This window comes from Choloepus didactylus, chromosome 8 (assembly GCF_015220235.1).
Source record: "Choloepus didactylus isolate mChoDid1 chromosome 8, mChoDid1.pri, whole genome shotgun sequence".
Taxonomy (NCBI): Eukaryota; Metazoa; Chordata; class Mammalia; order Pilosa; family Megalonychidae; genus Choloepus; species Choloepus didactylus.
In genome coordinates, this window is record NC_051314.1 from 142,538,794 (window position 1) to 142,682,972 (window position 144,179).

The window sequence follows — 144,179 nt, forward strand, 5'->3', positions numbered from 1 at the left end:
AGACCTGACTTTGAATTGAAGATTTTCCAGCTGCTGGAGTGATATTAGGCAAGCAACCTAACCTCTCTGAGTCTATTCTCTCATCCTCAAAAATGGAGTTGAAAACATAAACTTTATATAACTCTTGTTAAGATCAAATGAAAACTAGGGGGATAGTGTTCATTTTTCTTAGTTATAGATAAGAGAATCCATTCTAGCTAGAGTAGGCTCTATTAAAGGACATTGCTTCTCATGGAATTATTGAGAGACTTAGTTTTTAGACTGCTGAACTATGGCTTAGTGATTCTAGATTCCACCTGCCCTCACTGCCCGCATGACTTTGGGAACGTCCTGTGGCCTCCTTGAACCACAAAGGGAAGGAACCAGTGGCCTTCTTCTCGGGGTAGCGCTGGGACAGGCAGGCTGACGTGTCTCAGGTTCTACGTCGTCCTTGAGCAGGATATGTGAGATGCTCCAAATGGGGCAGACCTCAGTGCACTTAGTCTCAATCATCTGGATGAGCTCTTTGGTCCCAACTCTTATTTCAAATGGGACACCCACTGGCCTTTAGAAGTTGAGCATGTACCCTGGGACCCCTTATCCACATTGAGACCAGGGGCCCCCCAAGTTTGATGGCAGCACCCACACATCATCTTTGACCTTCAGAGGGTCCACTTACCCAACGCTTTCCAAAGGGATGTGTTCTGGGTCCTCTTAGATGCCAAATCGGGAGGTAGGTGACGAAGTTGCAATTTGAATCTTCCTATCCTTTCAATAGTTTGGATTCTTTCTTCTATATTATACCCAGGACATATAGAAGCACTCTCAGCTGCTTGAGCTACCTGAACCCAGAACTTCCATCAAGTGCACCCATATAAATAAATTCTGCCCAATCTGAATGTACGATTTCCTTTCACTCATCTAGGAAATATCCATTCCCACCATATAATCCCTAGGCTTTAACCAATGTAAACTAGTAAAATCTTGAAATTATTTTGGTGGCTATCCTTCTTCCAAAGTTGACTTGGTGATTTGTCGTACATGCAATTACTTGAATTATAAGTTTGTAAGCAGAAAGGGCTGGTGGGATAGCCAGGCCAGCTTCATGGATCTGTGACCTACACAGTTGCCTGGCTTTTAGTAGACACCACACTTGGCTCTGCTGCCACTTCTTTGAAATTCCCAATCCTATGTTAAATAAAGAGCTCTGAATTTTCATGGTGCATGGGCCCTGAACATGCTGTAGCTTGTCCTGAGAGCGGAGCGCGAAGAGAACTACGCTCCTTGTGCAAAGGAAGTCTCAGGTGAGGCCTTTCCAGGCTCCTCATGCAAGGAAGGTCCAGCTTTAGCAGACACAAGAGGCGTGGCTGCTTCTGCTAGCAGGGGAAGCCCAGTAAGGTTTGTGAGTTCAGAGTAATCAGACCCAACGTCTTCATGAAGACTGGGGACCCCTCACCTTCCCAGTTGGTTCCCGAGATTTGTAGATGGAGGACCTGGTGAGGCTATGAAATCCACATCAGTTGCTCTGTGCCTGCTTTCTGGCGACTTGGCTCTGTGATTAGATGAATGAAACTTTTTGGGCCTCTGGCCATGGCTTAGGCCAAGAATTGAAACTTTGAGTTGGTCTGTTATCTTCTCTTTTTTGAAGATCTTTAGTGCAGTTAGAAGAACCTATTCCACCCCCCACCCCCCAGTTTTAAAATTCCTCACACTCTTTATAAGGGTTGGTCAGAGAAGCAACACAACCCACTAAAGCTTTGCTTTCAAGAGACATTTCATGGCAGAAAACCAGGTGATAATTTAAGTAAAGGTTTTGTCACTGTTTTCAGGGTTCTACAAGGAAACAGAACCAACAAGATGCATATGTAAATATTATGAGATTTATTATAGGAATTGGCTCATGTGACTGTGGGGATTGGTAAGTCCGATGTTTATAGGGCAGGCCACAGGTTGGGAACTCTGAGGGTTTCAAAGAATTTCCCAGGAATGCATCCCCAGAAACTGGCTGGCTGAAGCAGAGATGGAAATTCTCTGTTTTGACTGCTGAAATCATCAGTTCTTTAAGGTCTTCAACTGATTGGATGAGACTTCTCTCTTTTTCTTGTTTTTGGTTGTAGATGCAGCCAGACATAGATGCAATCAACTGACTAATGATTTAAGTCCATGAAATACCCTTGCAGTAACAATGAGGTCAGTGCGGGCTTGGCCAAACAACTGGACACTGTAACCTGGCCAAGTTGACACATGAACTTAACCATCACATGAACTTTTAGTGTCCTGATCTCTAATGCTAAACAAACTTACCACTTTCAAACCCAAGCATGTCAGAAAACTAGATTCCTAGACTCCAATTGCTTTGAAGGTATGTTATTTGCAACAACTTCTGGTACCAATTGCTGTATCATTAGTGAGAGGGACCTTAAATAACAGGCATGTTAAACAAGTCAGAGAAGGTTTTCCTCTCACAGATGACAAAACCTGGGGGTAGGTGGTTCAAGCCTGCTAGGAGAGCTCCACATTGTCATAAGGGTCCTAGCTTCTTTATCTTTCTTTTCTATCATACATAGCATACGGCCTCTGCTCACAAAATTGCTTCAGGTCACTCTATGGCTGCTAGTGCTCCAGCCATCACATACAAGTTCCAAGAAAGAAGAAGAAGGAAAGGAGGCAAGGACACAAAAGGTGTCAGCAAGGTAAGCACATTTTAGGGAGACTTCCTGAAGTCTTACCCAACGACCACCAAGTGAAAGCCTAAGAAATGTGGTTCTATAACTGGGCACAGCATCACTCACAACAATATAGAGGTTCTGTTAATAAAAAGGAAGCAGAGAATCGATAATGGGAGGCAACTCTCTATCAAAATGTGAAAGCGGTTTCCCGATCTGCACTGCCAGATACAGTTGCTACCAGCCTCACGTGACGACTTAAATTTAAATGAATTAAAATGAAACAGTTTAAAATTCTAGTGGCTGCCATGTTGAGCAGCACAGATAGAAATATTTCTACCATTGCAGAAAGGTCTATTGGGTAGCCCTGGTCCAGATTTTCAATAACTGCACATATAGACATTAAATTACTGTTGTTGTTATCAGTTTTACAATCTGTACATTCAAAGGTTGGGGACAGAACATGAGCAGAGCACATGGCTAGGGACAAGTCGGCATGTGGGAAACGGGAAAGAAGAGTATTTTCAGAAGAACAGCGGCTGGTGTCAAAGGCGTCAGATTGGAAGCCTGGTGAGACCAGCGAGAAAATGGACTTGGCAAATCTCACCCCTTAGAGAGCCACAGTGTGGACTGGCACCAGATCCTAACAGGTTGGGGAGGCTACAGGAGTCGAGAAAATGGAAGTCGCGCTTATGGGAGGCACCTGAAGAGTTTCAGTAGCAGATTAAAGGTTAGAGCTCAGATAACAACTTCCAGGAGAAGCAGTGGCCACGGATGAGTGTGATTCTGGCTGTGAGGTGTGTATGTTTGTTTCTGGCTTTTTTCTTGGGGGCAGGCAGATCTGAATGAGGCTGGAGGAGGACAAGGGTCCCAAAGAGGGAAAGACGTGATAAAAGACGGGACTGTTGGAAGCAGGTTTTGGGGTAGAGCATCATGAACTACAAAGGCAGGCAAAGGGGGAGCCTTGGGAAGGAAGAGGGCCACGCCTTTCTCTGAGCTGGCAGGAAGGCAAGGAGGATGAGCCAGACAGTGCCCGTGGGAGGCCAGGAAGATGAGCAACACATTCCTGGCAGACTAGATTTTCTTGGTAAAATTTGGAGGAACAATTCACCACTGCATGGGAGAGAAAAGAGGATGGCTTGGGAATATGAACATGGAAAAGAGCTGGGGAACTTCTATGGTGACTGGAAAAATGGATAGAGTTTAAGAAAGAGATTGACAAGAAAAGTACATGGACCCCACCAAATACTCTCTTGTCTCTGATGTGCCATGGACATTTCTGGTGAATATTAATAATAGCAATTGTGCCAGTTTCAATGTATTGTGTCCCCCAAATGCCATTATCTTTGATGTAGTCTTGTGGGGCAGACGTTTTGGTGCTGATTAGATTTGCTTGGAATGTGCCCCACCCAGCTGTGGGTGATGACTCTGATGAGCTATTCCCATGGAGGCACGGCCCCATCCATTCAGGGTGGGCCTCGATCAGGGGAGCCATATAAATGAGCTGACTCAAAGAGAAGGAACTCAGTGCAGCTGTGAGTGATGTTTTGAAGAGGAGCTACAGCCAAGAGGGACACTTTGAAGAAAGCACAGGAGCTGCAGATGAGAGACAGTTTGAAGACAGCCATTAAAAGCAGACTCTTGCTCCAGAGAAGCTGAGAGAGGATAAATACCCCAAGTGCAACTAAGAGTGACATTTTTGAGGAACTGCAGCCTAGAGAGGAACGTCCTGGGAGAAAGCCATTTTGAAACCAGAACTTTGGAGCAGACACCAGCCACGTGCCTTCCCAGCTAACAGAGGTTTTCTGGACGCCATTGGCCATCCTCCAGTGAAGGTACCCAATTACTGATGTGTTACCTTGGACACTTTATGGCCTTAAGACTGTAACTGTGTAGCCAAATAACCCCCTTTTATAAAAGCCAATCCATCTTTGGTGTTTTGCATTCCGCAGCTTAGCAAACTAGAACAGCAATTATCATTATAGGTCACATTGGTTGGATGCTTTCAGAGTACCAAGTATTTAAATGCAGAATCTCAGCCTTTGAAGGAGTGGTTGTTCTCCCCACATGACAGGTGTGCAGGACAGAGACACATGAGGGTGAATTTGGAGCCCTGCCTGAGTCTTCTCTAATTGTCTTCCTCGGGCAATCAATTTAATCAGGTTCTGCTTGGAGAATGGGGATAACTGTTTTATAAAACTGCCAGGAAGAGGAAATGAGATAATACACGTGCCAGGTGTTGGATTTTTTTTCCAAATGGTAAAACCATCACTGAACCTGGAGCATAGCTGAACCGACAATTGATTCCCAAGTGACTGATTTGAGTGTGTATTCTCTCTCCCCAAAGGAAGCCTGAGCCTCACGCCCCAGAAGTGAGGGTCCCTGTTCACCTCCACTGCCCGCAGCTCCCACACCTGTGAGAGGCAGCTTGGGATGAACCATGGGGAGCAGCAGGGACAGAGCTCAACCCCCAGTCCTGCCAAAGACACTGGACACCAAAAGAAACCTCATCCACCTGCTCAGCGCCACCCACGGGAACTGGTTGTGGCTCTGGGACTGTGGCTTAACGATTCTAGATTCCCTCTGCCCTCACTGACTTGCATGACTTCAGGAATGTCCCGTGGCCTCCTCGAGCCACAGAGGGGAATGAATGAGTGGCCTGCATCTCAGGTCAGCTCTGGGTCTGGCGGGCTGATGGATGCTCTTGAATGGGATGCATGAAACACTGTGCAGACCTCAGTGCCTTTGGAAGACACTGATGGATGAGGTTGCTTATCCCTCGTGGGGGGCAGATGTATTCAGACACGGGTGCCTGGGGAGAGGCAAGGGCATCCACATGCAGAGGGGCTCAGCGGAAGGGGTGTAAGCTTGGCTGCCACACGCCACAGTGTGACTCTCAGGCTCCCCCCTAACGGATCTAAATCGCTTTTCCAGGCTAAAGCTGGAAACCCTGGAATCTCCCCGGCCAAAAGAAACACAACGGAGCCGTGCTACTGTGTTTGGAAGTACTGCCCGTATTTATTGGAAAAGCAGAGCAGGGGGGTGTTGGCAGGGTCCAGCTTCCAGGGTTCCCCCAGCACTTGCTGGAAGTCACCCTCAGGCTTGGCATTCCCTTTGGGGGATGGGGGGCAGGGTGCAGAACCCGGCACACCCAAGAGGACACACTTCCATGGCACCAGCCTGGAAGGAGGCATCTCAGAAAGTGGAGGTGGAAGCTGGGATGTGTGAGTGCCTGGGAAAACCTTGGCACTCTGTCCAGTGCAAGATGCAGCCTCTTCCCCAGTTCTCGATGGCACACCCACCTTCTGGGCGGCAGCCTGCGCCAGGCCGCGAGTGAACACAGGCTTCCCCCCCACACCAGCTGCTGGAGCACACAGCTCATGGCTTTCTAAAGGCAGAATGGAGAGCTGAGCATGGCTGCCACTTCTGACAGGGCACAGCCAGGCAAGGGATCTCTGGGTGGCAGATCCCAGGGAGGGGACAGTGGCTTCTCTCAGCAGAAGGGTGTGCATCAGTTTGCAGGGTCATCATCAGAAGATAACCCGGAGACAGCACATGGCTGACTTCTTCGTAAGGCAGCTGGGACTTTGTCACCTGTGGCCAAGTCAAGGCCTGGAGTGGAAAGTACAGGGACACGCTCCTTTTCACTTGTGGTCTTGTCTTCAGTTTTCTTTTCGAAGAGGGTGAAATGCTAGGATCGAGTCTGGGAGCTGACTTAATGGTGAGTGGAGCAATGTGCAGATATTGTTGCCATGCTGGATACGCAGTCCTGGTGAGGGGGAGCATTTGCAAAAACAAACAAATAACAACAACAACAACAACAAAAAACAGACGCAGATCAGAATGTCTGGAGCAAGACCTTTAGGTCCAGTTGGGAATGGGGTCAGGTAACTGGCCCCCAACGTGTAAGGAGGTGGCCTCACAGAACAGAAAGAGGCCCGCTCGCCTCAAATGTGGAGAGGTTGGAAGGAATGACTGAGCGAACAAATCAGAACGCAGCAGTGTCTGGGTTGCTGGCCAGGGGTCTCCCACTCAATCACTGGCTTGATGAAATAAGGCAGGTCCAGAAGGGTAAATCAACCCCCTGGAGATCAGATAGACCCCAAGGTATCGTGGTCCACCCTGGACAGCTGGTGTTGGAAATCAGGTACAATTCATCTCGTTTCACCACCGGCAGCCCCACTCCCAGCTCCGTGTCTGGCCCTGGAATGAGCTCATTTGGTCTCCATGAGCCTGGGCACAGGTTCTGTTCCGGGCATCCTTGGGTGCTTGGCTGCCCCACTGCCCTCCTTCCCAAGATGCAGATATGGGACACTGGAAGCCTCGAGGATGCGCTGCAGATCCCAGTCTGAGCCACACTGGCCCTTGTGAAATGCAGGCTGATCCCCTCGATCTCTGGGACATCTGGAGGCTCTAAAATGTCCTTTCCGCAATAACTGTGCTTTCCCCCAGCTCAGCTCACCTGGCCCAGCTGGGAAGGGCAGAGTGGCGTCTGATGCTGAGGCCAGTGGGGCCAGCAGCAGGTGGCGAATGGCAGCAAGACGTGCCATTTCAACAAACGAGACTCTCCCAAGTGCCAAAGAAAAGTCTCCCACAAGATGGGAAAGAAGGTACATATGCAAAGCGACCGCCATCTCAGTCCCCGGTTACCCCTCCGTCCCCGCCCCCGAGGCCCTGCCCTAGCCCCAGAAGCAGGGGGCATTGTTGGGGGGCCCCAGGCCCGCGGGAGCAGCCAGCCGCGCGCTCAGCTTTTGCTTGGCCAGCTCCAGGTGGCGGCCGTGCTTGCGCGCCTGCCGCAGGGATCGCTTCACCTTCTTGACGCGCTCGCGCAGCTGCCGGTTCCTCTTCTCCAGCGTGGCCACCTTCTGCTGCAGCTTCTTGACGCGGTCCTCCTCCTCAAAGAGGGCTTTCTGCACCGAGGAGCACAGGAGCTGCGGGCAGCAAGGAGGATGAGCAAAGTGAGGCTCGGAACGCAAAATTCCCCAGGGGCACCGCCCCCTCCGGGGCAGGGCAGTGTGGGGCCCCCTCCTGCTCCACGGCCCCCGGAAACCCCCAACACCTGCCTTACCTACGTGGAGTAGAGAAGTCTCTGGAAAGCCCCTCCTGGCCCCACTACAAGCAGAGCCTCCCTTTTCCTTTAATTTTGGGTCCCTTCGATGATGATGTTTTAAAAAGAGATTCTAAATATCTTTGGCACTCATCTCACAAAGGAAAGAGCTCCTGCGAATCAACACGTAAAGGACCAAACCAAAACCCCAAAGAGAAAAATGCACAAAGAATATAGAAGGTTCACAGGAAAAAAGAAATATAAAGACCTCTTAAACATATGAAAAGATGCACAACCTCACTTATAATAAGATAAATGTAAATTAAAGCCACCATGAAATACTACTTTTCACATGTTAGGTTGGCATGATTTGGAGAAGAGGAGCTTGCACGCTGGGTGGAGGGCAACCCTCTCGAAAGACCACTTTGGCTCTACCGATCAAAATATAAACGGCACATGCCCTGTGATCTAAACATTCCCGGACTTTATCTTGTAGAAAGACTCCCACGTGTGCAAAATGGCACATGCAAAAAGGCAAGTCAGAGTCGAGTTTGCAGATTACAGCATTTTGTTTGGGACACCAAAAGTTTTGCTTCAGCAAGGAAGCCTGATCTTGGGTAACAATGGAAGTAGCTTTGATTTTCTAGGGATGGCGGGTGATTTTTATAGCCAGAAAAGGGGAGAGGGCTTGAGTCTTATTGATTGGACAAGGGTTGGTCTGTCTTTTTAGGGCAGATGGGCTTTATTTTGTATTGGGTCAAACATAATGAACTAGGGGCTTGATTGGCTATCTGGGTCAGCTGCTTTAGTGGGGATTTCAAATTTCAAAAGCTATCAAAAGGAAATCCAAGAGGGAGCTCAAAGAGGCAGGACATGTTTTTTAGCTCTGAGGGGTCCCCAGAGCTTCCTCTATATAATTTTATCACACATGTGTGAGCATGTATTACACAGATCATCTGTTACATAAAAAGACTGGAAACAACCTACAAATGGTCATCGAGAGAGAACTGGTTAAGTAAGTTATAGTAAATCTATACAATGGAAAGGTCTACCATCCTTAATTCACGCTGCTCAGTTCTGTGTGCAGAGCTCCATGTGCAGAGCTGTACAACAATATCTGAGTTACATGCTTAATACAAAAGCAAGGTGCAGGCTGTGGGTGTGGCATGATGTGAGAATATAACCGTGCTATCCATCCTTAGCAGTCAATAGACATTGAAATAGGCAAATGCTATCTCTGGAAGAATACACAGGAAACAGGCAGGATGCCTGTATCCAGGGAGCAAAAGTGGGGGACAGGAGTGGGAAAGAGATTTATTTTCACTGTGTGCCTTTTGTCCTTTTTGAATTTTTTACTCTATGCAAGTGTTATATTAAAAGGGAGAGATTCTTCTCACCTCCCATCTCTTTGGTCTCCCATGCATTCCACATGCAACTATCAGGAGTTAAGTCCCCAGAAAGTTTTGCCACTGCTTGGAAATGGCCACTGGATCTCCCACCATATATGATGCAATAGAGTGGGCTGGGGAAAAGCCGTGACTGCAAGCCCACGTGTCCTTGGATTTAAAGCCTGCCTCTCCCACCGACTAGTGGTGTGGTCATGGTCTGGCTTTATAAGCTTGGAGTAGGGGCCTCTGTGCTGCTTCACCCAGATGCCCTTTAGGACAGAAGGGGCTGGTCCCCTGCTGCTTGGAGACCTGCCTGTCACCAGGTCCCAGCTGGGTCCTTCTCTAAGAACGGCCCTCGACTTAGAGAGCCACCTCGCCCAAGGTCACGCCCCCTCCCCAGGGTGGCCCATGTGCAGTGACTGATTAACACACGGGAATGAAGCCAGGGCCCCTCGCCCCACCTGGACAACTCTGCAGGGGCCTTCTGCAACCCTGGAAAGGCTGAGCCTCTGCTTCTCCGTCCACCCAGTGCTGTTTCCTTTTCTGTCCCTTTCCTTCTGAGACACTGGTCCTGGGAGTGCTCTCTAAAATGGCTCCGTCTCAAGCCTGCCTCCAAGGGAACTGACCTGCACCCTCAACTTCCCCCTGTGGACAAGGGGATAAGCTGGTATTATGAGGACTTAATGAATTTTACCTGTAAAGTGCTTAGACCCAGCCCTGGCACATGACAAACGTTCACCAAATGTGACTCAAGCCATTATAGGAAGGAATTAAGACTCTTCAAGCCTTTCACCTTTGCAAGGGGGCTCCAGCTCCCATCTCCGCCTCCAGTTTGCTCTTTCCTCCTTCGACTCACCCAGTGACACCCAAAAACAAAGCGGCACTGGTGAGCCGCCCCAGTGCGCCACCTCAGGGCCCCGGGGGGCTGTTCTCCCCCAGCTCACAGCTACCCTGCAGGTCCACTTCTGGACACTCCCCACAGGGTCCCCAAGCTTGGCACGTGTCCTGCTCCTGGTCCCCACAGCACCCCACAGCTGTCCACCCAGCACACGCCAACTACCACCCAGCACAAGGCGATATGCTTCTCGATGCCCGTTGTCGCCATTTCTTGGCTGCTGTGACAAATACCACACAGCGGGTTGGCTTAGACTAGGGGGAGTTATTGGCTCATGGTTTTGAGTCTAGAAGAAGTCCAAAATCAAGATACTGGCAAGGCTGGCTTTCTCCTGGGCTCCGTAGCCTTCTGGTGCTGGCTGCCGGCGCTCCTTGGGGTTCCTTGGCTTGTGTCTCTGCCTCTGTCCCATGACATTGTCCTCACCTTTCTGGCTTCTGTGACTTCCGGGTTCTCCTTACAAGGCCTCCAGTCATCTAGATGAAGGCCTACCGGTTTCAAATGGCCATTCCTTAACCAGTAATAACTTCTTCAAGAGTACTATTTACCGTGGATTCACCCCACAGGGATGCGGATGAAGAACATGTGTTTGTTGGGGTCCATAATTCAACCTCCCGCACCCTTTAGACGGCAAACTCCCTGAAGTCCCTTCACCTTGGCCTTCATATCCTTGTGGTCCTGGCCATTTTAAGCCTTCATTAAAGAATCTGTGCCAAGTTAAGTGTTCCAGGAATATACCCGCCATTTAATAACGGGCCTCGGCCTCCTGGGGACCCACGTGCACAACACTGCCCCCTTCTGGCCAGAGTGAGACCCTTCAAAACGATGCCAGGTGCAACGTGGAATGTGACTCCTGGGGAGGAATCTAGACCCGGCATTGTGGGACAGAGAACATCTTCTTGACCAAAAGGGGGATGTGAAAGGAAATGAAATAAGCTTCAGTGGCAGAGAGATTCCAAAAGGAGCCTAGAGGTCACTCTGGTGGGCACTCTTACGCACACTTTTGACAACCCTTTTTAGGTTCTAAAGAATTGGAATAGCTAGCAGTAAATACCTGAAACTATCAAACTACAACCCAGAACCCTTGAATCTTGAAGCCGATTGTATAAAAATGTAGCTTATGAGGGGTGACAATGTGATTGGGAAAGCCATGTGGACCACACTCCCCTTTGTCCAGCGTATGGATGGAGGAGTAGAAAAATGGGGGCAAAAAAAAAAAAGGCACCCAGTGTTCTTTTTTACTTTAATTGTTCTTTTTCACTTTAATTTTTATTCTTATTACTTTTGTGTATGTGGTAATGAAAATGTTCAAAAATTAATTTTGGTGATGAATGCACAACTATATAGTGATACTGTGAACAAATCAATGTTCGCATTGTATGACTGCATGGTATGTGAATGTATCTCAATAAAATTGAATTAAAAAAAAAAAACAACAACGCCAGGTGGGCATGGGACACCCCTCAGAGAACTCAGAGTATTTATATTGTGTAGGAGTAGATGCGGTGCATAGAATTTCCTGGGAGTTTAATATGGACCATGTGCCAAACTAAGCACTTTATAACTGTTCTCTCATTAAGCCATGATCTTTCTGTAAGTTAAGATACATTCTTCACTCAAGACATGGATAAAAGAATCCAGGGAAAATATATTAAAATGGTGAATTTGAGTTTTTACATGGCTGCTTGTTCAAACTTTGAAAAACAGAATTCATTAGTATGCTGGAAAATAAAGTCAGAGAGAAGTTCAAGCCACATGTTACGATGTCCTTCAAAATCTGCATTTTTAGATAATAAATAGAGACTCACAGAGTGGGATGCAACAAGAATTGTGTCCTGGGTGGGAGGCTGTGACCACTTGTTAACAGAGCACCCTCCTAAGACATCGACCGTCTTCAGAGGCCTTCCTGACCCTGGGCCCAGCTGGTCCCTGCCCCAGGGAGCTCAGGACACAAGGCTGAACTTCACCTCCAGCAAGACCAACACAGTCCAGCTTAGAAGAACTTCTTGATGATGAATGGAAGAAGCCAAGATGGTGTACAGGGGCATGCTGGCGTGTTGGAGTGTGTGTGTGGGGGTGGTTATTTAGATGGGAATGACAAATTCCAAAGCGAGGTTGTAGTGTGGAGGGGATAGATGCTGTATTAGTTGGTCAGGCTGCTATGACAAACAGTGCACAGCGGGAATTTATTGGCTTGTGGTTTCAGAAACTAGAAGTTCAAAATCAAGGCACCTAACTTGGCAGGTGAACTCACTGCCCTCCCCGCTACGTGGGACCTGACTCCCAGGGGCGTGAATCTCCCTGGCAATGCAGGATATGAGAACATCTTTTTGACCAAAAGGGGGAAGTGAAATGAAACAAAATAACATTTCAGTGGCTGAGAGATTCCAAATGGTGTCGAGAGGTCACTCTGGTGGACATTCTTATACACTATATAGATAACCCTTTTTAGGTTTTAATGTACTGGAATAGCTAGAAGCAAATACCTGAAATTATCAAACTCCAACCCAGTAGCCTTAATTCCTGAAGACGATTGTATAACAATGTAGGTTACAAGGGGTGACACTGATTGTGAAAACCCTGTGGATTGTACTCCCTTTATCCAGTGTATGGATAGATGAGCAGAAAAATGGGGACAAAAACTAAATGAAAAATAGTGTGGGATGGGGGATGATTTTGGTGTTCTTTTTTACTTTTATTATTTATTCCTATTTTTATTCTTTCTGGTGTAAGGAAAATGTTCAAAAATAGATAGTGGTGATGAAGGCACAACTATATGATGGTACTGTGAACAGTTGATTGTACACCATGGATGATTGTATGGTATATGAATATATCTCAATAAAACTGAATTTTTAAAAAAATCAAGGCATCTGTGTTGCCATGAATTCTCCCCCAAAGCCTATAGCCTTCTGGTGCTGGCTTGCCCCAATGCTTGGGGCTCCTTGGCTTGCATCTCTGCCTCCCTTCACGTGGCAATTTCTCTGTCCCTGTGTCTGCTCTTCTCGTCTCCACTGATTTTTCAGCTTCTCCCTCTGGTCTTCTCTGACTCTGGCTTCCGGCTTCTTCTCTTTATAGGAATTCAGACCCTCCATCGTTCCGCTGGGCCACACCTTAACTAAAATAACATCATCAAGAGGTTGTATTAACAATGAGTTCACACCCCCAGGGACAGGGACTAAGTACCTGTGTTTGTTGGGGTTCTTAATTCAACCTCCCAGACAGGGAACATGCCGTTCCCTCTTGTTCTATGGGCAGGGTTTACATATGAGCAAAAAGACATGGAAGGAACCTCAGAAACCTGCTCACTACCACGGCAGCCAGGCCATGCCCAGGCCTCCTTGCTAAGCCAAAGGTCTACATATCTGGAGCCGAGTGGCGTTTAATTGGGCAGGGTGGGTTACATCTGAGTCGAGGCCATGGGAATGGAAGCTAGCACCATAAAATAAGGAAACCACAGTTCACACAGCATCTAAAAGAGGCCTGCTGAATGCTGGCCATCACCAGAAAAGAAAATTCTGGTTTTCTTATTAAGAGAGCAAGAATTCCTATAGGGAAGCCATGCTTTCAAATACATGTGTTTCTTTAAGAAACTCTCCTTTGTCTGGAATGCTCTCCAAATGACACAAATCTCTTTAGAACACTGCTTGAAAATAAAAAATAAAGGTCGAGACATGTTATTTGCTCATTTAGGGGGAAAGGCCAAGGCCAGCCAAGAAAGGAGCTGAAGAACGAAAGGATGGCAGCCGAAAGCAGGGGGCCCCTGACGTGCAGGCCCCACTGATAGCGTGCAGCCATGCTCAGGCTGCATCACCGGGCGCTGATGGCCGAGGACCTGGAAGTTTGCACCTACAGATGGCTTAGCAGATGATCCGCCAGGATGGCGTCCTTCTCCGGAAGGCTCCGCGTGGCCAACCGAGTGCCACAGGGGGCCTGCTCTTTGCTCTCGATATGACAAAGGGTAGGCTGGGATGCCCATTCTTATAGTTTTTTAAACTATAGAAGCAACCCCCACTTTTTACAGAAAATATTTTTTTAAAACATTATGGGAAATCAAAAAAGTCACCAGTAATTCTATGACACGGAGATAGCTGCTGTTGACATTTTAATATATTTCTTTCTAGTGCTGTTTCTATGGGAATAAATATTCTAAAAACGGGAACCATGCCATTATCAGGTTTTATGTTCTAATTACTTCCCCTTGACATTCCATCATGACTGTTTTCCCGATCTTTGTGTGGACCTGTCTCTAGAGGATTTTGAGGGAATCTGGGGTGGGGGGCTGGGGGTGAAACAGGTGGTGCTAGCTTACCGGCCGTCATTGTCTGTGCTGGTTTGAATGTATTAGGTCCCCCAAACACCATTATCTTTGATGCAATCTTCTGTGTACAGACGTTTTGATGTTGATTAGACTGTAATTCTTTGAGTGTTTCCATGGAGATGCAGCCACCCAACTGTAGGTGATGACTCGGATTGGATAGTTTCTGTGGAGGTGTGGCCCTGCCCATTCAGCATGGGTCTTGATTAGTTTACTAGAGCACTATATAAGCTCAGACAGAAGGAGCAAGCTTGCTACAGCCAAGAGGGACACTTTGAAGAATGCACAGGAGCTGAGAGAGGAACTGCAGTTTACAGGGACATTTTGGAGATGGCCGTTGAAAGCAGACTTTTGCTCCGGAGAAGCTAAGAGAGGACAAACACCCCAAGAGCAACTAAGAATGACATTTTTGAGGAACTGCAGCCTAGAGAGGAACATCCTGGGAGAAAGCCATTTTGAAACCAGAACTCCAGAGCAGACACCAGCCACGTGCCTTCCCAGCTAACAGAGGTTTTCTGGATGCCACGGGCCATCCTCCAGTGAAGGTACCCGAATTTCGATGCCTTATCTTGGACACTCTATGGCCTTAAGACTATAACTCTGTAACCAAATAAAACCCCTTTATAAAAGCTGATCCATTTCTCATGTTTTGCAAAAAGGCAGCATTAGCAAACCGGAACACCCTCCTCCATCCTCAGGACCACAGGTTGGGGGGCATACCTCCCTGCATCACGAGGCAGACTGAACCGCGTGGATTTTCTGCCACCTGTCTTCCAAGACAGGGCAAATCTGCAGAGGGTCCGTACCTGGGCCTCCACCTGACACCTTCCACTGCATCCTCTGGTGTCCCCAGGAAGCTCAGAGGCTCAGGAAGTCCCCACCATGGACAATCTTGAAGAAGAAGCATCCCCACTGCCACGTGGGATCACCCCTGTCTTTTCTGAACACTCTCAGCTTCTGTGTGTCCGTCCATCCCAGCAGGAAGCCTTTATTATGCAATTATTCTGTGCCCGGCACTCTATGGCACAGAATGTTTTCCTGAATGATTCTGCAATATGCAAATAAGCTCTCTATCTGGCTAAACACATAATGTAGTAAAAATGACTGATTCACGGCAGCAGACAGACCAAAGAGTCCCTGAGAGGGTTTCTGCCTTCACACCCGGTTTCAATTTAAATAAGCACCTACAAAGACAAGACAAAATGTACTTTCTGAAAATGTCAAAACCTGAGGGCAGGAGAGTCCAAGAGCAACACCGCGGACAAACAGCCTGCCTTTTTTTCTTTTTCTTTTTTCTTTTAACACTTTGCTCCTGATCTTGGGATTCAAAAGTGAGAGGGAAGGGAAGAAAAAAGGAAAGAATTCAAATCGATAGCAAGGGTCAGTAAACTGTGCATTGTATGGTGTATGTGCTGGTTTGAGTGTATTGTGTCCCCCAAATGCCATTATCTTTGTGGTCTTGTGTGGGGCAGAAGTTTTGGTGATGGTTGGATTTGCTTGGAGTGTGCCCCACCCAGCTGTGGGAGATAATTTTGATGAGATGTTCCCATGGAGGCGTGGCCCCACCCATTCGGGGTGGGCCTTGATCGGTGGAGCTATATAAATGAGCTGACTCAAAGAGGAAAGAGAGTGCAGCTGGGAGTGATGTTTTGAAGAGAAGCAAGCTTGCTAGAAAGGAACGTCCTGGGAGAAAGCCGTTTTGAGGCCGGAGCTTTGGAGCAGACGCCGCTGCCTTCCCAGCTAACAGAGGTTTTCCGGACACCACTGGCCATCCTCCGGTGAAAGTACCCGATTGCTGAGGTGTTACCTTGGACGCTTTGTGGCCTTGAGACTGTAACGGTGTAGCAAAATAAACCCCCGTTTTATAAAAGCCAATCCATCTCTGGTGTTTTGCATTCTGCAGCATTAGCAAACTAAGACAGTGTATGAGTATATTTCAGTACAACTGCTTTAAAACAAAACACAAAACAAAACCAACTCGCCTCAAAGAGTTGGACCTCAGCTGATAGGAAAGACAGTATAACCATTCTGAAAATATCACAAGTTGGCAAGTTAAATGCACACATTAAATAATTGTTTAAAGGAAAATAATGATCACAGTCAAAGGTGACAGCTTTGTTCTCAGAGCTCAGGTTTTCTCCTGGGCATGAACTTTGTGGTGTCTCTAAAATGGGCAGTTTACCAAAGCCTTGGTGTTCTTTAGAAACAAAGCTATTTCAGCAACATTTTAAATCAAGTTCATTGACCATCTCAACTGCGATTCATACATATTTGTATTTTAAGGGAGTTTAATACTTGAGAAGTAGTGGGGATCACAGAGAGATTTTCTATTGCTTGGTATCACAGGCAAGGAAGATAGTTTCTTATGCCATGTCATAGCGGGAGCATGGTGTAACTTTGATTTTGTGTGTAAGTATTGCATGATACTCTGGCTTCTTTATTTTACATTAGTGCATGTTATATGTCTATAAAATATGAGGAGGTGGAATAAAAATTTTAAATCGATAGCAGGGCCCAGCTTACAGAGAAATTTCTCAGCTCTTGTGCATTCTTCAAGGTGTCCCTCTTGGCTGTAGCAAGCTTGCTCCTTCTGTCTGAGCTTAGCTGGACAGCTGAGCTATCTGTCTGGCCCACTGTCTGTTTGTGTGAATAAAGTTTTATTGGCACGCAGCCACACCCACTTCTTTATGCATTGTCTGTGGCTGCTGTGGTACTACAGCAGGCTCGAGATGTTGCAACAGAGACCACATGACTTGCCAAACCTGAAATACTTCATCTCTGGCTCTTTCCAGGAGAAATGTCATGAACCCTGGTCTAGAGAAGGGTTCAAAGCAGAGGGAGACGCAAGGCATCAGCTGACAACAGACTGGGTCTGAAGGGAAGGAGGGCAGAAGGAAAATGTGCTGGACCAGTTTCCCAAGGATTGTCACCTGCCAAATCCCGATTTTTGGTAGTGACTTCAGGCTGCTGGGCAGGACCTAAGGCCTCAAAGATTCTCATTGGGGACCTCTGACTCCATCTCAATGGGTTGCTGCCGATACCAGACCTCCAGACGGGAATTAACAAAATAGCTCCTTCCAAAATGTGCACTTCTAAAATGCTTCCCCCAGAACATGGGGAAGATAAGCCTTCCAGAATCTACTTAAGTGCACCGCCAGGCGCCACCTGCCATCCTCAACCCGAGACCCTGCAGTTCTCCTCTGATGAGCAGGGTAGAAACGCACTTTTGTTCTGCAGCAGATGGAAATCCGTGCACAGGTGGGCAGTGGAGGCACATCACGGCAATGGGGTTCCATCCACCCCACAGGGCCACAGCAGGGAGTGCTTCTGAGGACTCAGAATGGACAACCTGGGGTCCTGTGGCTCGTATTTGACTTGGCAGCTGCGTCTTTGCGCCACCCAAAGTCAAAACGGCGGTCTCCCCGGAGCCAGGCGCCCAAGAGAAGGGAAAGCCTGTTACCCAGCCGGACTGCATGGGAGGGAGGGCAGCGTGGAAAAGCAGAAAGCACGGCGGGGTCAGCCGGGAGAAAGGCGAGCAGCTACAACAAGTCACCTTCACACCGGACAGCTGCAGAAAGCACCTCCAGGGCCCACCCCCACCGCACCCCCAGACCCCCCTCCCCTCCCCTGCCCAGAGCAGAGCAGCCCAGAATTGCAGGGACAAGTGTGATTTGGAACCAGGCAAGACTGGGATTTGATTCAGGCTCCCTGGGACCTGCAGGGGGCCTTGTCTAAGTCAACGAGTTGGTTTTAGCTCCGTTCCCTTTATCAGTTGAGGACAGTAACACTCCCCTATGGGACTGCTTTGGAGATTAAATAAGATGTCACGTGTAAGGCACTGGCCACAGCCCCTACCACAGGGTGAACAATAAACAACAGCTGTGATGATGTTCATCCATCCTGAGCTCAGGCCTTACAGATCAAATTGCTCTGTCTTGACCACACCGGCCCCCTCACATCTCTGTGCCATGGCACCCATAGCTCCTTCTGTTTAGGGACCCTGCCACCCTTGGTGCGCTGATCAGACTTTCTAACTTCAACTTGTTTTCCAAGCCCTGGGTCAAAGATCACCTCCTCCGTGAAGCCTTCCCTGACCTCTCCGGGACCGGCACACAATCTTTCCGTTTCCACCGTCACGTTCCTTGTTCTGTGCTGGAGCTGCTGCCACATCTGACCCTCCTGTTAGGAACTGAATCACATCCCCCATGAAGACATGCTCAATCCCAACCCCCGCCCTGTGGATAAGGACTCATTTGCAAATAGGGTCGTTTGTGAACAGGCCAACCTGAAACGGGGCCAGAATCCAGTATGATTGGGGTCCTTAAAAGCAGCAGGGGAGAAGGAGACAGAAGGAGAGAGATGGCTGGTGACAGATGGCTGGCAAGCCATCACCAGGATGCTACAGACCTCAGCGACAGCACGAGCCTGCCTATTCTAGCCCCCAAAATCCCCAGGCTGTGGGATTTTTTTGTAGCAGTCCTGGGAAACCACAACTCTCTCTCTTAGACCAAAATCCTCTTGAGCACAGGGGCTCCACTTTTTCACCTTTTCATCGTTGTATCTAGCTCCAAGCATGCAGCAAGCACTTAATAAATGAATGAGGGTGTGTGTGTGTGCAGGGAGAAATAGAAACCATCTCAATGACTTGCAAATGGGGAGCAAATGGAAAAGCAGGAGCCCCTTTTCAAAATAAGGTGGGTGCTGTGTTCATCACAGCCCCTGCAGAGTCCTAACGCCAAGAAAACAGCCGGTTCTGCCTCCCTGTTCCGGCAAGATCAGGAGCTACATTTAAGGGTCCTTGAGTTTAGTGCATTTTCATTTGTGATACCATCCCCATGCCAGCTGAGGTGGGTTATTTTGTACATCAGGTACCAGAGCCCATAAAAGTTGCAGGACCTGACAGAGATGAGATAATAAAATAAGTTTTAGAGGGAAGATGCCAGATTAAAAACCCAGGGAAATTCAAGGGAAGCTGCCCTTTCCCAGGGAGCTTTGCAAATGTCCTTCCCGTGGTCCTGAAGTGATGTGAGGTTGATGGGGAAGCTCTGGGCCATGGGCTCTTCTTCTCCCCAATGCATTCTCTGAACCCCCATGTCAGCCCCTGACAGACACCGTCCAGCTTTGGGTGGCCCTGCATGTTTCGTCAGAGCCTCCCAGGGCATCTTGGTCCTCAGGTTGGCAGGTGGGATGGGAAGAGCCCCTTCCAGATGGCTGATGCAGGGGTCTCTCGAGGTCACTGGGAGCACATTTCAGGTTCCTTAGAGTCTGGCTGTGGGATGCCGCTGGGTGTGCGCTCAGCCTCCATGGCACCCGGGCTGAGGGGCAGCAGGGGGCAAAAACCTGGGTGGGGGGCAGCCTCCTCCTCAGACCCAGGGGGTAGCTGGGGTGTTACGAGGGAGGCGGCCATTGTCAACCCTGCCTCGGTGGACCGGCCCCGGCTGAGGCAGAGACACTAGGCTCTGGGACCACCACTGATCGGCCCTCCGAGCTCCAAGTCTTGGGTTTTGGCTTCTGTTCCAAGGCAGCAGGAGGACATGACCACGGTCAGAGCTCATACCTTGCCTTGTGAGCTCCCAATTCTGTCCAGGAAGATCTGAGGGCAGCCCTTCTTGACCTCAAAGAGCCAAAATGACCAAACGTCCAGGGCGGGGTGTGTGGATGCCAAGGCAGTGGCCAGTCCCAGAGCTTGAGACAGAGACCTCTCAGCCAGTCGTGCCCACCCACCCTGGCCTCGTCTGACATGCATTCCTCTTTGTGCCCCTCACACTCAGGGCTGTTGGGAATTTGGGGTTCTGTGGTGCTACCCTTCCTCCTCATGACTGGTGTGTTTTCCTGGCATTGTCACTACTGGCTGGAGACCACCACCCCACTGGGGAATGTCCACTTCTAAAATGCTTCCCCCAGGACATGGGGAAGATAAGTCTTCTAGAATCTACTGACGTGCACCGCTGGGTGCCACTGGCCGTCCTCAACCCAAGATCCCACAGTTTTCCTTGGCCCCTTTGGTGAGCAGGAAATGCACTTTTGTTCCCGGAACAGATGGAAATCTGTGCACAGGTGGGCAGTGGAGGCACATCACGGCAGTAGGGTTCCATCCACCCCACAGGGTCACAGCAGAGAGTTCTTCTGAGGACTTTCCAATCATATTTTTACCAAATAAAACATGAACAGAGAATTGATTCTGGGACACGAGGGTATTGACTGAGCCTGGCATCTGGAGTGACAGTGGTCAACATGTAGTGGCTCAAAGGTTGTCAGATGTCTGTGCATATTCCCATCTATGTGAGCTGTGCTGCTTTAGGAAGGAGGAAACCAGCTGCGGGACTAGCAAGGGGCAGCCAGGTTTGAACCAAGTTCTGTGTGCCTCCTGCCCCTCTCCTTTCTCTCTAAGTTGAGGCAGCCCTGGGGTTGTCTTGGTGCACCTGCAGAACCTCCTGTTTCTGGGTTTGATGAACTTTCCCAAATAAACAGCCTCTGGGCTGAGTCAGACTGTGGAAGTCACCAGCCGCGTGGACAAGCCATCAGCCAGTCGCTGGGTAGTAAACGTGAACTGGCTCCCAGCTCATACAGCTCCTACATTCCCCGGCCTCCTTTTGATCCTGACTGGACACCCTGCCCACAGGGGACAGGGTCTGCCTCGTCCTGGCTGAGACCCTCCTCTCACCCTCCTTCTCTCTCCAGGCTTCTCTGTGTGGGGGTGGGGGAGATGCTGGGGAGCCACGTGGGTTCCGGGGGCAGGACCCGGGGCCTCCCTCAACACTCGATCACTGTAAGCAGTTGCCCAAACCTTGCAGAGCCCGTTAATACCCCTGACCCCAAAATAGGGTCCACCATGTCTGTGAGATGATTCTAGGGATTAAAAAAGTGGCCTGGCACCCGGAAGGCTGAATTAGAGAAATTCGTCATCACGCTCCATCCTATGAGGCTATTCTGGTTTGCTGCTCCCGTCCCCTGGGACACCCCCGTCCCCCACTGTCCCTCCCCTTCTCCCTTCCTTCTCCCCAGTGCTTCCCCCCACAGCAGCCTCTTCCACCCCCTCCACTCTTTGCCTTCAGTGGGAACCCAAAATGTGTACGTGATCTCAGGATGTGGGACGGAGGTGGCGGCTGGTTGTCTGTTGTCTGAAGCCTGATGAGCTGTCGTTTCCAGCCTCTTCACTTTGGCTGAATCCGGCAGAAAATGCTGGCTTCTCCGCGGCAGCTCGCAGGGTGGAAAGCACAGAAAGAGATGATTTGCCAAATGCAAATGCACAGCCAGAAGGGGAGCCGGGAGCCCCCCGGGCCTGAACACATTCACCTTGTCCGATCCTTGCCAAATGTCCAACATGCAAACTTACGACATCCTTTCCTTCCGGCCCTGCTTTGTGAGTCAAATAAGAAAGAGAATCCCTTTATGGACTGGAAAAATCAATCACTTATTTTTAAAAGTCAGTTGGGGGAAGGAGAACATCTGGATTCTTTGAGAGCCTCAGAATGGGGAAAGGAACCGAGCAAAGCCAGATTGGAATGGCTGTCCCCAGAGTTCCCACAGGCCCCTTGGCTGTCAGAGGAATCTTTGAGAAGGGAAGGGAGGTTATCACTGGGAGGCGTTCCCTGCCTGCAGCAGACATGCTGGCATGCTGCACTGTGTCGCTTCTCTGCTGGAAACCTGCAAAAGCACCAGCTCCCACCACGAGGCAGTCCTCATGGAGCTTTCCTGCTTGATGTCACCACTTCTTCAGAGGCAACTATGTTACAGAACTGTTCTCACTGTTCCCTGAGCTCACCCCAAACATCACTTCTGGGTCTCTACCCTCGAAGCTCCCTCCAGCTGGCGTGTCCTCCTGCCCCCAGCTCGGCCACTTTAGGTTGTGCCCTCCCAAGACCAACCTCCAGTGCTGCCTTAACAGAGCCTTTCCTGGACCCCCACTGTCGCATGTCACCTTTGGATGCCCATGGTTTTCTGCCTTTACCCGATGGTCCCCTGCAGCCCAGCCGCATGTGGATGTGTCTTCAGCACCACGGCAGATGGAGAGCTCCCTGAAGGCAAGCACATGTGTCTCACTGCCCTAGCGCCGTGCCTGGGACTTGGTGGGCATGCGATACAAGCCAACAGCCTACTCCGAGCACCCAGCCCTTGGACATGATCTGCTCTGCAAATGCAGATAAGGTGCCTGAACTCAGCAATCTGCCGGCCCCGTGGAACAGCAGCCCTTCGCAGTGAGACGAGGGGTAGGCGGAATTCCTCCCTTTGGTGGATTGGGGAAACATGGGTTTGGTGTGAGATTCATGTGTGAGTCCAGTTTTGTGTCCTGAAGGAGACTGGTTTCAGACGCAGATTGAGCCATGGCCCCTAAAATGACCTGTTCAAATCCTAACCCCCAGTACTGTGGAGGTGGGTTCATTTCTAAATAGGATCTTGAAGATGTTATTAGTTAAGATGAGGCCAAACTGGATCGGGGTGGCTCTTAATCCAATATGACAGGATTTTTGGGCACAGCTGGTAGGAGACAGATGGGGAGAGAAACGCAAAGGACAGAGGCAGGCAGGGGCTGACTTAAAAGCTGCCGGCCAGCCACCACCAGAATGCTAAAGACTTCAGAGTGAAGTCTGCCTGGCAACACTTTGATTTTGGACTTCAAGACTCCCAAGCTCCAAAACTGTAAGACGGTAGATTCCCATTGTTATTTATTACAGCAGCCCTGGCAGACTAAGACAAATGCTAAAGAATTGTCACAGCCTCAATTTCTGCTTTAAGCACGTAGTACCATTAGCATAGCCTATGCAACCTTCTAAATGAACTTCTGAGTTTCTGTGACCCTTCCAAATCTCCCAGAAAGCTGTATGGGAGACAAATAGCTGGAGATCCCATGTTTCCAATTCTGCGTTAAAACTGCCTTGCCATGCAGTGTGGTTTAAGACGCAAAGAGGATTGGTCCACAGAATTGCCACCACTAGGCAAGCAGAAACGAGCTCGTTATAGCCTTCTGTCATATTTTAGGAAATTCTCTGCCCATAGGTTAGAGGAAGAATCCTAGAACGTGAAATGAAGCAGATTCATTCCCAAGATGGAAGTTGTAACTGCGTTGCCATGGCAGCCACCTGTCACGTTCCGCTCAAGAATATCCAAGCCCTGGTGCTTATAAGAATAGGCCGAGTGGAACAGCCAGATGCCCTCCATACGGGGGCCAGGGGTGAGCACCCCTTTTTCTACTGTGAACCCTCTGCCTTTCTCTGGATATCCAAACACACCTTGCTTCTTACTTTGAATGTCATTGTGGGGGCAGAGGCTCTCAAAGTGCAGTGTCAAGGCTATAACTCTGTGTGTGCATGTGCGTATATGTGGGTGTGTGTGTGTGTGAGAGAGAGAGAGAGACTCTCCAAAACATGTGGCCAACTTAGGTCTCAAGACATGGGGGACAATGGAGAAAAACTGGGGAGAGGGGACACTGTATGTAAGCTTTACATCAACGTTAAAGTTCTTGAACTTGATAACTGCGCTTAGGTGGTTATATAAGTGAACATTCCTGTTCTTAGGAAATGTACATGAAATTGCTAAGTATTCAAGGAGCATGATGTATACAACCTACACACAAATGTTTATAAAATATAGACAGAGAGAGACAGATAGATAGGGATACAGCAAATGTGGCAAAATGTGAACAGTTGGCAGATGTGGGTAACAGCATATTTTGGAGTTCTCTGCATGAGTTTTGTATTATTTTTGCAACTGTCCTGTAACTTTAAAATTATTTCAACATAAAAAGGCAAAAAATTAATTTCAAAATCCAGACACACTGCATCAACTTTTTAGAGGTCCTTTGGGCAACCTCGTGCTCTGTGAAGACACGCCCTCTGCCCATCTCACCCAAATAATCTATACCCACACACTTCACCACTCCTGGCATCGGGCCCTCTACATATTTTTTAAACACAGCTGCCTATCCCACAGGCAAACCCACCTCTGTCTCTTATAACAAAATGTAGCATCACTGGTTTTAATTTTTGCCTCTGAAGTCACACAGAATAAATCCATTTCCTCTTTTCCAATGTGGCATGCCGAGGGTTTGCACACAGCCGTCTTATCTTCTCTAAGTCCTCTCCATCCCTGGCTCCCTGCACCATTTCTCACTTCAGTTTTTTCCAGACCCTCATGGCCTGACTCTATGTCTCGATAAACTCTCCCATTCGTCCTAACGTGGTGCCCAGAGTTGAGCGCCGTGCTGACGGCTGGTCTGATCAGAGCTGTTACAGCTCAAACCCTGGAAGAGGAAAGAAGGAGCAGGGAGGGGGAGGTGCTGGGGACTCCCTGTCCAGCTCACCAGGGGGGAAGGCTTAGGGAGGCCCGACGGGGCAGCCGAGGCAGAATCTATAGGTGCAGTTGGGTGTTTGAGGGGCTGTGCCCAGGTACCACAGCAAATAGTGTTCTCCACGATTCAGTGAATACACATCCCAAATGCATTAGTGGAATCCCGACAGGTGCCTGGCGGTCGGTCACCTAAGAGGTGACTCCGTGAAGCAAGACCAGGCCCCACGGAGATGGGCCGGAGCAGGGGAGGACAGTTGGCCTCTGGTGACGCAGCTGGAGTCCAGGACACTGCTCCATCCCGGACGGGGGCTGGGATCTGGGCAGGGTGGAGACAGGTGGACAGTCAGAAGCAGACACCAAAACAAGAGCATCGATCTGTGGTAGGACTGGGGACCAGGTGGTGTGTGAAGACAGATGAGATTTAGGGGTGACAGGTTGATCTCTACGTCACGCACTGGGCTCTGAGTTAACAGTTGTGATCATCAAATTCTGGGCCTCAGAAAGTGACATAACCTCAAGCTCCATTGGATGAGATAGGAAAGCTGCATATTTAAAGCCATTTCCATATTTCTCAAGCAGACCAAGACCTGTCGCTGAGCTGAATCTAAGGATGGAAGGTGGCAGAGCCAGTCCAGTGCCCAATCCAGGAAACCCCTTTCATTATGCATCATAATTTTACACAGGACCTTGTGAATGATGTGTTGTAGAAATTCTGTATTTTGCAATCTTTTTCTAGGAAATGTGGAGTTTCATTCTGACAGGCAGTGAAATTTCTGCTGGACCATCTTTTTCCAGTGGATTCCTGGTTTTAGGCTACATCTGGATGGGTTTATTTCAGTTTTGCCTTTGATCCAGGACTCCAGGAAAACCATTTACAAAGAATGTGATATGAATGATGTCTTCTGGAGCTTTGCATCTATCTCTACTGAGAAGGACTACTTTCCCTGCTGTGTGTTTTATTTTTCTATGAAGGTAACCTAAGACTGTTTGTTCTATGATTGCTTGGTTCTACAAGCAATATTTGATTGGTGGTTGAAGGAAGAAAGCAAGCAAATGATCCACTGTGGCTGTACAAATCCTCTCATGGGCTCAGATATTGAAAATACATGTGGGGAGGGCGGGACAAGATGGCAGACTGGTGAGCTGTATGTTTTAGTTACTCCTCCAGTAGAGTAGGTAGAAAGCCAGGAACTGCGTGGACTGGACACCACAGAGCAATCTGACTTTGGGCATACTTCATACAACACTCATGAAAACGTGGAACTGCTGAGATCAGCGAAATCTGTAAGTTTTTGCGGCCAGGGGACCCGCGCCCCTCCCTGCCGGGCTCAGTCCCGTGGGAGGAGGGGCTGTCAGCTCCGGGAAGGAGAAGGGAGAACTGCAGTGGCAGCCCTTATCGGAAACTCATTCTACTGATCCAAACTCCAACCATACATAGACTGAGACCAGACACCAGAGGATCTGAGAGCAGCCAGCCCAGCAGAGAGGAGACAGGAATAGAAAAATAACAACACGAAAAACTCCAAAATAAAAGCGGAGGATTTTTGGAGTTCTGGTGAACATAGAAAGGGGAAGGACAGAGAGCTCAGGCCCTGAGCCTCATATGCAAATCCCGAAGAAAAGCTGATCTCTCTGCCCTGTGGACCTTTCCTTAATGGCCCTGGTTGCTTTGTCTCTTAGCATTTCAATAACCCATTAGATCTCTGAGGAGGGCTCTTTTTTTTTTTTTTTTTTTAATCCTTTTTTCTTTTTCTAAAACAATTACCCTAAGAAGCCCAATACAGAAAGCTTCAAAGACTTGCAATTTGGGCAGGTCAAGTCAAGAGCAGAACTAGGAGAGCTCTGAGACAAAACGCAATAATCCAGTGGCTGAGAAAATTCACTAAACACCACAACTTCCCAAGAAAAGGGGGGTGTCCGCTCACAGCCATCATCCTGGTGGACAGGAAACACTCCTGCCCATCGCCAGCCCCATAGCCCAGAACTGCCCCAGACAACCCAGTGTGACGGAAGTGCTTCAAATAACAGGCAGACACCACAAAACTGGGCGTGGACATTAGCCTTCCCTGCAACCTCAGCTGATTGTCCCAGAGTTGGGAAGGTAGAGCAGTGTGAATTAACAAAGCCCCATTCAGCCATCATTTCAGCAGACTGGGAGCCTCCCTACACAGTCCAGCAGCCCAGAACTGCCCTGGGGGGACGGCACTCACCTGTGACATAGCACAGTCATCCCTCAACAGAGGACCCGGGGTGCACGGCCTGGAAGAGGGGCCCACTTGCAAGTCTCAGGAGCCATACGCCAATACCAAGGACTTGTGGGTCACTGGCAGAGACAAACTGTGGCAGGACTGAACTGAAGGATTAGACTATTGCAGCAGCTTTAAAACTCTAGGATCACCAGGGAGATTTGATTGTTAGAGCCACCCCCCCCTCCCGGACTGCCCAGAAACACGCCCCATATACAGGGCAGGCAACACCAACTACACACGCAAGCTTGGTACACCAATTGGACCCCACAAGACTCACTCCCCACTCACCACAAAGGCTAAGCAGGGGAGAACTGGCTTGTGGAGAACAGGTGGCTCGTGGACGCCACCTGCTGGTTAGTTAGAGAAAGTGTACTCCACGAAGCTGTAGATCTGATAAATTAGAGATAAGGACTTCAATTGGTCTACAAATCCTAAAAGAACCCTATCAAGTTTAGCAAATGCCACAAGGCCAAAAACAACAGAAAATTATAAAGCATATGAAAAAACCAGACGATATGGATAACCCAAGCCCAAGCACCCAAATCAAAAGATCAGAAGAGACACAGCACCTAGAGCAGCTACTCAAAGAACTAAAGATGAACAATGAGACCATAGTACGGGAGACAAAGGAAATCAAGAAGACCCTAGAAGAGCATAAAGAAGACATTGCAAGACTAAATAAAAAAATGGATGATCTTATGGAAATTAAAGAAACTGTTGACCAAATTAAAAAGATTCTGGACACTCATAGTACAAGACTAGAGGAAGTTGAACAACGAATCAGTGACCTCGAAGATGACAGAATGGAAAATGAAAGCATAAAAGAAAGAATGGGGAAAAAAATTGAAAAAATCGAAATGGACCTCAGGGATATGACAGATAATATGAAATGTCCAAATATAAGACTCATTGGTGTCCCAGAAGGGGAAGAAAAGGGTAAAGGTCTAGGAAGAGTATTCAAAGAAATTGTTGGGGAAAACTTCCCAAACCTTCTAAACAACATAAATACACAAATCATAAATGCTCAGCGAACTCCAAATAGAATAAATCCAAATAAACCCACTCCGAGACATATACTGATTGCACTGTCAAACACAGAAGAGAAGGAGCAAGTTCTGAAAGCAGCAAGAGAAAAGCAATTTACCACATACAAAGGAAACAGCATAAGACTAAGTAGTGACTACTCAGCAGCCACCATGGAGACAAGAAGGCAGTGGCACGATGTATTTAAAATTCTGAGTGAGAAAAATTTCCAGCCAAGAATACTTTATCCAGCAAAGCTCTCCTTCAAATTTGAGGGAGAGCTTAAATTTTTCACAGACAAACAAATGCTGAGAGAATTTGCTAACAAGAGACCTGCCCTACTGGAGATACTAAAGGGAGCCCTACAGACAGAGAAACAAAGAAAGGACAGAGAGACTTGGAGAAAGGTTCAGTACTAAAGAGATTCGGTATGGGTACAATAAAGGATATTAATAGACAGAGGGGAAAAATATGACAAACATAAACCAAAGGATAAGATGGCTGATTCAAGAAATGCCTTCACGGTTATAACGTTGAATGTAAATGGAGTAAACTCCCCAATTAAAAGATATAGATTCGCAGAATGGATCAAAAAAATGAACCATCAATATGTTGCATACAAGAGACTCATCTTAGACACAGGGACACAAAGAAACTGAAAGTGAAAGGATGGAAAAAAATATTTCATGCAAGCTACAGCCAAAAGAAAGCAGGTGTAGCAATATTAATCTCAGATAAAATAGACTTCAAATGCAGGGATGTTTTGAGAGACAAAGAAGGCCACTACACACTAATAAAAGGGGCAATTCAGCAAGAAGAAATAACAATCGTAAATGTCTATGCACCCAATCAAGGTGCCACAAAATACATGAGAGAAACACTGGCAAAACTAAAGGAAGCAATTGATGTTTCCACAATAATTGTGGGAGACTTCAACACATCACTCTCTCCTATAGATAGATCAAACAGACAGAAGACCAATAAGGAAATTGAAAACCTAAACAATCTGATAAATGAGTTAGATTTAACAGACATCTACAGGACATTACATCCCAAATCACCAGGATACACATACTTTTCTAGTGCTCATGGAACTTTCTCCAGAATAGATCATACGCTGGGACATAAAACAAGCCTCAATAAATTTAAAAAGATTGAAATTATTCAAAGCACATTCTCTGACCACAATGGAATACAATTAGAAGTCAATAACCATCAGAGACTTAGAAAATTCACAAATACCTGGAGGTTAAACAACACACTCCTAAACAATCAGTGGGTTAAAGAAGAAATAGCAAGAGAAATTGCTAAATATATAGAGACGAATGAAAATGAGAACCCAACATACCAAAACCTATGGGATGCAGCAAAAGCAGTGCTAAGGGGGAAACTTATAGCACTAAACGCATATATTAAAAAGGAAGAAAGAGCCAAAATCAAAGAACTAATGGATCAACTGAAGAAGCTAGAAAATGAACAGTAAACCAATCCTAAACCAAGTACAAGAAAAGAAATAACAAGGATTAAAGCAGAAATAAATGACATAGAGAACAAAAAAACAATAGAGAGGATAAATATCACCAAAAGTTGGTTCTTTGAGAAGATCAACAAGATTGACAAGCCCCTAGCTAGACTGACAAAATCAAAAAGAGAGAAGACCCATATAAACAAAATAATGAATGAAAAAGGTGACATAACTGCAGATCCTGAAGAAATTAAAAAAAATTATAAGAGGATACTATGAACAACTGTATGGCAACAAACTGGATAATGTAGAGGAAATGGACAATTTCCTGGAAACATATGAACAACCTAGACTGATCAGAGAAGAAATAGAAGACCTCAACCAACCCATCACAAGCAAAGAGATCCAATCAGTCATCAAAAATCTTCCCACAAATAAATGACCAGGGCCAGATGGCTTCACAGGGGAATTCTACCAAACTTTCCAGAAAGAACTGACCCCAATCTTACTCAAACTCTTTCAAAACATTGAAGAAAAGGGAACACTACCTAACTCATTTTATGAAGCTAACATCAATCTAATACCAAAACCAGGCAAAGATGCTACAAAAAAGGAAAACTACTGGCCAATCTCCCTAATGAATATAGATGCAAAAATCCTCAACAAAATACTTGCAAATCGAATCCAAAGACACATTAAAAAAATCATACACCATGACCAAGTGGGGTTCATTCCAGGCATGCAAGGATGGTTCAACATAAGAAAATCAATCAATGTATTACAACACATTAACAAGTCAAAAGGGAAAAATCAATTGATCATCTCAATAGATGCTGAAAAAGCATTTGACAAAATCCAACATCCGTTTTTGATAAAAACACTTCAAAAGGTAGGAATTGAAGGAAACTTCCTCAACATGATAAAGAGCATATATGAAAAACCCACAGCCAGCATAGTACTCAATGGAGAGAGACTGAAAGCCTTCCCTCTAAGACCAGGAACAAGACAAGGATGCCCGCTATCACCACTGTTATTCAACATTGTGCTGGAAGTGCTAGCCAGGGCAATCCGGCAAGACAAAGAAATAAAAGGCATCCAAATTGGAAAAGAAGAAGTAAAACTGTCATTGTTTGCAGATGATATGATCTTATATCTAGAAAACCCTGAGAAATCGACGATACAGCTACTAGAGCTAATAAACAAATTTAGCAAACTAGCGGGATACAAGATTAATGAACATAAGTCAGTAATGTTTCTATATGCTAGAAATGAACAAACTGAAGAGACAATCAAGAAAAAGATACCATTTTCAATAGCAACTAAAAAAATCAAGTACCTAGGAATCAACTTAACCAAAGATGTAAAAGACCTGTACAAAGAAAACTTCATAACTCTACTAAAAGAAATAGAAGGGGACCTTAAAAGATGGAAAAATATTCCATGTTCATGGATAGGAAGACTAAATGTCATTAAGAGGTCAATTCTACCCAAACTCATCTACAGATTCAATGCAATCCCAATCAAAATTCCAACAACCTACTTTGCAGACTTGGAAAAGCTAGTTATCAAATTTATTTGGAAAGGGAAGATGCCTTGAATTGCTAAAGACACTCTAAAAAAGAAAAACGAAGTGGGAGGAATTACACTCTCTGACTTGGAAGCTTATTATAAAGCCACAGTTGCCAAAACAGCATGGTACTGGCACAAAGATAGACATATAGATCAATGGAATCGAATTGAGAATTCGGAGATAGACCCTCAGATCTATGGCCGACTGATCTTTGATAAGGCCCCCAAAGTCACTGAACTGAGTCATAATGGTCTTTTCAACAAATGGGGCTGGGAGAGTTGGATATCCATATCCAAAAGAATGAAAGAGGACCCCTACCTCACCCCCTACACAAAAATTAACTCAAAATGGACCAAAGATCTCAATATAAAAGAAAGTACCATAAAACTCCTAGAAGATAATGTAGGAAAACATCTTCAAGACCTTGTATTAGGCGGCCACTTCCTAGACTTTACACCCAAAGCACAAGCAACAAAAGAGAAAATAGATAAATGGGAACTCCTCAAACTTAGAAGTTTCTGCACCTCAAAGGAATTTCTCAAAAAGGGAAAGAGGCAGCCAACTCAATGGGAAAAAATTTTTGGAAACCATGTATCTGACAAAAGACTGACATCTTGCATATATAAAGAAATCCTACAACTCAATGACAATAGTACAGTCAGCCCAATTATAAAATGGGCAAAAGATATGAAAAGACAGTTCTCTGAAGAGGAAATACAAATGGCCAAGAAACACATGAAAAAATGTTCAGCTTCACTAGCTATTAGAGAGATGCAAATTAAGACCACAATGAGATACCATCTAACACCGGTTAAAATGGCTGCCATTAAACAAACAGGAAACTACAAATGCTGGAGGGGATGTGGAGAAATTGGAACTCTTATTCATTGTTGGTGGGACTATAATGGTTCAGCCACTCTGGAAGTCAGTCTGGCAGTTCCTTAGAAAACTAGATATAGAGTTACCATTCGATCCAGCGATTGAACTTCTCGGTATATACCCGGAAGATCGGAAAGCAGTGACACGAACAGATATCTGCATGCCAATGTTCATAGCAGCATTATTCACAATTGCCAAGAGATGGAAACAACCCAAATGTCCTTCAACAGATGAGTGGATAAATAAAATGTGGTATATACACACGATGGAATACTACGCAGCAGTAAGAAGGAACGATCTCGTGAAACATACGACAACATGGATGAACCTTGAAGACATAATGCTGAGCGAAATAAGCCAGGCACCAAAAGAGAAATATTATATGCTACCACTAATGTGAACTTTGAAAAATGTAAAACAAATGGTTTATAATGTAGAATGTAGGGGAACTAGCAATAGAGAGCAATTAAGGAAGGGGGAACAATAATCCAAGAAGAACAGATAAGCTATTTAACGTTCTGGGGATGCCCAGGAATGACTATGGTCTGTTAATATCTGATGGATAGAGTAGGAGCAAGTTCACAGACATGTTGCTATATTAGGTAACTTTCTTGGGGTAAAGTAGGAACATGTTGGAAGTTAAGCAGTTATCTTAGGTTAGTTGTCTTTTTCTTACTCCCTTGTTACGGTCTCTTTGAAATGTTCTTTTATTGTATGTTTGTTTTCTTTTTAACTTTTTTTTCATACAGTTGATTTAAAAAAGAAGGGAAAGTTAAAAAAAAAAAAAAAAAAGAAAAACAAGGAAAAAAAACAAAGATGTAGTGCCCCCTTGAGGAGCCTGTGGAGAATGCAGGGGTATTGGCCTACCCCACCTCCATGGTTGCTAACATGACCACAGACATAGGGGACTGGTGGTTTGATGGGTTGAGCCCTCTACCACAGGTTTTACCCTTGGGAAGACGGTTGCTGCAAAGGAGAGGCTAGGCCTCCCTATGGTTGTGCCTAAGAGCCTCCTCCCGAATGCCTCTTTGTTGCTCAGATGTGGCCCTGTCTCTCTAGCTAAGCCAACTTGAAAGGTGAAATCACTGCCCTCCCCCCTACGTGGGATCAGACACCCAGGGGAGTGAATCTCCCTGGCAACGTGGATTATGACTCCCGGGGAGGAATGTAGACCTGGCATCGTGGGACGGAGAACATCTTCTTGACCAAAAGGGGGATGTGAAAGGAAATGAAATAAGCTTCAGTGGCAGAGAGATTCCAAAAGGAGCCGAGAGGTCACTCTGGTGGGCACTCTTACGCACACTTTAGACAACCCTTTTTAGGTTCTAAAGAATTGGGGTAGCTGGTGGTGGATACATGAAACTATCAAACTACAACCCAGAACCCATGAATCTCGAAGACAGTTGTATAAAAATGTAGCTTATGAGGGGTGACAATGGGATTGGGAAAGCCATAAGGACCACACTCCACTTTGTCTAGTTTATGGATGGATGAGTAGAAAAATAGGGGAAGGAAACAAACAGACAAAGGTACCCAGTGTTCTTTTTTACTTCAATTGCTCTTTTTCACTCTAATTATTATTCTTGTTATTTTTGTGTGTGTGCTAATGAAGGTGTCAGGGATTGATTTGGGTGATGAATGTACCACTATGTAATGGTACTGTAAACAATCGAAAGTACAATTTGTTTTGTATGACTGCATGGTATGTGAATATATCTCAATAAAATGAAGATTAAAAAAAAAAAGAAAATACATGTGTAAAGATGAATAGAAAAAAACTATAAAATAAGTATGAATATCAAAAGTTCCCTTCAACTTCCTCTCTCAGGGACAATGATGTTAAGAAAATAAATAAAAGGAGAAGATAAACATGGAGAAGAGAGAATTCTTACCTAGAAGAATTAAGCAAACAGAAAGTTAGCATCTTTAAATTCAGCTAGTTTAAATGAGTTCAAGTCCCCAGATTCAGATTAATTTTATCCATGGACAATGAAATAACTTGCAGATATTATTAAGGAACTATTGTCAGGAAAACATAAGGAATAAAGGAGAACTTACGAAGAACCATAAGATTTGAAAGAAGACAATGTCCCAAGTTTCAAAAGCTCGCTTTCTGGAAATTAGAGATTGATGACAGGTTTCAGTGGCAAAATTGTAGGGCATATTATTAAACGCTTTGGGAACATGCAATAGGAGGGAGCCACAATCTCCAGAAGCCGACACGGAGTCACAAAATATAAATCAAGACGAGCCAACAGGATTTCCTTTAGTTGACAGAGGCACTGCCTGGCTAATCGCAGGGGTGACATCCTGTGTCTGGCTTCTGACAGGGTCCTTCAGAGAATCCCTGCAGGCAAGACTGAGAACACGATGGGGCAGCTGAACGTGAGGAATCACAGACGGATGTCTCCAGAGAGGGGCCTCTGCATTCAGATCCATCAGAGGATTAAAAAACATTTGCCATGTTTCCCTTTCCCAGACACTGGAAATTGTATATATAGAGAGAAGTTGTAGGTTTACAGAAACATCGTGCAGAAAACATAACATTCCCATATACCCTATTATTTATTAATACTTTGCATGAGTGTGGTGACTTTATTATAATTGATGAAAGAATATTATGATATTATAGTATTAACTCTGGTCCATAGTTTACATTGGGGTTCACTCTTTGTATTGTGCAGGCCTTTGGTTTTATTTTAAATGTTTATTCTAGTAACATATATGCAAACTAACATTTCCTCTTTTAACAACATTCAAGTTTATAATATATAATTCACTGGTTTTAATTAAATTCACTGTGCTGTGTGACCATCACAACCATGCATTACCAAAATTTTTCCATCACCCCAACAAGAAACTTCATACCAATTTAGCATTAAAAGTGATTCATTTAAACTCAGGGTTCAGAAGTCTCAGTAATGACAGAGTAGCTTATATTGGAATAATCCTCCTGCTGGTAACAAATATAAGCTCTAAAGAAGACATCTAAAAGGCAATTATTTGAAGGTACTGGAAGGCAACCCAAAGCAGGCAGAGATGGAGGAGACATGGCTCTGAAATAAGGGAAGCAAACCAAGGAAGGTTCCACATTTAACTGGCTTTGACTCTGCGGGTACTTCTAGTCTACAATGGCACAAGAGAGAACAGAGTTCAGACAGAAAGAGATAGACACACTGGGCTGAGTTTTGGTATACAAGAATGACTGTCAATTGATGGGGAAAATCCAGAGAGAAGGTAGCTAGTTACAGAAGGGGAGCTCCAAGTTACACATGGAAATTACCCTCAAATCCTTGGCTGACTCCCACACTGCAAAAGTGCAGAGCAAGACTCCAAGAAGACTATCAGACAGAGCATCTGAGAAGCTGCTGTCTGGGGCTGGAGAGACAGAATTTGAATTTCAAGTATTACCAAGTTAGAGGGAGTCTGGTATACATTTTGGACTTTCCACTTAAATCCCAGGAAGGTCACACCTCATAAATAAAGACCACGCCCCTAAACTAAGAGCTCAACCATAGGTCTAAATGCAAAACTGAAGTAAGCCCATCTCAGTAGAGTCTAAAACCAAGACTCCACTGGATCAACATGGTCCAGCAGTAATTTAACTGCCTGCCAGAATGAAACTCCACATTTTCTAGAAAAAGAAAACAAACTTCAGAGTCTCTATAACATATCATTCACAAGATAAAATGTACAATGAAAAAAAAACTAGTTAGACATGGAAAAAATGGAAAATTATGACCCACAATCAAGACACAAAAGAGTCAAAGTAATCAGACCCAAAGAGGACACAGTTAATAGAACTAGCAGGCAAGAACTTTAAAAGTTACTGTAAATACATTAAAGGATTTATAAGAAAAGGATAGATAGAATGAAATAACAGATGAAAAATCTCAAGAGAGAAAGAAACTATTTTTTTAAAAACAGAACCAAATGGAAAATACAATGTCTGAAACAAAAAGTGCATGAAATGGAAGCCATGCCCCATTTAAGATGGTGGAGTGAGACACTTCAGGGCTCTGTCTCCCACAGAAGCTCTGAACAACAAGCAAGAACTGGCAGAAACATCTTTCTCAAAGCCCCAGAAAACAGACTGCAGTAACAGGGAGAGTGCTGAATCAAGGAAAAGGTTACTTAAAGGAAGTAGGATCTCCTGGAGCCCTGGCTAGCCCCTCCTTCAACACTTCTGGCTCAGCACAGAGCTGAACACACTCCCAGTGTGGATGTCTGGTCCCAGTTCCAGAGGAAGCAGAGTGATCCTCGGGCACATACTGGGAACAGGTATGTCTGGCCCAATCTGTCTGGTGGTAGCCTGAGGGACTCAGGGTCCCAGAACCTACCCTGAATGTTATCACCAGGCTCTCGTACAGAACACTGGGACAGCAGCCAAGTGGCTGCCTGTAGCAAGGAACTGCTGTTCCTCCAGGACTGTGAGGAAACTATTTCCTAGGGAAGAGGGGACACTCAGAACAGTGTAAATGGGAATTCTTAGGACTAAATACACATGCCCAAGACAAGATGCATGCACAGAAAGGACCAGAGAGGCCCCTACACTTTCTCCTGGAGCTGTTCTCTAAACTCATTGTATAGATAAACCCTGAAGGAGAGTACTAGCACAGGTCAATCTGCAAAGACTGGGAAAGATGTTTCCTTTTTTCCCTCCTCCTCCTCCACTTCTTCCTCCTCTTCTTCCTCCCTTGCCTTCTTTTTATTCTTTTTGTTAGCTCCTGGCATTCAGCGAAAGCTCTGTCATAAAACTAGCTGGGTACAAGCTTAAGGAACAGATGCAGAGTTTAAATTCCAGTGGAAACAGATTTTAATATCAAAATGTCCAGGCTTTCAACTAAAGATTACAAAACACACAAAGAAGCAGAAAGCAATGGCCCAAGCAAAGGAGAAGATTAAAGCATCAAAGAGGAGGATCAGATCTGGGATATTCCAGACAAAAACCTTTTAAAAATGGTCCTAAATATGCTCAAAGAGTTAAAGGAAATTTGGACAAAGAACTAAACAAAATCAGGAAAATGATAGATGGACACCAAAGAGAATATCAACAGAGAGATGTAAATTATGAAGAGGTGCCAAACAGAGCTGAAAATCACAGTAACAGAAATTAAAAATTCCCTACAGTAGGATCAACAGCAGGTTGAAGCTGACAGAAGAAAGAATCAGTGAAATTAAAGATAAGATGATTGAAATCATTGGTCTGAGGAGTAGAAAGAAGAAAGAATAGAGAAAAGTGAACAGAGCCTGAGGAACCTGTGGGACACCTCCCAGCTTTCCAATATATGCATTGTAGAAACCCCAGAAGGAGAAGAAAGAGAGAAAGGGGCAGAGAGAATATTCAAAGAAATGATGACCAAAATTTTCCCAAACTTAACAAAAGACATGGATGTGCACATTCAAGACTCTCAATGAACTCCAAAAAGGATAAACCCAAATATACCCACACTGAGACATATGATAAACGAACTGTCAAATGCCACCGATAAAGAGGGGATTCGGAAAGCCACAAGAGAGAAGCAACGTGTCATGTACAAGGGAGCCTCAGTAAGCTTAAGTTCCAATTTCTTGTGGGAAACCATGAAAGCAAAAAGGCAGAGGGTAATATACTTAAAAGTGCTAAAAGCAAAAAAAATTCCAACTGAGAATTCTGTATCTGGCAAAACTGTCTTTTAGGAATGAGGAAGGAATTAAAGCATTTCAAGATAAACAGAAGCTAAAGTAGTCTGCTACCACTAGACTAGCCCTACAAGAAATGCTGAAGAGAGTTCTGCAAGTTGAAAGGAAAGGATATTGGACAATCTGAAGCCACATGTAGAAGTAAAAATCTCTGTAAAGATAACACGGGTAAATATAAATATCAGTGACATGGTATTTTTTATTTGCAACTCCACTTTTTACTTTCTATAAGCTCTAAAGGCAAAAGCATAAAAAGTAATGACAAATCAATGGTTTTGGACTCAATGTATAAGTATGTAATTTGTGGCAAGTACTACATAAAGGTGGGGGGAGCAGAGAGTTATAGGGACATGGTTTATGACTGCTATTGAAGTTAGGTTTGTATCAAAGCAAATAAGGTTGTTATAGATTTCAGATGTTAAATTTAAGCCCCATGGCAACCACAAAGAAATATCAGAAAACATAAACTCATAGAGACAGAAAGTAGAGTACAGGTTACAAGAGGTGACAGGGAGTTAATGCAAATTGAGTATAGGTTTTCTCTATGGGGTAAAGGGAAAGTTCTAGTAATGGATCAGGGTAAGGGCTCTGCAACATTGTGAATGTGACTAATCCTACTGAATGGTATGCTTGGGAGGGATTGAGATGAGAAGATTTATGGTATATATATGTTCACACAATTTAAAGGAAATAAAGAGAAACTAAAGAAATAACAATTAAATGCAATACATGATCCTGGATGGGATGTAGCAAGGAGGGAGAAAGGCTCAAATGGACATTATCGGGATATAAGAAAAAATTGGAATATAGACTGTAAGTTTTGTATCAGTGTTAAATCTCTTGAACTTGATAACTGCACTTAAGGTGATTACATAAGTGAATGTCCCTGTTGGTAGGAAAGGTACATGGAAGTATTATACGTTCAAGGATTATGATGCATGCAGTCTTCTCACAAATGTTTAGAAAATAGATAGATACATAGATAGGTAGAATGATACAGCGAAAGTGGCAAAATGTTATAATTTGTGGATATGGGTGTCTGGTGAGGTAGGGGAATGCTGGAATTCTCTAGCATGGTGTGTGTATCATTTTTGCAACTTTCCTATAAGTTTTAAATTATTTCAAAGTAAAAAGTTTTTAAAAAATGCATGAAATGAGCTTCATAAAAGAATGGACACTGCAAGAGAAAATACCAATAAATGATATAAAGACAGCTCAACAGAAATTACCCAAACTGAAGCACAGAAAGAAAAAAGTATCACTTCTCATCCTTTTGGCTAAGGTGAAGTGAAAGAAAAAGTATTTTAACAAAATGAGCAGAGTGTAGTCACTGTGAGACAATACCAAGTGAACTGATATCCATATAATTGAAGTCCCAGAAGGCAAGGAGAGAGAAAATGGGGCAGAAAAATATGTTATGAAATATTGGCCAAAAAAAACCACCAAAATCCTCCCCCCCCAAAAAAAAATGTGCTTAAAAACATAAATCCAGAGATCAAAGAAGATCAGCAAATCCCAAGAAGGCCAAATGCAAAGAAAACCCACACCAAAGTAATATATGTAATTAAACTGCTAAAAACCAAAAATGAAAAAAAATCTTAAAAAAAAAGATGCATTACAATAAGAAACAGTGATGAAAATGATGACTGACTTCTCAACAGAAACAATGGAGACCAAAAGAAAATGGGATGGCATCTTTAAAGTGCTGAGGAAAAACTGCCAACCTTAATTCTATATTCAGCAAAATACATTTCAAAGATAAAGATGAAATAAAAGCATTTTCATATGAACGAAACCTGAGACACTTGACTTCCAGTAGACCTACCTTGTCAAAACTGCTAACAGAGGTTCTTCAGGTTTAAAGGAAGATAGTAAATGAAAACTCAAATCACAAAAAGGAATGAAAAGTGCCAAATTTACAAAATATGGCTACATAGAAAACACTATTTTTTCTTTTGTAATTTCCTTAAACACCAATTTACTGTTTAAAGCAAAAACAATAGCATTACAATATGGAGTTTACAAAATATGTAGTGGTAAAATACATGACAATAGCCCAAGAATGGCAAAAAGGTAAATGGGATTTTACTTAACAGTTCTAACATTATCTAAGAAATGGAATAATAGTAATTCTAGGCAAACTTTGATAAATTAAGGATGATTAGTGTAATCCCTAGAGCATCACTAAACCAAATCAAAGCAAAGCTATACAAAGAGGAATAATATAAAATTCAAAAGAGGAAATAAACAGAATACTAAAAAAAGTGCTTGATTAGCCTAAAAGAAGACAGAGAAAGAGAAACAAATAACAGTTGGGACAAATAGAAAACAACAAATATCAAGATGGTGAATCTAAACCAAATCATTAAATACGAATGGACTAAATACTTACTAAAGAATAGAGATTGTAAAACTGGATAAAAAAGCAAGACCCAACTATGGTTTGTTTATAAGAAATGGACTTTAAAATATTAAGACATAACATAGGTTGAAAGTAAAAGGACAGAAGAAGATATACCATGTAAACACTAAGCATAACACTAAGCATAAGAAAGTTGTTATGGCTATATTAATATCAGGCAAAGTGAACTGAGGACATGGAATATTATGGGGGACACTTCATCCAGGGTCAGTTAATCATGAAGACATTATAATCATAAATGTCTATACACCTGTCCTAGTTTGCTAATGCTGCAGAATGCAAAACACCAGAGACGGATTGGCTTTTATAAAAAGGGGGTTTATTTGGCTACACAGTTACAGTCTTAAGGCCATAAAGTGTCCAAGGTAACACATCAGTAATCGGGTACCCTCACTGGAGGATGGCCAACAGCATCCGGAAAACCTCTGTTAGCTGGGAAGGCACGTGGCTGGCGTCTGCTCCAAAGTTCTGGTTTCAAAATGGCTTTCTCCCAGGATGTTCCTCTCTAGGCTTCAGTTCCTTAAAAATGTCACTCTTAGTTGCACTTGGGGTATTTGTCCTCTCTCAGCTTCTCCAGAGCAAGAGTCTGCTTTCAACGGCTGTCTTCAAACTGTCTCATCTGCAGCTCCTGTGCATTCTTCAAAGTGTCCCTCTTGTCTGTAGCTACTCTTCAAAACGTCACTCACAGCTGCACTGAGTTCCTTCTCTTTGAGTCAGCTCATTTACATGGCTCCACTGATCAAGGCCCACCCTGAATGGGTGGGGCCACGCCTCCATGGGAATATCTCATCAGAGTCATCACCCACAGCTGGGTGGGACACATTCCAAGCAAATCTAATCAGCACCAAAACGTCTGCCCCACAAGACTACATCAAAGATAATGGCGTTTGGGGGACACAATACATTCAAACTGGCACAACACCTAAAAACAAAAATTACATAAACCCAGGGAACATTTATGGAGCACTGTTAAGCATTAGAAAGATGAATGAAACATAGCTACTATCCTCAAACAACTTCCACCTTTTAAAAATCAATTGAGGATTTTAAGATTCCCGACAGAGCATTAGCAGAAAAGAAAGAGGCATTGAGATCCTGCTCATCTTCTTATCAGCTGGTCGACATTTTCCAGTTCTTATTTTCCATCTTGGCTCAGAAAAGGAATACTTTTTAAAAGCCATTCTCTTGATTATGGAAATTTCCAAACACACATAAAAGTAGAGAGAATAGTTTAGTGGAAATCCATACACACATCACATCCCACCTTCAGCAGTGACCAGTATTTTGCTTCTTCTTGTTTCATCTACCCATTTACACTTCGCAACTATTTTTTGCTAGAGGACTTTTAAGGAAATCCCAGACATCGCAACACAAAACTTGTAAATACTTCAGCATACACCTCTAGCTGATAAGGACAGGTTAAAAAGCACAACCACCATGGCATTATTACATTGAACAAAATTAATAATATTTCCTCAATATTAGCTAATACTTAGTCCAATTGCCTCACAGATTTGTTCAAATCATGATCAAACAAGGCCCATATATCGTGTTTGTTGTTATAACTTCTGAGTCTTCTTTAGATTTTAAGAATCCTCTTTGCCTTTTTTTTTTTAAGCCATCAATTTCTCAAGAGAAACCAGGTCTTTTATGCAACAAAATGGCAAAAAGGGGGGGGGGGGCGCTCTTTTGGACTTAACAAAGATCTCCTCTAGAAATGGTTATTACCACTGGATAAATAAAGAACAGTAATATGGAAGTTTAAAGAGTGAATTCTCTAAATACATACTCTTTGTTCCAAAACACTCCAATGAGTTTACTTCTCAAATTTGCTGAACCAATTTAAGCCAATTTGAACCACATTAGAATCTCATGGACCCCATTAAAATCATCTGGAGCTGAGACTTTTTCCATTCAATTTCAAGTGAAATTCAAGCTGCATTTCAAAAGTGCTAACAAGATGCTTAGGTTCTATCAATCTCAAACTACAAGCACAAGCTAGAAAAGTAAATGAAATGAAGCAAATATTTCAGAGGATCCCCTAGGTCTGTAAGACGAGAGCATTGCCAAGACATAAGGAGCTGTCTAATTTGTTCCTAACCTCAAGGCAGGCTGGGGCACAGGGGAGCCATCGGGAACACAGGTGCACACATCCAGGACCCCAGCGTGTTAAAACACAGCCAGAGCAAACGGCAGAGCAATGCTGTTCAAATACAACTTAAAACAGACATATTCAGAGCCTAGAGGAGACGCTTGTGGCACCTGTGGAACAAGGCGTTTGCGGTAAGTCAGCCAGTACCACAGGGAACTGCGTCCAACCCTGGCTCACAGCAAACCCAAATTTAGTTCTCTCTTCTGCAGCTTGGAAAGCCAAAATCTCGGGAAGAAAAGGTTTGGAAAGTCCCAGCCACAGGAGAGAAGAACACAATACAGCATACGACAAGAGGGAAGAAAGAGAATTTATGAAATAATTTCATTTCTTCTGCAGTCTTCTGCTGAGTTACCCTCCAGCTCTTTCAGGAATTACAATGCTTGACACCCTTGGTAGAGGAAAAGGTGAACCAATAATAGTTTATCATTAGCCTTTCATTGTCTTTCCTTTTGGCAGGACTGCACTTAGCCAACAAAGAGGAAGTTGTCTCTTTCAATAGGGAAGGTTCAATAAACTCAGTAACTTCCTTCTGGGATGGATAATTTATACAGATAGCTGAGTCTTAACTTCCCTCCAGTCAGCTGGACGCCAGCCTGCCCATACAGCCACCCTGCAGGAAGGGATTGTGCACACAGAAGACCCTGGGGGGGCAAAATGTGAAGAATCTAGTATTCTGGTCTCTGAACGCCATTCCATCCCTGGAGCAGCAATTGTGAAGTGTTATGGTCCTGCCTCACCAGCTCTGATAGGGCAAGGGGTTCCTGTTCCATTTAAGACATCCATCATCCTCCAACACCCAAAGTGAGACGAAAGACCGGTCTCTATAATACCATTGTAAAAGGAGTCCCTCAGACACATGTGCAGAGGAGACAAGAGTAACTGTGGGCGGCACCTGGCTGACCTCCACTGGTGGTTTAGGAAGGTGAGAAACCAGGCCAACTGGGGTGAGGATCCAAGCCAACTAGAGGTAATGGTCCAGGCCAACTGGAGGTGAGGTCCCGGGCCAACTGGAGATGAAGGTTCAGGCCAACTGGATGTGAGGTCCCAGGACACCTGGAGATGAAGGTCTAGGCCAACTGGAGGTGAGGATCCAGGTTAACTGGAGGTGAAGATCTAGGCCAACTGGAGGTGAGGATCTAGGTCAACTGGAGGTAAAGATCTAGGCCAACTGGAGATGAGAGTCTGGGACAACTGGAGTGAGGATTGGGCCAACTGGATATGAGGATTGGGCTACCTGGACATGAGGATCAGGCCAACTGGAAGTGAAGATCCAGGTTAACTGGAATCAATGGATGGAAGGATGAATCTAAAGTTAAGCAGGAGAATGTTGCCTAAACAGGACCCCTGCCCTCCTCTGAATTTTATTTTTGTGCCCCATGTTGGATAAATTACTCAACCTGCCTCCACCTTTTCTTTAAGGTCTTTAAAAATAAGGTACAAGGACTGCCTTCTCTCACCAGCCTTGAGGGGCTCTGATGAAGGACTTTCAGACTCAGTACTGCAAGTACCAACTGAGAAGGCTGTCTGTGCTTCCATGTATCTGGCCTGAAGCCCAAGCCTTGCACCGGTGGATGCAACCCCCCCACCCAAATGCTGCTGAGCCCATGGGGCTGGAGCCCACCCTGCCCTCCTTGGCCATAGACTTTTTCTACTGCTGTCAACCACATGCCATTGGACACATGGCACTCCCTCCCCCATGGTGCCCCAGTACCAGTTTTTAGCCCTTTGCCACTGGTTTCCCAAGGTTCCAACATGCCTAGAGTCTGAGCCCCTCTAAGACAATTCAACACCATGCAATCCTGAGCTAACAACCTTTCCCTCTTGAAACTTGTTTCCTTATTATGGTTAAAATGGGAGAATGACACTAATCTGAGAGGACCTCAGACAATATGAAATGTGAAAAAGAATATGGAGGGTCTTTGAAAATTGTGAAATGTTACATCAAAGCAAGCTAAAAGAAATTGAAATGGGAAGGGATTAAATAATGGTCTTGAGTTAAGAGAGTATAATAAGGAGAAAGTTAAAATGAGAAAGAATATGCGATTTTTTATCTGGCCCCTGAAATTTCTTTTGGTAAGGAGTGGAGTAAAAGTAGAATATTATAAAACATTCTGCAAGCATAAAATGGAAAAGAAATGATGACTAATAGCTATGTTTCATTTTAAGATACAATTACCGTTCCTATGTCTGCGTATTATAGTGTGAGATGCTAACTTGGGAGCAAGTTATGACGACAACTTTCTTCGTTTTCCATAATTGCACAGTTGGAATACAATCCCAGATGCTCTAGACAGAAATATCAGTGGAATCATTTTCATCAAATAGGTCTCTGATCTTTGTAGAAAGGCCTCCAGGAGAAGCGATTGTAAAGTCTCTCTAGGAAACGGTTTAACACTTTTCAGTTTCTTTTCTATACAGTGATAATAGGTCATCTACTTGCAATGTGCCTTCAAAAAATGTCTATGTCCTAAAAAGCAATTTGCAAGCATTTTACAGTGTGGCCAATATAATCAGATGCTATTTTCAAGGGAAAGTCTTACCTCATTTCTGTTGACTGATGTTGTGAGCAACAGAAAATGTTCTCTTTCCATGACTAGATGAGAGTGTTTTCGTTTGCTAAAGCTGATGAAATACAATATACCAGAAATGGGTTGGCTTTTACAATGGCAATTTATTAACTTACAAGCTTACAGTTCTTAGACCGTGAAAAATGTCCAAATCAAGGTATCAACAGGCAATGCGTTCTCCCTGAAGACCAGCTACCAGCCATCCTGGGCTCCTCTGTCCCATGGCCAGACACATGGTGTCACCTGCTGGTCTCTCCCTTCTTTCCTGGGTTTCATTGCTTGCTGCTTCTGGCCTCAGTGGCTTCCTCCTGTGGTTTCTGTTTTCTGTGTGTCGTCTCTCAGATTCTCTGGCTTTTCTCTCTGAGCTTCCCCAGGGGTTTTTTCTGTGTTTTCTCTATGTCTTTTATCCTCTTATAAAGGACTCCAATAAGAAGATTAAGACCCACACTGAATGAGCTGTCACATCAAAAGTTAAGATCCTACTCACTAAAAGATCCTACTTAACAATAGATTAGCTTTAAGAACATGGTTTTCTCTGGTGTGCATACAGCTTCAGATCATCACAGAGTTTCCTCGATGTGTTAACTTCTCTCTGAGAGGTTAGCATTGCATTAGAGGCTGGGTTGCCATTGAATCCATGCAGTAGAATATTCTTTCTGTGCAGCTGACTATGGCTGTGGCAAATAGGCAGAGCAGCTACTGGCATTGGGTTCACCTGGGAAACCATCTTCTAGAGGAGTGGTTCTCAACCAGGGAGATTTTACCCCAGAGGACATTTGACAGTGTCTGGTTGTCATGACTTGGGGAGAGATTGCTAGTGGTAAGGGACAGAAATGCTGCTAAACATCCCACAAGGCACAGGACAGCCTCCTATTACAAAGAATGATCCAGCCCAGTTGCTAATACCACTGAGGTTGAGAAGCCTTGTCCAAGAAGGTGATCTGGGGCATTTAGCAGAGGAGGGGCTTGTGCAGACAGGAAGTCAGCGAGAGCTCCGGTGACCTGTCTGTCCCTGGCTCTGCTGCAAATCCGGCTCTGTTCACAGAGATGGGCACAGATGCATCTGGAGCTCTGACATGCAATACGGTGTTCATGAGCCTTTATGAATGAGGTCCACCCCTAATGCAGCAATTCACAACCTTAAGAGAGTTTCTCCTGAATTATGTACATGTGTGGCAGAGCGGTTGGAAGGGGACCCAGCCTCCTCTGGTGTCACTTCTATAACAGAGGCTGGATGGCTAACAGCTACATTTTCCAGACCTCCTTGCAGCAGCTCTTCTGGTTGGATTTAGGGACCCCCGATTGAATGCACTTGCTGAAGATCTGAAAGACGGGAGGGGTTGGAGGCCACCGACCTACTGCGTTGGTGTTGTCCCTGATTGAGGAGGTGTCTTCTAGGTGTCCAGGGACTAGTCTGTGGGGGGCACGAGGCAGGATACGATGTCCATTTTGGGCTGTATGAATCTTGTGGGCACAGTGGCAGCCATAGCTTCTTGGGGGCAGGGGCAGTGGCCCCCTTTCATGGGCTGGAGCTGGTGCTCTTGGAGCCGTTACTGCTGGCCAGCCTAAAGCCCACTGCCCTTGCCTTCTCACAATGTGAGAAGACCAAACTTCTCTATACTGAATCATTTTCTGCTTAAAACACCTAGAGTAATGTCTGTTTCCTGTAAGGAAACTGTACCTGATACAGCCAGGGAGCCAGAACTCCTAAACCGTCTGCTTTTCTAGGACTGGGTCCTGTGTGTGTTTCCTCTAAACAGGATTCTCAACCAGGATCCCACCACCCAAAGGGCCTCAGAGCAGAATTCACAGGCTCTGAGCATCTGGGTGGAAAAACATTCCATGCTTACCAATCTCTGTGAAATATAACATTTCCTTCTATTATGCAAAAATCACAGATCTCTTCATATCGTCTTATATCTGAATATATTGCTTTGGTTCTGCTTTCATTTGAAATTAACACAGTTATTAGATATGTTGCTAGAAACTTTCTTTAATGTGTTAATAAAGAAGCACATGTGTTTCCATATCACAAGTTTGCTTTCTGTATTCTGAAAGTGTGTTTCAGTATGATCAGTTTCCTTTGTCACCATGCCCATTTTATTTCAGCCATTTAAAAATATTTTCCTGACAAGGGGTCCATAGGTTTCACCACACTGCCAAAGAAGTCGGTGGCACAAAAAAGGGTAAGAAACCCTTTTCTAGGAGAAAGGAGGATGGAGAGTTATTACTTTATGGATACAGAGTTTGTGTTTGGGGTGATAAGAAGTTTGGGTAACGGATGGTGGTTTTGGTACCACAACATGGTTGTATTAGTTAGGGTTCTCCTTGGAAACAGAATCAATGAGAGATGTCTCTGATTATCAAATTGTAAAAGTGACTCACGCAACTGCAGGAGCGCACGAGTCCAAATTCTGCAGAGCCGTCAACAAGCTGTCAACTCCAAGGAAGACGTCCAACGAACTCCTCGGGAAACGAACCGACAACTTGGACGAACTCCTCAGGAAACGAACCGGCAACTTCGACGAGCTCCCCAGGAAATGCTTCACTGAGCAGCCGAAGAAGAAGTGAAGGTTCTCTAACCGTCCGGCTTATAAGCCTCCAACTGATCACCCGGACCAAATCCAGCCAATTGCATTCTCTCATTGTGGAAGCCACGCCCCTTGATGAGTCATCAGTCAGCCGCAGTCAATTGACTGATGATCCAACAAACAGGCTGATCACCTGGACCAAATCCAGCCAATTGCATTCTCTCACTGTGGAAGCCACGCCCCTTGATGAGTCATCAGTCAGCGGCAGTCAATTGACTGATGATCTGACAAACCAGCCCGTTGGTTTAATATCCTCACAGCAATCGTCAGGCCAGTGCCCGCTTGACCAGACAGCTAGGCCACCTAGCCAAGTTGACACATGAACCCAACCATCACAGTCCACCCCTTGTCAACTTGGCAGTTGTACACATCACCTAAAACCATACCTTCAAAATGAACGTTACAGCTTATGCCATATAAGGGGATAAGACAGAGAAGAAAGCAAAAATATTTTCTTTACAGACAAATACAAACATAATCATAACAAAACGAGGAGGAAATATTCATGTCATCATAGTCCTCATTTCTGTAACTGGTCACGTGACCGTAGTTCATATTTATCACGACCTTCTTCCACTACCCATTCCATGTTCCCTTTACCCTCAGCAAGCACTTCAGCTGGCCGTGGTTCCTTGCCTGGTGGGGTGACCCAAACCTTCATTCCTGAAGTTTCTTGGCCATTGGTAGTCCTGCCTGGATTGGGTTGTTGCAGTTTTCCATTGACTTGAATCACGGGGCATGGTAGCACTAAGAGACGCCCCAGGGGATCTCCTGTATTCCAGGAAAACTCTTCTTTACTTCCATTGTGTAGTTGCAGTGCTATTTCCCCTTGATAGTCAGGATCAATCACCCCAGCCAGTACAGTAATCCCCTTACTTGACTGTTGATTCAGAGGCATAAGAAGCCCAAAGTGGCCAGGTGGCAGTCTTAACTTCCAGCTCAATGGGATTATTGTTGTGTTTCCTGGTGGAAGCACTCCTCCTTTTGGAACCAAGACTTGTAGACCAGCAGAGCTTAAACTTGCAGGGACAGGAAGCAAAAATTTCCGTAGTGGATCACTAGGAGTGATAGTGAGTGGTGCTACTCCTGTTTCCACCCCTTGATTCCTGGACCCATGAATCCTGGCTATGGGAGAAACAGCACCATAGAGTGGACGCTGATTCAGAGCATACACAGCCTCCTGGAGAACACTGCCCCAACCCTGCAAGGTATTGCCACCTAGTTGGCACCGTAATTGAGTCTTCAATAGGCCATTCCACCGTTCTATCAACCCAGCTGCTTCTGGATGATGGGGAACATGGTGAGACCACAGAATTCCATGAGCATGTGCCCATCCCCTCACTTCATTTGCTGTGAAGTGGGTTCCCTGGTCCAAAGCAATGCTGTGTGAGCAGGTCTTCCATGATAAATCCATTCTAACATTCCAATCTCTCTAAGCCTTTGAATCCCCTCCTCCACATTATACCAGGGCAGTTCTGGCATTTCAACCTCTGGGAATGCTGGCCACCTTTTGATCCATGTTTCAGCCAGCCACCCAAACAAACTGTTAACACCCTTTCTAACCCCTCGAGCTACAACACTGAATGCAGAATCTCTGCTTAGTGGGCCCATATCAGTAAATTCAGCCTGATCCAACCTTATATTCCTTCCACCATTATCGCACACTCTCAATATCCATTCCCACACATATTCCCCTGGTTTCTGTCTGTATAAGTTGGAAAACTCATACAGTTCTTTTGGAGTATAGCGTACTTCCTCATGGGTCACACTTTGTACCTCACCCTTTGGGGCTTGTTGGGACTTGAGCCTAGTTATAGGTCTTGAAGCAAAAACTAGTGGTGGGGGTGGGTCATGAAAAGAGTTAGAATTATCTCTCAAGCCATTCACCTCAGGACACTCTGTTGCATTTTCATCTCTTAAAACAGGATTAATCTCTCCAGACAAAAGAGTGAGGGCTGCTTCCTCAGGGGAGGTGATTACAAGATTAGCAGGTATTGAAGGGTTAATCTCCTTAGGTGGGGGTTGGGTGGCAGGCTCCTTAGGGCAGACTGGAGGCAGAGAAGCTGTTTCCTCAGGACAGCCCTCTACAGGTAAATCTAACAATGACCCAGCAGAGTCCAGGGTTCCAATATCCTCACTGTCATTATTATCAATCCATATGTCCCCATCCCAAGTTTCCGGATCCCATTCTTTTCCAATCAATGCCTTTACTTTAACAGCAGACACCCTGAGAGGTTGAGATTTTAGTTTACGCTGTAAATGTGCTACTTGCACAATAAGAGACGGCGTCTGATTTTCAGAAACCTCCAGTCTGCGGGCACAGGAAATAAGATTTTCTTTCATGGCACAGATAGAACCCTTTCCATCTGTCATACGGCGTTCAAGTTTTGAATTTGAAGCCTTTAGCTCATCCCTTTCTCTTACAACTGTATCCAAAGTATCTAAGAGCAGCCAGCCAACATCATTATACCTCTTAATACTGCAAAACTCTGTGAAAGTGTCAAAAACACTCCTGGTACCAAGTTGTATTAGTTAGGGTTCTCCTTGGAAACAGAATCAATGAGAGATGTCTCTGATTATCAAATTGTAAAAGTGACTCATGCAACTACGGGAGCGCACGAGTCCAAATTCTGCAGAGTCGTCAACAAGCTGTCAACTCCAAGGAAGACGTCCGACGAACTCCTCGGGAAACGAACTGACAACTTTGACGAATTCCTCAGGAAACGAACCGGCAACTTCAACGAGCTCCCCAGGAAATGCTTCACTGGGCAGCCGAAGAAGAAGTGAAGGTTCTCTAACCGTCCGGCTTATAAGCCTCCAACTGATCACCCTGACCAAATCCAGCCAATTGCATTCTTTCACTGTGGAAGCACGCCCCTTGATGAGTCATCAGTCAGCTGCAGTCAATTGACTGATGATCCAACAAACCGGCTGATCACCCGGACCAAATCCAGCCAATTGCATTCTCTCACTGTGGAAGCACGCCCCTTGATGAGTCATCAGTCAGCTGCAGTCAATTGACTGATGATCCAACAAACCGGCTGATCACCCGGACCAAATCCAGCCAATTGCATTCTCTCACTGTGGAAGCACGCCCCTTGATGAGTCATCAGTCAGCTGCAGTCAATTGACTGATGATCCACCAAACAGCCTGTTGGTTTAATATCCTCACAGCAATCGTCAGGCCAGTGCCCGCTTGACCAGACAGCTAGGCCACCTAGCCAAGTTGACACATGAACCCAACCATAACAATGGTGAATGTAACTGATATCACTGAATTGTACACATGAAAGTGGCTAAAATGGGAAATTTTGTCTTCTTTACATGTTACCACAATTTAAAAAGAGAGAGCAAGAGAATCTGCTCTGTAGGGCTAAGAACGTGACTCAGAATATGCTGTTCATAGCTTGCGGCCAAGACTAAGGAAAAGCTGGCCATTTTGTGGAAAGCTCATGGTCCCGGCTCAGACAAGGCCAGCCTGGTCCCCTCGGACAGGGCGTTTTTCCAGTGGCCACCATCGTCAAGACTTTAGCTGGGGCTTGGCTGGCACTGAGGCCCGTGCCACTTCATACCAGAGGTGTTCATTGAACCTCGAAGAAATGGAACCCACATCTCAATCCATGACCCCTGTCGTCTCTCAGTCCCCTATCCTTTGTCATAATCTCAATCCAACTTTCCCTGTGACTTCCTGTCTTTAACCTGGCCTCTTGCAGCTCATTCCCCTCCCAAATCTCTGAAACTCTGCACTAGAAAAAATAAAGCTCAGACATCTTCAGCCTGCTTGGAGTACTCTCCCCCCAGCTGCTGCTTAGAGTGGAAGTCTGGCGCCTTCCCATCTCCTTGGACTTTGGGGCTGGCAGGAGAGGGGAGCTTTGTCCTCCCCCAACAATGGCATTTTCAAACTTCTCCTCCTCCGCTGTCAAATAATAAGCCCCAAGAGTTTGGACTCAGAGCGTCTGATTGTTATCACCATCTACACCTCCTCACTTTCGTCCTCTTCTGGCCTTCTTTCCACCAACCCACACTCATACCTGCTTTCGACCCCAGCCCACAGCCTCCTTCTCTCCCCAAGAACGTCACTCTTCAAGGGACTTCAGTAACCACAGGGATGATGTCTCCAGCCATCTTGCCCACGGTGACCTTCTCCCCAACTCGGCCATAGCCACTTGCTCCCACGGGTGTTCTCAAGACTGTGGAATCCCCTGGAACTTCTCCACCTTTGCAATTCTGCAGCCCATCTGACCACCACATCCTGGAGGCAGTTTAGTATAGTATTGATGCCAGGCTGGCTGGGTTCAAATCCCAGCCCTGCCATTGACTAGCTAGGAGACCTTGGACAAGTACTTAATTTTTCCATGCCTGTAAAATAGGAACAAAAAGTCCTACCCCACACAGTTACCTTGAGAATTAAATGAGTTAACACATGGAGAGTCTACAATAGCACCTGGTATGTTGGAACCATTTAAGGGTTGGCTCTGTTATCCTTCCAGATCTTTCACGCCCACTTCCCACTATGTTCTCCTGAGGCTTCCAGTCCCCTGGCTTTTCCCTTTTCTCCAAAACTACCCATCCACTTCTATCTTCACCTCTTTCATATCCAGCCACACGGGCTTCCACACAATGGTTGCTTAATAACTATTTGTTTAATGGACGAATGAATTGATGATCGACTTCAACTATGTTCTTTCAGCACCCTCCATCCCATCGACTTCTTGTCCTTTTAATGAACACATCTGACAAACCCCCAGCCCCAGATCTAACCAAAAAGCTATTTCTCTACTCCTCTCCTTGAGCTGTTGACTGCTTCCTTGACAAATTCAACATCTCCAACTTCAACTCTGCCTGGCTATTCCTTAACATGTCTCAAGTCAACTCTTTCCCACTCCTTACCAGAAGGACACCTACCCTTCAACCCTCTCCTGGCACCCCCTCCTCTCTCCCACCTGCCCCTTCACTCCTGCAAGGTGACCTTGCCTCCTACTTCACAGAGAAATAAGGGCCCCCACATAAGAACTTCTTCCTCATTCCTTAAATATATCTGCATCCTCCAAACCCTCCATTTCAATGGAAAATGTGCCCTTCTTTTGAGTGAGATAAATTCCAATTCCTAATTCTGACCAATCCATCTAACCTGTGGCTTTCAAGCTATACGAAAAGGAGTCTTTATCTTTTAGAAAGAATACTATTAGCATGTAATAAATGATAGAAGTGGATCAGTCTTAACCAGATATCAGCTGGCCTCTAACTAATAAATTAGGGTGGGGCAGAACATTGTTACATAATATCATTAGCGATTCTGACCAAAGCCTAAATATTACCAAAAAGGTTTATGAAATCAAGGCCTGATCAAAACAAAACAGAACAAAACTCTTTGTACAGCCAATGGTTTAATAATAATTGTCACCACTTGCCTAACTATAAGAATTTTCCAACCACAAAGATTGTTAGAGACCAAAATAGTTCATCAAAGGAGGTTAGAGGCCTTTAAAAGTAGGATAGAGGTGGACAGGATAGATTAAATGCCCATTCCAGGACTTTCACCGTCTCTAATTTTACTTTTGTGATAACACACAAGACCTAAATGTCTAAAAACCTGCTGATGTTTCTGACAAAGCAGAGGACCCTTGTTGGATGCTTCACATAGAAAAGAAAATAACTCAAAATACATTAGATTCTATTTCAGTTAGAGAAGCAATGACTCAAAAAAGAAAAACAACATATCTGGAGAAAGAGTATTTGAAATAGTTTTTTTCCCTAAACTGAGCCCCAGCTTGCTCTTTCTCCTGAGAATGAGATCTTAGAGCTGGGAAATGTGATGCAGAGATATAACTGCTGCATTTAAAATATACTATCAGTGTACAGGAAACCACATGAAATGATCAGCAAGGACCTTGAAAGATGGGACGTCTTCAGAGTCATACTAGTAAAATCAAATGATGGGTGAGCTTAGATGTCTGCTGAAGTTAACCTAGGGTCAGAGTGGCTCCCTGGTCAAAGGGGGATAATCAGGGTAAGGCATTTGGAAGAGTAGAAACAACACAAGGCATTGGGTCCGACACATCAGAGTTTGAATCCTACTCAATCACTGTGTGTGAGTCTATCCAATCACTTACCCTCTTAGGAGGCTCTTAGGAGCCTTATCTATAAAATGAGTATAATCATGTTGACTTCCTACGATTGGTGGTAGGGATTAAGTTAAGCAATAAAAGCAAGTGCACACAAGAAGTGGACAATTTACCCCCTTATGCCTCCTGTCCCTACATCTTAACAAGGAAAAATGAATGAGAAAGAGTGTTCCTAACCATTGGCATGACCATTTTTGACAAAAGGTGGACCAACCCGATGGGATGCTGGAAAAGGAGAGTCAGGGAGCAGGACAGCATTCATTCATCGCTGTTCAGTGGGAAGAAACAGAGACCATGAGTTTAGGGAAATCTGGCCTCAGATCCCTGAACAGGATTCATCACTCTTTGAACCCCTGGTGTCTTGTGGACAGCCTTCAAGGGGCTACATAGTGAATGAGAGGATAGCATGTGTATAAATGCATTTTTCTAGGAGAGAGCTCCTTGCTTTCACAAGATTCTCAAAGGCATGTGTAGCCTACAAAAGGCTGAGAACATTCCACCAGATGCAGAAGGGCAGGTGAGGTGTTTCATTCTACCACAGCTGCAGGGATAAGGTTTTCCTTTCCCATCCCCATCTCTTGGCATGCAGCTTTCCCCGCTGTGTTCAGCACTCAGCAATGATTGCCTTATTTGGGGATGGACCAGCTTGGCCTCCTCACACCGGGCTGCCTCAATACATCGGCCTTCCTCCACGAGGATAAGGAGGAGCAGAAGCCAACAGAAGGAATCAGACCATAGAACACCAAACAAAAGGAAAACAAGAATCAGAGACTAGCCCTTCTTGTGGCTAGTTTTCCCTCCTGTTTCCATCTCCAGAGAGTACTGGACCTTGTTTTCTGTCCATCAAAAATTTCCCCAGAGTTTCCAAGGAGAAACCTCAGCTACTGTTCCAGTTTCTGGTGCAGCTCATGGAGCTTTAAAGCCACTGCCACATTTGGTCTGAGGCAGCCCTAGAAGGAGGATACCAGGGTGGGGGGCTCCAGGCTGGAGATTAGTTTAAGGGCTGTCCCCCACAAACACCTCACAAAGACAAGCTCAAGTCTTAGTGCACGTTCCTGTAGGTGACCCCATTTGGATACAGGACCTTGGAAGACGTTATTAGTCAAGGTGTGGGCTCACTTGTGAGTAGGATCTTCAAAGATCCTATTTAGATGAGGCTCCATTGAATAAGGGTGGGCCTGAAGCCTTAAAAGGAGAGGAAATCTAGACAGAGACACACACAACTGATGTATTAGTTAGGGTTCTCCTTGGAAACAGAATCAATGAGAGATGTTTCTGATTATCAAATTGTAAAAGTGACTCATGAAACTGCGGGCATGCACGAGTCCAAATTCTGCAGAGCCGTCAACAAACTGTCAACTCCAAGAAAGAAGTCTGACGAACTCCTCAGGAAACGAACCGGCAACTTCGATGAGCTCCCCAGGAAATGCTTCACTGAGCAGCCGAAGAAGAAGTGAAGGTTCTCTAACCGTCTGGCTTATAAGCCTCCAACTGATCACCCGGACCAAATCCAGCCAATTGTATTCTCTCACTGTGGAAGCACGCCCCTTGATGAGTCATCAGTCAGCTGCAGTCAATTGACTGATGATCCCACAAACCAGCCTGTTGGTTTATTAACCAGTCTCAAATATCCTCACAGCAATCATCAGGCCCGTGCCCGCTTGACCAGACAGCTAGGCCACCTAGCCAAGTTGACACATGAACCCAACCATCACAACTGAGCAGGAGTAGACGTGAAAAGGGGAAGCCAGGTGACGAAGGCAGAGATGCAAGCCAAGGAGCCCCAAGGATCATGGCAAGCCAGCACCAGAATGCCACAGATTTCAGAAACAACGTGGCCTGTTGATCTTGATGTTGATCTTCTAGCCTCCAAAACCGTGAAACCATAAATCCCCACTGTTTAAGCCAACGGATTGGGTGGTGTTTGTCATAGCAGCGAACTAAGACAAGGGCTTTGAGTATCCAGGGTTTGGTAAAGACTATTGGATTGGAGAATCCAGCCAGCCAGAGGACAACTCACTCCTCCTCGAGCTTACGCCAGGGCTGGCCAAGCTTATTTATCTTCTCTTCAGTTCTCTACAACAAACATCCACCCTGTGCCTGGGTGTTCAGTGCCCGAAACACATAAGGCCCGATGGGATCCCATCTAACCCAACTTTCCCAGCTCCCAATGGCTAACGCTCTACAGCATAGCATCACTGTAGCTCCAGGCTCCATAGTCACATGTAGATTATAGGCTCTTTATGCACAAAGACCCAGGTCTGCCATTTAATATTTTATGTTACACAACATAAGCTAGGCAAACAGGAGGTACTCATGATTAAGTAGAACACATTCATCAGAGGTGGGATTACCAACAAATAATAAATTTAGTTAATAAAATGCCTCTCATATGATGAAGAGATGAGTTAGGAGAGAGGAGCACATTGCAGATTTCCTGTAGAACAATCCCAAGAATGGTGAACATTTACAGAGTCTTGGCTGAGGGCCTGGCACTGTGCTAAGCACAGCCTCATGACAATCGCATGGTTGCTTCATATTACTAGCATCACCCCCTGGGTTACAGGTGAGGAAACTGAGGCTCAGTGACAGACCTAAGATGTCCCAGCTACTAAACCCAGCTTTGAACCCAAGCAGCCTGATCCCAGAGCCCAGCCCTGACCACTGACACTGACTCCCCGGAAACAGGGGTACAACAGGCTTGGCAGGTATGCTGCTAAACTGTCATGGTAAGAATCCAATGTCACTGCAGGATGGAAGGCAGGGCACATGCTTTGAAAGAGGGGCATCTACCTTCGCCTCCAGGACCCCTCCTCTTTTTCCTTTCTTCCCCTCTCTACTTTCAAGACTTTTTGTAGAGCTGACCTTTTTCTTCAACCCTAATAAGAGGGTCAGTGTTGGACAAGATTCGCCCTTCTTAGATCCTGGATCCAAATCCTTAAATACCTTAGAGATCTAGATAAATCTCTGAGGACCAATCGGCTGAAGACCAAAAGGGGTCAGAATTCAAGTCCTTGCTCTTGAGTCAATTCTTTAAGATCTTATGATAGTGTGGGGATACCTGGGCAGCAGCCGGGCTGTGAATAGACTGCAATATAACTGACAAGTTTTAGGGCTCCTGGGAAGGAGGACTTGATAGGTTGGTTAAAAAGAAAAAGAGCCTGTACCACTACCAGCACTCCCTCAGTGATGTCTCTCTCCCTCTTCCTCAGTAATGGAAAGTTCCTAAGAGAACTGCGTAACTGGCACGAGGCTGCCCCAAACAAAAAACCACCTATCTCAGCCAGTCCTGCAGCCAGTTGCGGCCATGGGATATAAGTAGAAGGGTGTGTACAACACCTGGAAAGTGTTTCATAAAGGGAAAAAGCATGTCCTTCTGTCATCCTTTTTTCCTTCCTGCTGGTTGGAATGTAGACATGATGGCTGGAGCTGGGACAGACATCTTGGACCGTGAGTGGAACTTAGTCTAGGAAGTCACGCACAGAAGAGTGACAAGATGGAAGGGAACTGATGTAGCGGAGCTCCATCCCACCAGAATTGGTTACTGACTTTCACATGAAGGAGAAATAAACTACCCGAGTGCCTATTATTTGAATTTTCTGATCCTTGAGCTAAACCTAATTCTAAAGAATAGACACTGATTTGTCCGATGAAACAAGACGGGTTGGCTTGCTCACTGAGAAAATTGACACTAACAGGCTCTCACTGTTCTAAATCAATGGAATTAATAGGCTGGCCTGACTCTTTTGAGGAGGTCACATCAGATTCTTGGATAAAATACCCTCTATTAATACCACTATATCTGGGCTTTCTGAGCAGTGGAAAGAATAGTCATGGATTTATATGGACACAGATCATTACGTGTACAGAGGTCATCAAGAAAATAGGTGGTGAAATCAGGCTGAGGTTATGTGTGGTTGGCGACCGTGTAGACTCAGAGACGTGGGCATCAAAATGGCGGGGGATGGACTCACATTACTCTGTACCTCCACCTCTGTGGGCAGGCTCAGCTCCACCAGCCCGTCCTCTCCTGTCAGGTCAGCTCCTATGTTCTCCTCACCCCTCTCCATCCCTCCTTTCCCTTTCCCACATCTGCTCCTCTCCTTACCACCCAAGGCCAGCCCCACCTCCTTCTGGAGACTTCCTTGCCCAGTCCAGGCCTCACTGATCCTTTTCTCAACTGGGTTTCCATCTCACCTCTTCCCTGTGTACTGACTAACCCAGGGCTTCTTCTGACAGCCTGGAGCTCAACAAATATATTTGTCGAGGGTTCGAGCTAATGGAAGACTAGCTCCAAAGCACCCCTGGTGGAAGGCAGGAAACAGTTAATATTTAAGAGAAAGAGGGACTCAACCTGCCCAAAGGGATTTTTTTTTTAACTGAAAACAAAGAAGGGAGCACAGCTCTGCTGGGGTGCTAAGCAGGACCCTAAAAAAATAGATTCATGCACCCCCCACCCCCACTGTGATTGAGGTCAGCTCAAGTGCCAACAGCAGAGCAAGATAAAGTATTCTCCATGCAAACAAATCACAGAAGATGCTGCAACATGCTGGGGCTGGCGCACCCTGGAAAAACTTGCATTTGACTGTCATTCCTCCTTTTACCCGGGATTTTTTGACTAAATCTCCTGTATACAGGAGAATAGAGAAGGCATGCATTTCTAAACGTCCCACCTCCTTGCCCGCAGCAGAGATTCATGGAAAAGCCTGGGCACCCCACCCCGGCGGACTGCACCATCTCACACCTGGCGTGTTCTCCAGGGAAAGGCTTTAGGGCCTGGGACTGACTCCACCTTCTGTGAGGAAAGCCAGGGAGATGCACCCCACCCCAGCCATGCCCCCCACACCTGCCTCCCTTTCGTGCCCAAGTGGCACCACTGTGAAAAGACTGGGCCTTTTGAGGTGGGGCTGTTCTTGCGTTATGCATGACTGGTTTTCCTTGATAATACAAAGACTGGATTATCTGTGGCTCAATCTTTGCACAGTTGCTCGGATTGCACAAAGCCAAGCAGGAGTCAAAACCATCCATCAATGAGTATTTAGTGAGCACTGACAGGATAAAGGCAGTTTGGAACCCAGCCCCAGCCAACAAGAAATTTTCACTGTCAGGCAGTATTTCTGAAATTGCGGGTCAAGACCCAAGAGCTGTGATCTCAATTTAGTGGTTCGCTACCAGCCTTTTTAAATAACACAGAGTGCAAGAGAAGGTATCAGTGCATCCCTCACATAATTCTGCAAAACTTTGGTTTCTGTTATAAAATGTACTTCTTTCTGCCCTGCTATGTTCAAGATGGCGGAGTGAGACACTTCAGGGCTCCTTCCCCCTACAGAAGCTATGAACAACCAGAAAGAACTGGCAGAAACAGCTTTCTCAAAGCTGCAGAAAACAGTTAAAGGATTGCCGTAAAAGGGCAAGCGCTGAATCAAGAAAAAGGCCACTTAAAACTGATAGGATATTGGGGTGCCCTGGCTGGCCCCTCCCCCATTCCCTCACGGGCTTAGCATGGAGGTGCCCGTGCTCCCAGTGAGGATCTCTGGTCCCTGTTCCAGACACAGCCGAGAGACCCTCGTGCACCTGCTGGGAGCGTGTATGTCTGGCGCAATCTGTCTGGTGGTGGCAGCTCATGGGATGCTGTGGGAGCACAGTTAAGTCGAGCTGCCTGGGGCAAAGGATTGCTGGCTGTAGGAGATGCAGTGGCAGGACCATGAGGAAATGTTTCCTAGGGAAAAGGGGACCTTCGTATCCGTGTAAATGGGGTAATTCCCAGGGCCACATGTGCAGAAAGGACTGGGAGGCAGGTATGTTTTGACCTGGAGCTATACTCTGAACCCACTGCATGGATATGGCCTGAAGGAGAGCAGTAGTCAATCTGCAAAGACTGGGAAAGGCGTTTTCTTTTTTCCTTCTTCTTTTTGTGTTAGCTCCTGGCATTCAAGGAAAGCCCTGTCACAACACTAGCTGGGTACAAGCCTAAGGAACAGATGTTTCAGAGTCTAACTCCCAGCAATAATGCATTAAGATATGAAAATGTCCAGGTTTCAACAAAGGGTCTCAAAACATACAAGGAAACATGAAGTGATGGCCCAGACAGAGGAGAAGATTAAAGCATCAGAAATTATCAATAAGGAGAAGACCTAGGACACACTAGACAAAGATTTAAAAAATAAATGGTCCTACCTGGTAGATTTGCATAGGTTAGTGTGAAATAGTGACACATCCTAAAGTAATTTGGGCAGAGAATAAAAATATATATGCAGGGCCCCCCTGAGGAGCTGGGGGAAAATACAGAGGTGTTGGGCTTCCTCACCTGGATTGTTGCTGATGTTCTCACAAACATTGAGGATGGGCGATCTGATGTGCTGAGCCCTCTATCATGGAACTTGCCCTTATGAAGCTGGTTACTGCAAAGGAGAGGCTAAACCTGCTTGTAATTGTGCCTAAGAGTCTCCCCCTGAGTGCCTCTTTGTTGCTCAGATGTGGCCCTCTCTCTTTAGCTAACCCAACTTGGCAGGTGAACTCACTGCCCTCCCCCCTACATGGGATCTGACTCCCAGGGGTGTAAATCTCCCTGGCAATGTGGGATATGACTCCCTGGGGATGAATCTGGGCCCGTCACCATGGGACTGAGAACATCTTCTTGACCAAAAGGGGGATGCGAAATGAAACAAAATAAAGTTTCAGTGGCTGAGAGATTCCACATGGAGCCAAGAGGCCACTCTGGTGGACATTCTTATGCACTATACAGATAACCCTTTTTAGGTTTTAGTGTATTGGAATAGCTAGAAGTAAATAACTGAAACTACCAAACTGCAACCCAGTAGCCTTGACTCTTAAAGACGGTTGTATAACAATGTAGCTTACAAGGGATGACAGTGTGATTGTGAAAACCTTGTGGACCACACTCCCTTTATCCAGTGTATGGATGGATGAGTAGAAAAATGGGGACAAAAAAATAAATGAAAAATACGGTGGGAGGGGGGATGATTTGGGTGTTCGTTTTTACTTTTATTTTTTATTCTTATTTTCACTTTTTCTGGTACAAGGAAAATGTTCAAAAAATAGATTCGGGTGATGAATACACAACTAAATGATGGTACTGTGAACAACTGACTGTAATAGCAACACATACCAAAGTAATTTGGGCAGAGAATAAAAATATATATGCAGGGTCCCCCTGAGGAGCTGGGGGAAAATACAGAGGTGTTGGGCTTCCTCACCTCCTCACCTGGAGTGTTGCTGATGTTCTCACAGACATTGAGGACTGGCAATTTGATGTGCCGAGCCCTCTATCATGGGATGATTGTATGGTATGTGAATACATCTCAATAAAATTGAATTAAAAAAAAAATAAATGGTCCCAAATATGCTTAAAGAGTAAAGGAACATACGGAAAAGAACTAAAGAAAATCTGGAAAGCAATAGATGAGCACAAAGAGAATATCAATAGCGAGATGGAAATTATGAAAAGGAACCAGAGCTGAAGACCACAGTAACAGAAATTTAAAAATCCCTGGAGGGACCAAACAGCAGATCAGAGCTGGCAGAAGAATCAGAGAACTCGAGAACCAGAAGGAAGAAGGAATGAGGAAAAGTGAACAGAGCCTGAGGAACATCCCCCAATGTACCAATATACATACTGGGGAGACACAGAACAAGAAGAAAGAGAGAAAGGGGCAAAGAGAATAGTCAAAGAAATAATGGCTGAAAATTTCCCAAATTTAATGAAAGACATGAGTATATACATCCAAGAAGGTCAGTGAACTTCAAACAAGATAAACCTAAATAGACCCAAGCTGTGGCATATTATAATCAAACTGTCAAATGCCAAAGATAAAGAGAGACTTCCAACAGCCACAAGAGAGAAGCAACGTGTCATGTACAAGGAAGCCTCAGTAAGATTAAGTGCTGATTTCTCATCAGAATCATGGGGGCAAGAAGGCAGTGGGATGACATATTTAAAGCGCTGAAAGCAGAAAATGGCCAACCAAGAATTCTATCTCTGGAAAACTGGCTTTCAAAAATGAGAGAGAGATAAGATATTCCCAGATAAACAAAAGCTGAAGGAGTTCATCACCACTTGACCAGCCCTACAAAAGATGCTAAAGAGAGTTTTGCAGGTTGAAAGGAAAGGACAGTAGACAATAGACAGAAGCTTCATGAAGAAATAAAGGTCTCCAGTGAGGGTAATGACATGGGTAAATATAAATACCAGTACTGTTGTATTTTGGTTTGTAACCCCATTTTATACTTCCTACAGGATCTAAAAAGCAAATGTATAAAATGTAATGAGAAATCAGTGGTTTGGGAGTCATAATGTAGAAACATGCAATTTATGACCAGAAATACATAAAGGTGGGGAGATGCAGGGGTATAGGAACAAAGTTTGTGTACACTGTTGAAGTTAAGTTGGTATCAAAGCAATTGAGACAGTTAAAGATTTGGGGTGTTAAGTGTAAGCCACACGGTAACTATAAAGAAAATATCAGGGAATATATAAGCTCATAGAGACAGATATGAGAGTACAGGTTGCCAGGGGATGGGAGACAGAGGGGTTGGGAGTTAAGGCATAATGGGTGGAGGGTTTCTGTTTGAGGAGATGGGAAAGTTTTAGAAATGGAAGGTGGTGAGGGTACCACAATTCTGTGAAGGTGATTAATCCCACTGAATGGTATGCTTGGGGGTGGTTGAGATGGGAAAGTTTACGTTGTATATATGTTCTCACAATTAACAAAAAAAAAAAAAAGAGAGAGAAAGAAAGAGGAACTAAAGAAACAATGACAATCAAATGTAATACATGATCCTGGATGGGGTGTAGCAAGGGAGAAGAAAAGGCTCAAAAGGACATGATTGGTATATGTTAAAAAAAATGGAATATAGACTATTAGCTTTATATCAACATTAAAGTGCTTGAACTTGAAAACTGCACTTAAGGTGGTTACATAAGTGAATATCCTTTTTCTTAGGAAATGTACATGGCAGTACTAAGTGTTCAAGGAGCATGACACATGCAACCTACACTCAAGTGTTCAGAAAATGGATCGAAAAATAGGCAGACAGACAGATAGGTAGGTAGATAACTAGGGAGGTAGATGGATAGAACAATATGGCAAATGTGGCAAAATGTTAAGGTTGGTAGATCTGGGAATCTGTGGCGGTGGGGTGTGTTGGAGTTCTCTGCATGGTGTTCATATTATTTCTGTAACCATCCTGTAAGTTTGGGAGTAGTTCAAAATAAAAAGTTAAAAATATATATACTTCTTTCCATGAGCCACAGCTGAAAATGTTTGAGAACCACTGTTCAACAAAGAGTGAGTAGTTCACGTTCCTGTGGAAATTCTTTCTATGTCTTATATTCATTCCCCTTCCATGGGATACAACCCCTGGTCTGCACAATGTCTCATTTATTCTCCTGGTGTTTGCACCAAAGGTGGCCACAGTTAGACCCTTTTGACAGAGAAGGAAAGAAGGATGCAGAATAGAAAATGAGGAGCCAAAAAGGGACAGCCACAAATATCCAGCAGGCACCGGTTAGATTGTGCCCTCCATGAGGGAAACAGCTTTGGATGTTCCCTGCTCTGTCTTCAGTTCCTAGAATAGACCCAGGCACACAGTAGGCCTGCAATAAATATCAGTTGAATGAATAACCTGACAAAGGAATGAAGGAGGACATTCCCCATACTCAAAAACAATTATTTACGGACTTGGATAACGTACTTAACCCTGGAAAGAAATCTCATTTCACCAAGGTGAAATAAATATATTCGGCTAGACTTAGAGAGCTAGTTTTGCAAAGAGAACCAAGAGCATTTTCTTCCATCTTAAATTGCTTTGATGGCATCTCATCACCTGGAATAAACACTCAATAGGCACCCTAGAGCCCTTCCACCTTGCCAGTTGCATCCTCCTTTTCCCTTGCACCCCATTTTGAATTTACTCTGTAGCAATAATGAACTACTTTAAATTCTCCCAGGACTCGAGGCTGCTGGGTGGCTTGGTGGCACTGCACATCCAGTGTCCTCTGATGCAATACCAGCCTTCTTTGGTAGCCCAGCAAAATGTACCTTCCTCCTTTGCACCCCCAGTGAGGTGTGACCTCCACAAAGCCTTCCCTGACCACATGCCCATGACCCCAAACTCAACCAAGTAAGTTGAATCTTCCTTCACACTACCATATACCACTGCAGTTTGTCTTGCTACAGGTTTTACTCCCCTACTGAATGCTTAGCTCCTTGGGGCTTACAGCTGATCTTATTCAATAAACATTTACTGGAAGAATGAATGACTGAAGGAATGAATGAACAATCCAGTCAGTATTCTTCGACTCCCTCATTTTTGTTTTTGACTTTTTATTTTTAAAAAATTTCGAATGTACAGGTCAGTTGCAAAAATAAAAGAAACCCCCCCACCCATCCAGATACCCAGATCCACCAATTTTAACATTTTGTCACATTTGCTGTATCATTCTATGCATCGATCCATCTATCATCATCTATATCTACCTTTTTGTCTTTCTGCCTGTGAATCAATTATAGATCTATATTTCTATAATCCAAACCTATCATCATCTGTATCTATCTGTCATCTATCCATGTCTCTATTTTTCTGTCTATCCTATTATCTGTCTACCATCTGTCTGCCTGTCTGTCTATCTATCTACCCTAGGATTCTGGTTTCCTGCACATTACAGGCTATGCCAGGATCCCAAGAAAAAGAGAAGGAAAAAGCCTTCCAGGACATCCCTTGCAAGAGCCTTCCAATGTCTTTGTTTCTTCCACTCTTCCCACTTAAAAGGTTTTTTCTTTAGGATCAAGTCTGGGAACTTCCCCCGAGGCTGAGAGCCTGGGAACTCCCTGAAGTCTTCCCCAGATTCAGCAGTGCCCAGGGGTTAAACCACAACCAAAAGCCCCCTCAGCTTATCCTCTCTTTCACAGACGCAAAGTTAAGGCGTTTCCTAATGGTCTTGAAAACTAGGTCAGCCTAGAAACGAAGTTAAAATATTCTTTGGCTATGACTGGAAAGCAAACACCAAGGACTCCCACCGGTAATCCCTACGTGGGAGGCAACTGGTCAACCACATCCTAGGTCTGCACTTGTTCAGCTGACCTGGGAAATGGGGTGGAACGCGCTGGGCCAGACCCTCCCGCAAAAGAGTGGTGCTTGCTCCCTCTTCCTGCCTGACCGGCCTGCTTCACAACTAAAACAATTTTACCCTACTCCAGCAACTGGAGGAAATCATTTGCATACCCTTCATGTTGTTGCTAAATCAAGCAGCAATTGTTCATGCTGCAAAAAAAAAGGTGGGTGGGTGGGCAGAGGAGTGAAGTGTGGGGAAGGGCTGAATACATTAAGGTCCACCCACACTGAGGAATATTATGCAGCCAATAAAAAGAATGAGTTAGCGTTCTACTGGTTGGCTTGGAGGAATTTCCACAAGACATTGCTGAACTAAGAAAGACAAGATATAGAAAACATGCACGATGTGTTTATAAAACTACAGAGACTCCACCTTCTGTTGTATGCGTATCTAGGCATGAACATACATAGGTGTATATTTGGATATACACATGCACACATTCGTGGAAAATGTTTCATTGTTAATATGAGTTATTTTGCGAGGTGCTGATGTGGAAATAGAGGAGAACAGAGAGGAAAGGGAAGCTCAAGCCAAAAAGAAATAATTAATTTAAAAAGCAAGTTCATGATCATATTTATGCATGTATATAAATTATATATGTGGGGATATACTGAGGAAATTAAATAAAAAGATTAAATTATACATACGCAAAACAAATTGAAGGCAGACAGGGTTTGACGCCCAAGGATAAGTGGGTGATCCTGTTTTATCAGGGCATACCATGAAGAAGTTAGCAGTCTACTGCTCAGACACAAAAGTGTTTAAACCTGGGCAAAGAAAATTCTACTCTGAGCCTCACTGCTGACTCGCTGAGTGTACAGCTCACTCAGCCCTCAGCCCTTTGGAATTGGGACTTAGAGAGAGCCCCAGGGAGTTCCCAAGCACCCAGACTCAGGGAAAGCTCCCAGGCTTGGTCCAAGAGAAAGGACCTTTGATCTGGGAAGAGTGGAATCAAAAAAGTTATTGGAAGGATCTAGTGCAGGGTCTGGCAACCTTCTTCAATAAAAGTAAAGATTCTGGGTTTTGCCGTCCCAGCTACTCAACTCGGCCCTTAGAGTGTGCAAACAGCCATACATAACATGTAAATGACCAAGAGTTCCTGCAAGCCAAAAAAACTTTCTTTACAGACACTGAAATCCGAATTTCATAAAATTTCCATGCATCGCAAAATATCATTCTTCTTTTGATTTATTTTAACCACTTAAAAATGTAAAAACTCTGCTTAGCTCAGGGGCCATAAAAAAACAGGCGGCAGCTGGATTTGACCTGCTGACCAGATTCAGAGAGCCCTGGTTTGGGGTGAAGAAATCGGGCTATGTAACAATGTTTGGAAATCTTCTCTCAGAAAATAAATACTGTAGAAGACGGTTTTCCCAGAATGCTCATCAACTGACTCAGGCCCAATTAACGATCTTTCCAGAATTTGGGTATTTTAAATACAAATGAATACCATGTTCAAAAGAAGACATCATCCAACCCAAATGTTTTTGATTTTGAGTGATCCTGGTTTTTCTTTCCATGATATGGATTACTGAATGAGACACATAATCTATATTTGCCTGATTACAATTCATTGCTTCAAGATAACGCATTCCCTGTGAAAACAAGGCACCAAGGATACATGTGTCCCTCACCAGTCATCACTCCCAGCCCAGGACGTCACACAATCAGCAAACACCGCCCAGGAGAGCAAACCGTTCTTCAACCTTTTTGACGAATACTCATTTATTTTAAAAACTTTGCGAACAATTCTATTATTCGGACGCATCTGGCATTCAGACTCCTTTGGTATTTGAAACAGAGAACTCAGTCCAACAAAAGAAATTACTTCAACTTCCATCACAATTTGCTGTGGGTCCTTCAAATACCAAGCTCTCCAAAGGCAAATAAAACATGACTCCATGAACTTTTTGATAATGTACCGAAGTTAGGCGCCTGGTAGAATTTAGCTTAAGAAAGGCCTCCTATCGCCCTCCAATTAGGCTCCCACTCCTTACTCTGCTCCAACCCTCCAGACTGATTCCCGTCTGCAAATATGGCCCATTATTTCCGGGCTGCCCATGTTGTTCCCACAGCAGGGTGCTGGGAGTGAGGAGAGGTAGAAGGAGCCTGTGGATATTCTGCATTGCAACCAATTCAATAACTTCACCCTTGCTTTGGTGACCTCTGCCAAGCCACCAGGCCCACGGTCAAGAACAAAGCACACCTTCTATCCCACCCTTCTGGGCCCTTTCAGATAGAACGGACTGTTCCTGAGGGGCTGAGCTAATTATTCTTCAGACCAGTGCTCCTTTCTCTGGCATTTCTCTGGAGGAAGACCATGGTTGAGATGAAGGTCACGGATCCTCAGCTGGGGAGCTGGCACTGAGACCCCCGAGCCACTCCCCACCCCTGCTTCCTGCCCACCATCCTCCCGGTCTTGGGCTCAGGGGAGGGACCCCTTCCAGCTCCAGGAGATGAATCTCAATGAGTCTAAGGTTATACTCTATGCCAATCAGGGAAATTACACTGATTTTTGCAAGAATAGGAGCCTGGAGCTTCTGACGGCTTGGCTGAGCACAGACAGGGAATGCAATTCTAGCCACGGAGATAGATGGATAATTGTGCTAGGGGCTACCGGCAGAATTTTTCCTCTCTGATTAAAAATAAAGTGAAGGAAAACAAACAAACCAACCCAGACTCTGAGGAAATTTGGGATAAAGCAGCTGTGCAAAGAGGTGTTTAGCTAGGGCTGCAAACTTGCACCCCGAAGGGACAAACTTGAGGGCCAGGAGCTGTGGAGCCGGAATCCAAATGTCGTGAGCACAGGGATGTCAAGCCTGGGACCCCTGTCCTGGCTCCCCATCCCAAGAGATCACTAAGTCCCACTGCAAAATTGTTTGAGGTAGGGTCCTGCAGCCAAATGCCCCTGTACCTGATTCACCCCCCAAGGCTGAGAGCTACCCAGAGGACAGCAGGAAAAATAACAGGCCCAAGGGGGCTAGTCTTGATGCAACTGTGGGACACAGAAACTCGATCTAAAACTTCAGTAGACGAAAAGGAACATGTTAGCCTCAGTGACTATCACGTCCCTGCTTATTCTAGATTCCAGCTGAGCTGGACCCAGGCATGCTCAGAGTGTCACAGGAAGCCCCCTCTTCTCCTCTTTGCTCTGCACCCCTGGCGCTGACCTCACCCGCAGCAGGCACCCCATGAGGTGGAGGAGACTTCCCCACAGCGTCTCCACCATTAACCACCCATCAAAGCCAGGGTGCAGGCGGTCACCCCAGTGGGGGGATTAAAAGCAAGGAAAAGAGTAAGACATAAGAACTCTGAGCGTTCTTCGAGCTTGCCCTTTAGCGCTACAGACCTTTGGTATAATTCAATTGCTTTCTCATGTCTCACTTGTGTATGTTTGGGAAGGAGGTGCAGAATGGAGGATGACCGAGGCTTGGAGGGTTGATGGAGGAGTCTGGGTGTTGGCGCCTTGCAGGATGGAAATTCCCCGTCCCTGGCTCAGGGCTTATCTGCTCACTGGCCCAGCGAAGGCCAGGCTTGAAGGATTTATGGCGTGACATTCCAGCTCTGATCTATGCTGAATAACTACAATTCCCATTCGGCCTCCAGGGCTTTTGTGCGCTCAAGAAGCTTCCCCACCACAATGAGGGATTATGCAGAATCGAAGCATGAGGGGGGCAGGCTGAACCCCAGAGCAGGCAGGGGTGGAAAGTGTGGTCAAGACTGGGAGGCCAGGGAAGGGTGAAAGGCTCCGAGCCCTGCCTGAGAGCCAAGGGTCTGGAAGAGTCCACATAGCTCCAGAATCCCCCGCTGCCTGAGCCTTGCCGCCAGGGCCCACCTCCTACGTCTGGAGACTACTGCCCTGACCCCCAGAATGGGCCAGGCTGACCAAAGCAAGCTGGGTGGTGAACATGAAGGCTTCCTGCAGGTTGCAAAGTGCTCTGTACAAACAGGAGGGCTTTCTGGTCACCCGGAGGCTCCAAGCCCTTTACTCCTGGGGTTGGTGCTCAGTGGGAGGGAAAGAGGGCAGGTGGGGGAACAGAAGAGCCTAGCAGCAGGAAAGCACAGCAGACACCCCACAAGGTGGAGGAGATTCCCCAACAGCGTCTCCACCATTAACCACCCACCAAAGCACTGGGGACTGAGTCTCGTCCCCCACAAGAAACATAGTCAAGTCCAAAGCCCTGGCCCTGTGGGAGTGAACTCATTTGTAAATAGGACCTTTAGAGATGTTTTGGGTTAAGATGAGGCCCAAACTGAACAAGGGTGGGCCTGCATCCAATCGGGCTGATGTCCTGATAAGCAGAGGATACTCAGGTGACTGAGCAGAAGTTAGGAGAAGCCAGAGGAGAGAGGGTGATCTCCATGTGATGAAGCAGAGATGCATTTACAGGCCAAGGAACGCCGAACGCCAACAATTCTGCCAGGACGCTGACAGACTCTGGGAGGCAGCACGACCTGCAGAGACCCTGATGTTGGATTTCCAGCCTCCCAAACTCAAAACATTCCCATTGCTTAAACCAACCAGTGTGTGGTGTTTGTCATAGCAGCCCTGGCAAACTAAGACACCAGCCAAGTGGATATCCTCTATGGGGCTGGCAGAGAATACCCCCACTCAGAATCGGCTCTGTGTGGAGCTGTGGTCAAGAGCAGGGGCCCAGAGTTTCACCCAGAGGAGCTCAGCCCAGATCTTCCCCTCACTCGCCCGTGAGGTGGGCAAGCGGCTTGGCCCCACCAAGTCTTAGCTCCCTCCTCTGTGAAGCAGGGGCAGTGACCACCCATAGAGAGACATTCTGAAAATTTGGCCTCGCAAGAGCCTGCCACCCATCATGTCACCTGCTAAACTCTGTTTTCTCAAGAACATGCCAGGGAAGGAAAAGGCAACTGGTCGGCCCACCACTAAAGACCAGTATTTCTTTCAAGGCTCCAAAAGGCATTAAAAGTGGAAAAACGAAAAACCCTCCTCTCCGCCTCAAATTATCCCAGCCATAGGCTATGCAGCAAAACTGTTTATAGGAAGGGTCATGGTGGGCCTTTGGAGAGGACTGGAGCACAAATAATTTGGGGTGCTTTTTCTGTTGCCCCTTCCCTGAGGCTCTGGGACCCCTGCATAAGTATATCCAAGTGTCCCAAATGTTGGCTCTTAAGCCCGGAGCAGTTCAGGACAGCTCATGATGTCCATCAGATTAATTTCCAGAGGAAGACTCTGAGTTGGGAAGCTGACGGAACTGACACCCACTGCCTGGTGGAAACAGAAAAGATACCACCATCCCAGCCCAAGGAACCAGCAGAAAGTCAGCACAGTTCCCCTTAAGCCTTCCCATCATGATCCAGTTGGCTCCAACCAACCCCCCTTCCCATTATGGGACTTCCAAGGAGCTAGCTGCCGTCAACATCAAAGAAAATACTCCAGAAATGTAGAGAAATGACCCTTTGACCCATTTTGAAGGGTCTGAGTGGCAGGAAATGCAAACCTCTGATAAAGGAAGAAATGAGTGTTTGGACTTTTATATGCTAAATGCCAAGCTAGACAGATTGGCAAACATCAAATTTTACAAGGTTGATTATAAGCAGTGGAATGTTGCTCTCTGACAAGATTGAAAGCAAAGTTTGAGAAAAGGCCAAGAAGAATGACAACAGAGAATGCTGTTTTCACACCAGAGTAAGAGCTCCAAAATGTCTCCATGCCTTCTCTGGCTTCCCTAGAGTGGAAGGACGGGAAGAGACAAATCCTACTGTCAGAAGGTCACACTCCCTTGAAAGCAATTTGCTTTGCATTTAAGAAAACATCTCTCATAATCTGCAAAAAAAAAAAAAAAAAAACCTGATTTTTCCAAGGCTGTAAAAATAAAGCTTGAAGTATTAACATGAAATGGGCTCTTACATTTAAAACTTCCTCTTCCCTTTTCCTTTTAAAGACACAAATGGTAGTTTTCACAGTTGTCACTCATTACGTTTAAAATGTCACATCAAGGGGCCAGAACAAAAAGCCAAGTCCCAAATGGTATAAAATGCCATCAGACATAACAGGGATCTTCTTTAAGCCAGACAGTGTGAAAATGAACTCTAAAATCACTCAGGAGACAGTGAATAAAGTTTTTCTTGAGTAACATAGCCAACATAGATTAGGAAGATTATTTTTCATTGTAGCTAAAAATTTCAAGAAGTGAATTCTCTTATTTTCCTTTTTCTTGGCTAGGATTGCTAGAGTTTTTGTATGGTTTCACGGCTGTCTATGTGCGCTTTTTATAAAGGCGTACTTTAAGTTACATGCATATACATATACAACACTTTATTTCCCACCTCCATTCTCCTCCAACCAAAAGTAATGAAATCTAAAATTTTTATTTGGTTCAGAGACCTCAGCTGTTTAAAAATATTTCTGCAGTGAGACACTACTTTAAACTAGCAAATGAAATAGCTGTGTGAAAGAGGAGACTGTTGGGACCAAAAGATTGCATTTTTCCTTTATATTCTAGAAGGCTGCTATAACTCATCCCCAAAAAAGACTATGACCAAACAGAGCTCATACTGCTCAGGCCATCTCCTCTCTGCCTTGGAGTATCAATTATATTTCCACCCTGGTTTACCTTTGACAGCCACCTTTTTTACTTTACCTCCAATCGAAACCCCTCAGCATCCCTTCTGGTTTGCTAATAAAGCAACACCAGTCATGTAATACCTGACATATGCATGCCGTGTTGAGATTTACCGAACACATGTATTAACCACTGCAATAACAGCAAACATATATTGCACTTCCCATATCCTGGGCATGGTTTGAAGAGTTTTATACATATCAACTCATTCAATCATACGTTATGTTATCTACAACTCAGAATAATCCTATAGGGTTTACTAGGTTGGTTGCCTAAATCCTTCTCTGCTCCCTACTGAACCCTGATTGTGTTAAATTGCCACCGTCTTTCACATGTTTGTCACTCCAGGAGGGGCTGCCCCAGCCCCAGATCCAGGATGTGGGTCCTAACTGATCTAAGTTAATGAAAGAGGTTTGATCCCCTTACCAGGCACACACATGTGACACCAACAGGGGAAGGAATCTTGTTGGATACGGGGTTGATGGCTAGAACTGCTGCAGCCATTTTGCACCATGAGGGAAGTGAGCCAGAAGACAAAGCATCACATGGAGAATGACTGAGAGAGTCACTGATTATACTATGTGTGCAGCTGCCCTAGCTCATAACACATTTGTTCATTGTTCCAAATTAGTTGAGTCCAGATTTTTCTCTTACCTGCAGCCAAAGGCGGCCTTATTAGTATAATTACATCTACTTTACAGATGAAGACATAAGACTGACAGGGCAAGTGATTTCCCTGTAATTATACTGCTGTTAAATACATTAAAAACACCCAGGCATTAGGAACTAAAGTTGGTAAATAAAATCAAAAGGTTGTGCTAAGTAAGAGAAGGACTTCCAAACATCCACGTTTTACAAATTACATGTATATATATCATCATACTCACACACACAAACACATTGCACAAAACTCATCTTGAAATTATGGTTAGCAAATTCATCAACTGACATTCAGAATGTATTTCTGTTTCCTAATCCCAAATCTTGCTAGATTTTTATTTCACATATGTGTGGTGAGAGGTTTAAGTCACTGAATGTGTCACGGCACACGGAAAGACAAATATATTATCTTTTTTTTTTTAAACTCTAATGGCTTTGAATAAAACAGTCCATTTCAATAAAAACAAGTGACTAGTCATGACATTTGAAGTATAAATGAGAGTGACCGCTCTTAATTGTTAATGGCCCACCCCTAATGAGAAGGCTTCATTGCCATATACAAACCCTAAAACAACACATGGTAAAGGGAGCCTGCGTGCAAGAGAGTAGCAAGCAGGGCTCAGAATACAATCTGTTTTGAATGAGAAATCGCTGAGTTCAACGAAAGCAGGGAGAGTTCACTTTGAATGACCACAAATCATCAAGCGTCTCCAGAGCATAAAGCAAACCCTCCGCCCCAGACGTCTTTCTTATGTCTTCTTTGCAAGCCTCTTCCTGAATGCTTCTAAGGCTGGGCCTAGTGTATCTGCCACAGCCTGTGACCACAGCATCCAGGAGTGAGAGAGAGAGCATCTTGAACCTCCAATCGAAACCCCTCAGCATCCCTTCTGGTTTCTCGTCCTCAACACCGCAAAGTCCAGGGTCCTTTGTGCGACTTGGATGTCGGCCTTGGCACCACCACCCTTTGCCTGCTGCAGTGTCCCACACGTGGGTTCCGCCACGCCACACCGTCCACCCGCACTGCTGACCCTCCTTCTCTGGCCGCCGAGGGCGGGATGGGGTCCTGTTCCTCCTCCAACCCCAAATGTGGCCCAGCCCCAAGGCTTTGTCCTCAACCTCCACTTTCTCTTGTGTCCCCCAAGCTGGTGACCCTGAGCCTCAACCCCTGTCCAGCTCTCACTCCAAGGCCTGCAGGGTGGTGCCATGTCCCGTCACGTTGCCACCTCCACCATTCACGGTCCAACCAGAGCTCATTAGGCCGACCCCAAAGCCTCAAGTTCAAGCCCCCTCCCCAGCTTCACCTATTTATTTATTTTTGCCATAACTGCCCAATCCAAGCAGGCTTAAACTCTAGGAATCACAGTGTACTCATCTTCATTACCCCACACCCCCCAAATTCCAAAACTGGCAGGAGGCAATGTCCCCTACCCTCTGTCGAGGGTCCAGGCCCCAGAGCTGGGCTCACCAGGCCTTCCCACCCGGCACTCGGGGCCCCTGCTGGGCCCGATTCCTGCCCTAGGCCACATCCTGACACCCTTCCTGTTCTTATCTGGGGCAGGTGGGAAACCTGCCCCTATCCCACTGAAAGACACCAGGATATGCAGCAGAAGGCTTGGAAAACAAGGAATCCCAGGACTTGACTGGATTTGGTGTGAGTGGCTTAGAAGTAGGATGCCACTGGAGTGGCAAGACCCCCCACTTCGGATCTGCACGGGCCTGGGTGTAAAGCCCACTGCGGCAGTGACTCACAGTCTGGTGGGCAGGCCGGCTCCTCCCCTGCTCCTCATGGGTAAAGTCGGGGGAAAAGGGGCCTCACCTCACTTTTAGGAGGGTTGTGAGAAATAAGGAAATAATGGGAACAGTGAGAGCGGCCTCTGCTCACTGAGCCCTCACCCCATGCTGGGAGCCCTGCAGGGAGGGGAACCAGAAGGAGACAGTGAGAGCAAAGCCCGCGGCTTGCTTCCTCCCCTAAAGACCTGAGGTCCCTTTGGCCAATAAATAGCCTGAGGGATCCCGAAGGGAAAGGAGACCAGTTGGCACCTCCCTTTAGGGATGCAAGAAACAAAGTATGGCGGCGTGGGGCCAGCTCCTGCTCCCAGGGTGGGGGCTGGCACTGTGCCCAAATGCAGGGGCGGTGGTGGCTCTGCAAGGAGAGGAGCAAAATGGGATGGTCCAAGTGATGGGGATGAGCAGGGACTCAGGCGGTGATAGCCACAGGCCTCCCCTGGAGTCCCAAAGGAGCTCCTTTGCAGCTGCCATTTTGGATGTCACTGGTCTGTCAGGGCAATGCAGGGGGAGGGGAGCCATGCACATCCGAGTGTGGAAACCCCGCCAAGAGGCCACCGAGCTCCCAACACGCCCAGAAGGCTGCTGCCACCCCTGTGTCAATGGTGAGGCACTCAGGGTCCCTGTTCCCCAATTCCTACTTGGCTTTGGGCTTCCTAGTAAACCTGACCCAGGCTTCTCCCCAAGTGGTGCGATGCCATGAAAAAGGCACCCAGCCAGGCCTCAGGAGGCCGAGACTCATTCCCAGCCGCTGACATCTACGTGACAGGAAGGAAGTCACTCAACTCCGTGTATGCGTCTATTAAGAGGGGAGAATGACATCTGCAGTTGAGAGGTCAAGAGGGAAGAGAAGTGAAAGCACCCCAGTGAACCAGGAAGCTTCCAGAACGGTCCCAGACAGCAAGGGACACGACCAATCATCCCTCCCATAGTGGGAGATCTGGGGCGATGCACAGAGTGTCCAAAAATCTGAACTATCCTGGGCCACCGTGACGCAACATGCCGAGGACAGAAATGTCCTGCTGGGCCCAGCAAGGAAAGCCTCCTCCCATGGGGAAGCAGGGCCAGGTTTCCGGAGCTCCTGTCTGCAGTTTCCATTTGTGAGACGGGCTGCTTTCCGAACCTGGCAGAGCCGGCTGGCATGGTCCCTGACAGCCGTCCCCGAAAGAGAAGAACACAGGGTGGGTCAGGGCAGGCCAGAGGTTTCCATCGCTTCCAAAATGACCATCCCCTGGGCAGGGACGCTCCAGATTCCTCTCCCGCTGTTTTCCTCTCAAAATGTGTTTTTACAGTTGTTATCTCAATCACCAGAGGGGTTGGCACTGACTGATGGCAGATTGAGATATTTAAGTAATATCCATTGTACAGAATTTGGAAATTATGGATGCAGCTATTTTATGCACCAAAACTCAGCCCCATAACACCCTTCTAGAGGCAGAGGGGAAGGGCAGGGGAGGGTGGAGAGGGAATTATTACCAGCGGGAACACGAGGTTCTGGGGAAACAGAGGGTGTGGAGCAGATATTTTATTGGGTGAGCTCCAGTTTTGAGTCACCATGGAGCTGAGAACTGAGTTCACCTCCGGAAGACCCAAGCCAGGCTGTATCCCCAGGCCAAAATGGCACCCCCATCTTTCTAGGAGGAATGAAAGAGGAGAGGGTCAAGAGAGCCTCATTTTTCCTAGGTGATGGGTGCTCCCTCCAAATCCCACAAATGGAATGGGGGGGACGTATCTTATAAGAGTTTCCCATGGCAGCCCAGAGACACCCCCACTGTCAGCCAAGGGCAATTTCTCCACACACTCTCCAACACTTATTTTCTGTTTGTTTGTTCTGAACAAAAGCCATCCTTATGGGGGTGAAGTGTTATCTCATCATGGTTTTGATTTGCATTTCCCTAATGGCTAATGGTGTAAAGCATCTTCTCATAGGCTTATTGGCCATTCGTATATTTTCTTTGGAAAAATGTCTATTCAAGTCCTTTGTCCATTTTTTAATTGGAGTGTTTCTCTTTTTTGTTGTTTATTGTAAAAGTTATTTATATATTCTGTATATTAAGCCCTTATAAGATATATAGTTTGCAGCTATTCTCCCCCATTCTGTAAATTGTCTTCTCTCTTTCTTGATAATGTTCTTTGAGGCACAAACGTTTTTAATTTTTATGAAGTTGGAATTTATCTCTTGTTTCTTTCATTGCTTGTGCTTTTTGGTGTCGTGTCTAAGAATCCATCACTGACTCCCTGGTCATGAAGATGTGCCCCTACACGATCTTCTAAGAATTTTATAGTTTTAGCTGTTATATTTAGGTTGTTGGTCCACTTTGAGTTAACTTTTGTATACGATGTGAAGTAGTGGTCCACTTTCATTCTTTTGCATGTGGACATCCAGTTTCCCCAGAACCATTTGTTCAAGAGACTAATATTTCCCCCATTGAGTAGACTTGGCTCCCTTGTTGAAAATCAATTATCTGGATATGTGGGTCTATTTCTGGACTTTGAATTCGTTTCCATTGGTCTATATTTCTATCTCGTATCCATCATTTTTAAGTGCCTATGGGAGAGTAAACAGTGTCTTCTGAATTTCCCTTGGCATCCCTGAATGCCTGAGTTTATCACTGGTGGTAAAGCTTCTCAGGGAAAAGTGTGACTGCAACACCCCTGGAGAGCTGGCTACTAACTCAATGCTGACGGCTACAGCAATTAAAGCTTCAAATCCCCTCGGCAAGGTCTCTCCAGAAACCATAAGACTCCAGCCATAAGAGAGACATATTTGCAGCATGAATTGGCCAGAGAGAAAAGACATGAGACTCACTAGAGGGTTTCAATTAATCGGTGTTTTCTGTAACCCAAATCCCAAGCCCTGGCAGGGCCTTTCCAATAAGACTTCATAAGCAGTATTCAAACATTAGGAAAGATTTATTGCTGAATCTATCAATCATTTTAATAGTTCATCATTAATAGATACATATAAGTTCCGATTGCTCACAAAATGAATTGGATTTAAAAGCTGTGATTTCTTTTCATTAGTGGCTCATGATCTAATGATAGAGAGATAAATACTCATAAAAGATAAGCCTGGAAAATATGTCAGTTTAATTTTTCTCAGGAGCAATGGGGCAGAGGAACGGGCTTGTACATGGAGGGTGTCATTTCCTGACGTGGTTTGAAAGACCAAACGTATCATCTGGAACAACAAGAAAAAAAGTATTTTCCTGACTCTTGCTTGAAATTCCCCTTTTGCTCACATTTTAGAGTTAAGGGATCAAAAGCTTTACAGTGTAAATGTTCAGAGAGAGCTAGTAAATAATGCCCTTTAACATTTTAACTTGACTTATTCTATAGGACCAGCTCTTGCTGCCCATCAGAGCCTTGGGGTTACATGGCACTGGTCAGAAAAGTATGTGGTGGAGCAGAAGACATCAGTGGAGCCTTTTGGAGATAAGGCCAGAGAGAACTGGGGGCTGCAGGGAGAACCCAGAGAGACGGTGTGCAGAGAGAGTGGGCACAGACGTCAACCTTCATGTCACCGTGGGCCAGGGCCTGGCTCCGCGCTGGTCTCCACGCACGACCACATCCATTTCCCTGAAAACTTCTTCCCTCCAGCCCCAGAAAAAGGAAATAGAAAGAAGACTCTTCTCAGAGCAAACAAATAGAAATAATGTAGAAAGCACAGATAGAGCTAGCAACTGGCATAAGGCAAGAATGTTCTTTCTTTACTTTTTAGGTATGTATATATTCATGCATGTGTGTACGTGTGTACATTTTCATGTATGTAGCTAGGTAAGGAGGTATATGCATATTCAGGCATGTGTGTAGATATGCACACATTCTTGTATGTGTGTGTGCATATTCATGTATGCATGATTGCATGCACATATCCCTGTACACATGTAGACAGATACACATTACATATTCATGTGGGTATTGTGTACATGGGTACAGATTCCTGTGTGCACACAGGTGCATGCATATCCATGTGTGTTTACATGTATGGGTGTCTACATATTCATGTGGGGGTACATATTTGTGTATATGTGTTAGTATATGTAGGTGTATATGTGCCTTTTCATGTGTGTCCATGCAGGTAGGTGGGTGTGTATATTCACATGTATAGATAACTATGTACATATGTATGTGTTCATGTATATAGATAGGCAGGTGTATATGTGTGCATTCACATATGTAGGTAGGTACACATTTATGTATGTGTGCATCCATGTGTGTGAGTAGTTGCAGATGTGCATATGTATTTGTGTATGTAGGTGGGCAGACAGGTGCATAGTCATGTTTGTTTTCATGGGCCTCGATAGCTAAGTAGGTACATATGTGTGTACATATTCACATAGGTAGGTACACATTCATATATGTGGGACTGAGTATGTGTGTATTTACTGGTTCACTTCAACTGCGTTGCTGTGACTAAGTCTTGCACACTTTTAGAACCTTATGCCATTGTCTTATTTTTAATAGTACTACCTTGGAAATTATGACTATTGCATTTAACATCAAAACAGCATCATAAACCACATGCTAACAGTTGCCACTATGCGGTGGGACTTTGTTTTACTATAAAATGTTTTGCAACGTTACGTTAAGCGTTGGACCAGACAACCTCTCGGGCCCCTTCTAGCCCTGACATCTTTCATTCCATGTCTGTGCAGAGTGAACAGACTGGGCTCGAATGCTGCGTGTGACCTCTGGGGGCATGGACTTCTGGAACACACTGGCAACGTGGTGGCATGGCCCTGCCAGGTGTCACCAGCCAGGGGAACTCAAGCCTGACAGCATCCCTGAGGGTCTATCCATTGAGCACCAAGTAGCACAGAGGACACAGGATGAGTTCTTCTCTGGTCTAACAACCACAGGCAGCTTTTTCTGAACCACAGTGATCAATCTCAAGAAGCTTTCCCACTGGCCTGTAAAAACCACAGTGTGTGCTTAGAGAGGGGATGGCTGAAGCTACTGGTCAACCCAGAGAAGGGATAACACAGACATCAAAGGCCTACAGGAAGAACAGCGGGGAGGGGTGCGGGCAGAAGAAAGGATAAGAGCAAAGACACTGTCCCCTTCCCAAGAGGAGTTTGCATGAGCTAAATCATCCAGAGGGGGAGCTCAGAGGGTGTCAGGAGGGGGAACAGAGGACCACCATTTCCGACTTAAAACCACAGAGTTCTCCTTCTCTTTGCAAGGCCCCTGCAAGGATACTCAATGTATCCAGCTTCTGTGTCCACACGAGGACAACGGGACGATGAGAGGGAAGCAAATGAGGCATGTAACTGCAGAAGACAGTAGCTGGAATTACTCTTTGCTAGCCTGCAAGCCACTCAGAATGCCAGCCTAGTCTCAGGCTTTACTTCTCATTCCAGAGCACATCTCTTCAGTAACTATCCTGGAATAGATGTTCTTGTAGGGTCAGGCAGACACTGGCTAGAGGAATCTCCTCCTTCAGGGCCCAGGAGATGCTTTTTGGAGAAGCAGATTCCTTTCTTATCCCTTTCCCTTCCCCTTCAGTTTACTGAGGCACTCAGGGGAGGCTTGGGGATTGCAGGGTGCACTTTGTTTTGCAATAAAAGAAATAAAAATTCAGGAAAAAGTGAGTTCTCTCAGCAAAGCCTCTTCAACACATCAGGATGAAAACTCTCTGCTGCTAGTGGCTGATGTTTCGGCACAGGTGCCATACCTGATGCATCTAAAAGGCAGCCCGTGGGACTGGGGCACTAATTACCTATTTACAAACCTCTGGTTCTGGTTGCTCTCAAACTCCATCCCATAATGACCTACTACTGTTCATTATGCTGACAGAGAAACTGAGTCGTGGTAAGATCACGATTATCAGCTGGTTAAAAATGAAAGCTCACCTAGCAGGGGTCAAAATCTATAGGTATGAGTACCTTAACAGTGGTGTCTTTGATCCAACCTAAAGCTGCTGCAAAGAAAAGTTTGAAACTTTCAACTTATACCATAAAGGAAAATGTCTACAGCCAGAGCTCTAGAAAAAAAATGACAAAAATGGGCAAAAGTCAAAAACAGACATTTCACCAAAGAGACCACACATCTGGCAAATATGCCAGATAACAATATGGTCACATCATCAGCCATTAGAGAAATACAAATTAAAGCCACAGTGAAAAAGACCCCAAATGGGGGGAAACATTTGCAAATCTGATAAGGGTCTAATATCCAGAACACGTAAAGAACCACTAAAACATGACAATAAAAAGACAAACACCAAGTTTTTTTAATGGGCAAAGGATCTGAATAGACATTTCCCCAAAGAAAATAAATGACTGTCCACTAAACACATGAAAAGATGCTCAGCATCATTTGCCACTAGGGAAATGCAAACCAAAACCACAATGAGATACCATTTCACACCCACTAGGATGACTATAATAAAAAAGATGAATAGTAACGAGTGTGGTAAGGATATGGTGAAACTGGAACCCTCTTACGTTGCTGGTGGGAATGTAAAATGGTGCAGCCACGGTGGAAAACAGTTTGGAAGTTTCTTTTTTAATGAAAAATGGACTTGCCATATGCCCCAACAATTGTGTGCTTGGGCATTTTTCCCAAAGAAATGACAATGTATGTACATATAAAAAATCTGTACAGTAATGTTCATAACGCCTTGTTATTCATAATAAGTAAAAACTGGAAACTACCCAAATATTCTTCAGTGGGCATGTGGTTAAACAAACCATGGTATATCCATACCATGGAATATTACTCAGCAATTAAAAGGAATGCAACAATTTGGATTAACCTCAAGGAAATTATACTGAGTGAAAAAAGAAATCTCCAAAAGTTACATACTGTATAGTTCTACGTATAAAACACTCTTGAGATAAAATTCTAGAAATGGAGAAGAGATTAGTGGTTGCAAGTGTTTAGAGATGGCACAGGGGAAGGTGTGGTATAAAAGGGTGGCACAAGGGAGCTTTGTGTGATGCAACAGTTTTGTATCTTGATTGTGGTGGTAGTTACAGCTACCCATGTGATTAAACTGCATAGAGTTTTACACACACACACATACAAAACACAAATGAGTGCATGTTTGCCTGGTAAAATCTGGATAATGTCCACGGGTTTTCCCAATGTCAGTTTCCTGGTTTTACTATTGTTAACCTTAGGGGAAAATGGGTGAAGGATACATAGGACCCCCCTGTGCATTTCTTTGCAATTTCCTGTAAATATTAATCATTCCAAAATAAAAAGTTAAAAAAAAAAAGGCAGCCATGTAGCGATAGCATCAGGCAAGGTTTAAGAGTTTCAATAACTCTAAATTAGGTTTTCAATAAGTGTTTCAATAAAACTTAGATTTGATGGCAAAAAAAGAAAATGAATAAAATGACAATCTACACTGTGCAGCCCCAAACCGTCCCCTCTACATTCGAGGGAATCCTCCTTTTAGTGGGAACCACCTATATTCAAAACCAAGTCAAGAACTCCCAGTCTAGAAAATATTTGGAAACCATGTATCTGATGAGACTGATATCTTGCATATATAGGGAAACCCTACAACCCAATGACAATCGTACAATCAGCCCAATTATAAAATGGGCAAAAGATATGAAAAGACATTTCTCTGCAGGGGAAATACAAATGGCTTTAAAACGCATGAAAAAATATTTATTTTCACTAGCTATTAGGGCGATGCAATCAAGACCACAGTGAGATGCCATCTCACACCAATTAGAATGGCTGCCATTGAACAAACAAGAAACTACAAATGCTGGAGAGGATGTGGAGAAATCGGAACTTATATGCATTGCTGATGTGACTGTATAATGGTACAGCCACTCTGGAAGACAGTTTGGCAGTTCCTCAGAAAACTAGATACAGAGTTACCCTATGATCCAGCAATTTTGCTTCTCGGTATATACCCAGAAGATCTGAAAGCAGTGACACAAACAGATATTTGCACATCAATGTTCATAGTGGCATTTTTGACAGTTGCTAAGAGATGGAAACCATCCATATGTCCTTCAACAGATGAGTGGATAAACAAAATGGGATATATACACACGATGGGGTACTACTCAGTAGTAAGAAGGAACGAGGTAGAGAAACATGACAACGTGGATGAACCTTGAAGACGTAATGCTGAGTGAAATAAACCAGACACAGGAGAGATATTGTATGTTACCCTAATGTGAACTCCGTGAAAAATGTAAAATATGTGTCATATAATGTAGAATATAGGGGATCTAGAGATAGTTGGAAGCTCATGAAGGTGGAATGATAATCTAATATGTACATATATGATAATTGGGGTGCTCTTAATGGTTTGGGAATGGTCAGGTGTAACTATGGTTCATTAATGGGATATAAGTATCAGTAATGCATTAAAGGTGAACATATTTGTAAATGGTTGTTTAAAGGCATGTAATCCACAGAGTAGAAAAAATATTTTAAAAAATAAAATGACAGGGTGATGGTTAAAAAAATAAAAGAAAAGAACTCCCAGCCTGAGCTCACCTGCCCAAGCATCCTCTCTTACCTTCTACCTCCTGGCATGCAGCTGCACTGTCTTCTAACATGCATCATCCTCATTCTGAGCCTTCTGTCTCCATCCATGCTATTTGCTCTACTCTTCTCTCCTCTCCAGCTACCCAGACCCTTCCCATCCCATAAGGCCAGCAGAGGAAACCCCTTTCCATTGGGCTAACTGTAGCTCCCCAGCCAGGTCTATAAGTTCGGAGACCAGCTCTCATTCTTCTGCCGTGTTCTCTGTGACCCCTAACACAGCTATGGTCTGAGAATCTTTGCTGATGGAATAAAGGCCCATCTGTCTGGAGGTCTTTGTTCCAAATCCTAGAAGCCCAACTGCTAAAATCATTCCAGCCTCAATTTTCACTCCAGGCCTTCTCAAATTCTGTACCCTATATTGAGGTCACACAGCCCCTTCAACTCAGACTGTAAAATCCTCTCCATCCTTGAGAGCTCAGTTCAGGCAACATCTCCTCCTCTACCATTCTCCATCCCCAAGTGGGTCTAGAGCAGCAGGTCTCCAAGTCTGCAGATTCCTGGGGGACCCCAAGACCCTCTGAAGGGGTCCATGAGATCAACGTTGTTTCCGTCATATTAAGATGTGTCCTTTTCACTGGTGCAGGGGCAAAGGTGAGTAAAACTGCTGGCCCGTCGTGGAACCAAACTATACTAGATGTCATTGTGCTGATAAAGAATGCCAGTTCAATTTAATAATGCCCTTGATGAAGCAGTAGAAATCATTAAATTTATTGACTCTGGCCTCGAATACATGTTTTTAATATTCAGTGTGAAAAGACGGGAAGTCCCCAGAAAACACTCCTGCCACAACCCAAATACAACGGTTATCTTTCAGTATCACTTGCGTGATTGTTTGAGTCCTGAGCTGAACTAGTGCCTTTCTTCATGAGCCACCATTTTTGCTCAAAAGAACAGATGACAGACCAACTGTAGTTACAAGGATATGTGTATTTGATAGACATTTTCCAGAAAATGAATAATGTTAAGCCTGTCATTTCAAGGAAAACAACTGACAGTATTTGTTGCCAATGTTGAAATTTGGGCTTGCAAGCAACAATCAGAATTTTAGAAAACTTACCATTGTACACTTAACAGTTTTCCAGTACTTAAAAACGTTACTTATGCAAATGTTGGTGGTCTCGATGAATAGTGTTTTTGATACTGTATAATTAAATGTGTCGACATTTGGAAGATTCACAGAACTCAGGGAACTAATGCTGGACCAGTTTGAATGTATTGTGTCCCCCAAATGCCATTATCTTTGATGTAATCTTGTGTGGGCAGATGTTATCAGTTTTGATTAGATTTCTTTGAGTGTTTCTTTGGAGATGTGTCCCACCCAACTGTAAGTGATAACTGATTAGATATTTCCATGGAGGCATAGCCCCACCCATTCAGGGTGGGCATTGATCAGTGGAGCTATATAAATGAGCTGACAGGCAGAGGGAACTCAGTGCAGCTGAGAGTGACATTGTGGAGAGGAGCTACAGCCAAGAGGGACACTTTGAAGAAAGCACAGGAGCTGAGAAGAGAGAGTAGCTGCAGATGAGAGACAGTTTGAAGACGGCCGTTGAAAGCAGACTCTTGCTCCAGAGAAGCTAAGAGGACAAATATCCCAAGTGCAACTAAGAGCGACATTTTTGAGGAACTGCAGCCGAGAGAGGAATGTCCTAGGAGAAAGCCATTTTGAAACCAGAACTTTGGAGCAGATGCCAGCCACGTGCCTTCCCAGCTAACAGAGGTTTTCCGGACACCCCTGGCCATCCTCCAGTGAAGGTACTTGATTGCTGATGTGTTACCTTGGACACTTTATGGTCTTAAGACTGTAACTGTGATACCAAATAAACCACCTTTTATAAAAGCCAATCCATCTCTGGTGTTTTGCATTCCGCAGCATTAGCAAACTAGAACAAATGGTTTCCAAATGGCCAATGCATAATGTTACAAAATCATACATGGGTAACAATCCATTTGAAGTGCAAGATAGACCAATGAATTTTCATGTGGTAATACAGAAAGTTCATTGATATGGCTTCAGATTCTACATTGCAACTATCTTTTAAGAAACTGCTGTTTTGGGTGCAGTACCAAAGAAGAATGAATACAGAAAAAGGAGCATTGAACAGGTGGTAAGATGCTTGCTAAACTGGAGTCAGACTCCTCCATCCCTGAGAGATGATTACTTTTGTTCTTGAACAAATGTTCTGTTAAAATTGACTTCCTTGACTTCCAGGGATACCTTTAAATCAAATACTTCCAGGGCAATTGGTGGAAGATCTGGATGAACTGAATTCTGATTTTCTTGAACCATGTGGCTCCAACCTCAATATTAAAGCTACAAATCTTATCTCCCATTCCCATTTGCTTTCAGGTCATCAGAAAATAAAGTTAATACTTCTTTCTACTTCCTTGCTGCATGTTCTACTCTAGCTTGGCCAGATTTCCCTAACGGGACAGTTAAAGGCTCAACTTCCAGTGCTCACCAAGATGAGGTAAGTTCACAGTAGCCTATGACTCTCACTGAGAAAAATCTCTGGACATAACAAAGCAGCTACCTGAGAACATTCAAAACTAAACAATCAGAGGCAATGAAGAGCTGACCAAATGTTGGAAACTCGTGAAATAAATGGAACAGTAAAAGTTCACAGCAGAGAAATAGGACCCATTTTAAATTCCCAAATAGAAATTTTAGAACTGAAAAACACAATATCTAAAATCAAGAAAAGTCACTGGATGGTCTAATTAGCATAATGGAGATGCTGAAAAAAGAGCGTGAACTTGAAGTTCGATCAAGAAAAATTAGAGAATATAAAAAATGCAAATAAAATGAATAGAGCCTCAGGCACCTGTGGGACAATATTTTTAAAAATCAAACATTTCATGTCATTGTAGTCCCAGAAGAAGAAAAAGAGATTGATGCAAAAAAAAAAAAAAAAAAAAATTGAAGCAATAATGGCTGAAAATGTTTCAGATTTGATGGAAAACATAATTTACAGATACAAGAAGCTCAGCAAACCCAACCCCAAAGAGGATAAATTCAAAGAAAACCATGCCCAGTCACAGAATAATCAAACTCCTTAAAACTAAAGATAAAGAAAGCGTCTTGAGAACCACCAAGAAAAACAGCATACTACATATAAGGGAACAATATGATTCAACTGGCCGTGATTTCTCATTAGAAACTATGGAGCCCCTCTCTCTAACCCAGCTTGGCAGGTGGACTCGCTGCCCTCCCCCCTAAGTGGGATGTGACTCCCTGGACGAGCCTGGACCCGGCATCGTGGGATTGAGAAAATCTTCTCAACCAAAAGGTAGAAGAAAAATGAAACAAAACAAAGTTTCAGTGACTGAGAGATTTCAAATGGAGTTGAGAGGTCATTCTGGAGGGCATTCTTATGCATTATATAGATTTGCCTTTTTTGTTTTTAGTTTACTAGAATGGCTAGAAGGAAATACCTGAAACTGTTGAACTGCAACCAGTAGCCTTGTTTCTTGAAGGGGAGTGTGTATGTATATAGCTTATACAGTGTGACCGTGTGATTGTAGAAAATCTTGTGGATCACACTCCCTTTATCCAGTGTAAGGACAGATGAGTAGAAAAATGGGGACAGAAAAGTACTTGAATAATAGGAGAGAATGGGAGATAGGTTATTTTGGGTGTTCTTTTTTACTTTTTATTTTTATTTTTATTTTTTGGAGTAATAAACATGTTCAAAAACTGAATGGGGTGATGAATGCACAACTATATGACGATACTGGAACAATTGATTGTACACTTCGGATGATTGTATGATATGTGACTATATCTCAATAAAATTGCAAGAAAAAATACTTTAGAAAAAAGAAATTATGGAGACCAGATGACAGAGAACAATAACTTTAAAGAGCTAAAACAAAAGAACTCTGAACCCAGAATTCTATATCCAGCACAAATTCCCTACAAGAATTAAGGCCAAAGAAAGACATTCTCGGTTGAAGAAAAAACCAGGATAATCCGCCACTAGCAGACCTACTCCTAAAATAAATGCTAGAGTGTTCTTCAAGAGAAAGAAAATTATAGCAGAGGAAAACTTAGAACTTCAGGAATGAAGAACTACCAAATTGACAAATATTTGCTGAAATATAATACACAGTTTTTAACCACTTAAATTCTTTAAAATATGCATGACTGCAAAAGTTATATAACATCATCTGGGGAGTGTTTCCATGCATGTAGATGTGATACATATAACTATAACCTAAAGGGGCAGAGTAAAAGAAATTATACAACTGTAAGTCTTTTATGCCTTATTTGAAGTGGTAAAATGTTTATTCTAAGTAGACTGTGAAAAGTAAGGTATGTATATTGTTATACTTAATAGTGGGAGATGGAAAACTTTCCCACAAAGAACAAGGCAAGGATGTCCATGCTCACCACAATTATTCAACATCATACTGGAAGCTGTAACAATACAGATGGGAAACAAGAAATAAAACTCTCTATTCACTATGTCATGATTATTTACATAGAAAAGTCTTTGGAATCTACAAAAAGCCCTTAGACGTAATAAGTGAGTATAGCAAGATTGCAGGTCACAAGTTTGATATACAAAAATCAATTGTATTTCTACATACTGGAAATAAATGATTAGAAACAAAACACTTTAAAACTTGTACCACTGACAATGACACAAAAAAAGTAAATACTTAGGCACACGTCTAACAAAACGTGTATTATCTACATACTGAAAACTATAAAATATTGACCAAAGAAATCAAAGACAGCCATATAAATGGATGGATTAGAAGGCTCAATGTTATTAATATGTCAGTTTTCCCAATGTGATATAGACTCAACAAAATCACATTCAAAATACTGGCATGATTTTTTGTAGATATTGACAAGCTGTTTCCAAAATTTCTATGGAAAGGCAAAAAACAATAAACAAACTAAAAATAGAATAGCCCAAACAATTTGGAAAAGAACAAAACTGGAGACCTCACATTGTATAATTACAATACAGACAGTGTGGTACTAGTGAAAGGATAGACACATAAATAAATAGAGCAGGACAGAAACTTCAAAAACAGACCCACACATACATGGCCAATTAATTTTTTACAAAGATGCAAATGTGATCCCATGGAGAAAAGATCATCTTTTCAACGTATATTGCTGGAATAATCAACCGTATACAAAAAGAAAATGAATCTCAACCTACACATGCTTCATACCTTATACAAAATTAACTCAAAATGGATAACAGACCTACATGTAAAACATAAAATTGGAAATTGTTTAGGAAAAAAACATACAAGAAAAATCTTTGTGCTTTTGGGTGAGTCAAAGAGTTTTTAGACACAGCACCAAAAGTACAATCCAGAAAAGGAAAAAAAATGGTAAATCATACTTCAAAAAAATTTTAAACACTTTGTCTGTGAAAGACACTGTTAGGAGAATGGAAAGACAACCCGCAGGAGGGGAGAAAATATCTGATAAAGGATGTGCATCCAGAATATATAGACAACAACAACAATAAAAGTTTTAAACTGGGCAAATGACTATAAACTTCAACAAAGAAGATTCATAAGTGGTAAATAAGCAATAAGATACTCCACATCATCAGTCATTAGGGAAATGCATATTTAAACCACAGTGAAAAGCAACTAAAAGAACAGAATAGCTAGGAATAAATTTAACCAAGGATGTAAAAGACTTGTACACGGAAAGCTACAGATCATTGCTGAAAGAAATTAAAGAAGACCTACATAAATGGAAAGACATCCCATGTTCATGCATTGGAAGACTTATTATTAAGATGCCAATACTAACCAAAACAATATACAGATATAATATAATCCCAACCAAAATTCCTAAAGCCTTCTTTGCAGAAATGGAAAAGCCAACCATCAAGTTCCTATGGCAGGGCAAGAGGCCCCAATTAGCCAAGACTATCTTGATAAAGAACAAAGTTGGAGGACTCACGCTTCCTGATTTCAAAACTTATTACAAAGCTACAGTAATCAAAGAGTATGGTACTGGCATAAGGACAGACTTGTAGACCAATGGAATAAAATTGAGAGTCCAGAAATAAATCCACACATCTTCGGCTAACTGATCCTCAACAAGGGTGCCAAGTCCACTCAAAATCAGGCTCTTCAACAAACGGTGTTGGGAAAACTGGATGTCCACACGCAAATGAATGAAAGTGGCCCCTACCTCACACTATATACAAAAATTAACTCAAAATGAATCAACAACTAAATATAAAAGCTAAAACAATAAAACTCTTAGAAGAAAATGTAGGGGAATATCTTCAGGACCTAATATCAGGCAGTGGATTCTTAAAAATGACACCAAAAGCACAACTGACAAAACAAAAAATGGCTAAAATTGTTCAAAATTTAAAACCTCTGTGCATCAAAGGATATTATCAGGAAAGTGAAAAGACAATATACACCATGTTGCATGAAATAAGGCAGACACAAAAAGACAAATAGTGTATGCTTCCACTTATATGAAATATCTAGAATATGCAAATTCATAGAGATAGAAAGTGGATTACCAGATTAATAGATTACCAGGGGCTGGAGAGGGGAGAATGAATGGAGATTCACTGCTTAATGGGTACAGAGTTTCTGTTTGGGTTGTTGAAACAGTTTTGGCAACATGGTGGTGATCGTAGCATGATGCTATGAATGTAATTAAAACCACTGAATTATATGCTTGAACGTGGTTAAAATAGGGAATTTTCTGTTCTATATGTTTCCACAATAAAACATTTTTAAAAGATGTTTATCGCCCCCCCCCCCCCCCAAAAAAAAACCCACAATAAAATGCCACTGCACACTTATTTTGTCAGGGGCTGGGGAAAGGGGTAATGGGGCATGACTGCTTGATGAATATGGGGTTCCTTTTTGGGGTGATGAAAATGTTCTGTAATTACATAGTGATGATTGTACAACATTGAGAATGTGCTGGAAGACACTGAATTATACACTTTGAAATAGTTTAAATGGTGAATTTTATGTTAACTGAATTTTACCTCAATAAAAAGAAATTATTCTCACTTTAAAAAAAAAAAAAACAAACAAACAGAAGTGATTCCTGCAGTGAACTCAATAATTCTGTGGAATGGGTGAGTCCAGCCCTGATGTTCCCACCCCCCAACCCCCATTATCCTCATCTCCATCGCAGACCCCAATCTCCATTGCCACCACCGCAGCAAGTTCTAGAGCTCCCCTGGTGAGCTGCAGGAAGCTTTTAGTTTCCAAACTGTGTATTTTCTTAAAGTAATACTTTAAAATGATCAATTGACAATGATCAATTATTCTTCACAGTTTACAAAGTGCTTCCAAACGTAGGCTCCAATGGGACCTTCCCACTGCCTTACCAGTTTAGGCCATTATTAGCCCCATTTTAAAGACGAGAAAACTGAGGTCGTGAGGGACTCGGGGGCGACCCAGCATCCCTCCTCCAACCCAGGCCCCCTGATTAAAGATGCTCGCTCCTTCCAAGCAGCTTGGAGACCGCCGACCCCTGCCCTGTCACCCTTCCCCGCTCCCAGAGAGAGAACAGCGCGTTGGCGGCAGGCTCTTCCCAGCCCTCTCTTCAATCCCATCACGTTTTATGACTGATTGATGTGAGTGAGGGTCAGTCTGGGGCTTGATCTCGAGGGACAACACTTACAGAGAGGGGAAAGTGGCCAACTGCTATTTTGGCTGTTACACTCTCCCAGCGAGAAAAAAAATAACGAGGAAGGAGCCATGCCCTTGGCTGGTCTGGAGAGAACCCTGCCAGCAAATCCGGTGGATGCTCCCACTGGCCAAAGACCTTCCCCAAAGTCCCATCAACACTGTGATGCCAAACCCAGGGAGGGGAGCGGGGGACACTGGACTCTTAGGAGCACGGCGGGCTCCTTGGCAACTGGTGAAAGCAAGGCCGTGTTTCTATTTCCAGGGGCATGGGGGGAAACCCGGAGCTGGAGAGGCATCAGAAGGGCCTCCCCAGTGGGAAAACTTCACTGTGAGGACTCAGCGGAATGTTGCCCTGGGTGTGCACCGCAGATGCTTTGCTGCATACGTGTGCCCCCCCGTTCCATTTCTAAACCTCAGAGCCCCAGATTCCTCTGATCCTCTCGGAGGAGAGAATGAAAATGAAATATGCCCGCCCGTCACGGATCCACCACTCAGCTGAAGAGAAGCTGGGAGAGCATTAACAGTGGAAAGTACCAGCGCTGGCTAACATTCCCGCAGGATTTGTCATCTAAGCTCCGGCCTGGGACACAAGAAAGGCATCTGTGCAGAGACCAGGCCGTTTGTATTTGGTCTCCAAGCAGGTGGAGGGTTAGCATACTCTGCTTGAAAGTCTCTTACACCTCTTCCCCCCCAGAATAAAAAGGGGTCCTGGACAGATCTTCTCTTCCCACCTGAGGTTGCAGAACACTGTGCAGGAAAAATACCAACAGCTTGGGACATGCATGACATAGTTACCCCGTGTAGGTTAGATAATATCAAGCTTACCTTCACACAAAAAGAGACAAGCAACTGCCAGCTTCTTTTGAAGAAACGAGCAAGTAATTGTCAGAAATTCTTTATCATCTAACTCTGAGATACTGGATTCAAATCACTCAGAGAACCTCAAGGAGTGTCATAAAATTCTTTAAAATAAATTCAATTTTAGTTTTCAATTAAACTTTAAACTAATTGGCTGATTTAATTTAGTTTTCAAAGTGGGCAGGAGGTAAGAATAAAAGAAGAGGTGTTGAAAAGTGTGGGGAGTCTCAGTTCTGACTTCTAAATTTTGGCAACATGACAGCTCAGCAATCTGGAACAATTATTTTCCTACCCGAAAGCTTTTGACACTTCCTCAAAGCAATGTAGCATGCTCATACTTTTTTTTTAATCTAGGAGGCCAGAGTGGGAAGGGGAAAAAAGAATCAACAGCTGAATGACAGAAACACAACTGTCTTCACACTGAAACAATTCGCTATGAGTTCTCTTGTTTAATTATTTTCAAATGATGAACAATCTAATTCTGGGGAAATGTTAATAGCTCCGCTTTGTGACCATGAACCTAATGACTTATGTAGCTAGAGTTTGGGGACCAAGTTACTAAAGTATTTTGGGAATAATGTCTGCTGTCTTGATATAAATCTATTGTTATCAAGGGCCTAGTACTAGAGGCACCAGCTTTCCCAAAAGGGAAACTAAAGGGCTGAACCTAAAACAATTTCACTTTGGATGCACCGGGCGTGACTCAGGCTTAGGCTACGCACGCATCGACCTGATGAGCTCAATCCAATATGGAGTAGGCCACGGTAAAGATTCAGAGGAGCAGATAAAAACCCCAAACAGCTGCTTGGGACTCGGTTGGGAGCAAAATAGGGGACAAGAACTCAGAAAGTTCCGGCAAAGCATGGGGGTAGGGACAGAGGAGTCTAGACTGCAGCCAGGAGGGCAGGCTAAGGAAGGAACCTCTTGGTGACGTCCCAGAAGGAAGAACTCCCCTAGGTGGACAAACCCACAAACCTGGGAGCAGCTGGGCACCAGAGAACCAAGAAGGGCTCCGGGTGCACGGAGCTCCAGGCAGACGCTGACACGGTTTGGAGGAGCAACGCAGCTGCCTGGGCATGTGGAAGGAAGGGAGCTACCTACCAAGGGCAATCTGGTTCACTGACCCAGACAAAGGCTCTTATTCCACATGACAGGCATGCTTGCTCCCCCATTGGAACTCTCCAGCGGTCTCCCACATGGCCCTAAAAATGTCTTGGATGGAGGCCTGGGAGGGGTGGGCTACCTCCCAGCAGCAGGCCTCGACTTCCCTGGCCCTGCCATCGTGGGGACTGGCTGTGGCAATGCTGCTGCTTTGGGGAACATTTCCCTGTGACTCTGGCATCTGCTCCAGATTGGGGGATCCCTTTCACATCTTTGTCCCCCAAATAATCTTGACTCTTATGAGCACATCAAGCTCAGCCACCCTGTGCCATTCTCTACCACTCTGTAGGGTTAGGGTTAGGGGTTAGGAGTTAGGGGCTAGGGTTAGGAAATAGGGTTAGGGTTAGGGGCTAAGGTTGGGATTAGGGGTGAGGGGTTAGGGGTCAGGGTTTGGGTTTATGGTTAGGGGTTAGGGTTTAGGGGTTGGGTTATGGTTATAGTTTAGGGATTAGGATTAGGGTCAGAGTTGGTTAGGGTTTAGGGTTATGGTTAAGATTAGGGGTTAGGGTTAGGGGTTGGGGTAAGGGGTTAGGTGTTACAATTAGGGGTTAGGAGTTAGGGTTGGGGCTAGGATTAGTATACTAAGATCTTAACCATAGCAACAACTATATTAAGCATCATAGAAGTGTTTACTATGATAATCATTTTATTTCATTGTCTTTGGGGACATTTTCTTTCCTCTACGAAAATTCCTTAGAGCCCTATGCGGTCAATCATACTAGTAATAATAATACCCACAGTGGCTCCCATTTATTAAGGGCTCACCCCATGGAGCACTGTGCTAAAGGCTGTACAGATTTACATTTAGGGCACATGTAATCATTGTGCATCAGCCCTGTGAGGTAAGTGCTACTATAGCCCCCATTTTACAGAAGAAACTGAGGTTTAGCATGCCAACTTCTCTCTTGTTTCCTCACCTTGGGAAGAAAATCATATCAACAGGAGTCCAAAGTGGTCAAGCTGTGATTTCTAACTGCTGGGAGTGGGGGGCAGAGAGGGAGGGAGGGGGAGAAAAGGAAGTATGGACAGAGAGGGGGGCAGTGAAGGAGGGAGAAGGGAAGGGAAAGAGAGAAGAGAGGACAAAGCTCTGGGCTTTTGGAAGAGCGGTCTTGACTCCTTTGGTCACAAACTCATACAAGATGTAGCTTTTCTATCAATTTGCTGCAGCACGGAGCACAGCCACCTCTTACCCTATTGTCCTCCTGGACCTCCCAGTCACTGGAGAAAGGTGCCAGCTGCTGCCCTTGAGAACAGTTTGAAAACTGGAAAAGGCTGGAGAACATCCTTCTGTTCTCTTGAGTGTCTGGAAAGATGGCATCTTGGAAATTGACTCCATGAGGCAAGAGGTTATAATTTTCATCCATCCTAAAGGGGAAGAGAGAAAAAGCAGAGATGTAGCCTGGGTCCCCTGGAGAGTGCCAGTGTCAACCCAGAGTGAGAGAAGATGGTGACAGGCTTGGCAATTACCCTAAAACGTCTCCCACAGTTCTTATTAGAGAGCTCACTACTTCTAATTGATCTTCTAACTCATCCCACATGAGGCTATTCTTGAAGTTTGCAAAAAGACGAGTTTGGGTGAAGCGGGGGAAAGCGTGTATGTGTCTGTGAGTGTGTGCCCATGTGTGTGCATGCCTTTGTGCACATTTTTGTGTGTACATTTCCATGTATGCATGTGTATACACACATGTGTGTGCATGTGCCTGTGTGCACATGTGCATTTGTGAGGGTGTGTGTGCACACGTGTGTGTGTGTGTGTGGCCCAAGTCTTCCAAGAGCCTTTCTTCTCATAGGAAAATCATTCTTTGTTCTTGGAAAAAGAAAGGCCAGTTGTAATGACTTGGGTTCAAGTCCTGCCTGTACCACTTATCCTCCATATCACTTGAAACACATGTCCTAAATACTCCAAGTCTCAGTATTTAGATCTGTAAAACAGATTTATAATAGTACCTACTTCTCAGTGAGGCTGCAAAGATTGTGTTAGAAAACGTGTAAATAAATAAAGAGCTTGGCACAGGGTGAGTGCAGCATAAGTATCAGTTAATGTCTTCACAGCCCAGCGCAAAAGCTTGACAACAACTTGAAAACACCCTGAAAAGGGGAAGGAGAGGTGGCAGGTACAGTCCAGCCCACAGGGGGCACACAGGGCCCCTCATGGGTCCCCACGGTGGCGGTGACACTGAGCAGAGCCTCTGCCTCTCAGCGTGTCCCGGCATGACTGGAAGGAATGATTTATGTGCACTTGCTAGCACACTTCAGGGCAAGTCAGCCCTGTGAAATGGAAATCTGTCAGACTACTGTTTGCCTCTGCATTTCTGCCCTGACTTTTTGTAAACATGTCAGAGCAAAAGAGGAAAGAGTTGGCTGCACACCACAGAGGCACTGGACAAAATTGTATTCCATGATCGAATCAGAAGGCAAAAAAAAAATGTCTGCTCAAGCACTCGGGCTCCTTTTTTCTTTGGAAATAAAGTTCTATTGTTGAATATTTTTATAGCCTGGTTCTAGTATTTTCCCTAAATAAAAACATGAGAAATCTGAGTTATGTTTCTCTGTATCAATTCCTTGCTGACATTATTTAGAAATTATACTTCCCTGACAATTAACAAAAAATGCAACTTAATCTAGCTAAACCACTCAAGCCAACTCAAAGCACGACATGGATTCTAAACTTAGATATTTGGGCTTGAATAGAAAAACATGTGTTGCCAGGAGCTTACGAACGCCCCTCTGTGGAACTCACTATTTTTTTCTTCCTCAGAGTGATGTAAAATGTAAAGATCCAGGACTCAGATCCTAGACACTCCAATATCCATATTGCTACATTAATTTTCTCCCTATCTTGCTTGATATATATATGTTGGATTCCGTTGTGATGTTTCTCTCCCAGTTGAAACTCTCTCCTAACCCCACTGGAGAACACCCGTGAATTTAGGGTTCCACCTGCCGTTCTCTATTTCAAACTTCAGGGAACACACTGTCAGGGGTTTTGGGGCAGGTGCATTCCATTTTGAAGCCAGGACATCGTTGGACCCTGCAAGTTCCAGTGCTTTCCATCAGAGTGGGCCTGGTTCCCATTATCCTCTTCACAGCACCAGGCTCCTAACCAGCAGACCCTCACCCCTCCACCCACCCCCACTCCCCATGTACCTGCCCTACTCTGAATTACCTGCATCCAGGTCTCCTGGCAGCTGACAGGAGACCGAGAAATTAGAGGACAGCAGCCACATCCCATAAAATTAGAGGACAGCAGCTGCCTCCCATACTATTCCTTTCTTGGCATTTCAGCGGGTGGGGAGGAGAAAGTGAAGTTTACCTGCCTCTGCTGCACCCAGTCCTTTGCGCGTCTCTCACACTGTGAAGGTGAGGACACTGCAGTGTGCAAGAAAGTGATTAAATCGCTCGGAATCACGTAATTAGGGCAGAACCAGAATCCCAACCAGAGTCTGATTCACCGTCCCAAGCCGCCCCCGCTAAAGCAAGTTTACAGAATAATACTAATGAAAGAATCAAGTGGATTGTTGGAAGTCGCTTTGGGGTTTTGGCCGAAACACCCTAAGCTTAGAAGTTATCTCTGTTTTTCGAAAGTTACCCTTAGCCAGGGGTCCCCAGGATGTCTGTAGCGACTTCGGGGCGGGAGAGAACAGAGCAGCCAGGGGCCCACCCACGGCGCCCTCTCCTTTGGCGACAGCAGGATTCCGGGGGCTCCCGACCCGCCCGGCCACCGGGGACCTCGTGCAGGGCGGCGCGCCCAGGCCGAGGTGGGCGCAGAGGACTCACCTGAGGAAGAAGAAGTAGGAGTAGTCCTGCACCACGGTGTGCGAGTGGCACGAGAAGTAGCCCAAGCCGGAGAGGTTGAGGCGGGAGCCGGCGGGCACCTCGAGCATGCTGCCCCACGCCTGGTCGCACAGCATCTCCACCTCGGCGGCGTACAGCAGCCCCGCCGCGCCCGCCGCGTCCTGCCACGGCAGGTGGTTGTACAGGCCGGGCCCCTCCGGGTGCAGCGCCAGCACCCGGGCGTACACGATAGTCTCGGCCAGCTCGGCGCGGCAGCCCTCGCTCAGGGGTCTCCACTCGGACGGCAGCTGGCATCCGCCGCCGGGGCCCGGCCCGCCGGCCAGGCACAGCGCGGCCAGCAGCAGTGCGCGCAGCATGCCGCGGGGCGGATTGGGGGAACAGGGGGCCGCAGCGCGGGGGCGAAGTGGGGGTACCGAGGAGAGGGACCGGGAAAGCGGGAACCGCGGCTCAGCAGTGGGGACAGCGGGACTCGACGGCCGCGCGCCCCCCGCCGCAGTCCGCGCTAGCCAGGGCGCAAAGCGGGACTCCGGGGCGCGCCGAGCCGAGCCGGAGACCTGGGAGTCGCCGGACCCGGAGCGGGGAGCGTGCCCCCGCCGGCCGGGGGAGGGCAGCCTCGGCGCCCGGGCCTTCCGCCGCGCCCGGAGCTTGGCGCGCCGCTCCCTCCGCCGCGGGGCAGACCGTGCGCGGCCCTCGCCCGCCAGGTTTTAACGGGTCGCGGAGACCCGCCGGCCGCCCGCCTCCCCGCTCCACCCCGACGACTGGGGCGTGGGCGACCGGAGAGGGCGGGGAGTCGGCCGGTGCGCTCCAGCCCGCAGCTCCCGGGGTGGGGCCGGGAGAGGGGCGCGCCTGGGCGGCGTTTGCGGGGCGGGGGACGGCTGCTGTTCCAGGCGGGGCAGCGTGTCCCGGGACCCGGCAGAAAGTCCTCCCGGGGAGGCAGCGGCCCCGCCCTTTCCTAGCACACCCCTGTTGGACACACTGGCCCAAGGCTTTCCAGGCTGAAAGCATTGATCCAAACGCGAGGCATCCGTAAACTAATTGCTGTTAATTTGCATAATTCCTTTGCGTAAGGTTTTACATTTTCTGTGGACTTCATACAGAGTTAAAATGCGGAGAAATTGTCAGGTTTTACTTTTCCAGAGGCTGACAAGGAAATGCAGTGTGGACTGATAAATTTATTTTATTTTATTTTATTTTTTTGGATCTCTCTCTTGCACAATCTCTGATTTTGTTTACTGTTTACTAATGCACTTAGGGAAGCCTTGATAAAAGATTTGAAAAAGAATTTTGCCCTGATTTTCCTAAAGCTATACGATTTACATCATCCCTACACCCTACACCTGAGAAATAAATTCAGAACCAACTTCCAAACAGTTTTTCACAAGTCAAGGTGTGAATTTGAGGAGACCCAAACTAGACAGTTCAATCTTCTCTTAATTTCTAAATTGTGTTTATTATTCCTAATGTAGGACAAAGGAGGAGAAGGAAGAGGAAGAAGGAAGAAGAGAAGGAGGAGGAGAAGAAGGAGGAGGGGGAAGGAGGAGGAGGAGAAGGAGGAAGAAGAGGAGAAAGGGGAAGGAGAAAGAGAAGACATGTTTGTTATCTATAATATTATCTGGGGAGAAGAGCTCGTGAGAGGCAGCACTCCGAGAATGGGAAGAAATTGGAGGGACCCCAGGCAATGAAATGGAGAGGATCCGAGCCAGCATTACCAGCTCTGCAGGAGCTGAAGGCCACAGCTGGCTGAGGGTCATGCTAAGTCCAGAATCTTCTCAGTGAATCAACCAACCACAGTCTTCTTCTTGCAGAAGTTGCCATGAGGGGCCTGAAAGCAGAAATAAGAGCCTGAGTTCCTCAAGGACAATAACGAATAACCCCTGTGTGTCTAGTACTCAGCCTAGGGCCTCCACAAATTTTTGCAGGAAAAATTAGTTATCATCAGAGTGGATCAAGTGGTCAGTAGTCCCAATGTACATATGACTCCACACCATAACCTGCCATGGAGGATTCCGGACTTTCACACATGGGTAAATAGTGTTCAAAGATGACATCAGAGACCCTGTATAGCAGGACCACTTGTTTGTCTCTTAGTGAATGTTTAAATAATCAAAGTTCGTAAGATTATTTGCAGGTATTCTGCAGATGAGAGACAGAGAGAGAGAGAGGATGTAAAATAGTTCATTTTCTAGGAAAGCAAACTTAGAGCAAGTTATCTCCAAATTATAACATTGGTTGCTAACATGTATTCATTGTTTAGTGTGGGCAACGCACTATCGAAAAGATTTTACATATGTTATCTTAATTAGCAACACCAGGAAGTAGATTGTATTAGATCCATTTGACAGATAGGGAACTCAGACTCAGAGGTTGTTTCAGTTTGCCTGGACTGCTGTGACAAATGCCATACACTGGTTGGCTTAACAATAAGAATTTGTTGTCTCACAGCTCATGGTGTCAGAAGCTAGAAGTCCAACATCGAGACATTGACAAGGCCAGGCTTTCTCCCCAGAGTCTGTAGCTTTCTTGAATCCTTGGGGTTTCCTGAGCAGGGCTTATCTCTGCCTCTGTCACATGGTGATTTCCTTGGTCTACCATGGCATCTTTCTCTGCCTTCTAGCTTTTTTATAAGGCCTCCAGTAATATGGATTAAAACCCACCCAGACTCAGTTGGGCCACACCTCAAATGGGATCATAGAAGATCTTATTCACAAATGAGTTCACACCTTCACTGATACTAAGTCCTCAGAATGCTGGATTTTTCAAGTGGATTCACACCCACTGGAATGAGAATAAGAATGGAATGTGTGTTGTTGATCATGTTTCTGCCACAGAGATTAACTGACTTACCCAAGAACACAGAGCTAGAAAGTGACCCAGCCAGGATTCAAGTTCTAGCAATTAGACTCGAGTCCACGTGCTTAGCCATAATCCCAGAATACACACAAAAATAGGAACTGTTCGGAAGGCACAAGTGGGCCCTTTATCTAGAATGTAAGTAAAATATGTGAATAGTGATAACCGTAGCACAGTCACCAGTGATGCCTAAATGAGAGTGTAATTGGCCTAATGTTAATTTTGTGTGACCCAACAGCCCTGCTCTATTTCAGTCCTATGCTATAAACTTATGCAGAGAAAGGTTTTGTTTTTGTTTTTTGTTTTTTTGTTTTTTGTATTTTATTACATCTTCAATCAACTCAGAAGCCTGGAAAAGATTCATCCACTTCTACGTACCTTAAAACCTTGACTTTTCTTTCCATTCAGACAAGCAAATTAATAAAAAACAGTGCAAATGGCTGTTTTCTCCCTTCTCATATAAACCTAACAGAAAAAAAACTCTTTTGATATGATCCAGAACTTATTCTCCAGAAGTGAGCAACTTTGAGAGATTGTCCTTCTCGTGGATTCTTCAGACACATCAGTTATGCTTTCCTTCTCCTCTGTAAAGTCTGGCACAGAGCCTTGCATCGTGAGTTCATTAGAAAGATTTTGCTGAATGAAAAACAAATGACTTTTCTTACCTCTTCCCTGAAAAATCATACCAAGTATGATTATAAAGGGGGCTGCTTAGAATTTCTGAGCCAAAAGTAGTCTAAAGGACTCATAATTGTATGAGGCTGGAAGTTCTTGAGCAAATCACACCCTTTGGGTTGCCCGAGAGAGAATCGGCACGACACCCCAGCAGCAGAAAACGGGGGTGATCTGAGATGTGGTCAATTAGGAAAAACTCTGAGGTCTTCTCCTTCTTGATCCACAATCTTCAAGAACTGCTCATGGAAGAGCAGACAAACCACTTTGCCTCATTTAGTTCTCCGCTCTGGTGAGTTATCAGTTATACCACATCCATTTCTCTCTGGGTCTTGTTTCTTTATCTGAAATGCCCTGAAACGTCAAGTCCAAGTGTTCTGCCTTTGCAAACTTGGCCAAATGCCCAATTCTGTTGACTCTGCTCACCAACTCACTACTAGAAAGAAGACATATTTGCAATGAGGGGAGTTGTGTTCCAATCCTGGTATATCAACCAGGGTCCAAACAGGGGACAAAACCACCTAGAAATCTGGATAGAAAATGTTCACTATAAATAATTACTAACAGGAGATTGAAGGGATGGAGGGATTGGTTGGAAAGAGGTAAAGGGAGCTCAGAGGAGTCCAAGAATTGAATTCTTGTTTCAGCTGTGACAAATAAGGAACTTAGAAGTTATCACTCCTGTCCTTACAACAAGAAAAAAAGCTGGACCAACTGAAAATCAATGACTTTTCTTGGATCCATTTCAGTGAAGTGAGTTTTCAGGGAAAACCACCACCCTGAAGTCTGGAAATACAGGCAAATCCAGAAAGTCACAACCAAGATCTGCTTGCTTGGAGCAGAAGCCACTGGAGCCATAAGCCGGTAGGAACATGGAAATGATAATTTTAACAAATTGCCAGAGGCTGGGTATGGACTAGAGCAAGAGTGAGTGACTCCTTGGGGCATAGGGGCTTTACCTCTATCTGTACCTCACCTGAGAAAAGTCCTCTTGTGGCACTGGCAGGGAAGAGTAATCTTTGTGAAATGTGCCGCAGATGGTAACAAAGGCCTAATCTCAGGGAGAAAGACATTACCAGAACCTCGTTCCAGAGCTATGAGGAAAGGGCATGCTCTCACTCCCACCCCCACCCACCTCCCTGGCTCACCTAGAGAGGGGATGGGTGCCGGGGAAGCTACACGAGAAGAAACACTGTGAAGGGCACGGAGATTTATTTGGAAGATTAGAGAAAGCTCCTCCTCCCCACACCTTAGCACCACACCAACTGGATACCTGTAAAATAACAGTGATTACAACTGAAAGAGCTGCAAAACACAGACTCTCTCTGAGGAGGAGTAGTTAGGGAAGCCCAAAGCTAACAGGAGACAAAAACAAGGACGCTGGAGGAATTTGAAGGCTCTAGCACCTAGAGCTACAGTAAACATTAAACAAAACCAAACTCCTAGCCAGGTTACCATAATTTCATTCTACAGACCTGTTTGCCTTAGCTTGTATTACCCAATACAACAAAAAATTACAAGGCACACCAAATGCTAGAAAAAACTCAGTTTGAATACACAAAGTGTCAAAACCAGACTCTGTTACTCCTTTTATGATGTCAGAATATCAGACAGGGAATTTAAAATAACAGTGACTAATATATTAAGGGCTCTAATAAAGTCAACAACATGCAAGATCAAATGCATATTGTAAGCAGAGAGATGGAAATTCCAAGAAAGAATCAAAAGGAAATGCTAGGAATCAAAACTACTGTAACAGAAAAAGAGGAATGCCTTCAGTGGGATCAGGAGTAGATTGAACACAGATGTAAAAAGAATCCACAAGCTTGAAGATAGATCAATAGAAACTTCCCAAGCTGAAATGCAAAGAGAAAAAAGAATGAAAAAGAAACAGAACAGAGTATCCAGTAACTAAGAGACAATTTCAAATGATGTAACATATGCATAATTGGAATACCAGAAGAAAAAGAGACAGACACCAAACCCACTAATCCAGGATGCTCACAGAACACCAAGCAGAATAAATGCCAGAATAAATACATCAAACTGCAGAAAACCAAAGACAAACAAAAAATCTTAAAAGAAGTCAGAGGGGAAAAACACCTTACCTTAGAGGAACAAAGGTAAGAATTACAGCCAACTTCTCATCAGAATCCATGCAAGCAAGAAAAGAGTGAAAGGAGATATTTAAAATGTTTAAAGAAGAAACTTTGAACCTGGAATTCTATAGCCAGTAAAATGATTCTTCAAAAGTGAAAAATAAATAAAGATTTTCTCAGACAAACTAAAACTGAGGCAATTCATTGCTCTGCCAGAAATGTTTAAATGTTTTCTTCAGCCAGATGGAAAGGATATAGATCAGAAACTCAGATCTACATACAGAAAGGAAGTACATCAGAGAAGGAATAAATGAAGGTAAAATAAAATATTTCATTTTTCTTATTCTTAATTGATCTAAAAGGTAATTTTGTTTAAAGTAATAGGAGTAACAATTTATTGGATGATTTCAGAATATGGAAAAATGAAATGAATGAAAGCAATGTAACGAAGAATGGGAGGCATAATTGGGAATGCTACATTATAAGGTATCTGTACTATGCATGAAGCAGAATAGTGTTATTTGAAGGTGGACTTAGATTAGTTAAAAATGTATATTGTAAACTCTAGAGCAACCACTAGAGATTACTTTGAAAGTATAATTGATATTCTAAAAAGGGAAATGGAATCATATAAAATGCTGAAATAAAACCAGAGAAGGCAGTAAAAGAACCTCTGGCAATGAATAAAAAATGGTTTTAACATGGTTGATATTAATCCAAATATATCAATAATCACTTTAAATATATATGGTCTAAATACACCAATTAAAAGACAGAGGTTGTCAAAGTAGATTATAAAACAAGACCCAACTATATGTTGTCTACAAGAAATCCACTCTCTATGAAGACTCTGATAGATTAAAAGGAAAAAGATGGGAAAAGATACTCTGCTAACACTAATCAAAATAAAGTTGATGTAGCTATATTAATTTCAGCCAATGCAGACTTCAGAACAAGGCAAATTATCAGGGATAGAAAGGGGGACTACTTAATGATAAAGGGATCAATTCCTCAACAAGACATAACAATCCTAAATGTGTGTGCACCTAATAACAAAAGCATCAAAATACATGCAGCATAAACTGATATAACTGAAAGAAGAAATAAAGAAATCCAAGATTATCACTGGAAACTTCAACACTCTCTTTTGGTAATCAATAGATCAAGCAGGAAGAAAATTGATAAGGATATAGTTGATCTGAACAACACTATCAATCAATTTAATCTAATTGACATTATAAAATTCTCCATCCAACAAAAGCAGAGTACACGTTCCTCTCAAGTTTGCATGGGACATTCACCAAGATAGAACACATTCTGGGTCATAAAACACACTTTAACAAATTTAAGAGAATAGAAACTATATAAGTTATATAAAAATAGCAAATGTAGGGAACAACTCCTAAACCCTGGGGATGAGATAGAGCACTCAAGGAAGAGGCTCCCAGGACTGAGATTTAGACCTCCATGGAGGAGCAGAACTGTGGCTCACTGGATGGTGAAGTTTGCTGAGGTGGCACACCTGGAAGGACTTTCTGGAATTCCACCCTCTGGGGTGCTAGGGAAAGCCATCCACAGGCAGGTCACTGTGGTGGTTCGGAGTTGCATGTACCCCCAGAAAAACATGTTCTTAAAATTAATCCATCCCTGTGGATGTGGACCCATTGGAAGTAGGACCTTTAGATGAGGCTATTTAGTTAAGGCATGTCCCACCTCAGTTAAGGATGGGTCTTAATCCTATTACCAGCGTCCTTTATAAGAGAATGAAATTCAGACAGAGAGAAAGCCACAGAGGGAGCAGCCAGAAGCTGAAATAAAAGGAACCAAGAAGAGAACAGAGAGGCCAGGAGAGGCCGCCATATGCCTTGCCATGTGACAGAGGAGCCAAGGACCAAGGATCACCAGCAGCCAGCCCCAGAATGCCAGTCTTCAGTAAGAAAACAATGCCTTGATAATGCCTTGATTTGTACTTTTTTCCTGGCCTGAAAACCGTGAGCCATTGAATTCTCATTGTTTAAGCTGTGCCTTTGCATGGTATTTGCTCGAGCAGCCAAGGAAACTAAAGCATGCAGCAACTCAGAACTCACTGGAAGACTAACCGAAAGGAAGTGCCTAGCCAGTGACTCTCACCAGGAAATTGGGAGACTGTTATTTGGAGCACCAAAGGAAGCCAGTCATGGGGAGCTGCCTCACTAGTGGCACTCTGCTGCAAAGCCACACAAGAAGTTGCCAAGGAAATCCAGGCACAGGGAAGTGGCCCACTGGTGATGCTCTACTACAAGGCCACCAGAGGAATGTGCTGAAGTAGCTGCTCCAGGGAAGGTGCTGTATGCCACTCACTGTCAGTTGCTGCCGGCCACCACACACCATAGAACGTGGGTCCTTCAGGAGCGACATGCTGCAGGAGCCAAGAACATGAGAAAAAACCACATGTAGTATAGGAGTCTGATGACTCCTGGTATAGGAGCCAGGAAGAGAAACCCTTTCCTTGTCTAGTGCCCCCCAGCAACCTCTACTGGTAAAGCTTAACTCTTGACAGCTGTCAAGGAGAAATATTTACATGGTCCAGCCACATTACCATGAAGCAGACAATAAAGGGAGGATTTGAAATTCAGTGGCAATACACTGATAACTGAGATACTCTACCCCTTTGCTATTCAGCATCCATACGCACACTGCTACTAACATTTGAACTTCTGTATAACAACAAAGCAACTCCATGGTTTCACTGAAATAGATATAACTACCCTTTCAAGTGGAAAATTTCTCACTCTCTCCCCAAAATGAGTAGAAGCACAGACCCAACAGTTATTGTATCCATCACTGGCTATATTAATTACTTCTCCAATTCTGCTCCAATGAATATTCTGTTATCTAAACGCTAAACTGTAAAGTGATCCTCCCACAGCTTGTATAGAAAAATTAAAATGGGATGTGGTTGAAAGAAGAAATTTTAGGTTGTATGTATCTTACTAATAAAATTTTTTTAAGTGAGAAGGAAAAAACAGAAAATGGCTATCATACACAAATAAACACATACACGTAACAAGCAAAGAGAAAGAAGGCAAAGCTACCACAGTCATTGTTTCCATAATTGGTGACAAGGCTATAGTCTTAGTTTCCAGGCTGCTATGACAAATACCACACAGTGGGTTGGCTTAAATCATGGGAATCTCCTGGCTCATGGTTTCAGAGGGAGAAAGCTTTCTTCCTGCTAAAGTTGGTAGTGTTCTGGTTGGACAGGAATCCTTGGGTTCCTTGGCTTTCCCATCATATGGCGATATCCTCTCTTTCCTGGGTTCTGTTGACTTCTGACTTCCAGCTTCTCCTTATGGCTTTCTCTATGTTTGAATTTCTTCTGCTCGTAAAGGACTCCAGTAGTCTGATTAAGGCCCTCCCTCATTCAGCTGGGTCACACCTTTAGTAAAAACAGCATCTTCAAGAGATCCTATTTACAATGGTTTCACACCCACAGAAGTGCAGATCAAGACCAAGAACGTGTATTTTGGGGGATACATAATTCAAACCATCGCAGCTAAAATTGATATGTTTGGTTTCCCTAGTCCATTACCCATTCTGTGTTTCCTGTGCCTTCTGCTGAGCCTCAGCTGATTGAGGTACTTTACCTGGTGGAGTGACCCAAACCTTCACCCCCAATATCTGAGTCCTCAACCATCTTGCCTTTTCTTGGTTGTTTTAATTTGCCATCAACCTGCATTATTGGATGTGTAACACTAAGGGGCACCCCCAGATAATCCACTGGGTTCTGGACATAATCTTTGCTGTCCCTATTGTCTAGCAGTGAGCATTCCTTGAAAATCAAAATTGATTATTCAAGCCAGTAGAGCAACCCTTATTGCTGCCTATTGGTACAGAGAATGAAGGAGCCCAAAATGGCCAGATCTTTTAATTCAGGGAAGCCATCATTGCATCCCTTATTGGAAGCAGTTCCTCTTTGGGGACTGAGACCTCTAAGCAAGTAGAGCTCAAGGTAGCCAGGATGGGGTGCAAAAATCCTGTGAGTTATTGGATTTAATATCGAGAAGAACCACTCCCATTCCTTGATCCCAAGACCCATATAATTCTAGATAAGGGAAAGACAACACCATATCTTGCTCTCTGTTTCAAAGAATATACTGCATTCTGTAAGATATCACCCCATCCTTTCAATCAAGGGGCTTTGGGTCTGTGTATTTACTCATGACTAGGAATTGAATAAGAGGTCTCAATTTCTCTCTATCGCAACTCAAATCAGGCTTTCGGCTAACAGTACTAGAGATTTTCCTGTTATGCAGATCAAGTAATACTCTAGAAGGCTTCCCATTTATTTAGTTCAGAGAGACCAGGATAAAATAACACTGCCAAAGTTCTCTGCCAATGAAGGCACTCTGCTTCCTTTTATGATAGACGTGCTCTCCTTGTCTTAGGCAATTAAGTGATTCTCAAGAATCCCACCATCCCCTTTGAAATCAGGGAACCCATCTCACTGGTGGCATCCCCTACGGTCGTATCTTGCCTAGAAAGGAGAGCCAACACAGAGATTTTCAAGGGAGGCAGACACTCCCCATGTTAATGTAGTTATCAGTGCTTTCACAAGGGGAGCGTCCTCTTGGCCTCTTTGTGGAATGTGGCGGGGAGGAGGTTGTGCAGTTCACACATGAAAAATCCATTTTAACATTCCTACTTACCTAAGACTTTGGGTTCCTTCCTCCACATTATGCCAAGGAAGCTCTGACTTCTCAATCTCATTAACTATAGACCACCACTGAATTCACATTTTAATCAACCAATCAAGTGAGCTATTAGAGTCACCACCAGCAGCTCATTAAATCAGGACTCTCTAGTAAGTGCTTCAGTATCAACAGATTTGGCCAGATCTAGTGTTACCTTCTTCCTGTTTGGGGTCTGCCCAGATTTATGCCATGTGTTAGTGAAGTCTTGCCATTCCTTTGTTGGGTAAGCTATTTCTTCCTGGGTGACAGTGGGTACCTGTCCCCCTGGAGGATGCTGAACTTTGACCTTCATGGTGGCTCTAAATTACCTTCATTATGGCTACAGTTATCCTATGAGAGGCAATGGAAGGTAGTTGTGAGAACAAGCATCACTTTCAAGGCAATGGGGGGGCCAAGAGGACAGAGCATTGAGCCACAAAAGATTATTCTCAGACCTTGAAATCTAATGGAATTTGCCTTGCTGGGTTTCGGACTTGCTTGAGGCCCATGACCCCTTTTTCCCTTCCAGTTTCTCCCTTTTGGAATGGAAATGTCTATCCTATGCCTGTCCCACCATTGTATTTTGGAATCATTAGGTTTTTTAGCTGGTCTCCTCAGACACTAGAGATGCTTCCATTGGTACAGGAGGTTTAGAGTGATATGGAGGTTCAAGATTGTCAGTTCATCTGAGTCCAACCAGATGTCCCCATTCTAAGAGTTTCCATCCCATTTTCCTCCACCAATACTCTAACTTTAACAGGAGAAATGTGGAGAGACTGGAATTCAACTGTTATGATTCAGCAACCCACAAAAGTAAATTTTATGATTGATTATCAGCAATACAAGCCTTGTGGCTACACAGAGTGAGATTAATGTAGAGCTGTCATGGAAGCTCTCTGGTTCTCATACTGCAATATGAGCTGAGAGTTGTAATTTTATTGTTATAAATCCTGAAGCACAGTTCTTATAGTTGTGCTTGGATTATTGCCAAAAGAGTCACATGCAGCCACTACTGGAACTTCCAATGTACTTGCTTCAGTTGGCATGTCAACACAACCACATACGATAGCTTGATTCATTGTTATACCGCTGCCTACCATGGATTACTAGTGTCCTATTTCCCACTGTCAAGGAGCTTAGCTCTGCACTCAAACTCAAGGGCATGACCAAACCAACCTCAAAACCCCATCTTTGTAAGTCTATCTCCTAGGACCATCCCCAGTACTAATTCTGTAGCAGTTATGGTCAATCAGCAGATAGAAACCACACAGCAATTTGAACAGAGAAAGTTTAGTGTAAGAAATTATTAACAGGGGATTGGAATAACAAGTGATTATCTAATAAGATATGAATAGAGTTTTTAAGAATACAGGAATAACAGATATAGGAAGCAATTGCTACCCTTATTGCTGAATAGAGTACCCACGGCCCTCTCCCATAGAGCAAGATCCAGAACTTGTTGGAAGGGATGTGGCTATGGCTCATTAGGGAGCAGAGAAGTTTACTAAGGTGGCATGCTAGCAAGATTTGCTGGAAATTTACTCTTTGAGATAATGGGGGAAGCAATCCATAGAGGAGTGCCAGGCCTTAGAATTGCTATAAAGCCACCCAAGGAGTGTCAGGGGAAGCTTATCATTGGGAGATGCCCTACTGGTGATACTCCATGGAAAAGACATGCAAGGGGTATGCCAAAGAAAGGTGCTCATGGGAAGGCTTTGCATGCAGCTGCCACTGGGAGCTGGTGGGCACCATGCACTGCAGGAGCAAGGCACTGCAAAAAAGAAACTCAAGCACTTTTGTTGCCTTACAAGAAGACCACATGAGAACAAGAAAAAGTAATCTCATTCTCTTCTACTATCCTTCCCATGCATTCTACTGACAAACCCTAACATCATGCCAGCAGGCAAAGATAAAATTTTATAGGGTCCACTCCTTTATCACAGAAGGGTCAATGAAGGGTGGATTTGGAGCTAAGAGGCATTAAATTGATAAATAGCATGCCCAGTTTTGCTGGTTATTACCTGCAGGTCTCTAATCAAGTTGATGTCTCTGAGCTTCAGTTTAAACATTTATAAAGTAGGAGTAGTGATTTCTATCTCCAAGGACTGTCACAAAAATTGAATTAAAGTACAAAGGCAGTTAATACAATGTCATATTAATGCAGTGTTATTAATATTGGTATTTGAATATTTAGGAATGTGGTGCTTGCATTGCCTAGTATGTGAATAATGAACTCTCCATGTCCCAGGAGCTCTTTATTCCATTTAAGGCTGTATCTTCTTCTGTCCTTCAGAATTAAATACTACTTTGAACACATGATCATCATGAATCATGAACTATCAAATAATTATTTTACACTTGTGGAAAATGCAGTTAATTGTACATGAAAACTCACCCTCTTTCTTTTCACATATTGGGAACTGGCAGCCCAGCTAGAGAATCTATTTTCCAATGCCCTTGGCATCCTGGTGGGACCATGACTAATACTCACAAAGGAAACGGAAGCAAAAATGATGCTGTCATTAAGAAATAAATGTGCTTTCTTCAACCTCTTTTCCTCCATCTTCCAGTTGGCCGCAAAGATTCCAAGGCCCTAGGAGGTGTGGAGCCACAAGATGGAAGGAGCCTGGGTTTGTGATTCACTGTGTGAAGGGTATCCCCCACTCACCAGGAGAGCTAGGTTGGATTGTTACAAATTTTGCTCCTGTTAGACCACTGAAATTGAGGGATCTATTTGCTACAACAACTGTCTGTGACAGACTCCGGCTTATTATAGGTTTACCTGAATCTTTGTCATATCATGTTCTCATTTAACAGCCGTTACAGAAAGCCAAAAAGAAACCATGGAACTGCCATAGTAAATGCATTATACCACTTTTTGTGTATATATTCTAACATTTATTTGGAAATATGACAAGACAATCTGCTAATCCGCCCACACCCCACCTCCAATAGCTGTTCCCCCTTTCTCCCTCAAAATTTGAGTCTTTAATTTTTTTCTGGACACATGAATTCCTAAAGCAAAATGACATTTCCCAGTCTCAATTGCATGTAGAGGTAGCCACAGACTACCCTATTGACAGGAAATGTAAGCAAAAGAGGTAGATGTAACTTCCAGGAAATGTCCTTGAGGGTGGGGGGTGAGGGTAGGCCCTTCTTTGAGCTTTCCTCCTTCCTGACAATTGGAATGCAAACTTGAAGGTTAGAGGTTGTGCCAGTTTGGATATATTATGTCCCCCAAAAGCCATGTTCTTTAATGCAATCTTGTGGGGTCAGATGTAATAGTGTTGATTAGGTTGGAACCTATTGATTCAGTGTTTCTACGGAGATGTGACTCAATCAACTGTGGGCAACACTTTTCAATGGATTATTTCTGTGGAGGTGTTGCCCTACCCATTCAGGGTGGGTCTTTATTGGCTCACTGGAGTACTTTAAAAAGAGCTGCACAGGCCCAGATGCAGAGCAGCTGCAGCTGAGAGACATTTTGAAGACTTTTGCTGATATTTTGGAGAATGCCATTTTGAAACACAACCTGGGAGCAAGCAGATGCCAGCCACATGCCTTCCCAGCTAACAGACGTTTTCCGGACACCAATGGCCTTTCTCCACTGAAGGTACCCTATGATTAATGCCTTACCTTGGAAACTTTACTGCCTTAAGACTGTAACTTTGTAAACAAATAAACTTCCTTTATAAAAGCCAATCCATTTCTGGTGTTTTGCAAAATGGCAGCATAAGCAAACTGGAACAGAAGTGTATACTTGTAACCTAATAAATCCCCTTTGTAAAAACCAACACATTTCTGGTATTTTGCATAAACAGCAGCATTAGCAAACCAGAATGGAGGTGGAGTAGCTAACTTTGACCTTGAGTTAGAACCCAGTGATCAGAATGGCAGAGCAGTAATTTTAAAGAAGCCTGGGTTCCTAACACCATCCTCACTGTGGTGTACCCTCTGGGCTTCTTTCATGTGAGCAGAAATAAAAGCTGATCTTGCTTAAACTACTATTATTTGTGATTTTCTGTCACTCACGATGTGAGGGTTTTTAAAATATGTCCACAGATTCTTTGCTAATCCTTAAAGAGGTGAGTGGGGACTGGACCTAAAAATTTGCTTCTCATCAATAGAAAAACAGCAGAAGTGGCTGTGTGTGGCATGGGAAACTAGGTCCATGCCCATTAGGGCATTGCAACTTTGCTTCATCTTGTGGGATCGTTTGCTCTGGGGGAAGTTAGCTGCTATGTCGGAAGGCGTGAAAGCAGGCTGAAGAGGCCCATGTGGCCAGTAACTGAGGCCTCCTGCCAACAGCCACAGAGAGGCTGAGACTGCCTGCCAACCTGGGGGTGAGCCCTTCCTGATTCCCCAGCCCCCTGCTGACATCCTCACGACAACCACGTGAGAAACCCTGAAACAGGCCACCCAACTAAGCCACTCCAAAATTCCTGATCCTCCGAAACCGTGTGAGATAACGCTCATTCAGAGATGATAGCCAAATACTGGAAACAACCCAAGTATCCATTCATGGTGAATGTATAAACAAACTGATACACAATGAAGGCTACTCAGCAATAAAAATGAATGAACTGTTAACACACACCAAAACATGGTGAATCTTAAAATAATTATGCTGGGTGAAAGAAGCCAGATTTTTAAAAATTATTATTTACTGTATAATTCCTTTTATATAAAATGAAAATGCAAACTAATATATATAATCAGAAAAAAGTGTGGGTGGTTGTGTGGAGCCCAGGAAGGAGGTTTGGGAGAGAGGGATTATAAGAAGACAGGAGGAAACATTTGAGGATGATGGATATGTTTGTTATTTTGATTGTGGGCATGTTTTATGAGCACATACATAGGTCAAAACTTATCAAATTGTACATTTTAATATATTCAGTTTACTGACCGTATTTTTAAATGGTTTTTAAAATTTAACATAGCTACCATATTGTGATATACATCATTCTAGTCAGCTTTCAAATATTGTAAGACTTTCATCAGCTGCTTCTCAGTGATATAAAAGATTACATTCACAAATCTAGCCTTGACGTTATCCAAAGAATGAAGAGATTTTTTAGACTCTCATTGGGTTTTTTTTAGTGAGTTCTAATTCACATACCCAAAATTCACCCTTTTGAAGCGTACAGTTCAGTGGGTTTTAATATATTCACAAGGTTGTATGCACCTATCACCAAAATCTAATTCCATAACATTTTCATAGCTACAGAAACAAACCCTCTACCCATTACCAGTCACTCCAAATTCCACCTCCCCCCAGCCTCTGGCAACCAATCATCTACTTTCTGTCTCTTTGTATCTGCCTATTCTGGATATTTCTTTATAAATGGAATCAGAACGTGTGGCATTTTGTGTCTGGCTTCTCTCACTTAGGATAATGTCTTCAAGGCTCATCCATGTTGGACCATGTGTCAGAACTTCACTCTTTTTATGGCTGAAATATATCTCATTGTGTGCATGTACCACAATTTGTTTATCCATTCATCTACAGATGGACATGGGTTGTTTACACCTTTTGGCTATTATGAATAATACTGCTATAAGCTTTCATGTACAAGTATTTGTGTGAACATGTTTTCAGTTCTTTTAGATATATACCAAGGAGTGGGATTGCTTGGTCATAGGGTAACTATGTTTAACATTTTGAAGAACTGCAAAAACTGTTTTCCAAAGAGACAGCACCATTTTACAATCCCACCAGCAATGTATGAGGGTTCCAGTTTCTCCTCCAAATCCTTACCAATGCTTGTTACTCTTTTTTTGATATTATTATGGCCATCCTAGTGTGTGGAAAGTGGTATCTCATTGTGGTTTTCATTTGCATTGCCCTAATGACTTATGACAGTTGGCATCATTTCATGTACTTATTGGCCATTTTTATGTCTTCTTTGGAGAAATATTTATTCAAAGCTTCACTCATTTTTAAGTTAGATTTTTTGTCTTTTTATTGTTGAATTGTAAAAGTATTTTATATATTCTGTATACTATATCCTTAAGAGATATACGATTTCCAAATATTTTCTCCCATTCTATGAGTTGTCTTTTCACTTTCTTGATAGTGGCTTTTGACACTATTAAGTTTTTCATTTTAAGTCCACTTTATCTAATTTTCTTTTGTTCCTTGTGTTTTCAGTGCCATATCTAAAAAAAACATTGCCCAGTCCAAGATCACAAAGATTAATACTTAGGTTTTTCTTCTAAGAGTTTTATGGTTTCTTACATTTAAGGCTTTGATCCAGTTAGAGTTAATTTTTGTGTATGGTGTGAGCTAGGGGTCCAACTTCATTATTTTATACATTAATCTCCTGTTGTCCTAGCACCATTTGTTGAAAAGAATATTCTTTCCCCATTGGATGGTCTTGACACACTCGTCAAAAATCAATTGACCAAAAATGTGTGGGTTTATTTATGGACTTTCAATTCTATTCAGTACCATGCAGTCTTGCTTACTGTAGTTTTGTATGAAGTTTTGAAACAAGGAAGTGTGAACACTTCAACTTAGTTCTTTTTCTTCAAGATTGATTGCCTATTCTGAATCCCTTGCATTTTTATATGAATTTTAGGACCAACTTCTCAATTTCTGGAAAATAGAAGGGGGCAGTTGGAATTTTTATAAGATTTGCATTGAAACTGTGCATCAGTTTGGGAAGTATTGCCATCTTGATAATATTAAGTCTTCTAATCCATGAACACAGAATGTCTTTTCATTTATTTAGGCCTTCATTAATTTCTTTCAGCTGTATTTTGTAGTTCTTAATTTACAAATCTTGCACTTGTTAAGAATTTTATTCTTTAATGATCTTAGTATAAATGGAATTGTTTTCCTATTTTAGTTTTTGGATTGTGTATGGCTAATGTATAGAAATACAATCGGCTTTTATATATTGGTCTTGTTTATTACCTCTAATAGTTTTTTGTTTACTTCTTAGGATTTTCTCCATAAAATACCATGTCATATACAAATAGAGATCATGTTACTTTTTCCTTTCCAATCTGGATGTCTTCTATTTCTTTTTCTTGTCTAAGTGCTATGGCCAGAACTTCAATGCTGAATAAAAGTAGCAAAAGTAGATATCCTTGTCTTGTGCTATTTTCAATCCTCCAACATTAAGTATGATGTTAGATGTAGGTTTTTCATACATGTCTTTTATCATGTTAAGATACTTCCCTTCTATTTCTATTTCGTTGAATGTTTTTTTACAATAAAGGGTGTTGGATTTTATAAAAGGGCTTTTCTTTGTCTATTGAAATTATTATGTGGGGTTTTGTCCTTTTATCTATTAATAACATATATTACATTTGTTGATTTTCATATTTTGAATCAACCCTGTATTTCTGGGATAAACTCCACTTGGTCATGGTGTACGATCTCTTTACATGTTACTGGATTTGGTTTGCTAGTGTTCTGTTTAGAATTTTTACCTCCATATTCATAAGGGATATTGGTCTGCAGTTTTCTTTTCTTGTAATCTCTTTGTCTGGTTTTCGTATCAGGGTTATACTGGCCTCATAGAACAAGTGTGAACATGTTCCCCCATCTTCTACTTTTTGGAAGAATTTGTGAAGGATTGGTATTAATTCTTCTTTATGTGTGTTAGAATTCACCAGAGAAGCCTTCTGGTTCTTTGCGGGAAGTTTTTTGATTACTGGCTCAATCTCTTTATCTGTTATAGTTCTATTCAGATTTTCTATATCTTCTTGAGTCGGTTTGGTAGTCAGTGTCCTCTAGGAATTTTTCCATTCCATCTAGATTTTCTAATTTGTTGGAAGAATGAAGTTTGGATACATACCTGACAGTTTTGATGAGACCCCACAAGAAATAATCTAATAGAGGCAGATTAGGTGACACAGTGGCCAAGCAAGAGGACCTCCTCTGCCCATTCACTGGTCTCAGACGTTGTCATCCATAAAGCTGTCACAAACAAAAACTTAAACTATTTGATTCAAAATTCACAAAACTACAATAGTGTAACAGAAGTATAAATAAGTAAAATCTCTCCAATGCTTTCTTGTGACTTTGTAGCATTTGTACTTCTGAAGTTATTAAAACCTAAAACTACATGGAGACATCTGAGACACCTGATATACACTCACGTGTACTCCCTAGCTCTGCCCACCAGGAGCACCTAGGAGAAGTAACACTCCAGGAGCAGCGGGACACCTAGCAAAGAGGACACCCAGTCTTGGTTTCTAACTATTATTCTCTGCTAAAAGGAAGCAGGGCTCTTTGGAGAAATGACTGATTCCAGGGAGTTTACATGGAAATTCCCAGATGGGCCAGGAACATTTGTTCTGCCAAAAAATAAGGGAGTACTCAAAGAACAATGAGGCCATGTCAACACAGACACAGACACACACAGACACACACACACACACACACACACATCCAGCCTGAAGAGGTCCCAGTGATTAAAATGAATACTGATAGCAATGGATTATAACCCATAGAATAAAATAAGAAACCATGAATCCACAGTAATGTAAATAAATGGATGAATAACTAGAACTTTAGGGGTATTTACATAGTTTCAAACACCTCCCAACAAATTACTTATTTATTACAAAAGGAAAATAGAAAAGCTTTATATTTGGAGAAGCCTGAAAGATACCACCCAAATCAGTGTAAACATTATGTGAAATGGGATGAGCTGGAAACATGTACCACCTTCTGTGATGCCCTGAAAAGAAACAGCCCCACTCCTAGGCTATTTTTGCCAAGGATGCATCGCCTGGGATATAATCTCGAAGAAAAATCAGACAAACACAAATTGAGGAACACTCTACCAAATAACTGGACTGTAATCTTTCAAAATGCCAAGTCACAAAAATCAATAAAATACCCAGTAACTGTTCCAGATTGAAGGAGAAAAAGTTGACATGGAAAAGACAAAACGCAAATCAGGATTCTGAACTGGATCCTTTTGCCATAATGAGTATTATTGGACAAGTGGCAAAATTTGAATGGCGTCTGAAACTTACATGGTGGTAACGTAACCATGCTAACTTTCTATCTCTGTGCCCTTGTGTGTAGGGGACACACTGAAGTATCCGCAGGTGATGTGGCATTATGTCACAACTTACTCTCGAATGGTTCAGGAGAAAAAAAAAATATCAGTACTTGGCTGGCAACTTTTCTGTAAGTGTGAAAATATGTCAAAATCAAAAGAGAGAAGGAAATTAATAAATGAAAGGGATGGCTAAGAAGTTTTTTAATGGAACTTCAATGAGAGGAATAACTTTCCCTGTCAGATACTACCGTATATTGCACAGCTGCAAGTGTGATAATTGTGCAAGAAAAACTAAACAGATAGCCATGCCCTGGATCTTTGTTTACAAGAACTTAATATACAAGGTAGGAACAACCCAAATTGCCAACAATTGGGGAGTGCTTCATAAATTACAACACATTCATATATTTGAATATTGAATCACAATTAAACATTATGTTTTTAAACATTCTAAATGACATGCACATAATATTATGTTAAGTGAAGGAAGAGTATAGGTAATCTGTAGGGGGCACATGGCGAGCTCCTGTGGTGCTGGCAATGTGCTATTTCTTGACCTCGATGGTGGTTCTATGGTCCTTCACTTTGTTCTAAAAAAATTTTTTTTTGTACTTTCCTGATGTATGTTAGAATAAAAGATTTTTAAAGGACATAAGGGACCCTTTACTAAGAGACACTGAGCTGATAAGTAGATCAAATTTTATCACACTCATATGGATGAGGAAGCAAGTTTCAAAAAGCTTAAGTCACTGATTTCCTGGGCTGGCGGGTGACAAAGTCAGGACGCGTCCCATCCACGCCCGCTGCCCCAGCACCACCCTGCATCTCCGGCACAGGAGGATGGGGTGGGAGAGCCAAAGATCACCACAAGAGTAACTGTGACCCTGCACCCTAAAAGTGCTGGGCACTCCACACACGCCACCTCATCTCACCCTCCCAGCTGCCTTGCCAAGTTGGCAGCACTACCCCCAACTTACAATTAGGAGGAAAGGAGCACACCACTGATAAAGATCCTGGTCGGTGCATTCTTTAAATAAACACAGGCTACTGGGAGCTCTGTATAGGGCAGGCACTGGGGAAACACCAAGACACAGCTCCTGCCCTCCTGGAGCTTACTATCCCGATGAACCCCACATTAGGCTGTTCATCCACGCCTGCTGCAGTTCTCCCGCACATGTGCCAATCATCGTTTCCTAAATACAGTCCAAAGGCAGGTACGTCTCGTGGTAGCAGCCGAGTTACCTCCCCCAACATTCCCCTGTACCCCAAAATAACAAACAAACCAACCAAACACCCCAGCAGTTACGATCGGGTTAACTTACCCTAGTTAAGTTGAGAACTTTCCTCGGTATTTACCTGTTATGTTAATACTGTACCTAGGGACTGTGTCCAGAAAGCCAGAATAGAGCAACAACTTCAGAAAAAAAGACATTTTGCAGGTAATAGCATATTTCCTAGTTGCGCGGTACCTGTTTGGAGGCTTCCTGTGTGCTGTGAGATTGTTAACTCATTATTTCTTCCTTCGGTACCCTTGAGAGGCAGGAAGCCAGTGTTATTTCACAGATAGAGAAGCTGGAGTCCCCAGAGGTTCCGTACCTTTTAGGGGGTCACGTAGCTCCAGGCGGTGGGGGGTGCTGGGAATGGGACTTAAGATTAGGACGCCATGCTTGGGGTCCCTCACTTCCAAATGGGGCCTCCTTCTTAAGAGAGAATTTTGTAGGTTAAATCTCTGTTGGGATCTTGTCCCCACAGAAGGAATATGATAGGACTGCAGAGAAAAACATGCGTTTTTCCTCTCCTGTGTATTAGTATGGGGCACATTTGTAGGAGAAGGGTTAGGACAAGTAGCCATTGTCTATCATAGTTCCGGATTTGTCCAATTTGGAGACTAAAATTTAGCCTCCATGGCCCTTCCAGTGCTGAGTAACATGGTAATTCTGTTCTGTCAGGACAGGACAAAACAAGGGGCCTGGACCTCACAGACATCCCATGTGTGCCATTTTTAGCATATGCATTCAAGAAAAAGAATGAGCTTGGTTTGGGGTTGGCAAGCCCCCCACAGAAAGGCACTGCTTATTGTTGTTTGTTCTGATTGGTTAAGGAATATGCTGATTCTCTCTCCACTGTCACGATGAAGACACTGCCAATAGGTCTTTTATTAAGCCTGGCAAAATGGAAACATGGAGATAAGTTGATTATTTTTCAAATAACCAAGATGAGGTTCTAAGAATCTGTGTTCTAATTTTAAGTCCCTCAAACAAAATGGCAATATCTTCTTGTTTAAAATTTTAAATCATAATTGGAAATACTATGCAATGACATGTTGACACTCTAAATTTATCACTCAGTGTTGATAAATTGGGCACCATTCTAGGTAACGGAGTAATACAAAGAGATCTTGCTCTCTTAGGGTTCACATCCATCAATAGTCAATGTAATATGATTGCTAAGGTGGGGAGAGAGAAGTAGAAAAACTGTGTCTTCAACATAACACTTACCTGGGAAAGGAAGGCTTGAAATGTTCTCGTTCAAGGACAAACTAAGATGGAACATGTCAGGGTCTCATTGAGTCTCTAAGAAGTTAAGCTTCCCTTGACATGGCAGAGTCTTACAAACCCTCAAGCTGAGAGTAAGGTGGGTTTTATCACTCTTCCCTGTCCCATCAGTGTCCTTGGAATGAAATGGAAAAACAAGCCAAATTTCAGAAGGGGTGGAGAGAGGGAATGTATGCTATAATCATAAAGCTTCTCTGGGTTTTCCTGAGAGATTGTCAACAAACGGCCCTTTCCCATAGGAAGTGAAGTACGCTGGGGATGTGGTAGAAGCCCCAGCGGGTGGAGGAAGGGAACCAAGTTCTTAAAAGGGATGACCCTCCTGCAGAAAGGAAGGCCTACAGCTGTGACCACTTGACAGACTGCAAATTCACATCTAGACCAGCTTTAGCCTCTGACACACTTGCCTGATATCTCAGCTCATTGGTATCTGCTCAGGGAATGTGCATGGGAAAGTTTGCAGAGACTCCAAACATACATACCACTGTGTGTTTCCAATTTGTGGTTTTGCCAGCTGCGTGGAAGAGTTAAAATCCTGTTGAAAAGCTTACTGGAGAAATGGCCTGTCACTCTGGAGGAAGGTTCTCACAGGATTTTCCTCTTGATTGGACATTGTGCTGATTGTTGAGAAACAAACACTTGGCTGGAGAATGCAGAGGAAGTTTAGGCATTCTTATGTATACTATGGGAGCTTCGCATTAGAAAGTTTAAATAAAGACTGCTCTGGAACATAAATAATTATAGATAGGGCTGATTTCCGCCCTTTTTAGGCATCAGGAAAAGTCTGAACGATTCAAGTGTAACGAAACCCCAAAGGCATCACAATTAGAGTGCTTTTTTCTCTAAGTTATTTTTCACTTGCCCTCCGCATTTATTAACCTTTCTGTCTGTGCTTTCATTGCAAAGGCATAATGTGATCAGTATTTCAGCAACTTCTATCTCTAAGGTGAAGTACTTTGAACCTCCGCTTTTTCCAAATTTTCCATTACTGACTTTTTTCCATTTTTAAATATTATGACTTCCTGTCTGTGACCCAACTGTATACATTATAGCTTTTAAAAAAACAGAAGTTTTCCAAACCCACATTCATAATATGACTACTGGATAGAATGACTGGCATTGAGCAGACCATCATATATTTGTTTGAATGGATGAATGGATGGATGGATGATGGATGGATGATGGTTGGATGATGGATGAATATGTGCTGTAGCTATAAATATACAATTTCATCTTTCTGGAGGTTTATTTAGCATTAAATCAGCATATTCAATTTAATTTTCTGTACTCATTTATTCTATTTGTGTGTTCAAACCGGAAGGTGTGGGTTTTGAGAGATAGATTATAGCTACATTATAGTTATAAATGTTCTACTCATTTATTCACAAAAATAGCCATTCTTTATGGAAATAACTAAGATTAACATTTTCCAATAAAAGTAAAGAACTCTTCTAGAACAATTTTTTAAAATAAACTGGTTCAAGATATAACAGGTATCTTTCCATCTTTTTACTGTTATTAATCACAGCTTAATTTTACCCTGATCCCCAGATCTTCACTCAAAATCTTCTCGCTCCACTTCAGTCCTCTCTTGGAGTCAACTCCTTCTTCACTCTAGTACCAAACTTTGAGCCAACTTGGCTTCAAAACTCTTGCATCTTTTTTCAGTACTAAGCTAAGAACTTAACTCAGACAAGATCAATTCCTGTACTAGCTTCTTGCAGTCTGCTGCTAAAGCAATTCCACCCCAGGGTGTGCTTTCCTTTGATCAGCTGTCTTCTCTCCTTTCCACAGGGCAGGAGGAAGAGGGAAATATAGAGTGGTCTATCCTCAGAGTATGACACCTGCCCCCTTTCTCCACTTTGCTGCTTCCTGACTTCCCATCGCCAACGGGTAGACTCTCTCCAATAGGATGGGTATCGTAGAGGGAGGGATTCTTCAGTCTTCTTCCACTTCTCCATTTCTCTATAATCCTCCTTCCTAGCTCCTCCCACAATGGTTGAAGATTTACTTTTATTGGTGAGACCCCAGGACATGCACTAATTCACATACATCAGGGCCAATGTCTCAGTGCCTGCAAGGACGACACAGGGGGTCTTCAGCCTCCTCCTGCAGGCTGTCTTCTCAGAGCAATCCCCTATGTTTTTTTTTTTTTCACCTCCTCCATACCTGTAATGGTGGAGACTAAAACAGCCGGGACCTGATCAGAGCATCCAGACTTCTCTCTGGCTCTCTCCCTCCTCCAAGTTCTGTCTGAGTGGGCTCTTGGCAAGATTTAGATCCAGGGTGAAAGTAGGAAGCGGCTCTTAGACCATGAGCCCAAATCACATGCTTCTACTTGGCTTTTACCAGAAAGGCAGACATTGTCTGGTGCTAGGGTATGCTCTGCTGTAGACCTGGGGGCTTCTCACTCTCTGAGTATCCATCATAAGTCAAAACTATTCATTAATGAACTGACCACTCATAAAATGAGTCCCCAACCAAACATCCTCCTTTCAAAGCGTTAGCATCTATCCCCAACAATAGTGTAGCAGATAATAGAATTCAAATGCAGCAGAAGTTTATCTTGAAGTGAAATTGCAAATATTGCAAAAGATGTAGGATTTCATGAGGTTGCTGAAAGTGATATTGCAGAACTGTTTGAAATATATTCTAAGCCTTTAACAGAGGAGGGTCTAGTACAATTTGACCAGTTAACAATTGAAGACAAGAAATTTATCAAGGATGATAACACCCTGACATAGACATGTTCATAATCTTAATCCTCATTCATGTGGTGTGAACCTATTGTAAATCAGACCTCTTAAAGATGTTATTTTTAGTTAATATGTGGCTAATGGATTCAGGGTGGGTCTTTAATCTGGATTACTGGTGGCTTACGAAGAGAACCCAGAAGTCACAGAAGCCAGAAAGGAGAGATATCTCCATGTGATGGGAGGCAGAAATACAAGACAAGGAACCCCAAAGATTGCCAATAGCCAGCACCAGAATGCTACAGTCCTCAGGTAGAAAGCAAGCCTTACTGATATCTTTACTTTTTTTAATTCTTCTAGCCTCAAAACCAGGAGCCAATAAGTTTCCATTGTTTAAGCCAACCCATTTCATGGTATTTGTGATAGCAACTTGGTTAAACTAAGACAACACAATAGATGCTTTAAAAGAAAGAGATTTCAATATAAAAGGATTAACAAAGCATTTGGGAAAAATTAAATGAAGCTTTTGAATATTTTTGCAAAAAATAGCCCTTTTCATGATTGTAAGACAAAAGTCAAATCTGAAGTAAAAGATATTTTATCTTAGTATAATAGAATATTATTTAAAAATAATAAGCCCCCTGTTTTGGCTTAGCTAATGCTGCATAACAAACCACCTATAAATTTAATTATTTAAAACAACATCAATTTATTGTTTCTGACAATACTTTGGGTTTATCTAGTAGTTCTCTGCATCACATGTTGTTGCTGGGGTGTTAGAATGACAATGGAAACTGGTCTGGCCATTGGCTGGGAGCTCATTTGAGAGCATTTGCTGAGATCTCAGATCTCCTCCATGTGTTGCTTGTCTTCCTGGTAGTTTGATGGGTAGGTTTCAAGGCATGTTCTCAGAGGACAAACCCCAATGTGCAAGTTCTTATTAAGCCTCCAGTTGCATCACACTTGCCAATATCCCACTGTCCAAAGGTAGTCACATGGCCAAGCACAGAGATGATGTGGGAGGGGTTACACAAGGGCACGAATACCAGGAAGTGAGGATAATTGAGGGTCACCAAAGTGCTGCCTACCACAAAGCACCCTCTGGCTCCTAATGAGGCATGCCCTTCCCACATGTAAATTACACTTACCCCTCTCCATCCTTTCAAAGGATGTCTCATTCCATTATGGCATGAGGTCTGGAATCTCATCATCCAAATCAGGTCTAGGTGCAGAAGAGGTTCCTTGGGTACAGCTTCTCTTGATCTGAAGAACTGTCAACCAAAGAGATAAATTCTCTGGCCCTCATACATACAATGATGAGACAGGGAAACCGGAATAAACACTCCCATTCAAAAAGGTTGAAAATGGGAGGCACATGGAAGTTACTGGTCCATAGCAATTTTGAAATCTGGCCAGGCATATATTGCCGGTTTCTTGATTAGGGCACAGTTCTGTTCCCTGGGAGGGAGTCTCCATGGCTCTTATCTCTATCCTCTGTGTACTAGATTCTGTTCTCTGAAATATCCTTCTTTTTCCAAAAGAAATGATCCAGGTTTGTAGCTGAGTTTCTTTATCAGCTTGCTTCCTCCCCCACAGGAGTTTGGGGAACCTGGGGCCTCTTTTCATTTTGAACTACCTCTGTATTTTTAGTCCAAGCTGATATAATTTCTTTTAAAATTTTGTCGTTTTCTATGTATCAAGTTGCTGTCCATTTCATTAGACAATACCACACCCACAAATCTCCTCCTGACAGTCCCCTCTGTATTTGGGGCTGTGAATCAAGGAATTATGGGATAATACCCTTAACGGTCTTAGAAGTTCTTTTATCAAGCTGACAGGGTCTTTGAAATACTCCTTCAACTTTTATGAGATCTTAACAGACCCTCAAGCCATATTTTATTTCCAAACCTTGAATTTAATCTTCAAACTAAGGCCATTACTTTGAGAAACTTTTTCTTAGAGAGACTAGGGATGAAAAACAATTTTATTATCAAACCCCGCAAGTTCTAGCTCCTTTAATTTTTTTCCAAATTCTGCTTGAAATTTGAATAGTTCCTTCTTTTAGCTCATCTTGCTCCTCCTGTACTTTATCATAGGCAACTAGAAGAAAACAGGTGGCACTTTCAACATTCTGCCTATTTCCTTAGCCAGATCCACAAGTTCATTAGGTGTTCTTTTCAATTCCCATATTACCACTGACAACAGTTTTCCTTGTTTTTCTGCCAATAAATATGTAACTCAATTACCCTTTTCTCCAGCTTCCAATAGGAATTTCCTCATTGGCTTTCCAGCCTCCACTAACAATCTCCCTGCCATTCCTCCAGTCTTGCTAACAGCATCCTGGTTATCTTACCAGCTTCCACCTAACACTCAGTATCAAGCCAATGAAATGCTATAGCAGGACCCCACTTCCAGGTGACAATTTCTGTTTTGGTTATCTATTGCTGCATGACAAAGCATCACAAAATTTAATAGCTTAAAACAACAATATTTGATTACTTTCATACTCTGTGGGTTGATGAGGAGGTTATTCTGCTTTGCTGATTGTTGGCTGGGAAGTTGCAATGTCTACAAGGTCCAAAATCACCTCGTTAAAATAATTGGAAATTAGTGCTTACTGCTAGCTGGGACTTCATCTGGAATTGGCTAGGAGGCCTCAGTTCTCCTCCATGTGTGCTTCTCCACATGGTTGTTTGGGCTTTCTGATAGCATGGTGGATGGGTTCCAAGAGGAAGCATTCCAAAAGAACAAGTCCCAATGTGCAAGAACTTATAAAAGTCTCCACTTGCATTACTCTTGCTAGTTCCATTGGCCAAAGCTAGTCACATGGCAAAGTTAAGAATCAGTGTGTGAGGGGACTCACAATTTGCAAATCCAAAAGGCACAATTCATTGAGCATCACATCCTTCAAATCAATTTCAACATGATTTATTCTCTATTAAGCAAATGATTTAGTGCACAATTGCCATTATTAAATAAACTTGTTAAATAGACAAAATAAATTTATTTTTATAAATTTTCTTTTTATTTTTCAAGAAACATATCTAAACCTGTTTTATGTTGCCTACTATGAGATTTTGGACTCCACTTTAAGTGGATTCCATTTGAGTGGTCTTTTCTAGAATCAGTTATCCCCAGATATAATAATGTCCTATATTTTGTTTCCCATTTGGCTTTTGTGTCTTGAGTCTCATGCTCCTGGTCAAGAACCCTTTGCAGAGGAGGTGTGAGCCACAAAAACAGAATTTGGGCATTGCTGATCTCTGCAAATAATACCATCAGAATATTACCACCCAAACATCATCCCTCACATGACATTCTTTTTTTACTTTACTCTTTAGAGAAGAATCAACTGGTCACAGTCCCACCAGCTTTCTGAGTAGACTCTAACTAGGTGTGGCTTGAAATTATACATCATACTACTTTTCTAGTGATACCTTGGTAACCTACAGTGTTCACAAAGTGCTTCAGGATAAGGGTTCTACAGAAATTAGTTTCTGAAAGGCCTATAGTCCTTACACAGAACATTTTGAACAAAGTCGTCATTATTAAGTAGAGGTTTAATTTGGTTCCCTGTTACATGCTTAGGCTTTAAGTGAAACTTCAGAAAAAAAAGTTTTTCATGTTTTATAACTCTGTGCAGTCTACACTAGTATTGAATACTAAGAGTTTGTCCTCTTCATGCAGTCATAGAAAAATATGAAGTGTCTGAATCCACTGGAAGTTAAGAAACATTTTACATTCTTATCTAATTCTTAATAAAACTACAGGTACAATTTTTTAAAAAAAAAAGGATTTAAAATCCAGCCAAGAAGCATATATGCTGACCATTTTGCTTTTCTCCCCAAAGATTCTCAGTTTAATCTTATAATAGTCAATGTAACATAAGCTATTTTTTTTTTGCCCCAGCATGAGTCTGAGAGATACAGTAACTGAAACTTTCTAATCAAAATCTTCCACAGAGCCGGTGATTTCAACACTGCTGTTTGGCCCCCCAAGGGTGTTATCACCTGTTCTTTCATTTCCTATGCTTCAACAAATCTATCATTTTACCAGACCTGAGCTTTCTCTTTTTTCACAGATCTTCATAAGCAATTAAGCAACGGATGCCCCCCACCTTGAGGTATTGTCATCTTGCCTTTGGTTTCCATGGCAACCTTGGTAATTTTTAAAGGCCCTACAAATGCTGCTTGAGTGTTAGCTCTGCTTCTGTCAAACTTGAAAACAAAACTGCTGAGGGACAATGAGATGGTCTACCAGCAAGCTGGAAGGTAGGTCTTTGCTGGGGATGAGCTTAGGAGAAGGGTCAGTGCATAGGCTCAAGTGTTCTCTCAGTAGCAACTTCCTGCTAACAGACATTTCCCAGAACCCAAACACACCTCAGAAGACAATTCACTCTATACCAGACTCTTTCAACAAAGGATGCTGTCTTATTTTAAAGAATCTAATGAGAAAGAGATGCAATATATTCCTTCGGAAATGGTTCCCATTTGCTGTGTTTTATCAGGAAGTTCTTCATATCTCATAATAAGAGGCAATCTTCCTCTTAGTCCCCTTTCTCTCTGACTCCTCATTGCACTAAGACAGGAATCACTCTTTCATTAATAGCTACCACTCATCGCATGCCCATGTTAGAAATCAGTACCTTACTCGGTACTTTATGTACCTAAGCTCATTGAATCACTACGACCTTACAAGGTAAGTATTATTATTGCTGCTTGATTGACAAAAAAACTAGAGCAATAAGTCAAAGAGGTGATATTAACTTGTCCAAGTTCTCATGGTCACACGATTAGTAGATACCGGAGCCAGAATTTCAACCCTCTATTTGACCTTCCCAATTAGTGATGGAAGCCAGGGTCGCCACTCCTCATGGGAGAACATTATTATGCTGCAGTAGAATGTTTGCCACACAGGTCATAACGTCAATACATCAGTGGCAGAGCTGGGAACAGAATTTAGTGTAGATGTTTGACCACCCAGATGCTTGAACAACCTTATTTGGATTTCAGGTTTGTTTATTTTTTTCCTATTATGAGAAATATCCAGTTCTCAGTTCATTAGAGCAACCACAGATGAGCCCAACCCAAAGTCCAGGGATTTCAGTGGATTGTCACATTTCACCAGAGCAATGGGTATTGGAACGAATTTGTATAGCTAGTCCCACAGCCCTATTAACTAAAATCGCTGGTTTGGGTTGGAGTCCTAAGAGGATGAATTCATGGCCTACGAATAAATATACATGGGAAATAGAAGGACTGTAGTGGCAAATCCAAAGAAAACTGTCTTTTTAATACTCACATCCACCAAATCCAAGGTTCTGCTTCTTTAAAAGTACGGAATTAGTCCAGATTTTGCTGGACTATAAATGACACAAGGACAAGAACCATGCTGTCTCAGTCCCAACATACCATGGCTCCCTGCAAAAACGACTGCCATATGATCAGCTCGCCACAGATATTTATGGATCAGATGTAACAATGTGTGGAGTTTCCCTCTGATATAGAGGAGCCTTTCCTACAACTCAATAATCAGGATGTGCGGGTGTGTGACGGGGGGTGGTGACGGGGCTCCTGGGGCTCTCTGACACCACTGCCTCTACCCCATAACCTCTGTCACCAGCGTGGATCCCCCCTCCAAGTCCCCAACTCCCAAAAGACCGCTGTCACTTGAGGAAAGCTGTTTTGACACTGCTCAGGAACCAGTTGCATACTGTCCAGTTGGGTTGAGAACAGGAGAAAAGGAATGAAGTAGCATAAAATCCATCCCTGTATCATTTCAGGATGTCCAACCAGAGAGCAACTTTACAGGTGGAGCCTTTCCCAGGCGAAAGCGACCTCTTCAAGAAGTCAGTGCATCTTCTCCTCTTTTTACTCTAGCATGTCTTAGCATATTTTTTCTGCTAACTTTGCTAATTTCCTAAAAGTGAGACAAAAGAAATTCTCACCTTTTGGCATGACTGCAATGGTGTCTTGTTGCGCAGCAATTACAAAATAGGTATCAGAGAGAGACGCACACACACAAAGGAAATGAAAACCATGTAATAAAAAAGATAAGTCTCAACTTGGTTCTGGAATGAATGGCAACCTCCTTCAAAAATACTTTCCCAGGACAGGTCTCCTACCCTACATGGCCCTTTTGAAAAACTTTCCTTTTTCTAGTGGTTCCACCTTGTCTTTTTAGTTAAACATGTAAACTCATTAAGAGCAGCAACCGTGTTTGTTTATACATTTTTTTCCACTGAATCAATCATGTTCAGCTTGTTTGATTCATGTTAAGGAAAGAACCGTATCTTCCCAAGGCATTTTTTTAAATATCGATAATATCATGGTCTATGGATAGATTAATATCCAATTCATAGTATCTTGACTTAAGGTGCTCTAGAATTGGCAATAGTTGGGAAGACATTTCACAAAATGGACCTGAATAGAAAAACAACAAAAACTTTTCCCCTTGGGAGAAAAGCAAAAGGGAGCTTGAATGCCTGATACTACAAGGAAGTGGTCATCCTCCAGTACAAAGTAATAAGAAAAAGGAGAACTCGGAAAAATATTGCTTTGGGGAGTGAGAGGTGATGTCAAAAATCCTGCTCTACTGTTTTTAAACTGCTGATATCATTAATTTTAGCAATTGTTTCAAAACCTTTTAAAAATTTGGAAATTATATAGATTTTTAAATTCAGGTAAATCATATCAAACATTAGAAATAGAAACTTCTTTCCCAAAGAGTTTAAGTGAGACAACTTTTAGAAGACCATGATCTCTGTAAGCTAGATAGAAAGAAGGCCTTGAGTACCTTGGAGTACCTTTATCACATAACTCATTCCCTTATTTTTAATTAAAATATTTCATTTTTCCCTTAAAAAAATTTAGTTGAAAATTTCCAAACATCCTCCAGTGTAGAGAAGAACAAACCCCAAGGTACCAATTGCCCAGCTTCAATAACCATCAATATTTTGCCATTCTTGTTTCATCTATACTTACATTTTTTAAAAGCTAAGATATTTTAAAGTAAATCAAGTTTTCAAATCATTTTACCACTAGATATTTCATTGGGTATCTAAAAAGAAGAGAATATTTTATTACATAACCATAATGCCGTCAACACACCCAACAAAATTAACCATCTAATACCCAATCCTTCATAAAAGCTCCCCAAATATTCTAAGGCAATCTTTCACCACTTGCTGATTTACCTGGAACATTGTATAAGGTTTTTATGTCTCCTAAGCCTCATTTATATTTCTTTCAAACTAGAACATTCCCCCACCCTTGCCCCCCATTTCTTCCCATGTCTTTGGGTAGTTTAGAAACCTGGCTGTCTTCTTGAAGAATTTACCACCTTCTGGCTTGGATTGCAAGCTCTTTCTTAAACATGGAGCACTTTGGCTGCTATGATTTCCAGGGAGCATCCTTTGATCTTGGAGACACTAAAGCTGGGGGGCATATAGCCTGAGAACCTACTACCCCTCCTCCCTGGATCCATGTTGGGGGAATGAACCTCATGGACTTAGAACCCTAAGAGACTGCTTTCCTCTAGGGGAAGCCTTCAACAGATTTCAAAGGAGAACTGGAGGACCAAAGTGATGGTTCCACAGTTCAGCAAAGAAAAAGAGCAGCTTAGAACTGTGTAGGAACTCTGCTAGGAAAGAAAAAAAGTTGATGGTTTAAATGAAAAAAAAAAACTGCATTTATGCTCCAGAAGGGGAAGCTCCCATTACAAATATATAGGACTTGCTGAGGCTTAGAAGTGTCTTTTATTGGAAAGGCACGCGGCAAGAAGCAGCCTGGGGTGCTCAAAATGCATTTGCCTCGGTCTACCCAGCCCCATTCCTTTCTCATGTTTGCAGACAGAAAGTCCAGAATCTGGAGATTAGACACAATAATAAGGATGATGTTTGCAGAATGCCTTGTTTCAAGTAGCTCAAAGCCATTGGCAGGTATCATCTTGTTCATGCTCTAGAGCTCCTGTGAGAGAGAGGTTTGTGGGCTGGTGGTGTGTGGGGGTGGGGCACGGGTGGGTGTGTGGGTGTTGGTGTGCTGGGGGTGGGGAGAGTAGGGTCCAGTTGTACACAGCCCAGCTTTGCAGCCCCTGCATGCCATCAGGCCACCCCTTGCACACCTGCCTAGGGAATCCATCGCTTTTAGAAATGTCCTTAAGGGCTCAGCTTCAGATGAAATATCTCCCGGTGATGGTTAGGTTCATATGTCAACTTGGCCAGGTGATGGTACCCAGGTGTCTGGTCAAGCAAGCACTGGCCTAGCCGTTACTGCAAGGACATTTGTGGCTGGTTAATAAACCAGAAGGCGGGTTTATTAACTCATCAGTCAATTGGCTGCAGCTGTGACTGATTACATCAATGAAGGGTGTGTCTTTCACAATGAGAGGATGCAGTCAGCTGGATTTAATCCAATCAGTTGAAGCCTTTTAAGTGAGACCGATAGAGGACCTTCACTTCTTCTTGGCTGACCAGCGAAATGTTTCCCGAGGAGTTCGTTGAAGTTGCCAGTTCGTTTCTTGAGGAGTTCGTCGAACATCTTCATTGGAGTTGCCAGTTAGCTGCTTGCCCTATGGAATTTGGACTCCTGCATACCCACAGTTGCGTGAGACACTTTTATAAATCTTATATTTATAGACATCTCTCATTGATTCTGTTTCCCTAGAGAACCCTGAGTAATACACTTCCCCAACCCCTGAACAAAGAAATCAAGCCCTAAAGACAGTCTTTTTTTTTTTTTTTTTTTTTCTCTCAATATATATGTCTGGCAGCCCTTACTGCCTGAATGCCCTGGAAAAAAAAATGTCCTCTGCAAAAGTTTTCAAAAATAACACACAAAGCACAAAGTTGACTTATTCAACCAGAAATACTTATTAATTTGTGCCCTTTGAGGTAAGTTGAAACATATTTAGAATTTGTTTTTCTAAAAGTCTTTGTCTTTAATTAAAAAGAAAAACTAAAGCTAGATGACTGGTATTTTGATGTCTCACCAAGTCTTGTTTCTGGAACAACTCTACAGACAAAAATACCCCTAAAGGACAAATCTCACACATTTTTATGTGACTGTTTATTTATACTCGTTTTATCTTGGCTCCACACCATAATATCTGGTTCTGTGTTAAATATCGTATGTGATGACTTAGCCCTGGCGGTGTGAGTCCCTTCCAAGTGCCTGGCAGAGATCTTGACAGATGATTCTGGGGACAGGTCGCTGGTGGCCAACCCCCACCAGCACCTCGGGGAGGGGGACTCCCCAAGAGCCCTGGACTCCAGCCTTGGGCTGAAATAGGAACCCACGGCAGTGAGATATCGTGGACAAACCACAGAGGCTGAAGATGGCTGACTGGGATTCAAGTATTGGTGCCGCCGTTCCATGCCATGGATCACACACCCTTAAATTCTTGAGCCCCAAGGTCTCCATCTAGCTCAGGAGGTTGTGGTAGAGAGTGAATGAGATACTATATGGAGGGAAGCACTTCGAAAACTGCAAACACACGAGTCACTGCTGGTGGTTGAGGGTGGTGTGTAGACTAGGTTCCGGAATCGGGATCAGCTCTGGGCTTTCTACTTTCCCTGGCTCTCTGGAATTTGTGGCAAGAACAAGGACTGGACTGGGGGCAGGACCACCAGCTCCTTGGGCAGCTCCCATGAGGTGGGCCCAGGGCCAAGGCAACAGGATTAGTTATCAAGTATGAAATCAACCTAGTGCCACACCTAGGAGGAGATTCATGGTATATGGACGAGTTAAGCTGGGAGTTGAATGACCCAGACTAGAGGGGCCGGTTCAGAGTGGAGGTGAGAGAGATGAAGCGAATGAGAAGTGGGTGGAACAGCTCAAAGCCTGATCCAGCTCTGAGTCTGTCCTTTTCCATTCTCCTCTGATGCAGTTTGACTCAGATACCTTCAGCTTTTTGCTCGGTTACCCCCTAAAATAATCTTTTAAAATAATGTATCTTCTCACACATTTTTAATTTACCATACAAAACATTTCTTAAAAAGTTTAAACAGTGGCAAAGGATATACTTTTCTGGTGAATTGGAAATATTGAACACTTAAAAATAAAGCTGTTATATGACTTTTTAAAATATTTCCAGTGACATCAAAATACCGCGGCGATTGGACATCCACCATCATTCATTCAAATATACACAAACAAGCTGTTCTTTAACAAGAAAAAATTATTCCCTTTGCTCTTTAAACTTGTATTTCCATTCCACTTCCCCCACTACTTTGTCTAAATGTGATATAGTCCATGCCTGAATTTTTTTTGTTGATCACCCTTGTGGGAACATTAAATTATGCACCCCAATTTAGACATGTTCTTAATCTTAAATCCACATTCCTTTAGGTGGGATTTGTAAAACAGACCTCTTGAAGATGTTATTTTTAGTTAAGGCATGGTCAACTGAAGCAGGGTTGGCCTTAATCCAGATGATTGGAGACCTTGTAAAGAGAACCCAGAAGCCACAGAAGCCAGAAAGGAGAGGACAATGTCACGTGATGGAGGCAGTTATACAACCAAGGAACCCCTAGGATTGCCCACAGCCAGCGCCAGATGCTAAAGACACTGGGAGAAACCCAACCTTGCCGATATCTTGATTTTGGACTTCTTCTAGCCTCAAAACAGGGAGCCAATAAATTCCTGTTGTTTAAGCCAACTTGTTGTGTGGTATTTGTCATAGCAGCCTGGCAAACTAAGACAATCCTCTGGTAATTATCTGCAAGAAAAAATATGCACCTAAATTGAAAGTAATTTTTTTTAAATTTCCCGGGACCACACAGCTCTAGGTGTTAAAAAAATATTTGGGAATTGAGTTATCGTATCACTATTACTAACACAATTTAGCAAAACAATGTATATATGTTATAATTTTATCAATAATGATTAAACATTAAAATAAAAATTATGTTAGAAATGTTGATCTTCATCAGACTTCTTGCTAAAATAGGGGGCCTCACCAATTTTATTACCATTATTATCGTTAATGGTTATTATAAGCACTCTGAAACTTTTTTCACGGAAATAATTAGATGAGAATGGAAGGCATTATATCATAGCAATGTCAATTATCTGACCTCCTTCTGAGATGGTCTCTCTTCAAAAGTTGTTTTTAATGATCCAACTTATTGACAGCTCAATTAGATCTTCCCTCAATTTTCGTGAAGCAAAAAATTAGAAACTATCTGGATTGCCAAAAGATTTAATCATTCCCTTTCTTGAAACCCAGCCTGTCTGGTACACCAGAGGTTTGCCCATCATGGTGCAATGCACTGTGGTAAGACAGGTGGGGTTGGGGAGATATGCCTAGCTTCTACGAGGTGGCTATTTGAAAGGCTACTATGAAAGCAAAATCTCCTTTCAACTGAAACAGTTCACTGCCCTTTGGCTCTGGGCTGAACAGTTCTAGGAAAGAGGACATATGGAGCTGGTGGACCTAGAAATTTATTTTTTAAAAGCCATCCACGTACCTGTGTACCCTCAGAACATCTTTGTTTACCTCCCAAGGATGTGGGTACCAAAATTTCAATACTGCTGGCTTGGGATGTCCCTCCAGGCTGGGGGCTGAGCCTCCACTAAGCTGCAGGGCGCTGGACAGCTGCAGCTTCCCTGACCTCTCCAAACAGCATTTTCCAAACTGGGTTTGGTGGAGCAAGAGTGTCCTTGGAAGTGTTGGGGTTTCCCAGTAAAAAGGGACTCCCAGATCAAGTAAGTTTGGGAATGCTCCCTATCCTTCAAAATCCACACACAAAAGGCTGAAGAAACCTGCCTAACTTTGTTTAATGCAGAATGTCATGACCTGCCTTTTTCCCCACAGACTACCAACTCATGGATACAGGGACGTTACTTAGCTCTTAGCTCTGCTCTGGAGGGTGTGGTTGGGTGTTGAGGGCTCCAGGCTGAGGATGCTGCACCTTTTCTGAGAAGCCCCTTCCTGGGTCACTCTACAACTCTCCAGAAGAGCCGAGGACCGAGGCTGGTTTGTTTCTCTGCTCTTTACTCCACAGATGCTGCTACCTGCTCAGGAAGCACCACCTTCTGCCCAGACGTCCATTTCTAGATGCAGACTCTGGGGTGACAGGAAGGGTTTCTGGCAGCACCCACCACAGCCAAGTCTAAAGGTGCTTCCAAAGCAGCACCATCAAGTCCCAGAGAGACACAGAGGACAGTCAGCTCTGTGCTTCCCCGATGTCCTTCTGGGTCCCCTGGTCATTAACCATATGGACCAAGCCAAGAGAGGATCATAATTAGATGCAGAATAAAGCAAAAATCTAAACATACATGAGTAGTATATGCATGAGAGAGAGAGAGGTGAGGGGGGAGAGAGAGAGAGAGAGAGAGAGAGAGAGGGAGATTGGATCTCAGAATATGTGCCTGTCTTTCATTACAGCCAGAGCCACATGGAATTTTTGTTTGGGTCATCTGGTTTCAATTTCGTCTTTTCATCACAAAGCATGAAGCATGGGCAATATAATAATGATGAAGATGAGTGTACAAATTTCAAGTGACACAGCTAGGAAGAAAGGCCTCCTCTGTTTGTTTATTGCATTGGAACAGGGTTCAAATGGCCCGGCTTGGCTGATTTCTCGGATGCACTAAAGAGACACAAAGATAAACCTCCACTATCTTTGCACTTCGTCCATGTCGGAAATAAAGCGGTACCTGTAAGGGAATAAACGCTCTCTCGGTTCTGGAGGAGAAAAGAATTTATTTACGATCTTGCAAGATGGGGCGTCCAGCCAAACACGCGGAAGGCTGGCGCCCCAGAGGAAGAGAATGGCGATGTTTAAATCTCCTACTCCTAATTCGCAAGTCCCTCCCCTGTTTCCCCATTGACTGGGTACTACAGAGGTTACAGCCTATCCGAGAACACTAACTAATTCATCTTTTGAGATTTTAATTTGTACAGCCAATCCCAGAGAGCCAACTAGCTCATTATTGAGATTTTGAACTGATTAGCCAATGCCCCCCCAAATTTTTATTTTTTTTGCTGTGAGTTCCCGCCTCTGATACTACCTCATGTCTCTTTACATCAGGCAGATTCTCTCTTCTCTTTGTCTGGGGCTTGTTTAAACTGGTTTTGCCTCCATTTCCCTTATTCCATGCTGTCTCTATGTGAAAACGAAACTTATTCCTTTCTTACAGATTCCCTCCTCTTTCTTTTTTAAACACTTTTAGTTTTCACATTTTAGATTCTCAAATTTGCTAAGGGCTTTTTCACATTCCTCATCATACGGATCTTTCTTATTTTTGATTCTAGTGGTTTTGATGGGTTTTTGAACTAGCCTTTGAGCACACGGGATTATGTAGCACCCAGCTGTTATAAACATTTTGGCTGGAATGATAAGGAAAATTAAAATAGATGTTGCAATTCCTTTCCATTTCTCGAACCAATTTTCCAACCATTCTATGAGTGGGTTGTTAATGCTAGAATTCTTTTCTAGTTTCTGAAATAAGGCTGTTAAGCCTTGTAGGGCTTTGGTGATAGTTCCATTAGGCGCGGTATTATAGGGGATGAATGTGCGACAATTTCCCCCAACTATAGCACAGACGCCTCCTTTTTCAGCTAGCATCATGTCTAGGGCCATTCTGTTTTCCCATGCCATTCGGCTAGTGGCATCTAACTGTTCTGCTATTTCTTTAATGACATCCCTGGTATAGTTGATAAATTTTAGCTGATGATTGACATTTTTATTGATGGTGACCCACCAGAATAAGGACGATTTAAATTCTGCAGCTACTTGATTTTTAGCTTTAAACTCATTAGGAACTTTCTGGGGAACCCCTATACTATCTACAAACATTTTTTTATTGAAGGAACTAGGTACACTTTGTACATTTTTCTTTTCTCCTTTGCCTTGGGTTGGTACTTTATTACTTTCAAATGCCAGGGTAAATGAGATAGCCAATTGAACCAGAGCACAGGTTCCTCCCCACCTTTCAGGTAGTGTTGGCCAGAGGATGCCCTTCCCACAGTACCACCAGAGGTCTGCTCGGGGTATAGTTAGGCTGGAGAAGTTGCCAGTACTATCCTTGCTCACATTCCACACCTGTGTACACAGAGCCATGGTACCAAGATCCTGGAGCCCTTCTTCCCATCTGGAGAGACAGGCAGAGTGGTTCCGGGACCAAGGTGAGACGCTGGTATGGCTTTGACACTTCCCTCCTGGACTGGAGGGAAAAGGGAGGACAACGTACTACAACTTTCACCAGGAGTAGCATTTTGAAAGAGGAGTGTTATACATTTAAACTCCCTTTCATGCTTTTTCATCCCCAAGGGGAAGGGCATAATCTGAACAGTGGGTTGTTTGGTTGTATAAGCATAACAGTCACTTCTGTTTAGACTCTGGATGGTATGTTTGTCCCATTCTACCCAGGCATTTGTATTTCCATAACCTGTCTCTATTTCTGTGGTTTGCTTTAAGTCTTTGGTCTTAAGTGTTCTAATGACCTTGGGGTCAATTTGAACTGGAGAGTTAAATTCCAGCCAAGTTTCCCTTAATGGTTTTTCCTCCAACCTGGGTAAGACCCATCCCTCATACTGTGTGGTCCACCAAGCAGTGTTCCAAGAATAACAGGGGTTAGGTGTCTCATAAGTTATACTCTCAAATGTTCGCCCCCCAACAATCTTGCTTTCTATTTGAACAGTCTGCTTACATAAATGCTTATATTCCTCACTCAGTTGTTGCTGACGTTTTAGATTTTTACAGCTCATTACTTGACAAACATCAAATTGTACAGTTTGAGACTTTAAGCCTTTGACTACACTTATAACCAGCTTAGCAGAACCTGTTACTCCTTGAATATAGAACATTATGATCAGTATAAGCAATTTCATCATTAAGCTATACACAGAGCACAATGCAAACATAGGGTTTAATCCAGCCCTTCCTCCCTCCTAGTATGTTCTTTCAACTGTTGCCTATTTAAAGTGATCCTTAGGGGATCTGAGGTAGGAGTCACTTTCCAGGATTCAGGTTGAGTTGCTGGATACTTATCGTCTGGTTCAGGCACCGGTCCCTTCACTCGTGTGTAATGAGTCCAGCCTCTTTCTGCCGTTCGGACTGCCGTCTCAGTTGTCAGCAAGACCTGATAGGGTCCTTCCCAGATGGTTGAAGTTTGGATTCTTTCCACGACCGGATCAGAACCCAGCTGCCAGGCTGATGTCGATGGGCAGCAAATTCAAGAGGCGGGGTCTGAGCCAGCAGTCCACGGTGCCTGAGAGATGATAAAGTAGAAGACAAGGCCAGTATATAATTCTTAAGAAAAAGATCTTTTGTGTCTAGGGAGGGGAGCTCTCCAGTCCTCCTGGGGAAAGGCAAACCAAAAAGCATTTCATAAGGGGAAATTCCCAGTTCTTTTCTAGGGGCAGTCCTGATTCTTAGTAGAGCTATAGGTAAGCACTTGATCCAAGGTAACTTTGTTTCCAAAACTAATTTAGAAAGATGTTTCTTTATGGTTTGATTCATTCTTTCCACTCTCCCAGAGGATGGTGGATGCCAGGGAGTGTGGAAGTCCCAAGTGACACCCAGGCTTCTCATGACATTTTGCAACACACGGGAGGTAAAGTGACTGCCATTATCAGAGTCTATATTTTCCACTAACCCATAACGGGGAATGATTTGTTCAAGGATAACTTTAGAAGTTCCCAATGCTGTAGCTGAGGATAGAGGGTAGGCTTCCACCCATCCAGTGAGGTGGTCGACAATTACCAAAATATATTTTAAACGACCGATTGGGGGCATTTCAGTGTAATCAACTTGAATGCTCTGGAATGGTCTCAGGCCCGGCTCTCTTCCCCCTTGTACCTGTTTTCTTAAAACCTTTTTATTAATTTTCTGACAAATTATGCACCGCTCACAGATTTGTTTAGCAACTGTATAAAGGCCTACACATCCAAATTGTCTAAGTACTACATCACACATGGCTTGTACCCCCCAATGACTCCCCTGGTGTAGGACTGCTAATATCTCCCTCATTATTTGTTTATTTAACATTTGTCTGCCATCTGGGAGAAACCATTTCCCCTGATCATTTAAGGTTGCTCCTAACTGTTTCAACTCTTTTACTTCTTTGGCAGAGAATGTAGGGACCCCAAATTCCTTAGGGATAGAGGGTATTAGGATCATTATTTTTAAAGGGGGGTAGAGAGAGGCCTCCTTAGCCTTTTCATCAGCCAACCTATTGCCTTTTGCCTCAAAAGTAGGTCCCTTCTGGTGTCCATTTATATGCACCACTGATATTTCTCTAGGTAAGAGTAGATTGGTTAATACTTGTTTCACCAATTCCCCATGAACCAGTTCTTTTCCTTTGCTATTGATTAATCCCCTTTCTTCCCAGATCTTTCCAAAGGTGTGGACTACCCCAAAGGCATACTTAGAGTCAGTGTATATTGTACCATCCTTTCCTTCTAATAATTTGAGGGCTTGATTTAGTGCATACAATTCACAAGTTTGAGCTGACCACTTATTGGGCAATCGGCTAGCTTCTTTTACTTCACAAGTTATCCCATCCACAACTGCATAGCCATTGTGCCTTTCTCCTTCTAGGACTTTGGAGGATCCATCTATGAACAGTCTTTCCCCCGAGTGCAGGGGAAGATCCCTTAGGTCGGGTCGGACTCGAGTTTGGTATTCAATTAGGTCTAAACAGTCATGCTCAGGGGTCTCTACTTGCTCAGGCCCCTTCCAGAGGAAGGAGGCCGGGTTTAGGCTATGATCTGTTGTTAAGACCAAATCATCTTTTTCCATTAGGATTGCTTCATATTTTAAGATTCGAGAATCAGTTAACCATTTCCCTGCCTTTTGAGACAGAATAGTTCTCACTTGATGAGGAGTACTAACTACTAATGCCCCTCCAAAGGTTAATTTCCTGCTTTCTTCTACTAAAAGGGCAGTTGCTGCAATGGCTTGAACACACCCAGGCCACCCCCTAGAGACTGGATCTAAAACCTTCGAAAGGAAAGCCACCGGCCTTCTTTGGCCTCCCCAGATTTGGGTTAGGACCCCCAAAGCTGTTCCCTTATCTACTGTAACAAACAGGTGAAAGGGTTTTTCGAGGGAAGGAAGTGCTAGAACAGGAGCTTGCACCAGTGCCTGCTTGAGTTCATTTAATGCCTTTATTTCCACTTCCTCCCATTCTATCTTGTCAGGCTCTTCCTCTAGTAATTTTTGGTATAGCTCTTTAGTTCGAGATGCAAAAGAATCTATCCACAATCTACAGTACCCTACCAATCCCAGGAATTTTCTTAGCTCTCTTTTTGTTTGAGGAAGAGGCAACTCTACTATGGCCTGGATTCTTTCTGGATGGATTTTTCTTTTTCCTTCACTTATGAGGTGGCCTAGGTACTTAACTTCCCTTGCTACAAATTGCAGTTTACTTTTAGATACCCTTAATCCTTGTTCCCCTAAAAAGTTCAGTAGATTTTTCGTAGCTTGAGCCACCACTTGCCTTTCTTTACCTGATATTAATAGATCATCTACATATTGCAGAAGGGTGATTTCAGGTGGGACTGGAAATTTTTCCAGTACCCTCTCTAACTCTTGCCCAAAGAGATTGGGGGACTCCGTGAAACCCTGAGGTAAGACCGTCCATCTGTATTGCTGCTTTCGCCCATTGAAGGGATCTTCCCACTCAAAGGCAAACAGGTCTCTACTTTCTGGATCAAGGGGACAGGCCCAGAAGGCATCCTTTAAATCTACTACACTAAACCACTTATGATGGAAGGGAATTTTACTCAGGAGAGTGTAAGGATTAGGAACTACAGGGTGTCGAACCTGGACAATTTTATTAATGGCCCTTAGATCCTGCACCATTCTCCAGCTACCATCTGGTTTCTGAATGGGGAGAATGGGAGTATTAAAAGAGGACATACAGGTTTCCAAGAGTCCATCCCGAAGGAGACCCTCAATGATGGGTTGGAGTCCCTGTCTTCCTTTAAGAGGAATAGGATATTGTTTCTGGCACACGACCTCCCCTTCCTTTTTTAACTTGATTTTAATTGGGGGAATTTGCAACCCTCCCCTGTTTCCTTCTTTTACCCATACCTCCTCCTTAATGTCTCTTTCATCTTCTTCAGTGAGCAGGGCCAAAACCTCAATCCGTCCATTCCTTACCTCTAAATCCAGTCCCATAGGTATTATTAGGTCTCTTCCTAATAAATTACTCCCAGCTTCTGGGATGTGCAACAAGGGAGCTATGATTTGATTATTTTCCCAACAAATGTTAGTAGGTTCAAGAATGGGAACTTTAAATCCCTCCCCTTTTACCCCTGTGACGGTGAGGGAACTGCCAGAGAGCCTGGCCCCCTTTGGAAGATGATTTACAGAGGAGCAAGCTGCTCCAGTGTCTACCAAGAATGTAATTTCCTCTTGATATGGGCCCACCTTTAAATTTACTAAAGGCTCCCGGTGGGCTTCTGAGATGAGGAGCCTCTGACTCTCCTAGTCTTCAAAATTCATTAGTGGTATAACTCGACCCTCCTTCTGTAAGTCTGGGCACTCCCTTTTGAAATGGCCAGGCTTTTCACAATGATAACACCCTGCAGAGTTCTGCATTTTCCTTGCTCCTTTTTTTAAATCAGCCCAGCCCCCTCCCCTATCTCGCCTCTGTCTGCATCCCCCATTTCCTGTTTCTAATCTTTTCTTGACCAAGTGGTCAACAGTGGCTATCATGACTTTAGCCTGCTGCTTTTGTTTTTCATCCTCCCTTCTTACAAATACTTTCTGTGCTTCCCTTAATAACTCCTCCAATGGCTTATTCATCCATCCATCCTATTTTCTGAATCTTTTTCTGAATATCAGGCCAAGATCCCTTCACATAGCTGACCTTTAACATTCCCTGGGCTACAGGGTCTTCAGGATCCATACCTGAATATTTCCTTACTTGTTCTCTCAATCTTTGTAGATAAGCAGAGGGAGACTCATCTTTCTCTTGATTTACCTCAAAGGCCTTATCCAAATTTTGAGATTTGGGTACCGCCAATTTTATTCCCTCTACAATGAGGTCTCTGAGATCCTTCATTTGTGCCCTATCCTCTTTATCATTATTATCCCAATCAGGGTCAGTATTTGGAAATTTTTGCTCTGCTGCCATCACCCCTTGCCCTGGCGGGTGTTGCCTTTCCCATTCTTTCATAGCAGCCCCTCTTATCATTCCTCTCTCCTCTTTTGTAAAGAGGATGTTTAATATGGACATAAGTTCAGACGACGTGTATAGGCTAGAGCCTAGGAACTGATCTATTTGCTCAGCCAGCCCCATTGGGTCCTCTATTAGCAATTTCATCTCCTTCTTAAAATTTCTTACTTCTGCACTTGTTAATGGGGCATTTACATACCCGACTTCCTTTGGCCCCATAGGCACCTCCCTCAAGGGGTAAAGGGATTTAACGGGGTGATGTTCCCTTACTCTCTTTCCTTCAAGAGTTTTTGGAAATGGAAAATTCTGTACATCCTTTTTGCACTGTGTTAATTCTTTCCTCAACCATTGATGGGTCATATCTGGTGGGGCAGTTGGCGCCGATGGGCCTCCTGATTCCCCTGGAACCTGTGCGGACCTTATTAGGTCCTCAGACTCTAACAATCTCTGCCCTGGGGGAGGAGGGGAATAGTAGGGAGGAGGAAGGCTTAATAAGGGGCCCCAGGGTTTAGATTCTACCAACTCATCTTCCAAGTTTGGGTTTTTATCTTTCACAAGGTAAAGGGGAGTTTTTTTGTTCTTTAGCCAGCACGTGGCATAATCAGACTCCTCCTTAGAAAAGGGTTTCTTCTCATTAACATAAATTACAAGGTTGGCACAGAGCCAGTCCTCCTCTGACCCATACTTTGGCCAGAATACGTCTGGCGGTGAAATGCTTTCTTCAGTCCAAATGTAACAACAGTATTTAATCATTTTCTTTTTGTCCTTTCCCTTGGTCCGATCGCTATCGGTCCAATATTTTAACATCCTACCTAGTGGGCTATCTGGAGGGATGTCCCCGAGGGACTCTATAGGTGCCCCCTTTTCTTCTTCCCCGGCCGGCCAACTGCCTCTATTTCCCATCCTGAGTCTTGTCTGGGCTTCTTTCTCTCAGTTCCTTTCGCTTCGTCTGTCTCTGGCCCTTTCCCTCGCGGGAGAAGGGAACCGCAGATTGAGACTCCGCACTCGCTTCGTGCAGTATGTCGCACGTCTCAGTCACACACAAGCAGCTCCAGACTCATCAGGAATTCCCGACCACCAAGGCAATATATTACTTTCCTTACCTTGGTCCGTGCACGGAGTTGCCTGGTCAAACAGAGGCAAGCCCTTTCCCCCTTTTCTCATCCACAACCAGCAGATCCAAGCGTCTGGTCTCGGGCCCTTTAGCTGCCGGAGATGGGCCCCCAATGGCGGAGTCCGAGACCGCTCAATCAGCGGGGCGCGCCTTCCCTTTGTCCACCTCGGGGGTCCCCCTCCGAAGCTTTGGATCCCGGATGAGCCCCCAAGTTGTCGGAAATAAAGCGGTACCTGTAAGGGAATAAACGCTCTCTCGGTTCTGGAGGAGAAAAGAATTTATTTACGATCTTGCAAGATGGGGCGTCCAGCCAAACACGCGGAAGGCTGGCGCCCCAGAGGAAGAGAATGGCGATGTTTAAATCTCCTACTCCTAATTCGCAAGTCCCTCCCTTGTTTCCCCATTGACTGGGTACTACAGAGGTTACAGCCTATCCGAGAACACTAACTAATTCATCTTTTGAGATTTTAATTTGTACAGCCAATCCCAGAGAGCCAACTAGCTCATTATTGAGATTTTGAACTGATTAGCCAATGCCCCCCCCAAATTTTTATTTTTTTTGCTGTGAGTTCCCGCCTCTGATACTACCTCATGTCTCTTTATATCAGGCAGATTCTCTCTTCTCTTTGTCTGGGGCTTGTTTAAACTGGTTTTGCCTCCATTTCCCTTATTCCATGCTGTCTCTATGTGAAAACGAAACTTATTCCTTTCTTACAGTCCACCAGGAAGACTGCCAGAGAGAAATTTGTCAATATTTTCTGCCCCAGTTATGAACATTTTGATAAGCTTGGAGACCCAGTTTGGCTCTCCATTCTTGACTGGAGCTCAAAATTCAAACAAGTCAGTCCTCACCTGCCAGAAAAGAAGTTTGGGGAGAGAGCATGTGAAGCTCATCTTTCTTCGGAATACAGGACCCCCAAAGCATCCCTGACTATTATCTCTACTTACCTATTCAGAGCAAGCTGGCTGGAGCCAAAGGCTAGCAGCACAGTTGAGTGCCTCTGCTCAGCCCAAATCAGCCTCACTCTTTGGAAACCTCTGCCCTCACCTGGGAAATTGAGAAAATAACTAATGCATTTTTATAAGCCCCCACAAACTGAGGAGAACAAAACTCAAAATAACTGGAAGAAATGAGATAAAGAATCAAAACAAGCTTTCCATTTCAAAACCACTTGAGATTTCTTAGAGGATTAGCCAGAAAAAAAAAAAAAAAAAAAATCCCTTTACGGGAAAACAAAGACAGCAGAAATCCAATGGGTTCCCTGCAGCTTAAGAGGGATCTTGGCAGCTGAACTAGGACCGAAATAAGAGCTCCGGGCACCCCAGGTCTCAGGCTCAGCAGGTTCAGGGTCAGAGACAGCTGCCCCTGAAGTGCCAGGCACACGGAAAGACATCAGCTGGATGAGAGAAAAAGCCTCTTCTAAAATCTTCACGGCCATCTGCCCCTGTTGGAGGGCTCCGACCCTGGATGGAGAGATGGGCAGCCATCCAAAGCCCTTCTTCCGCAAGGAAACGCTTCAGCCCCTCTTTTGGGTGGCTGATGTACTTGACTCTGATTAAACAGATCCCAGATGGGAAGAGCAGCTGTAGTGATTTTCAGGGTACTGGCTGCCTGTTTCCCAAGTGGGGGAAGATGTTTTCCTTTTCATTGGCTCTTCCAAGGGGTAGCTGAGGGTGGGGAGAAACTTTGAATGAAAGTGGGCTCTGGGGCACTTGCCGGACACAAAGCCCAGTGCTGCATAGATGTATCGTTTTGACTCCTTACAAGAGGCCACTGCAAACTGAAAAGTGGGAAAGAGAAGAGGGAAGGCGGCAGAAAGAAGCAGGCTTTGTTGTGGCCCTGGGTGCAGATTGGGAATTCTGTTTTCAGTCTCCTTAATCTCCTGTGCTGATGAAACTCTTATTTGTACACATCCCGGGGGGTGCAGCTGGCGGGCTGGTGCAGGCCTGACTCCCAGAGCATGAGCTTTCAGAGGTATAAGCGCCACATCCCCATCTTTAGTTATGCAAACCCACCCCCAGACTGCAGGTGCTTAGACTGCCGGGAGCTGTTGCTTGTGTGTTTTCAGGTGTTTAAATGAGCAACGTCTACACCAGGGCTGTATGCACGGGTCGTCTATGGGCTTTGAGAAAAGTGATAACAGTAATCGGTGGGTTAGTCAAAGCTCTAGACTTTGGAATTCCTTTGAGTTTTGATTTTGATTCTGCCCCCAAATAAACCTCAACTATTCCCACCTTTTTTTTTTTTTTTTCTTTTTCTTTTTGTTTTGCCACTGCTTGCAAATTAGGTGATTTGCATGAGGAGGAAGAGAGGGCCATTCCAGGGCTGATTTGGCATTAATATAAACTGATACCCACCACCCTGGGCCCTGCAGTGGTGGAAAGAAAAGCAACGTGGGGGTGACAGCAAGGTTCAGGTGGCAGGCAGCCACGTGGGTGCAGGCTCCAGCTGAAAAAATCGGCTTAAAGTCTCAGTTGCAGTTGTCTCGTCCCTAAAGTAGGGATAAGGCCTCACTTTACCAAGTTGTTGCAAGCACTGGAGATTATCACGTAAAGCACAGAGCACAGGGCGGACATCTAAAATAGCAGCCACCCCCTGTATCATTATTGTATTGTTTCTACCCCTTCGAAGCCAGGGGGGGTGGGCTTCTCTACTGAGAATGAACTTGGATATTCCCAAGGCTGTTTTGGGGAGGCGAGGCTGGGTGAAAGTGGGGGGCAGGTGCCTGAGAGAGCAGGTGGGAGGTGGGGAGGGGGTGTGCCTGGAACAGGTGAGGATCAGTGTCCCAGACCCCACGGTAAGGGGTGGTGGGAGAAAGGGTAACGATGAGGTCTCCAGAGGGGAGGGAACTTTTCAACTGGGGAGGAGTAGACTTCATGGCCCAACAGTTCTGCCTGGCGAGGGGAGATGACTTCATTTCACTGGGGACCTCCTGAGAAGGTGCTGGGGAGCCCGACTTACGAAAGGAAAATGTAGACTCCTAGGGCAGGATTCTACAAGCCTTATCTATTGTACCTGATTCAATCAAGTACCCTCCTTATCCAAAAATAGATGTCTTCTTGTTTATAAGTTATTTACATGTATTGATGATATAATAAATATGGCTTAAATTTAAAAACACACATAAATAGAAGTTCAAGTGTTTTCTTCCTGCCCCCCAAAGGATCTTCTCTCACACTACACATTTTTGGATACTATTGGCCCCAAAAATCAAGAGGTGTGGTCAAAAGAAAGGGCTTTCCCCCTCCATCCTCAAAAGAATAAGAGAGCTCATTTTTCTTCTCCTGAAAAGGGTGCCAGCAAAGTTTCTTTTGTGGTTTTGGTTTTGGTAGGTGGGGGACTAGAATCAGGAAGACGAAAACCTTTGACAGCCACTGATTTATGTAATAAAGGCACACAGAGCCTAAATTAAGGCTTTTTATAAAAACTAGAGGTGATGGAAGCATAAGGGCTACTGCTTCTCTAAGTGAGGGTGTCTGTTGGCCTGGAGGGCAATTTTGATTTGTTTGCCATTTACCAACCGGAGTTTGCTACTTCCTTGGTGCACAGCTCAGACCCCAGGGAGAGCTGCCTCCTGTCATCCTGGTGAGCAGCGTGAGCAGGTGTGAAGCTCACACCCAGGAAAAGTCGGAGCAAACGCCATAACAAGAGGACTCAGCAAGGGGCCCTCAGCCAGAGACCCCAGGCTGCCCACAGTCCCCTTCATCTACAAAGAAATTGGAAAGCTTCAGCCATCCTCTGCCTGGAAACACCCTCACCCACTCATCCTATCCCAGTCATCTTATAAACTCAGCTTAAGCTTTCAAAATGGATTGCCCCATCCAAGAACCCCACTGAATAACTATTCCATAATG

The 144,179-nt window shown here is 43.9% G+C and overlaps 1 protein-coding gene across 1 annotated transcript; it reads right to left on the reverse strand.

Moving 5' to 3' along the window:
• Positions 1-5,636: 5,636 nt before the first annotated feature.
• Positions 5,637-96,125, reverse strand: CCDC3 (coiled-coil domain containing 3). The gene is made up of 3 exons (XM_037846611.1): positions 95,456-96,125; positions 92,869-93,043; positions 5,637-7,576 (listed from the first exon to the last, which is right to left on the reverse strand). Exons 1-3 carry the CDS (start codon positions 95,827-95,829, stop codon positions 7,325-7,327), a joined length of 801 nt encoding a protein of 266 aa, XP_037702539.1. The 5' UTR covers positions 95,830-96,125; the 3' UTR covers positions 5,637-7,324.
• Between the last annotated feature and the right edge of the window lie 48,054 nt (positions 96,126-144,179).

Bases quoted from the DNA above. Each gene is read 5' to 3' on its own strand.
- CCDC3 (XM_037846611.1), bottom strand. From the start codon at position 95,829: ATGCTGCGCGCACTGCTGCTGGCCGCGCTGTGCCTGGCCGGCGGGCCG. The intron at 93,044-95,455 runs GTGAGTCCTCTG...CTTCCCCTTTAG, and splicing joins TCCTACTTCTTCTTCCTCAG to GATGGATGAAAATTATAACC. The intron at 7,577-92,868 runs GTAAGAGGTGGC...TGCTGCCCGCAG, and splicing joins AGGTCCAGGAGGACAATAGG to CTCCTGTGCTCCTCGGTGCA.